Source organism: Syngnathoides biaculeatus, chromosome 6 (genome assembly GCF_019802595.1).
Source record: "Syngnathoides biaculeatus isolate LvHL_M chromosome 6, ASM1980259v1, whole genome shotgun sequence".
Classification (NCBI taxonomy): Eukaryota; Metazoa; Chordata; class Actinopteri; order Syngnathiformes; family Syngnathidae; genus Syngnathoides; species Syngnathoides biaculeatus.
Window position 1 is genome coordinate 24876229 of NC_084645.1, and position 114310 is coordinate 24990538.

The window sequence follows — 114310 nt, forward strand, 5'->3', positions numbered from 1 at the left end:
CTTGTAAAGCCTACTGTGATAAGTACAGTAAAGCCTCGGTTTTCGAACGTCCCCTTTTTTTAAACGAAAATTTTAAGATTTTTTTGCTTTTTTCGAACGAAAATCTACTCGAACACCGCTCTACTCCACTATCTACTATGCAGTTTATTATCAGGAAAAGCTAAAAAATATGATTTTAAAATGCCAATTTTTTTTTTAGGCTTGGAACGCATTTTCTTTTTCCATTCATTTTAATGGGAAACATCGATTCGGTTTTCGAACAAGTCACTTTTTGAACCGTTTTGACACGTGGTCGTGTGCCCCCGTTGCAGGTTCGTGACTTCTACACGCAGGTTCTGAACGACGAGGAGCGTCAGAGACTTTGTCAGAACATAGCGGGCCACCTGAAGGGGGCGCAGCTCTTCATCCAGAAACGCATGGTAAGTGCAAATAGTTCCGGGGGGGGGGGGGGGGGGGGCAAACTTTCGTGCTTAATAGCCGTATATTAATTTTGAATTAGATAAACGGTACATTTAAAATGAAATGTGCAAATTTTTTACATGTATCCTGGCTGGCTGGGAGCGCCGCACCCTAAACCATCCCGAAGTTCCCCCGGGTCTGGACCTGTCTTAAGTTGTGTTCTGTGCTCGTTCCAGGTCGAGAACCTGAAAGCGGTCCATCCAGACTACGCAAACAGGGTTCAGAGTCTTCTCAACAAGTACAATGCGGAAGCCCAGAAGGTAAAACCACTCCAAAGATCGACATTTCACTAGCATCCCAATTTGTGCAGTCCTTGGAGTACTATGAATATACATTTTAGCAGACTAATGTATTATGTTATATTATGCATTTCCGGCCTACAAGCAGTGATTTTTTTTTCACGCGCTTTCAACCCTGCGGTTTATGCGGCGATGCGGCTAATCTGTGGATTTTATTTCTAACGGCCGCAAAGGGGCACTTGAGTGGAAAAGGTAAGAATGAGACTGGTGGAATGTATGTCCCGAGGAAGTGACTTTTACCAGCCCTGTTAGCACTGCGATAGTGTTGGTGCTGTGCTAGCGTGTTGCTGCTGTGTTACTGGCGTGTCTCAGTGATATTTACCAGTTAAGTTTCATTTTAACCGGCCCTGTTAGCACTAGTGCTAGCGTTAGCACTAGTGCTAGCGTGGCGTTAAACTCTTTCTGTGTTTCGTCTTTGTAAATATCTCGTTTCAATGTGAGCACTTGCGGCTTTTACACAGCTTTAGCACTAGTTTTAGCGTGACGCTAGCGTTAGCACAGTGCTAGCTAGCGTGGCTCTAGCATTAGTACTAGCCCAGGGGTCACCAACACGGTGGCCGTGGGCGAACAGTAGCCCGCGAGGACCATATAAGGCACTCGCGAGGTATGTTCTATAAAATACCATTGTTACTATTATTTGTGCTTTAAGTTCTGAATCTGAATTGCTTACGTGAATTAAAATTTTAAAATACCTGCAATGTCATCTACTACAATAAATTAAAATAAAAATATTTTCTGTACGTGTGATGAACTGAGTCTGAAATTTGTCGCAAACAGGTCACGTAGCCCTCGCTGCTCATGAAGTAGCCCTCAGCCTCAAAAAGGTAGCTGAGCCCTGACTTTAGCGCTAGCGTTAGGGCTACCTTTAGCCCTAGCTTTAGCGCGGCGCTACCATTAGCACTAGTGTTAGCGTAAACTCTTTCTGTGTACCGTCTTTGTAAATATCTTTTTTCAATGTGTGCACTCGCGGCTTTTACACAGCTGCGGCCTATGTATGTACCAAATGGTATTTCCTTTACAAATGTACTCGGCGAGGCTCCGGAGGCCGGGAATTATGGTAATATGACTTTACATCACTTCCCCCCTTCTCTCTTTGTCTCTTAGAACGCTGTTCACGTGTACAGCCGTCCAGGAGCGTCGGCCGTCGCCGCTTCATCTAAGATGTAATCGCATTTCCAGCGGGAGCTCGACACGTGGTCGCAATAATAACTTCCAAGAAAGGAAAAGGGGTAACGCGTCATAAACCAAGAAAATGCTAACGAGGCTTCAAGTCAAAATAATGAAAGTCATCTGCCGATTTGTGCCTTCATCGGTCTCACTGAACAATCATGATTGTTGTTGATCGTCGCCGTGGGAGCAGTTTGAATGTCAGCGAACTCCGTCCTAACCACATCCGTTGCCGCGGAAAAAACAACGTATTCAACGGCACCCCCATCCCTTCTCGAGAAAACGCGTAAAACTCGTACTACTTATGTTTGCTTTGATCTCATACCGGATTGAACCGCCTCGAACCAAATACAAAATGCCATAATCAGCTTTACGCTAACATGCCAGGAAACTCTTCTCTCCGTGAATATGTTGAGGGGTACTGCACATTTAAAATTTGAGACGAGTTCAAAATACTGAGTGGTGGTTTTTGTGTATTTGTAATGTTGCCTAATTAACAGATTGAGACATAAAACTGCTTTTAATAATCAAATCCATATCAGCATCTTTTTATTTGTCTTGTTTTATTTCCCTCTCTCTCTCTATCTCCATCCATTCACAATCAAAGCCGCTTATTCTCACAAGGGTCGCCCGGGTGCTGCAGCCCATCCTAGATACTTATTTTTTTTTCCCCTGTAAATGTATTTGAACACCCTTCTATATTGCAAGTTCTCCCACTTAGAAATCATGGAGGGGTCTGAGATTTTCATCCTAGGTGCGTGTCCACTGTGAGAGAGATCGTCTAAAAAGAAAAATCCATAAATCACCATGTATTGTTTTTTTTTTCACTATTTATTTGCGTGATACAGCTGCAAGTAAGTATTTGAACACCTGTCTATCAGCTAGAATTCGGACCCTCAAAGACCTGTTAGTCCGCCATCTTATCCTAAATCTGGTGCACCTGTGCGAGGTCGTTAGCTGCATAAAGACACCTGTCCACCCCATACAATCAGTAAGACGCAAACGTGTAACATGGCCAAGACCAAAGAGCAGTCCAGAGACACCAGAGACAAAATTGTCCACATGGCTGGAAAGGGCTACGGAGAAATTGCCAAGCAGCTTGGTGGGGGGGGGGGGGAGGTCCACTGTTGGAGCAATCGTTAGAAAATGGAAGAAGCTAAACATGACTGTCAATCTCAATCGGAGTGGAGCCCCAGGCAAGATATCACCTCGTTGGGTCTCAGTCATCCTTAGAGTGGTGAGGAGTCACCCCAGGACTACACAACAAGACTTGGTCAATGACCTGAAAAGAGCTGGGGCAACCGTTTCCAAGGTGACTGTTGCTAATACGCTAAGACGTCACGGTTTGAAATCATGCACGGCACGGAAGGTTCGCCTGCTGAAACCAGCGCATGTGAAGACCCGTCTTAAGTTTGCCAATGACCATTTGGGTGATTTTGAAGAGTCATGGGAGAAAGTTTTGTGGTCAGATGAGACCAAAATGGAATTTTTTGGTCATAATTCCACTAATCGTGTTTGGAGGAAGACAAATGATGAGTTCCATCCCAAGAACACCGTCCCTACTGTGAAGCATGGGGGTGGTAGCATCATGCTTTGGGGGTGTTTTTCTGCACATGGGACAGGACGACGGCACTGTATTAAGGAGAGGATGACCGCGGCCATGTATTGTGAGATTTTGGGGAACACCCTCTTTCCCTCAGTCAGAGCATTGAAGATGGGTCGTGGCTGGGTCTTTCAACACGACAATGACCCCGAGGCACACAGCCAGGAAAACCAAGGAGTGGCTCCGGAAGAAGCATATCAAGGTTCTGGCGTGGCCCAACCAGTCTCCAGATCTAAACCTATTAGAAAATCTTTAGAGGGAGCTGAAACTCCGTGTTTCTCAGCGACAGCCCAGAAATCTGTCTGATGTCTGGAAGATCTGTGTGGAGGACTGAGCCAAAATCCCTCCTGCAGTGTGTCCAAAGCTGGTGAACAACTACAGGAAACGTTTGACCTCTGTAATTGCAAACTGAGGCTACTGTGCTAAATGTTAACATTGGTTTTCTCAGGCGTTCAAATACTTATTTGCGGCTGTATCGCACAAATAAATCATGAAAAAAATCCTACATTGTGATTTCTGGATTTTTCTTTTCAGATGATCTCTCAGAGCCCCTCCATGATTTCGAAGTGGGAAAACTTGCAATTTAGCGGGGTGTTCAAATACTTATTTTCTTCACTGTATCTTGTCTGGCTAAAATGTATCAAACATTTCTTCAAACATAATTATTCAAGGTTTTACATTGGCCTGGACTGAATGAATTTGCAATATTTCCTATGGGGAAATAGTTTTTCCGACACATTGTAACTGTTCTTCGTGTTGCTTCCTTTTTGAGCTGGATCAAAAAAAAAAAAAAAATCAGCCACTTCTCTTCCTGTTAGCATTTAAAAAAAAAAAAAAAAAAAAAAAAAACGATTCGGAAGAAAAGTCAGTGTGTTTGAGTCGAGGGTTGCGACGCTCACCGCAATGTACCCGCCAGCCGACTCCTCTGTGGCAGTCCCGATGCAGAGCGTGAGCGCTGCGGGGGCCCCCGCCGCGGGGCCCCCGGTCGGCGAGACCCCGCGGCGTCCGCCCGACTACATCATCTACTCCATCTGCTCCTTCGTCTACATGTTGAATCCGTTCTGCTTGGGACTCGCGGCGCTCGTCTTCTCCGTCAGGGTGAGCCACCATCGCCAGTTGTTTTCTTATGAATATTTGCAATTCGGGTTTTTTTTCCCCCTCTTCTTTTCGTCTGTTCAAACAGCTTTTGAAACTAAACTTTTCACGTAATTATTATTATTACTATATTATGTAACATACTTGAATATGTGAAATGCGACCTTTTTTTTGTGTGTGGCAGTAATACGCTTCCGTATGTTCACACACATGGTTTCACACAAAAAAAGAAAAATTACCTGACCACGTCTGTCATACGTCCCAACTTTTTATGGCACCACCATATACAGCAAAAAAAAAAAAAATATATATATATATAGTAAATAATTAACTTCAAATGAATTGCATACTAGATGTTTGAAAACTATTCAACAGAATGAAGTACATTTACATGTATTTTAGCTAAATGCAAAATGTAATGGTAAGTTTCTTTCGGCTTGTCCCGTTAGGGGTCGCCACAGCTTGCCATCTCAGATGAACGCACATATTTGTTTGGCACAATTTTTACCCCGGATGCCTTTATATGTTAAGAATACAATAATTATATAATAAAAAGTCACTAACTCGAATTCGGCGTGTCAACATGCTACTTATTTTGTTTTAAATGGACTGTATAGTTAAAAGATGTTTTCTGTTGTTAGTTTACACCTCTTTTTTTTTTTTTTTTTTTTAAATGCATTGATGTTTTACAAAATATTTCTTGTACATTTTGCTGTCGGTTTTCAGGCCAGAGACCGGAAGGTGTTGGGAGACCTTGAGGGGGCCCGAAAACTGGGCTCCACCGCCAAGTGCCTCAACATTGCCGCCACCGTCATTTTTGCCCTTTTCATGTGTGTTATAATCGTCTTATTTTCACTCTATATTTACATTGTGACACATCTCATCCACTAAATTTCAAGGTGGTCTCCTGCGAGTACACACACACACACACACACGTGCATTGGACAAATTATGAAATCCAGCACAAGAACTGTGTGAACGTTTCTGACGCCGAGGTCACCCGCAAAATCCTGATAATTTGCAACATATGTATTTGCGTTATTGTTGCGGTCTCTCGTTGTAAGCACAATAAAAAAAAAAAAATGGGCCAAGAAACACGTGGTTCCCGTGTCAAATTTTGTTTGGAACAGCGAGTTTCTCGTGTAGCAGAGTGGCGCAGCGGAAGCGTGCTGGGCCCATAACCCAGAGGTCGATGGATCGAAACCATCCTCTGCTAGTTTCTCTTTTAAGCACCTTTAGTGGAAAGTGGATTTGAAACGTTTAAGATGTTCCCCATCAAAATAATATTTACTAAAATGTTAGATAAGTATTTCTTCCCCCCCCTCAACCGCTGCCTACAAGGAATATGAAAATAAAGCGTTCCCACCCCCGGCGAAACCGCCAGCGTAAAACACGTCGGCACACCATTCCGTATTTGACTGTTTAAAACTGGAATAAAAAAAAAATGAACAAGGGTGGACGCTAAAACTGCCGTGTCATATTTCATCAATAAGAAATAATATTGAAACTAACCGTAACCGACAGGCAGGGGGTGCTGTTGTTGAAAGCCTGGATTTAAAAAAAGAAAAGAGTGAATGACATGGAAAGGTAGATGGGTGGGTAGTTGAATGCTACAAGGACACCAAAGAAAGAGGATGTTACATGGATGAGTGGGTGCGTACTGAAAGAATAAGGTTGGATGACGGGATAATCTGAGCGTGAACTAACGATGGATGGATGGACGGATGGATGATGGATGGTGGATGGATGGAGATTGGAATGGCTAAAATGAGATGGATGGATGGATGGACATTGGGATGGCTAAAATGAAATGGATGGATGGCAAAAATGAGATGGATGGATGGATGGACATCGGGATGGCTAAAATGAAATGGATGGATGATCGAAATGAAATTCAATATTCAATTCAACATTGAAATGCAAGACAAGACAGTCAGACGCATGAAAGGACTTTGAACGAGGGAAGGAGGGATGGCCGGAAGAATGGCCCAAAAGGAAGGACGGTCAGGTGAATGGATAGATGGCACACAGCCGAAAAACGAAGATAAGATGGACAGAACGGATGAGAGAGGAGTGAAGGTCTTTCCCGACGCCGTTTTTCGTCCACCTGCGCGTTCAACTTGTTCAAGGGGGGGAAGAGAAATTCCGTCCAGTCCCTCAAAGTTTGCCGGCTGTTGCTTATTTTAGGTTCTGTCGGGCTGACCGCATAATGACAGACGCGCACTTGACCACGCGTCGCCTCCCTTTTCACCGGCCCATATAAGCCTCTGGCCCGGGGGGGCGGGGGGACTTTTCTCCTCTCCATCTCCTCGCTCGCTCGCTCGCTCGCTCGCCAGGCGACGGAACCATGGACAACCATTCGTACAGCCATTCCTACAACTTCCCCTCCGACTGCACCCCGCTCACCAACTGCAAGTCCGCCCGCAAACCGGCCGGCTCCACCGTGGTCAACATGGGCCAGGCGGGCAAGAACCCGCCTCGGGACTACATCTTCTGGTCCCTGTGCAACACCTTGTACGTCAACTTCTGCTGCCTGGGATTCATGGCCCTCCTGTACTCCATCAAGGTGGGCAGAAAATTCCGCTAGCATGTCGCGAGACCCTCTGCGGACTGGTGGCAAACGTGTTCCCCGTCCGTGGTCTATTTAAGTGGTTTTTGTTCTATTGCGAGGGTCTTCACAACAATACTTTTAGCAACATTTTTTTATTGCTTTCGTTATCCTGTAGAAAGTTTAAAATGACATAAGCGGTGATGCGACGACGCTAACGGAAAACGTATCGTGAATTTCGACAGTTGTCGCGCAGCATAAACTGGAAAAACGGATTGCGTGCGAGTCCCAGAAATGAACCCTTCAAAAGAACGACAAAAAAAAAATGAAAATCGCTTTACATGCAAGAAGAAACGACAAAAGTTAAGAAAGGTTGTCAAGCACCAGCGACTGGCCACGGGTTGCTAATTAAAGACTCTGAGCGGCTTAGTCCGGGTAGTTAAAAATGGCGTAACTGCCACGTTCCTGGTGGGCGAGCGCGCAAGAGAAATTAGAGACGCAGGAAAAAGAAGAAGAAGGAGGAGAAGAAGGAGCCCGGACTGGTCCAGAACTCAACCGCTGTAACGGCCTTGAACCTGAGAGGCTTCAAAAGAGCAGTAATTAAACGACTGAAAAGAGATTCTTTTGCTTGGAGAAACCCGAAACCCAGACCTAACCTAGAAGCAGGTCACCAGTCCCAACCCAAAAGCTAAACTCACGTTGCCGGCTCACCCTAACTCAAGTCCTAACCCGGAGGGGGTGGGCAAAGTATGGCCGCTGCGTTCTTAGCGAAAAGTCTCGTGACCGGGACTAAAACCCCAACCTCCATAAAACTGGTTGAATAAAATGTAATTTCCTCATTATTTTTCCAATTGCCCCTCGCTCAGGTCCTCAAAATGACCGTAATTTCCGTCTTAGAGAGCGCACCTGATTATAAGCCTCACGCAGTACATTTGCAAAGGAAATACCATTTGGGACATACGCAATCCGCACTTGTGTAAAAGCCACAACTGCCCACATTGGAACATAAGATATTTGCAAAGAAAAATGGTACACAGCAGGAGTTTACGCTAACGCTGGTGGTAACGGTAGCGCCGTGCTAAAGCTAGCACAAATTAGCCGCATCACCACATAAGCCGCAGGGTTGAAAGTGTGTGAAAAAAGCTGCGGCTTATCGGCCGGAAATTGTGTTTCATAAATCTTATCCCATACCCAGGCAATAAATGAATATCAGTAGTAACATGTTATTAGATTAAACCATCAGAAAAACCCAAATTCTCACCAGAACCCGGAGATTATCCCTAAATGACCTCTTGGTGATGAGTAGTGTTGTGTTTGAGAAATTTGGGCCCAAAAACATTCTACCTTGTTTTCATCAGACAATCCATTTTTTTTCGTACTATTACTGCTCATCACTGGTTCGGGTCGTGTCCTGGGTCGTCCTCGGGGTCTCTTTCCGGTGGGACGTGCCCAGAACACCTCACCAGGGAGGCGTCCGGGAGAAATCTGAATCAGATGCCCCGGCCACACCTCATCCGGCTCCTCTCAATGCGGAGGAGCAGCTGCTCGACACTGAGCCCCTCCCTGATGGCCGAGCTTCTCACCCTATCTCTAAGGGAGGAAACTCATTTCGGCCGCTCAGATCCGGGATCTCGTTCTTTCGGTCCCGACCCACAGCTCGTGCCCATAGGTGAGGGTAGGAACGTAGACCGACTGGTAAATTGAGAACTTCGCCTTTCAACCGAGCTCCCTTTTAACCACAACGGACCGATACAAAGTCCGCCGAACCTGATCCGTCTGTCGATCTCCCGCTCCAGTCTTCCCTCGCTCGTGAACAGGACCCCGACATACTTGAACTCCTCCACTTCACTTCAGTTCTTTAGTTTTATGTCTCTCCAAAAGATTAAAAATCAGTTGTTCTAACCAAAAAGCAAAAGTTCTGAAATCATTTCTCTTAGTTTCATTTCTTAAAATTGAATATCACAAAAACGCGGCATTTTAGACATTTCGTATCGGCTGCGCCCGTCGCTCTCCGTTCACGCCGTTTGCCACGTCGGCTTCTCATCTGGAGAGGACGAAAAAAGTAACGAGCGCTGACTGTTGTGACCGATCAGGCCCGGGACCAGAAGACCCAGGGCAACCTGCAGCTGGCCCAGGAGTGCTCCGACAAAGCCAAGTGGTACAACATCCTGGCGGCCGGCTGGAACCTGCTGATTCCTCTCCTGGCCGTGGTCCTGCTCGTGCTCCTGCTGGTCCACTTGGGTTCCTCTCAGGGCTCCTTCGACTTCCTGGGAGAAGACGGCCTGCAGAACTTCCTGAAACTCTTCAGCTGGTAGACGGACGGGACGGAACGACCCGGCTGCCAACTTTTCACACCAATCGGCCAATTTGATTCGATTTGAAAGGGGAAACGATACCGCGGCGTCGTTTGCAGGTAGTCCGGCGTCCCGGAGGTCCGGTTTTGTGCTGAGCCGGCCAATCAGCTTTCGGATGATTTTATGATGGCAAGTGATGTGGCTGGAGCGCGATATTTATGTAACAAACAAAAAAAGCTTTGTAATTGCATACAAGAAACCACAAGATGGCAGCAGAGTGCCATTTTTTTGTTAGACCAAACAATGGACTCATTAAATGAAGCTCCACCCCTCAGTTTAACGTAAATGAGCCTCTAGATGGCGCCGCAGCAATTTTTTTTTCTCTAAATAACAGAGGCTAGGTGGTCCAAAAATGCGCAATTAGGCAAAACTGCAAATGACAAATCGCAAATATGGCGGTGTTCAAAAAAGCCCTGAGCAAAATTTGAAAATATTCAGGATAAATTAGGATCAAAAATTTTTCTATTGCTCGATCCTCTTCAAGTATGTTCATTGTTCATTTTATTTATTGTATTTATTCATATGAATGAGAACTCCCGCTACTTAACCCGATTCAGACTTTTGTTTGGAAACATTTTTATTCATGGAGACAAATTGTGCCCAAAAAATTCATTTTTAACGATGTCTTACCCAGGGCGCGTTTGCAATACGGAGCTGAAATATCCACAAAATAATTTTTTTTTGTCAGGAAACAGTAAGATTTATTTCAAATTATTATATGTATTATCATGATGGCATGTACAGAAAGTGCCCCCCGATATCGAAAATATGAAATCTAAATAATTGGATTTGCTAAGCGTGCAAATTTTTAATGAGTTGTTTTGAAAAATACAAGATTTCTCAATTTCCCATCAGATTAGCAATTTTACAAAGAATCAAATTTCAATTAATGTAACTGGTGCGATTGCGAGCACGATTGGCTGTTTGATTCCATGCGCACTGCGATTGGCTGACAGCCTGTCTGAAGATAGCTCAGTTAGGCTCTAACCCTTGTGAGGATAAGCGACTCAGATAATGGATGGATGGAAAATTTAATTTCACTCAAACGTTTGACAAGCAATCGCGGTCACACGTGTCCTGCGATTTTTGTTTTCTCCCTGATGGAAAAATCCCGAAACATCCATCCACGTATTTTCTTAGCCGCTTATCCTCACGAGGGTCGCCGGACTGCTGGAGCCTAAAATTCAAAATGAATTAAAAAAAAAAAAAAAAAAATTACATGAAAATAATTTGAGCGAGAACTGGTTATGTTATTAGATAAATAAATTGTGTAAAAAAGAATTATGGGGATACCCTGTTTGCAGTATATAATCTTTTGTATCTTTATTCTTTTTTTTTTTTTTGATGACTTTGAATAAATCCGCTGAAGAAAAACAACAAGTCGAGGTTTGAGTCCTTTTATTTTGTTTTTTTGTTCTGTTTTTTTCAACTTTTTAAGTCATTATGAGAATTCACGCGAGCTCCTCTGTTCCCACGCCTTCCCCTTCCCAATCGGACCCGCAATCCATGCGGAGGCTGCGTTCTTGCGGTTCTGCCACTTGCACCTCCACCCTGCTTTTAAAGCGCCACTGACGCATCCTGGGAGGTTTTAATTCCCGGGCGGGTCGACTCCTTCCTTCCCTTTCATCCCGACCGCGTCCAAATATAAAGATTTCGACGGCAGAGGAACCGGTTGAAGCTATGTTTACACCATGTTTACGTTGCGCCAGCCCCCCGTTTGCCTGAAACGAAGCCAACGTTGTTGGATTTTGCCCCTTTTCCTTGCCGTTGGTCGCAAAATCTTGCTCTCTTGTTCTCACGTTTTGTCGTGGCTTTTTTTTTTTCTGGATGAAACGTGGATGCCTAGCATGTTTGTGACCTCACCCCGCTAGGAAGAATCCCCCCTTCATCCCCCCATGGCTCTAGAATCGGCGTCAGCGCTGGGGGGGTGTACATACTGCCTCTCGTCAAACGTCTGATCGTAATGGACCTTTCCGACTAACTATCTTAAGCTCCGCCCCCTTAGCTACAGTCACCATGTCCCGCAAGCTTTACTGCTCACATCCAAAATGGCGACTGAACAGAACGGGTTTGAAGTCGATTCTCTGTCACGTATTCCAGATGATATTGCGGTATGTTTTTTCCCAAATGCGTCAGACTTGTCCAAGAGAATTCTGCAGAGAGGTCTCAACTATTTCATGCAAGGATATGTACACGGAAGTGAGATTTTTTTCCTTTGTAACCTTAACTTTTCCAAGCGCACGCTAGTGACCACCAGCATTGCTTGTGGGACAACATGGCGGCAGGAGCGCGTCAAGCCAAGGGTTTGAGACAAAGCGGCTATGTGATTGGCTATTACTGTACGAGTGATTGACAGGTCGGAAAGGTCCATTGTTTCCTGTCAACAAATACTTCCCGGATCCATCTCCTGCACCAGAACTTTCCCGTCCCGCCTTTAGATACGTCGGCTACATTTTGACTTTGCGCGGCCATATTTAGTTTCGTCCTGGGCACGTCGCTTTGTTACGTTGTGCCACGGTCGTCTCATTTTCCGAAAGTGGCCCGCCGTAAGGTCAACATAAATGCCTTAGAACACAGGCGTCAAACTCCAGGCCCGGGGGCCAGATCCGGCCCGCCACACGATTTTATGTGGCCCGCGAAGCCAAATCTAGAGTGTCAATTTCCACGATTCTTGTAAAAATCTGTACTTAAATTTCAAATTGTCATATATCATAAATGATAAAGTTGAGATATGACAAGCATATTTTGTGTTACCAAACGTGAATCGTTGAAAAACACATTAAACTTGAGTTCTGATTCCAAAACTACTTCATAAATTAATGATGTAAATTTGATGAGATGATTAAATATTTTTGTTCTGGAGTCATAGCGGCCTTCTGGGGGAAGCCGCGAGAAAAACGAGTTTGACACCCCTGCCTTAGAGCATCATGTTTAATGTCAAGTAATGACAGAATTTCTCATGTTTTTACAAGTCAATGAAGACGTGCTAAAATATGTGTTACGACCCGGGCGTCCTGGTCGTCCGATGTCCCCACCCCTCATGTTCGCCACCTCGCTCTCGCCGACCTTTTTTTTTTTTTTTTTTTTTATACACGGGCAAATGACAGCTTGGGGCCTCCAGCTTTCTATTTTGCCCTTTTTGCGGCGGCTGGAAAATGTTTTGCAGATGTCTGGCGTGAGGAGAATTACAGGCTTGCAGCTGGCAGCGGGGGGAGGGAGGGAGGGGGGGGGTAGAGCTCGTTCTTTGCTTCTGGGTGTTGTCCGGGAATGTTCGGGTGAAGGTTTTGCGCATTCATATCCATTCAAAAGGATCATAATGGATAATAAGTGCAAAAATGTTCACACTCGGGCGTTGTTAGCCCTCCCAACAGTCATGATAAGAGCAAATTTGTCATGTTTGAATTCTCCACATAGCTGAAGGTCAACACATTTGTTCCACATTCCCTCGAAGCGGTTTTGAAAAAAAGTAAAATAAAAATGCAGACTCCCACGCAGCCATGTCTCATGTTTCATCTCACGTGCGCCCCCAACTGGTGAGTGGGAAGACCCTCTGGGCAAGTTGGGAGTGAAAAGTGAGAACTGGATTTGAAAACAACACTTGGAAATGGCAATGGTGATGATTAATAATGACATTTTTTTTAAAAAAATGATGAGACGATAACATTGTGCAAGTGTACCTAATGATGTGGCTGAATAGTTTAAGTACTTTTGTGCAATTATTTTTGGCTTGTTGTAATGTGCATGATGTTTTATTTATTTTTTTCAGTTAATGTCAAAATTCTGTTGAATACAGTTATTTTAAGTCCCCCCCTTAAAAAAAATGTAAAACTGCAAAATGATTCTGCGCATTCACACAGATACTGGTACAATATTTTTAAATTCAAACAACAATAATTTTTTTTTTTCAGGGGCACGGTGGCTCAGCTGGTAAAGCGTTGGCCTCACAGTTCTGAGGTCTCGGGTTCAATCCCCGCCTGTGTGGAGTTTGCAGGTTCTCCCCCCGCGCCTGCGTGGCTTTTCTCCGGGCACTCCGCTTTCCTCCCACATCCCAAAAACATGCAACATTAATTTGACACTAAATTGTCCATAGGTGTGATTTGTCTCTGTTTGCCCTGCGATTGGCTGGTGACCAGTTTAGGTGTACCCCGCCTGTTGACATCTGGGATAGGCTCCAGCACTCCTGTGACCCTTGTGAGGATAAGCGGCTAAGAACAATGGATGGATAATTGTTTTGCAAATAAACAGTTTAATGTAGCTTTAAAGACAAGCCCTTCTCACACTGTCAACCAAAACTTAGCATTATTATCGTTATAAAGGGAATATTCTTGATATTGGGTTTGAATATATTGTGGTGATGTTCCCAATAAAGTGGCCACCGATGAGTTTGGAGTACAGACGAACCCGAAACGGATTTCACGGTTTCCATTTTCGAACATCGTGTCTTTACATTTAACTGGAAGACGTCTGAATTGTTACTTTGTCCTCTCGTGTTGATGAAAAGGCCCACTTAGATGATTCTTCAAAAAAAAAAAATAAAAAAGAAAGTCGCCGCACAATCGTTCATATTGTTCATGTGGGATTTCGAATCTCATTTGATTTGGGGTGGGGTCGGCGGTTCGGGAAGAAAACGTTTTTTGACAGGGCGTACTGGGCTTTATGTCCGCTAGTGGGCGCCATAAATCATTTCCAAACTTCTGTCAAAGGGCCTCAGTGTTAAAAAGTTGCAAAAAAAAAACAAAAAACCCAAACTATAAACTATTTCTCAACTGTAGTTGCCAGTAAAAAAAAAACAACAGTACGAGTCCAAACGGGGCACTTGGCGTTCTCCATTTTGTCTTCCCGAATAATGATTTGAGAGTGGAACCAAATCGTGAGGTTCGTTCGGTCCAAGGGGAGAAACGTCCCGCCGTCCTCTTATCGATCGGATGCAGCTCCGTGATTACGTAACCCCCTCTTGGCCGCAGCCCCACCCACGCGGGACACGCCCACGCGCCGCATAAACTCTCCCAACATACCTGTGAGAGCCGAACCCGGGGTGGGCGTGGCCGGGGCAAGTCGGGGAGGGGGGCCAACGCCACGCGTTTCTTTCTGGCTTTTGCGTCGACGAGCGTGAAGACACACGACGGGGGCAACATGAGCAGGTGAGAGGCCGCGAAGTCTTTTCAAGGGCAGGCCAAGGACGCCTTGTCCAAAATTTTCCATGCATGTCGTCACTGTTTACTTCCTGCATTGACATTTTGACTCAAACTTCTTTTTTTTTTAAAGTGGTGGTGGGTGTGTTTCAACAGTGAAAAATATGCTGTCCAAATATGCTTGCGTGTTATATTTTCGTGCTTATGAACGCCAAACTTCCTTCTTTCTGCTTCCTGTGTGCATGCAAACACAAGAACAAGAACTTTGTTGTGCACGGCTGTCCTTGTTGTCATTTCGCGATCGTTGCAAAGTCCTTGAAGGTTTCTGTTGCCCCCCGCCCCAACCCGCTTCGCGATATTCGAAACACCCGCACGACCTCCGCGTGTTGCCCCGACAAAAAAAAAAAAAAAAAAGAATGCATGATTAACAACATTATCATTTTAGTAATAGCATGCATACCACAACAGGGTGAAGGTGCATTTAATGCACATGAAAAAAAATGGGAACTTTTAGTATGTACTGTATATACACGCATTATGTGTAAGTGTTTGTGTGTGTGTGTATGTTTTTGAAACATAGGGAATAAAAGAGGGTGGCACAGTGCATCAGCTGGTAAAGCGTTGGCCTCACAGTTATGAGGACCCGGGTTCGATCCCCGGCCCCGCCTATGTGGAGTTTGCATGTTCTCCCATTGCCTGCGTGGATTTTCTCCGGGCACTCCGGTTTCCTCCCACATCCCCCAAAACATGCAACATTAATCGGACACTCAAAATTGCCCATAGGTGTGATTGTGAGTGCGCCTGTTTGTCTCCATGTGGCGAACAGTCCGCCTCCTGGGCTCCAGCGCTCCCCGCGACCCTCGTGAGGATGTGTGGCAAAGAAAATGGATGGATTTATGGAATAAAAGAAAAAAATATAGGGGCAAAATGTGATTGTTATTCTTTACTTGCTTACCAACACTAAAAAAAAGTCTTAATTGTCTAATTTGCATATCCTTGTTGAATAGCATTATCGTATACTGTATGAAAACAAATATTTTTAAAAGTATGAATGTGTTTTAACACTGAGCGTTTTGTCCATTTTCTTTCAGTTTCACACTATTAGGGTTCCTTCTTAGCTTTTAGCCGAGCTGAGCCAATTAACGGCAGTGTGAGATACATTCAGGGGGCTGGGGGGGGGGGGGGCTGTCACACCCTATCCTCAAGGAATTCCGACACAGGCCTCAAAAAAAAAAAAGAAAAAAAGAAAAAAGCAAGCTTGGTTTTGTTTGTTCACGTTGGCCTTCCTCTTCTGGAAGTCATAAAAATATGTTATTGAGCCTTTACCTCTTTGCTTATGTAAGATATTGCATAAGTTTCCACTGGGGGCCCCCCTCATGCCAGAAGGCCTGCTATGCATTAGAACCCCCCCACCCCGAAAAAAGCTCATGTTACACGCGTACACTTTTGTGCGTTTGTGTCACACGACCCTCCTCGGCGGTGTCGTAATCGTAACAATAAAAACACACATGCATCAACTTTGAGATTGAACTCCCTCACCCCCCCCCGCTGCCCCCCCACCCCACCCAAAAAACCCCACTGTTGTGATTGCTTTGATGAATTAAATACAAAGCTTCACATCTTGACGCTGTATTATTTGGCGTCGCTCCACAGAAACTAAAGCAAGAATTGAAGGAAGAGGTTTTGTTTTATTTTTATAATTTTTTTTTTATAGCGGTGACACCGATTTCACACACACACAACAACAAAAAATTCATTTCTTAGTTATATTAATTTATTTATATGCGGAAATCCTCAATGAGCCGATAAGCAAAAAAAAACTTAAAAGTCACACGATTAGCAGTCATTTTTTTTTTTTTTTTAGATGATCTGCTTTGCCAATTTTGCCATCTGGATGCAGTTTTGCGCGTTCCCAAAAAGTGAAAGCATTTCCAAGTGCCAAGCTCCAGAAAACCCGTACGGGAGGCGTGAAAGTTCCTCCGCCGGTCGCGAGCACTTTTCTTTTTTGCCCTGCTGTTGTTTGTCCGCGCTTATCTTGCAAGCGCTCTTCTTCTGTGACATAACAGGCCGAGCGTCTGCTGCCGATCAGGAGATCTGGCGTTCGTCAAGCGCGTGACGGCCGGGAGGAAAGTCAAGCCCTTTTACGAGCTCTTCCGGGAACGTGGAGAAGATTTAAAACAAAACATATGGGGGGGGGGGGGGCGAGTCCACCCAACACTCATACGTCTGACCTTTGCTGCGTCCACGTTTCATTTTCATAATGTTCTGTCCCACTCCCCGCATTCCTCAATTCCGAGAAACAATTAATTAGGCCATTAATTAAAAAAAGTGAATAAAATAATGCTTGAGTCCCTTCATGCTTATGACAGTACAAATATAAATTACTCCGACAACATTTGACTTTACAACAAAGACAAAAATATGAGAAGTATCCATCCTTACCCATCTTTGCCGCTTATCCTCACGAGGGTCGCGGGGAGTGCTGGAGCCTATCCCAGCTGTCAACGGGTACACCCGGAACTGGTCGCCAGCCAATTGCAGGGCACATCGAAACAAACAGCCGCACGCACAATCACACCTATGGACAATTTAGAGTGTCCGATTCATGTTGCGTCTTTTTGAGATGTGGGAGGAAACCAGAGCGGCCGGAGAAAACCCACACAGGCACGTGTAGATTGCATGTTCTCCCTGTGCCCGCGTGGGTTTCCTCCCACACCCCAAAAACACGCAACATCAATTGGGTGCGACTGTTGTCTGTCTTCATGTGCCCTGCGATTGGCTGGCAACCAGTTCAGGGTGTTTCCCGCCTCCTGCCCGTAGACACGTTGCATGTTATTAATGTTAAAAACATGCAATTAACGTTGCGTGTTTTGGGATGTGGAAGGAAACCGGAGTGCCCGAAGAAAACCCACGCAGGCACAGGGAGAACGTGCAAACTCCACACAGGTTGGGCCGGGATCGAACCCGGATCCTCAGAACTGTGAGGCCAACACTTCACCAGCGGACTCACCGTGTCGCCTCTGAGAAATATATACTCATATTTTTGCCAATTTTTTTTAAGGTTTGGGGGTAAAATGGTAAAAATCAGCTGATTTTTTTTTTTTTTTTGTGGGGGGGGGAATGATTTTTGCTAGTTTGAAAAGGGTCAATATCGGTCAATTAATCGGTCAGATCCTCATGCGAGGAGGAAAAGAGCGTTGGCCTCACAGTTCTGAGGTCCCGGGTTCAAATCGCGGCCCCACCTGTGTGGAGTCTCCATGTTCTCCCCGTGCCTGCGTGGGTTTTTTTTTCCGGGCACTCGAGTTTCCTCCCAAATTCCCAAAACACGCAACGTTAACTGGACACTTTAAATTGCCCCTAGGTGAGATTGTGAGTGCGACTGTTGTCTGTCTCTATGTGCCCTGCGATTGGCTGGCAACCGGTTCAGGGTGTGCCCCGCCTCCTGCCTGTTGACAGCTGGGATAGGCTCTGGCACTCCCTGCGACCCTTGTGAGGATGAGCGGCTCAGAAAATGGACGGATGGGTCAAAGAAAGACCCTCCAGGAAGTGACACGATAAGCTCAGGCCATTCATTTTCTCTTGCGGTTTTCCTCAGTCAGAACCTTTCCCAACTTGGCTTTCGGCAAAAGGTGACGTACGCCCTGGACTGGTCGCCAGCCAATCTCAGGTCACATATTGACCTAAAAAAAAAACCCCCAAAAAAAAAACCATTCAGTACCTGGAGAAAAAGCTACACACCCCTTTCAAAGCAAATATTTGAAACTGGAAGATTGTGGCGTTGAACGTTGGTCTTTCCGTTTCTTGCGCAGGTGTTTGATTAGCCAGCCGGAGGTGCAGAGCTTCATCGAGAGGTGCATGATGGCGGTGGGCACCAAGCAGCATCACGCCCGCAGCCTGGCGCAGGTTCTGGTGGAGGGCGACCACAGGGGTCACTACAGCCACGGACTCAACAGGATGGGTCAGTAAACCGTCCTGCCTCGAGACACGAGTGACGACTTTATGACCATTTTTTTTATTCGATACCAGCTCTCATTTGCTCATTTTTTTAAATTTATTTTTTGCATTGAATTTCAAAATAAACTTGAGATGCAAGAACTGGATGGTTGACAGCGAACTCACCGCTATTTCACACTAATCTTAATGCATAGTGGAAAATTCCATTGACGGGCTAACGCTTAGTATCGGTAGTTGCTGTGTAATAAACCATTAAGCAACAGCTGTTTGAACACAGAAGGTGGAGCAACACAGGTAGACAGACAATATCATATTACTCCAAGACATATCATCTTTTGATTGATTTAATACTAGCACCGTAATTCCCGGCTTACAGGGCGCACCTGGTTATAAGCCTCACCAAGTACATTTGTAAAGGAAATAGCATTTGGTAAAAGCCGCAAGTGCCCACATTGAAACCCACGTTGAAACATGAGATATTTACCAAGAAAGACACGCAAAGAGTTTAATGCTAGCGCCGCCGCGCTAACAGTAACGCTAGTGCCGCCGTGCTAAAGCTAACGCTAGCACCGCTGTGCTAACCAAAGCGCCAGCACCGCACTAATAGAACCGGTTAAAAACAACATACTGGTAAAAAAAATCACTGAGCCACGGGAGTAACACACTTGCGCAGCGCTAACAGGGCCGGACCTGTAAAAGTCACTTCCTCAGTACATATATTCCACCGGTCTCACTCTTACTTTATCCCCTCCAGTGCCCCCTTGTGGCCGTTAGAAAAAAATGTGCAAATTAGCCACATCACCGCATAAACCGCGTGTAAAAAAAATTGCGGTTTACAGGCCGGAAATTACGGTAAATTGAGTTACAAGAACGGTCACAAATTTATTGTATTTTATTTTCTTTCAATACCGGCAAATTTTTTTATTACAGTCGGAGGTTCCATGATTCGCCAAACAAAAAAGTATTGAAATATCCTTTTTGTGTGATTGTATTTATTTATTTTCTGGACAGACATGTACGTGAAGGACGTCCAGACGGGAATCTGCGCCAAGGACGGGGAGCCGGTCGTGGACAAGGAGAGCCCCGCCACGGCGCTAGTGGACGGGAGGAACCTTCTGGGCCCCGTGGTGGGGAACTTCTGCATGGATCTGGCCATCAAGAAGGCCAAAGAAGTGGGAATCGGCTGGGTGGTTGCGCACGGTGAGTGGAAATAAAAGTTGGAGGACCGCTTTTTTGAAGAAAAACAGATACCGTCGTGTAATTTGTACACCCGGATCAGTCAATAATATTTTGACATGAGATGTTATTTGTTATGGCATAAATGCGGTTGTGTTTGGCACAACCCTTTCCCAGCTGCTAGGGCACAAATCCTCTCCAATCAAATGAAGGTACGTTTGGTTTGAATACAGGCCAAATTATTCACTTCAAAATCCATACGAAAAACTAAATATGCGCGTCCTCCATGCGCAAAGTTGCGTAAGTCTCATTTGACATCCGAGTGGTCACCATATTGGCTGCATCTTCTGTCCGTGACGTCACGCTGGGACATTCGCCGTGGAAAACACGCCCCTACTGCGGGACACGCCCCTTCAGACACGGAAACTCTTTTCGAAGAAGAGAACATCTCACAACCGAGTCAAGTAACCGGGGCCATATTTAGATGATATGCGGATCACAGTCAAAACGCATGCGGCCAAACCACCTGCCCGCCCGATCCACCTCCGCGATGCGGTGATAAAAAGCAACGCTGCCCGCGAGCGATGACGACGCAGCAGCCAAACCGCGTCCACCTGCGTGTGGTGTTGATTAAAAACAACGGCGCCTGTGAGTGATGACGCCTCGGTCAAAACCGCCTCCCCGTTCAATCCGCATCCGCGCGGTGGTGATAAAACCAACCCTGCCCGCGAGCGATGACGACGCCGCAGCCAAACCGTCTCCCCGTCCGATCCACCTCCGCGCGGTGGTGATAAAAACAACCCCGCGCGCGAGCGACGACGACGACGCGACGAGCCCGGCTTGGCGCCGGAATGAGCCACCCCAGCCGAAGCCACGATCGCGGCAGACGAGGCACGGCTTCTGAGGCGGCTCGTCCGAAGCCGTGCTCGGCGCCGACGGGTACATCGACACATTTAGCCCAACTGGCTTAGGTGCGCCGATCTTTTGTTACGTTCTGAGAGGATTACGCCCCCCCCTCCCCCCCAAACTTGTTTTTTTTTGTAGTAGCTGTATACACACACCTACCTGTCATTTGGAACCCACGACGCTCTCGTCCTTTGCACGCGTGCAATCCATTTTTCACGACGAAACCGGGTCTTTTTGAAAAGTATGAAGGATGAATCCACCCTCCCGAGTTTTTGAGCAATGTCCAGCAATACAACGAGCCGGCATTTTGGCTAACACGAAGGAACAAAGACCTACAGTAGCAGGTAAAACTAGTAGAAACAGACAAGATAGCTGGAGTGCGCTACTGCCCTGTACGTCACTTCCTGCTACAAAACCCGCAAGAGGATTTTCATGTACCATATCCGTCAAAATCACGTTTTGTGGTGGAAAAAACGGATGGGTCTATACCGGCTGCCGTTTTTACATTATTAACATACTAAGAATCATGCATTTCACGACAGTGGCACTTTAATGTAGTGACGATAACGTTGTTCTAACGTCGACGATCTTTGTCTGCTGCAGGGTCCAACCACTACGGCATCGCTGGGTACTACGCCATGCAAGCTCTGAAGGAGAACATGATTGTGAGTGTGTAGGGGGGTGCGGGTGGGGTCTTTAAATCCAAATGCTGCCTTGTTTGCTTGATCTAAGCGCCGTGATTCCACCAAAAGGGAATGTCCTTCACCAACACGTCCCCCCTGGTGGTCCCCACACGCGGTAAGGAGGTGAGCCATGCAGCGTTTCCCGGCGCCAACGGACGATCTTGTGCCGTTTCTTTACTGAGTCGAGCTGTTTTTCCGCAGTGCACCTTGGGCACCAACCCCCTGAGCGTGGCGGCGCCGTCCAAAGATGGCGACAGCTTCGTCCTGGACATGGCCACGTCTGCCGTCGCCCTCGGGAAAGTGAGTGCTCTCGGGGCAAATCCGAGGAACTTCCTTCAGTCTTTGCGCCCGTTTCCACTTTACCGCTGATGTATTCCGATGTTCCGCCGCAGGTGGAGCTGCACGAGCGTCGCGGCGACACAATCCCGGAGGGGTGGGGGTGCGACCCCCAGGGCAAGATCACCGCCGACCCCAAGAAAGTTCTGAACGGAGGGGGTTTGGTTCCCATCGGCGGCAGCGAGGCCACAGGTCCGCCCAAATGTCTTTGTCAAATTGCAATTTTAGTGATGACTGAATAGTTTGAATGAAAATGAATAAATCCAGTTTGGGGTTAAGGGTTTGGGATTAGACTAGATTAGACTCATTTCCGTCCTGCAGAACGCACCGGATTATAAACCTCACCCAGTACATTTGTAAAGTAAATACCAATTGGTACATACATAAGCCGCACCTGTGTAGAAGCCGCAAGTGCCCACATTGAAACACGGGATATTTACAAAGACAGTAGACAGAAAGAGTTTTCAAAGTTTTAATACCTTATTTTATTTTAATCTAGCAACAACACGGTAGCATGAACAGGGCTGGTTAAAAAAAAAAAAAAAAAAAAAAAACAGCCACGGCAGCTACACAGTAGCAACACGGTAGCACAGCACTAACAGAGACGGTTAAAAAAAACATATACCTAAATCAATGAGACGTGGCAGTGAAGTAACACAGCAGAAACACGCTAGCGTGGTGCTAACGCTACAGCGGCGCTAACAAGGCCGGTTAAAAAAAAACATACTGGTAAAAATCACTGAGACGCAGCAGTAACACAGCATCAACATGCTAGCACAGCGCTAATGCTATCGCGGCGCTAACGGGGCCGGTTAAAAAAAACCCTGTAAAAGTCACTGAGACACGGCAGTAACACAGCAGCAACATGCTAGCACAGCGCTAACGCTAGCACTGCGCTTACAGGGCCGGTTAAAAAAAAAAAAAACATACTGGTAAAAATCACTGAGACGCGGCAGTAACACAGCAGCCACACGCTAGCACAGCGCTAACGCTATCGCGGCACTAACGGGGCTGGTAAAAAAAAATACCTGTAAAAATCACCGAGACACGGCAGTAACACAGCAGCAACACACTCGCACAGCGCTAACGCTAGCACAGCGCTAACAGAACCGGTTAAAAAAAAAAAAACATACCGATAAACGTCACTTTCTCGGCACATATAGTCCACCGGTCTCACTCTTACTTTTTCGGCTTGAGTGCCCTCTTGCGGCCGTTAAAAAAGTGCACAAATTAGCCGCATCACCGCATAAACTTACGGTAAATTGAGGTACAAGAACGGTCACAAATTAAACTGTTAACTCCAAGTACATTTTTAGTAGTATTTTTTTGTACAGCTCTTGTATTGGATCTCATTTGTGTGTCCGACAAGTGTGAAGCTAACTAAATCGTGCTCTTGTGTTTTTGTTGTTGTCATCATCCAGGAGGGTACAAAGGTTACGGACTGGGAATGATGGTTGAGGTATTCTGCGGCATCCTGGCCGGTGCCAAGTACAGCAAGCACGTGCGCACGTGGAAAGTGACCGACAGGGTCGCAGACCTGGTGGGTTGTGCGGTTTGACGCGGCAAAATGACTTAACCGTGAGGGTTAGGGTTAGTCGTCAAGAGTTTGAGGCGGTGACTGTGGAAAATAAATATCTGTTGCCAAAACTATCTTGACTATTAAGGTTTACATAGCGTTAAGGTGAAATTTGACCCAGTTGGACAATACACATTAGAACCTTTATAGCGACACATACATGTATTTGAACACAAATTACCGTAATTCCTGGCCTAAAGAGCGCACCTGGTAATAAACCTCACCCAGTACATTTGTAAAGGAAATACCATTTGGTACATACATACGCCGCAGCTGTGTAAAAGCTGCAAGTGCCCACATTGAAACCGACATTGAAACACGAGATATTTACAAAGAAAGATGGTACACAGAAAGAGTTTTCAAAGTTTTTTTATTACCTTAGCTTAGCTTAACCTAGCAACAACACGGTAGCACTAACGGAGCCGGTTAAAAAAAAAAAAAGCATACCTAAATCACTGAGACGTGGCAGTAAGACCGCAGAAACACCCTAGCGCGGTGCTAACGCTAGAGCAGCGCTAACGGGGGTGGTTAAAAAAAACATAGAAGAAGAAAGAAAAACGGTATACAGAGAGTTTAACGCTAGTGCCGCCACGCTAACGCTAGTGCCGCGACGCTAATGCTAAAGCTAGTGCTACCGCGCTAACGCTAGTGCCACCGCGCTAACGCTAGCGCCGCCATGCTAACGCTAAATCTCGCACTGCAATGCTAACGCTAGCGCTGCTGCGCTAACGCTAACTCTAGCGCCGCCGTGCTAACGCTAGCACCACCGCGCTAACAGGGCTGGTTAAAAACAAAACATACTGGTAAAAATCACTGAGACATGGCAGTAACATGCTAGCGCAGCGCTAGCAAAGCCGGACTGGTAAAAGTTACTTCCTCGGTAATACGGTCTCACTCTTAGAGTGCCCCCTTGAGGCCGTTATAAAAAAAGGCAAAAATTAGCCGCATCACTGCATAAACCGCAGGGTTGAAAGCGTGTGAAAAAAGTCACGGTTTATAGGCTGGAAATTACGGTATACAGCCAAAGAAATAACGTAATAATACTCACGTTTATATTATTTATCCTCTGAGAAGAATGACTCGTATTAGGATCCGAGACCAGCTCCGGGTACACTATGGAATATGAAAAAAATATGTCAGGGTTAAACAAATTCAACCCGAGCCGTGTTGCCTTAACCTAGCGATTGTTTACGCCGTCTGCGTTTAGCTCGTTAAACTCGCCGGCGTCGTAACCGTGCGGCTCGTTTGTGTTTGTGTGTGTGTGTGTGTGTGTGTGTGTGTGGCAGGGTCAGTGTTTTGTGGCAATCAACCGGAGAACTTCGCTCCCGGGTTCACCGACCGCATGGCGGACCTCCTGGCCATCCATCGGGGACTGGACTCTGTGAGTGCGAGGCTTCAGGGCCACGGTGCAAAAACAGAATAAATACACAACGCATTGATGACATTATCGAATAACTATAGAAATAAATGGATGTACGGTATGTTTTTAAGACGTGATTAAATAAACGGGAAAAGGTTTAGGAATGAAATGAAACGAATATTTATACATATTTATTAGGATGCAATTACATGTATAACAAAGTGGAAAGAAAATAAATACACAGAATGTGAATAAATAGATGAATACATATCGAAATAAAACAAAACATAGAAAGAGCACAACATGCATATTTATTGATGCATTTTTTACGTTTTTGTGCCGCAGGCTGAGGCCGACGCTCCCGTTCTGACCGCCGGAGATCCCGAGAGGGCCAACATCGCCAAGTGCCAGCAGATGGGCGGCATCTCCTACCACATCAACGTCGTCAACTACATGGTATCTATCTATCTATCTATTAGACATCATATTTATGTATATTATCCATGGTCTAAGACAGTGGAGGTGCTGCAGGATTTTATTTGAATCTGAAAATTATATTATTTTTAGTTATGGCTTTGTTTAATTATTTTGTCTGGCACATTTGAAAGTTAAGTTGAGATTAATTCTAACAGTTTTAAAGTTGGACTACATCAAGATCAACAATATTTGATTTTATATTTGTATTCAAATGTGCATGTATTAATTTGAATAGCGTTGCTGTAATTTTTCTATAACAATTGAATCGTTATCGCCCATTTATTTAGGCGGGCAACACTGCCATCTGTCGGAGCAATTGCGTAACCGCACAAATACTCGCCTTGGTTAAAGTGACCCGCGGCTGAAAACGTAGAAAAAAATATGGAAAATCAAAACATTTTTAAGAAAGAGAAGACTTATTCTAGGAAGTTCGTTTGAGGATGTCATTTTTGTTGACTCTTGTCACTTATTTTTCTGCCTCTTGATGGCAAAATAATAATATTGTGAGGCAATTTCAGAGCATATTAAAGTATTTTATACACAAGTTAATCATGAAGAGGGGAAAGTCGTTTTGGGCACTGCTGATGAGCTATTTGGTATTTTGAATCATATTTTGTGCTTTCTTTCTGTACAAATACTGCTCCATTTTGTCTCTGTAACAGCAATTATTCACTAAATGTGCCGTTGTCTACATTTTGTACATTTGCAATCCTGGAATATCACATTATGACACATTTCTTTCTTAAATTTCAGAACGAATGCGCCAAGAAAGTGGGCGTCTGCCCTCTGCTGCCTTGTGACAGAATCATTCCAGAGTAAAAAAAAAAAAAAAAAAAAAAAATTAAAATCACCGTTTGGATTTGAAGACATCATCTGAGCTTCTTCACAGCGTCCTTGCCCAAGCCGGCAGCTTGTTTTTTGTTTTTGTTTGTTTGTTTTTTTAAGATAATACTGCGACCAAAGGAAATCTATTGTTTCTGTGGTACCCAAAGACAAAAAATCCACAAATTGTCAATTAGGAACTGCGTGAAATGATATTTTGTCTCTGGCATACTACTATGACACACGACATGCTGTTACTTCGACCTCATTTTAATACTTCACGACTGAGCACATGATAAAGAAAAGTTGCCTTTGCGTATCGCTGCGCGCCTGCCGTTACAAAACACGCGACTGTACTGTGAAGGTGCCTGTGTGATGTTTTTAATACGCGGCATCGCTTTTAATTCAATGAAGAATATATACGGATACATCCCTGCTCATTGTTGCGGTAATATTCAAGTGCCTTAATGTTACAAATAAAAGGTTATGTAACATGCATCTTTTCTTTTGTCTGATGAAATATTAGGGTTGTTTTTAATGGTTGCACTGTGCAGTGATTAAGGTTGAGGAGGAGTTGAATGACCGACTTCACAAGAAACCTTTGAGCCAAGATTTCAACGTACGCCCGCGCTGATTTCTCTCTGTATCGCTGTTGTTCTCAGTTACAAATATCTGTGTACATTCCATTGCATTGCATTTTCCAAGCTGCTTATCCTCAAGGGTCACGGGAGCCTATCCCAGCAGAAGGCAAACTACACCCAGAACTGGTCGCAGGGCACGTATCGAGACCATCGCCGAGCGGGAATCGAGCCCACGCTGCATGCACCGAAGTCAGGTGTGTGTACCACGACACCATCAGTGGCTTCTATATACATCCATTTTCTTTGCCGCTCATCCTCACGAGGGTGGCGGGGAGTGCTGGAGCCTATCCCAGCTGTCAACGGCGCAGGAGGCAGGGTACGCCCTGAACTGGTCGCCAGCCAATCGCAGGGCACATCGAGACAGACAACAGTCGCACTCACAATCACACCAAGGGGCAATTTAGAGTGTCCAATTAATGTTGTATGTTTTTGGGGATGTGGGAGGAAACCGGAGTGCTCATCCGGAGAAAACCCACGCAGGCATGGGGAGAACATGCAAACTCCACACAGGCGGGGACAGGATTTGAACCCCGGTCCTCAGAACTGTGAGGCCAGCGCCCAAACCAAGTGCGTCACCATGCTGCCTGTAAAGTAATAAAATATAAATATATATGTGGCGGCACCGTGGATCAGTTGGTAAAGCGTTGGCCTCACAGTTCTTAGGACCGGGTTCAATCCCGGCCCCACCTGTCGGTTTCCTCCCACATCCCCAAAACACGCAACATTAATTGGACACTCTAAATTGCCCCAAGGTGTGATTGTGAGTGTGACTGTTGTCTGTCTCGATGTGCCCTGCGATTGGCTGGCAACCAGTTGAGGGTGTGACCCCGCCTCCTACCGGGTGATAGCTGGGATTGGCCCTGGCACTCCCCGCGACCCTTGTGAGGATAAGTGGCAAAAAAATGGATGGATATATGTAAATGAATAAATACACCTAGCAAAGAATATATAAATTCATCTACTATATTAATTTTAGTGCTGCTGGATCCTAATGTAGTAAATTGCCAAAACGTTTATATACAGTATATGCATACTACTAGGGCCATACTCAAAAATACAAAACGTAAACAGAGAAAATGAAGTATATTGCAAAATGTTATACTGCAATATACATAATTTAGAAGTGCAATGTAATTTTCCCAATTCTGATTGTAATATCAGAGGTGTTCAGTGTATTATAAATAGTTGCCGCTAGATGGAGACAAAGTACGTACAGTGGTAATGAACGCTACAAACCATCCATCCTTTTTACAAACCGTTTATCCTCACAAGGGTCACGGGAGTGCTGGAGCCTATCCCAGATAACTTCGGGCGATGCGTGGCCCTCCATCGAGTCCAAGGATTAAGGGGCCAACCGAAATCCCGGTCGAAATATGAGTGTTGGGGTGGTCTAATCTGCGCGGGTTTCACTCCCACCCCCCCTTTTTATGGATTAAGATTTGGGGGCCCTGAGAACAAGGCTGCTGTTGAGGATTAAGAAGATTCTAACAGGTGTTTTCCTTTTGTGACGCTGCCCGGTGATTGGCCGTCACTCACTGAATGAGCCAATCGAGACGTGATCTGACGTTGCTAATGGCAAAAGGGGCGGGGCATAGAATGACCGAGGCAGTGTTGATTTGGGCGTTTAAATCTTCTCACAAAAATAATGAAACCAGGAGCCAATTTACATTACATTTTTTATTTACATTTATTTGCATTTATACAGCGTTGTCAAAATGGAAAGCGGGGTTGATTTTCAGTGACCACGCCCAAGCCTGATTACCTCCGGACCCGTTCAATCAAGGAGTGGAGCCTGTCTGACAAAATGGAGTCAGCCGAGAGATCAAAATAGGATGAAACAAAGTCACATGAGCCAAATAAAATTGATGAGGAATAAAGTAATTGACAACTTTTAGTCGAAAAAGGGTTACGAAAACCATTTGTAAAGATTCAGGACTCCTGTAAACTATCCTGAAAAAAAATATCCTCCAATGAAGAAAACAAGGAAATGGTGGTCAACCAAAAACAAAATTTAGCCTAGCGGCACGGCGACCATTCATCCGGGAAGTCGCAGAGGAGGCCAAGGACCACGTCCGAAAAACCGCAGGCCTCGGTCAAGGTCACTTAAGGTACGTGACGCAATAAAACATGGCGGACACGATACACTTCAAAGACAAAAACCACTGCTGACCAAAAAGAGGTCAGAACTGTCGTTTCATCATGGCAGCGGGTGTGTGTGTGTGGGGGGGGGGGGGTCGGATTATGGTTTACTCCGCGCAAACACTTTTCCACACCCTTAAGACAGGATCAGAGCAGTTTATGGAGCTTCCCGCGTTTACCCAGAATTAAGAATAAGCTCACATAAGGATCGATATTTGTGGGTAAAATGACAGCTCAGAGGGAGGAGTGATGGAAAGCGTCACGGGGGGGTTCTTGGGCAGAGGCGGCTCCCCCACTGGGACTTTCATGAAGTGGGGTGACTTGCTGGTGGGTTCCACACAGCTGTTGCCCCCTCCCAACAAAGTCTACGGAGTTTGCTTTGACTCTTTTTGTTGTTGGCTGCCGTACCATGTCTAATGAACAATAATATTAATAAAATAAAAGAGAGCGAGAGAGAGAGAGAGAGAGAGAGAAGACTCGACAAAGCATCAAAGTTTGTCCTTGGTTGTTGTTGTTTGTTTGCTAGCAGGCTAATTCCTGTTTCATGCTTGAATGGCAGGTTAGGCTGGGGTAAAAAAAAAAAAAAATCTGTATACCATAAAAAAATATGAACATTTTAAGAGCTACCCATTATTCTGTATCAATTATTAAAAGATATGACTACTAAAAATACATCACTGAGGTCTTGGGAGACAAGAAATATATGAATACAATACATGGCTACAAGTCGTTTTTAAAAATAATGCATATTAACTGAAAAAAATACATATTTTCTTCATTGCACATTTTAAAATGCAAGGTATGAGCTTCAAGGTTGTACGTATTTAAAATCTGCCAACCATCATCGAAGGAAAAAATATGAAGTGAAAATTTAAGTCTTTAAGCGATTCAAATATATCCATCCATCCATCCATCCATTATCCAAGCCGCTTATCCTCACAAGGGTCACGTGAAAGCTGGAGCCGATCGGGTGATTCAAATATCCATCCATCCATTGTCCGACCCACTTATCCTCACAAGAGTCACGGGAAAGCTGGAGCCGATCGAGGGGAGATTCGAATATCCATCCATTCATTATCCAAGCCGCGTCATCCTCACAAGGGTCACGGAAAAGCTGGAGCCGATCGAGAGATTCAAATATCAATCCATTTTCCAAGCCGCTTATCCTCACAAGGGTCACGGGAAAGCTGGAGCCTACCCCAGCTAGCTTCGAGCGAAAGGCCGACTCCACCCTGAACTGGTCGCCAGTCAGTCGCAGGGAAGATATCGACACTACCACCGATCAGGAATCGATCCCACGCTGCCCGCACCAAAGGTAGGCTTGTGTACCACTACACCATCATTGACTCTAGATTCAAATGTGTACCAATTTTATTTTTCACTTATTGAGAGGTCAAGTTTGTTTCTGGAAATTCAACGATCCATCCTGTTTGTCGTTGGCTGCGACGACTCGGATGATTCATTTGAAGACTCTCGGAACGCATTTTCCCACTCAGGTTACCCCACAATTTTTTTGGGGGACCTGTGTTTTATATTATTTTGATGCAAAAGCACCATTTGACCATGCTGCTTGTCCCACAATCAAGTTTGTAATACTGTACGTGCGAACAGGACCTTATTCACCTCCTCGCTCTTCCTCCGGCCTGGACTCGGTCAGGCGCTTCGGCCCGAGGCCCCCTTTGGTCAAACTGTCAAAATTCGTTTCCTGTGTGGGCTTTGCGCACCTCCGCATGTCAGGCGCTCTCACGCCAATGCGTGAGAACTCAGCCGAGGCGTCGCCTGGCCTTTGTCTGCCTGTGGGGTCTGAATGACGCGTTCGCACCTTTTTGGAGGCCGGCCGGCGACGACGCATTTCAGGCACACACAAGTAAAACAGATCAAATGAATGAATGAATGTATTTCACTATATGGGAATGGATTTCAGCAGTGTACAGTATGTGTTGTAATATTCATAATTCGCAACACTTTTGTCGTTTCTTGCTCCTCGGCCGCACGGGAAGTGACGTTAAACACGAGCGTGGCCGGTCATCGCTCGCCGGGCGTGTTTGAGCGTCATTGGCGTGTAGCGTGTGGCTGATTTTCACGCCACCGGTCAGCTGGCGGGTGACGGAGGACAGAATCAATCCGACGTTTGCTGAACAGCTGCTAAAATCGCCTGTTGTGCTCTCACGGGTCGCTCAAATCAATTTCATCAATACAAATTATTTACAATAAATCAGTGCAGCCTGAGATGTGAATGACAAAGGCAAAGTATTGACCACAAATAAAGCGCCTTCATTTTTTTTCTAGGAAGTTATTTATATCGGTGCAATGATTCATCAATTTGTCAACAGCCAAATGATCATCAAATCCAATGACAAGTATTTTGATTTATCGATTCACTGTTTTGAGCCATTGATGTGCTCAAAATTGTCCAAATCCTCTGATTTCAGCCTCTTAGCAAAACATATTTTTATTATCGTGTTATAAATACAAAAATGAGAAATTTGCAAATGTTTGGCGGCACGGTGGTGCAGCTAGAAAGCGTTGGCCTCACAGTTTTGAGGTTCCGGGTTCAAATCCAGACCCGCCTGTGTGGAGTTTACAAGTGCTCCCCGTGCCTGCGTGGGTTTTCTCCGGGCACTCCGCTTTCCTCCCACATCCCAAAAACATGCGACATTGATTGGACACTCTAAATTGCCCATAGGTGTGATTGTGAGTGCGACTGTTTGTCTCCATGTGCCATGCGATTGGCTGGCAACCAGTTCAGGGTGTACCCCGCCTCCTTCCCGTTGACAGCTGGGATGGCACTCCCCGCGACCCTCGTGAGGATAAGCGGCTAAGAAAATGGATGGGTGGATACTTTCGATCTGACCGGTCGATTAATCGATTCTAAAAATATTCAATAGCGACGGCCTACTTTTATTGTACGTTGACGACTCGTATTTTGAAAAACGAAGCGCATGTAAAATTGTTGAAACGGTTTGAAACAGGCACTAGCGTTAAAAATCTCTGCACGAGTATATTTGCAAAACATTACAGAATATCAATTATTCAATCAGGTGTTATTTATGGAGCACTTTTGATCCCCTGAAATGCGGCACAGACGTCTTTAGGCACTCAAACCAAGCAAAACAACCCCAAATGCCACCCACACATCCAACAAATGGACTCGCGCACAAAATACGCGAACCTCCCCACACACACAACGTACGGTATGTATGAACACCAAGAGTGGAAACTGTCACAATTTGGCCCACACAAAGCCTTCCTTCACCACCCATTTGGCTTTGAGGCGAGTTCTACAGTGGAGGGGATAAGCGGGTGTCACTCGGGACCACCAGGAAACACACTAACAAGGTGACGCGGTCTGCCGTGTGTGTCCCGTATAGCCAGCTGCTTCCGTTTTTATGTAGTCAGTCACCGGACTGGACTGGACTGCTGATGTGTGACGAAGGCAGCAGGTAAAGTGGGGGGGGGGGGGGGGGGTTACGGTAGCTCACCTTACGGCATGTTAGATGCAATGGTGGGGTGTTCAGGGCCCGGGGAGGCTCTGGGGATACTCTGAGCCTAAACAACCACTTGATTGCTACCAAAACGGGTTAAAGCACGGATGCTAGTTTTTTTTTTTTTTTTTTAGTATTTACAAATCACTGCGAAAGCAAAGTACATGCAAGGGTTACACAATACAGGGAGCCCTCGGTCTACGACTGAGATCCGTTCCGACAGTAGCGACTTAACTCGAATTTTGATTCAAGTTGGATTCCACCAATAAAGTCAGAATTTACATCAAAATACTTTGTATTAAAAAACAAATTCATTGAAATAAATATGATGTACTGAGCTTTACTGTTAAGAGGTGGATGAGAAGAAGAAGGGGAGGCGGTGCTGAGCTATTGCGGAGGAACCTGGTCCTCAATCCTCACCATCTCGACAAAGAACCTTGTTTAGTGATCATTGTATCCGACATAGGAACGGAACCCTTCACATGCGCTAAAATACGGGGTTTATCATTAATAATTGTCAATGCGGTCGACCGACTGAAGCCTCGGTGATGTCGATGTCTCTCCTTTCTCCAAACTTTTTATGATCTTGAGCTTCGTTTCCATGGTAACGGATTTTCTTTTGGTTGCAGAAGCATTGCTAAAAGACACAGCGTTCTTCTTTGCGGGCATAATGTCTAAAAAGGAGGGCGAAAAATGCAAAGATACTCCCGGCGCACAAACACGGACAAAATGGGGGACGGGGGACGGGCGTTGTATAGTCGAAACGTCTTAGGTCGAGACCGTCTTGACCCGAGGACTCCCCGTTTATTGTATAGCCATCGTCGTCACAAGCTACTGTATGTGTGCAGGTTAGGCCACGTGGCGGTGTTAGGAATGTGCTAATGACTACACTAAAACTGGGCATGAAAAACCTTATTTTAACATTAAAACTACAGTGAAGTACACCTGTAAATACTTTGTGAAAATGACTCTATGCTTTTGTTGCTTTACTGAGAATTCATGTGACTTTTTGCCCCTAGAGGACTGGTTGTCCACAGCCGGTGGGAGGGGGATTGATATTAAAAAAAAAAACAAACAAAAAAAAAAAACTGTACGACTTGTCAGATGGTAAGATGTAACATTTGGAAATTGCCATATTTGCTGATAAACCTCATGGTACATAATTGGGGGTCGCAGCCCAGACGGTGGGATCGTTGCCGGGTCCCAATCTGGAAACGCATTTCCCATCCATTATCCATCTGGGACCCCGAAGTACCCCCGCCCTCCATCCCGCACGCACCACTCACGTTTCCTTACCCCTCCCCCACACAACAGAGCAGAATCCTCCAGTATGACCAAGTGTCAATATTTGTACGTGTGCCAGATTCAAGATATTTGAATTGCTAAAACATATTTCTAATGCTGTAAATACGAGCATATCGCTTGCATTGTTTGTCGAGCCGTTAGCATTCCATCATGTTGCAACCACCACTTTAAATATTTGTAAGTTCTTTCAGATGTTAAAAATTATTTGAATTCTAATAAAAATGAAGTTCACAATTATTTTGTGTATAATCTGTGTATGATCAGATCAATAATGCACCGACAGCCTGCCCCCTACGTTAATGACCTCCAGCAAAGAAACATCGATACAAATTATATTCCTAAACTGAAATAAAAAAGAAATAACGAATACAAAAAATACTGATTATAAGCATCTGATTTTTTTTCACTTTTATATGAAATTATTAATTATGTAGATTTACAATAAATACAAATAACACCAGCTTTATTGGTGCCTGTGTTGTACTGTGGGGGCATCTGAAAATATCAGTTCCTTCTGTCATATGCAAAATAAAAATACATGATTGTACAGAGCAAGTGGATGAATTCCCCTGGACTAAAAAAAAAAAACATATTTAAATACATAATGAAAAGCATGATGGATAAGTGGTAAAATGATGTGCAGTTTGGATGGAAATAATTTACAGGATGTGAAAAAAAAATTGTGTGTGTGTGTGTGTGTGTGTGTGTGTGTGTGTGTGTGTATATATATATATATATATATATATATATATATATATATATAATACAATATGCTCCCCTTCTGTACATTCTTAATACAAAATTAGTAATTCATGTTTGGTAAGGTGACTTTCACTAATCTCTCTCTCGCTCTCTTTCTGTTTGTCTCTTTTTCTGTCTGTCTGTCTCTCTCTCTCTCTCTCTGTCTTTTTGTTTGTTTGTTTTTGTTGACATCAGTGATGGCGTCACAATCTCACGAGTCGATGTGTTGACCTTCTTTCTCTGATCATATCATAGCGCGTCGTGTATTTCCATCTCAATGTGTGCTGATCAGTATCTCTTTGCAAACACATCAGCTCTTTGTCACCCCCCGGGGTCATAGTTCAAGGGGGTTGCCGGGGCGAGGTTAGCGGGGGTGGCTCATTTTAAGTAAGACACGTTAGCGCTGAGATGATTTCGGTGCGGGGAGAAGTTTGCCGTGGTCGCCGTTGACAGCTGGTGGCGGGGGCAGCTGGACGGCTGCGGGGTGGCTGGGGAAAAAAGCTCCTCCCCGGCAAAGCCACCGAGGCTTTCTGCATCTGCTCAGCTGTCGGAGCCCCGCGTACCCCCCCACCAACCCCGAGTGGACCTCGGTGCTCCATCAGCTGAGAGCAGCAGGAGAGACAGCTGGTCGGTGCTACCAGGGAAACGCAGGCTGTGTTTATGTCGGTGTGTTTTGGGGGCGAACGGGGGGGGGGGGGGGGGCAGTGACATCACCCCCAAAAGTGGATCCATTTAAACACATGCTGCCCCATACAGGCACTTTTTTTTCTTTCCTATTAATAAATGATGGGAAGTGGCTAAAGCTTTCTTCCTGGGAACATTTGGGTCCAACCAAGTGGAAAATGCCAGCTTTAAGTTTAGCTCACTTCAAAACTGATCCTCTGGAGTGCTCGCTCGGCCATTTATTTCATGATTTTCGATTTATTATTAGAAAAATATGTGCCCCAGTTCAAACTTCAATGTTATTATCCTTGCACCTTTTAGTGACTATTTCATACATTATTTATATAATGTACTTTATGGCATAATTTTGTCTCATTGACTCTCTGTGCTAAGAAGCTAATACGGTATCTCACACAGCTAAGCGCATGTGATCATGTTATGTTCACCTTCTACGTCTGAAACAAATCTTCAACTTTTTAAGCAGTTTAATAAAACAAACATTTGTGTAAAATTGTTTAGGTAAGAAACATAGTTGATGTTTAGTAAGTTTGGCTTTTGTTAGCCTAGCATGCACTGGGGAAACTTGAACAGCTGTTGTTTTTCTACATAGGGTAACTATTTATTCGGTTAGCTACTATTAGCTGCCCGTTGGCTAAGATTACAAATTCTGGATTCAGGTTTGTAATCTGTTTTCCCTCCTGCAATCATTTTTATATTTAATTTAAACTGGTAAAAAAAAAAAGGGATTTTGGCGACTAGCTGGCGTAAGCACACATACGAGTATTAGCTAAGTGTGATTGTGTCACTGCTCCTTTTTTTTCCACCACATTTTAAAAACTTAAAAAATATGAAAACGCATAAATCCTCTTTATAAACCTTTTTAAAATGGAGAATTTGAGAAAAATTTTGGCCACTCGGAAAATGGATGGATGGATGTTTTGGGCATTCGGCTTACGTAAATCGCTAAATTATCATGCTAACTTTATGACACTCTAATTTTGCATGTATTAAAATGTTTTCAGCCAGCTTTTCATAGGGCAGCCAATCATTTTTTTTAATATATACGTGAATTATATTTGTTCATTTATAAACAAATTATAATTTTGAAGATGTGATTTGGCAGGGCGCTTTTACACAATTATTCATTTCTCTGAACTGTTGGCCTTTTTTTTTTTTTTAACCACACTGGGGGTGGACTTGGAAGATCGTGTTGTTCTGGGTGTTTGGGACCGGGGGGGAGTCTGGGGGAGTTTAAAATGATTCCAATTTGAGGGGAGGAGGCGGGTGTGTGATTGACCAGAAAGTGGAGTTCTTTTGTCCTAAAAGTCTGGTCAAACTGGGGTCACAAGCGCACCCCAGAGTGGTGGAGGGGGGAGGAGGGAATCCTTAAAAGCTTTATGTGCACTACTGTATATGCACTTGAAAATAAGGATATATATATATATTTTTTTTAATTTAAAAGAACTATTTCGAGAATGTGTGAATGGAGCAAACCGCATTTTAAAAAATGCTAACCACAATTAGCTAATGCTAATAAATCGAGAGAGGACTAGTAATCTGGTGCTTTTGGTTTTAGTTTTAGTGAGTGTCCTTTTGGGGGAGGGGGGCAAAATAAAAGCTTTGCTTCAGGGGAGAGTCGCAGAGGAGGTGGCGGCCATTGCAATCGCATCATCCATCTGTCTGCGTCATAAAGCGGCCGGAGGAGCTCCTCGCTAGTGTGGTCCCAGCGTCCATCTGCTCCGGGCTGCAAAGGTCGCTGGTGATCATTGATCCCTTCATTGATTGGGCGAATTGCTTAATAACCGCTCAGGTCACTTCATTAGGCATCGGCGCCGCTTTTTAATTGCGCTGGGCTAATTTTAAAACCACCCCTGATTAATTGCGCTGGCGTTAGCCGTGGGATTAAGAGGCCAACAATGGATGACAGATGACCAACGGAGCCCGGAGTGGCTTTGGAAAGCGCCGCTGGTGCTTGTATTGTAGACTCTTTAATGAACATATTGTTTTAATAAACTCCAAAGATGGACTCGCCATATTGCCAACATTTATTCTGGAACATATTGTACAATCATTTTTTCATTTTCGTGATATCAACTTTCTGTTGCAAATGCAGTTTGCATTATTTCAGCAAATTTAACATAGTGTATGCATACATAACTTACTTAGAATTGTGATATTTTACATTACAATTTCAACAAAAATGTTAAACCGCTAAAGCAGGCTTTACATATGATGATTCAAAAAAGAATAATCGTAGAAAAAGCTATGCTAAATGGCAAACACATTAGTCTTTTTTTTTCCCCCTTCTTCTGTCACGAATGAAATACATTTTTACCAGTCACTCACATTTGAAAAAAGTACGAGTGTGGTCAGTCATGCCCGCAGATATAAATTTACTGGTGTGGTCCACCAGTCATGCCCGCAGATATAAAGTTGCGGGTGTGCGTTTGTAATTGAGTGTACTCCTTTAAGAACGGAGGGGGGCGGTGTCAAGTAAACTAGCAGCAGTGCTTCCATGTTTAAAAAAAAAAAAAAAAAAAAAAAGACGTCAGGCTGTGGTTCACTGCGCTGCATCGGTTTTCATGTGCGTTTAGAGTGTGGGACAAGTGCGCATTTGCACAGTGGCACATCTTAGAGGGAACCTTGGTCAAGACTACACAAAATAAGCCACGTATTTCAATATCTATGTATTTCTACTTGTAACAAATTTTACGCGCGTGATTTTTCGTGCTCGACTGTGCAGATTTGCGATGGCGCGCGGGCGCCTCCGCGCCTGTCAAATCACAGTGACTGCATTTACTGTATTTGCGTTCACCAATAATGCGCGCTTCAGATATTTTCCCAATTGGCCTTCGTTGCGCTTCGTGTCCCAATCGTGACGTCGGTGGCTGGCCCAAACTCACTGTTGACCACCCACACGGGAATTTGCCACCATAAATCTTCAAACAGGTGGAATGTTGACAATTGTCACCACTGACTGTTTTCCAAGTAAATTAGGGAAGATCAATCACTATTAACGTCGGGCAGGTTGATCTTTTCGAGGCATCCAACCATCATCCAGCAATTGGTTGTCTTATTTTGCTTCTCAATGTCATTCATTTAAATTACAGATTGAACGCAATTTGTTTCCCCGTGCTTGTTAACCTGGTATTTGTTTGGATTTCACGTTTTTTTCCAATGAGAAATACAGGCGTACCTTGCCTTACAAGCCATCACTCTGCATTATTTCCCTTAGTTGCGAGCAGTGAACTTACAAAAAGCAGTGGGTAGTGAAAAATTCTTCAGAAGTAAGGCAAAGTGCTGGCTTCAAGCTCCCAGTGGAATTTTAAACATAAGTAAAATGAAGAAAATTGCACACTGTATTGAAGCAAACTGAATACATTGCACAACTCTGCTAGTTTAATGGTTACGTATGATGTTAAAGGCAATAGAGGGGCTAACAAACCTAGCTTTGTTGGAAGGAACACATATCTTGGACACAAACAGGGCAGCAACACATGTAGTCAGACAATCACAAAATTCACACATCTATTTTCTTTACAACTTCAAAAAAGGACAACTGTTACTGCCGGTAACTAACTCACTTACCGTAATTCACAGCCTATAATCCGCGACTTTTTTTCCACACGCTTTCAACCCTGCGGTTTATCCGGTGATGCGGCTAATTTGTGCATTTTTTTTTTTTAACGGCCGCAAGGGTGCACTCAAGCATAAAAGGTAAGAGTGAGACCGGTGGAATATATGTGCTGACGAAGTGACTTTTATCGGTCCGGCCCTGTTAACGCTGCGCTAGCATGTTACTGCCCTGTCTCAGTGATTTTTACCGGCATGTTTTTTTTTCTCTCTTTTTTTTTTTTTGAAACCGGTTAGCGTTAGACTCTCGATGCGCCGTCTTTTTGTAAATATCTCATGTTTCAATGTGGGTTTCAATGTGAGCACCTGTGGCGTTTACACAGGTGCGGCTTATGTATGTACCAAATGGTATTTCCATTACACATGTACAGGGTGAGGCTTGTAACCAGGTGCGCTCTGTAGGCCGGGAATTACGGTAGTAATGTAACACTTCTGTTATCTGTGGGGCCAAAACAGAATCACGTCAAAACGGCAAAAACATGATTTGCGGTACGAATGTTGTAAGACGCAATGAATTATATGTCAGTCAAAGTACCATTGTAACACAAATAAATATATGTACTACTATTCAATAACTTCCAACTTTCAAGTGTAAAACCAAATAAATTAGTCTTTATCTTGAAGTAAAAAAAAAAAAAAAATTACTACAGTGTTTCTAATGGCCAAGGCGTAATGTGATGGAGATTCAGCAGGAAAACCACAAATCACTCCCGTGTCGATCGTAAATCAAACACAGGAAGCGCTGATAAGCTTCAGGTTAGAAAGTGATTAGGTCGGCGACTTTGACGTTCCCATTTCATCTCGGAGAAGACAGGAAATAGGCCGCACCTGGCGCACGAGGATGTGCGAATGTGTGTTTGCGATCCATGTGCGATATCAGGAAATCACCGATTTTATTAGGTTTCATCAAAAGGAAAAATTGGGAAAGAAACACACGATTCAATACAATTTCCCATCAGGACCAAGTGTAAAAAAAAAAAAAAAAAAAAAAAAACTGTATACATCCTCACCAGCAGCGTGAGATCTCTGCCGACTTGTTGCTCGGTTCGAATGAAAATCATTAAAGTCAGAATGCTATACAGTATATGGGTCAGAAAGTAAACACTACATGTGTATGTATATGTATCTTTGTATGTATATGTGTGTGTGTATATATATATATATATATATATATATAGAGAGAGAGAGACAGACAAAAACAAAGATTTTCTGTTTCACGTTGTAGGCTTTAACAGTGATTCATTCATCTGCAGCTCTGCACTATCGACAACACAAACAAACAGTCGTGCCCACCCCCACTTTGGTAGCCCACCTCTGGGCGACCACACCCTCATTTGGGTGAACCATGTCTGTGTGTGAGGTCATCGTGTTAGGTGGTGAAAGGGCGCTCTGTGCAACATGGCGGCTGCCGCGCTCGTTGTAGATTTAACAATTTAACATAAAGGTAACGAGGTTCATTTCCTGGTGGCTGTTTTTTTTTTTAAATTCAGACGCCATTAATGTGCCGTACAGTCAGGGATTGTTATGAATCTTTGACGATGTACGTACGGCAATAAATAACCACGAAGATGCTTCAGGCGCATCTTGTCGGTATAAAAGACGCGTTTGAGAGCGCTCGCTTCATCTTCACGGTTTTGGGTCGCGCCAAAGGTGACGGGTTAACCTAGACGTGTGGGATTTATGTCTGCTTATGGTTTCTAAGGTTTAACGTAAACACTCCCCGCCTCTTTCGGAAACAGGCTGCCCATTTCTTTAAGGAAAAGGCACACCCGTGTTTTAAAAAAAAAAAAAACGTTTAGTGATGTTTTTGGTGCTACATTAACGAGTCAGCCTTTCATTTGTGTAAACGAATTTGACCTAAACATTGACATAAATCACTAGACATGACATGAATTTGGCGGCACGGTGCGTCAGCTGGTAAAGTATTGCCTCGCAGTTCTCAGGACCCGGGTTCGATCCCTCCCGCGCCTGTGTGAAGTTTGCATGTTCTACCCGAGCCTGTGTGGGTTTTCTCCAGGTGGGCACTCCGGTTTCCTCCCAGATCCCAGAAACATGCAACATTCATTGGAGACTCTAAATTGTCCGTAGGTGTGATGGCAAGTGGGGCTGTTTGTCTCAATGTTCAGGGTGTACCCCGCCTCCTGCCTGTTGACAGCTGGGATAGGCTCCAGCACTCCCCGTGACCCTCGTGAGGATAAGCGCCAAAGAAAGCGGATGGATGGATGACATAAATCCCATTGAGTTGCTGCACATTCTACTTGCTGTTATCTGCAGCTTTTTATTATTGCTTCCACTGTTTTTATTTATTTTTCGCCAATGGAGCCAAGCTGCCATATGATTGCATAGTTTATAAATATAACTATACCCCTGTGAGGATAAGCGACTCAGAAAACGGATGAATGCGTATACTGAATATAAAAATACCAACATTTCACCTTACAAAAACTCGTCGCTTGGAACTCGAAACTGTCCCTGTGTGTTCTAAATGTCAGATAAGCATCAGCAGATCAAAGACGTCGCGTGAAAGCAACTTGCGGTTCTTCCGAGCGACCCGGACTCAAAGGAGCTTTGTTTCGCGCCGGCGAAAGGGTTTTGCGTGTTTGTGAAAGGAGCAGCGAGAGGGGGGACCACAAAACAATCTGCAATGCATGCACGGCACTAAAGATAAAAATGTAAATTGGCAGAACTTGCTTAATTCATTTTGGTGACGCTGTTGAAGTAATAAATCATTACTTACTCAGTAAGTAACCCCCCCCCCGACATTAGAAAATTATTCTTTGTGAGACAAAATCTTACTTTAGTCATATTATAATACACCAACAGCACTCTTCAGCATAATAATTGACTCTGTAATGAAAAAGTTGATGTTTTGATGAACCTCAGCGGGATACGTTCAGACGTTTTGCAGCGGACAGAAGGGGGCAGTATCGGTCCAGCCCGCCTCCCCGTCGAGCTGAACCTTCAAATCTCGCGTGTGCAGGCGTAATCAGTGTTGTTACAATGTAATGTGCATGGCAAGACTCGTGTGTCACTCTGACTAAGAAAACAGCTTGTTAGGGTACATTGTGTAAGGAAACGGGCGGGGGTGGCGGGGGGAAGGGGGGGCGGCATTCGCCTCTTCCTCCAATTGTTCTCACCTGGGTGCAAACCAACAAACAAACAAACAAACCAATTCAGAATCACACAATGTGGACTGTTGCCACGACGATGGACAACATGAACAAGAAGTGCAACTTGTTTTTACATGAGGGCCCGGGGCGACGTGTCGGCTCGTGGAAATAAACTCCAAAGCGGCCCTGAGGCCTCCGAGCACGACTTAAAGGAATGATGGCAAAATATGTTGGAAGACCGGCGAGGTGGACGCCACTGACGCGACCTGAGGGCCTTGCGATGCGATGGAACTGCCGCGGGGTGCAGTTCACCTTCTAGTGAGCATTTCAAACATGTCACTTTACTCGACCCCCCCCCGAGTACTTTGACTTGACTCCATGGCTGCGAATACACTTGAGCGTGAATCTTTGGCGGCGTTCAACCTGGCGCGCTTCAAATATGTTTTCTCCGAAAGCGAGGAGAGATGTTCCAAGTAACGTGCTCGAGCGTACGCACGCATTCACGCACCACCCACACGCCAAGCCGCTTTCTGCTTTCGCTTCCTGATTATTGTTATGGTTGTGACTATAGTGAAGACGTAAACGCAGCTTCACAGTTATTAGGTTTGCGGTTTTGAATCTTGGTTCTGGGCTTCCAGTGAAGACTCAATGTTCTCCCCGTGCTTTTTTTTTTTTTTTCAAAATTTAATTTCACTTGTCATGTCGGTTTCAGCACAAGTTTCCTAGTTCATCAGTCGGCGGCTAAATTTCTGCGCTTCGCCTCGGTAGACAAAAATCTGTCCAGAACAGAAGTGAACTGTACTGACTGCTGGAAACCGCCACGTCCATTAAACCCTCAGTTTTGTGTACATTTACCGTAAGGCCCTTTTGCCCGACGAGCCACTCTATGAGGCCTTTCATGTCCGCTGAGCCGTGTCAAGGCTTTAGCTCATTTCCAAAGGAACTCCGGGGGATGTTTGATTTGGACCCTTTTGGTGTAATCATTTCACCTAAGCAGAGTTGATGGCAATGTGTTTACACACTGCTCATTCCAAGGAAACGCTGACTGGATACTTGACGAAGATGCTAATTTGCATGTCGCACTCGTGGCGGAGGTTGACGTTCGCTTATGTTTCACTCAATCACATTTATGACCACCGGTCGTCAGTACGGTGTTGTGATTAGATTATCATGACTCCCGGCCTACGGAGCACACTTGATTATAAGCCTCGCCCAGTACATTTGTAAACGAAATACCATTTGGTACATACGTAGGCCGCAGCCGTGTAAAACCCGCAAGTGCCCACATTGAAACATGAGATATTTACAAAGAAAGACGCGACACAAGAGTTTAATGCTAGTGCTAATGCTAGCGCTAACGCTAGCAGGGCCAGTTAAAATAAAACTTACCGGTAAATATCAAATAACGGAGACAGAGAGTTTAACAGAGAGTTTAATGCTAGTGTTGCCGTGCTAACACTAATGCTAGCCCCGCCATGCTAACGTAACGATAGCGCCGCCATGCTCACAGGAGCATTTTTTTTTCTTTTTTTTAAACATACTGGTAAAAATCACTGAGACACTGCAGTAACACACTACCACAGCGCTAACAGGGCCGGACCGGTAAAAGTCACTTACTCGGGACATGTATCCCACCGGTCTCACTCTTACCTTTTCACTCGAGTGCCCCCTGGCGGCAGTTACAAAAACAGTTTAACGCTAACGCCGCACTAATTGGTAACGCTAATGCTGCGCTAACAGGGCCGGTTGGAAAAAAAAAAAAACAAAACAAAAAAAAAAAACATACTGGTAAAAATCACTGAGACACAGCAGTAACACGCTAGCGCAGTGCTAACACTGCCGGGTCGGTAAAAGTTACTTCCTTGGCACATATATTCCACCAGTCTCACTCTTACCCTTTCTGCCCCCCTTGCGGCAGATTAGCCGCATCACCTCATAAACCGCACCGTTGAAAGCGTGTTTATTGGCCGGAAATTACGGTAGTTTTTCCCGATTACTTTTATTGGTTTATTCTTCACGGAGAATAATAAAAATAAAATGCTGACCACCAAATTGTGTAACTGGAGCAGTTCACATCCCAACTTGCCAAATACACTCATCCGCTCCATAAAGTACCATCAAATTTAAAGTGTGCTTTTTTTTGTTGGTTTTTTTTAATCATAAAATGTTGCACTATCGGCACTAAACCGTCGGGGCAGAGATTCTTCAAAGCGACTAATTGGCAGAAATGCCAGCTCCCGGTTAAAAACAGACAATGGACGCGCCTCGAGGTGTTTAGCGGCTTTTAAGAGCACTTTGCACCGTTTTCAAATCCACCTACCTTCGAACGTAGTGGGGGCATAAACGAGCCCGAGTGTGTCACATTAATGATTTAGGGGAGTGTGTGCAAGTTAGTCGACAATAGAAAGACACACACGGAGGTTTCCCTCCGTTTCCCGACTGCTTCCCGCCCTCCGAATGTTTCAGAGGATTAGTCAGTGATAAGTGACATCAAGCTGAAAATGTGGACCTTGACCCCATGAGTACACACACACACACTGCTGAGTCATGCTCCTATAGCATTGCTCCATAGGAAAAGGGAATGACATCATTGCAAAGTGGCCGTTTCACATCTTTTGTTGCGGCCCGAGTTCGTGGTTGTGCAGGCATCCGTGAGCGCGAGAGTGATTCAGTGTGGGTGCAGACTGTGACTCACCGTCTGTCTGCCAGAGGTGGCCGTCCAAATCTTCCTCTGGTTTCCCGCCAAAAATCCACCCCCGCGCCTCAACTGTTTGTTCCGTCTAAAAGCGCACACACCTTCCGCCCTCCCTTTTCTCCTTGGGCTTCTTTTCTATCAACTCTGACCTTTGACCTCCTGCCCCTGTTGACTCAAGAGGCTGGTACCAGGCCACTGAGAGCTCCTCCAGCTTTTAGCGTGTTTGTGATTGCGGCGTAGTTTCTACGGGACTGTGACTTGTCAATGTGTACTTTTTAATCCCCACCCCACAAATTACTTGAGGAAGAGTAAATCATTAGTGAAAAAAAAAAAATACTGAAAGCACTGAATACATGATTTATTTTTTTTTTGTAATCCAGCCATGAATAAAGAGGTGACAAAACATGTAGCCCAACAATACAGAGTCACTGCAAGTAGCACCATAATGAATGAAATACTTCATAATCTTCTTCTTTTCCTTTCGGCTTGTCCCGTTAGGGGTCGCCACAGTGTGTGATTTTTTTTTTTTTTTTTTTTTTTTTTTTTTTTCCCCATCTCAGCCTATCTCCTGCATCTTCCTTTCTAACCCCAACTGCCCTCATGTCCTCCATCACCACATCCATAAATCTTCTCTTTGGTCTTTCTCTCCCTCTTTTTGCCTGGTCGCACCATCTTTACCATCCTCCTACCAATTTCCTCACACTCTCACCTCTGGACATGTCCAAACCATCTAAATCTGCTGTCTCTAACCTTGTTCCTTCCAAAACATCCAACTTTGGCTGTCTCTCTCATGAGCTCATTTCTAATCCTAACCAACCTGCTCACTCCGAGCGAGAACCTCAACATCTTCATTTCTGCTACCTCCAGTTCTGCTTCCTGTTGTTTCTTCAATGCCGCCGTCTCTAATCCGTACATCATTGCCGGCCTCACCACTGTTTTGTAAACTTTGCCCTTCGTCCTAGCAGAGACTCTTCTGTCACATAACACACCAGACACCTTTCGCCAGCTGTTCCAACCTGCTTGGACCCGTTTCTTCACTTCCTTACCACACTCACCGTTGCTCTGGATTGTTGACCCGAAATACTTGATAATAAAAAGATAATAAAATAATTAAGATAATTCTTTGTTTAGAGTTATGAAATAATTTGGGTTTGAGACCTTGTAGGCTGAAATATGGACATTTTTAGGCGTACAGATGACAGCGCCTGACATGGCTGTTCTTTTTTTTGTAGTCTGTAAGGTAAACAGTTTTCTGTCATTTAAATAAATTAAAAATGTTCCTTCTGTTCTGTAAGACTGTAGAGACTTTGCACGCATGAGACTTCGTAGCTGTGTTTGATTGGTCAAATTGAGATAAATGTCATTAGTAGAGTTCCAGTGGATTGGTGAGTCACAAAATTTAGTCTGAGAAACAAAAAACTACCGTAATTTCTGGCCAAATAGCCGCGACATTTTTCACATGCTTTCAAACCTGCGGTTTATGCTGTGATGCGGCGCTAGTGTTAGTGCCGCGCTAGCGTTAAAGTCTTTCTGTGTACCGAGCCTTATAAACAGATGAGCTCTGTAGGCTGGGAAGTACGGTAACTGATTGCAAAAGATATAATAGATGAAAAAAATGGCTATGTTCACAATGCAGGCCGATTTTGATTTTATTTTTTTTTATGTTGCCGTTCATGTTCCAAACAAATGCAGCCTCTACTGTGAATGGAATGTCTCTGAAGTTCTGTGCTTGTGCACAAAACAGGATGCCACATAAGGCGCCGTGTCTTCATAAAATTAAACGTGGTCTTGATACATATGTGGCAATTTCAAAGATATTGTGCAACTGGACTTTTGAACAAAAAAACATATTTAGGAGTTTTGAAGCATCTTCACTTTGGTAATGGCTGTTTTTTTTTTTTTTTTTTACACCTTCATCCACTGCTGCTTTTGTCACATCTGTTTTGTCAAAAAATTTCTTTCGATGAGACAGGTCGGGTCTCGTGGGTCCAGACTGCGCTTGCATCCGATACATATCTGATTTATATCCACACATTAAATAAGCCTTTCCCTCGAAGTGCTGCAGGGACCAAAAAAAAAAAAAAAAAAAAAAGGTTCCATACACATTTTGCGCTGCTGGAACCAATGTTTTGCACAGACATTTATTGCAGGCGAACACATTGTTGGGCCACTGCTAAACCTTGCCAAAAAAACAACAGAGGAACATCTGCAAGTCATTTTTAAGACATTGTTAGATGCGTACTGTACATATAACATGATTTATGAGTGAGTTGAATGCTAGCTAGTTTTTTTCATGACCTTAAATGGTAATACCTAGCGTGCTAATGCTAATCGTGATTAACTGTGAGCATTTTGCTGTCACAAATTCTTTACTCCAGATGTATACCACGCACTCAGTACCAACGCATGAGGTTTAAGGGTCGAAGTTCATCCCACATAAATCACAACAAAATGTATGTCAGTAGCAGTAAGGCCAATTCAATTATCGACCAATCAATAGGAGAGTTGATTCTAGCCCTATATATCATTTGCTCCCAATTACTAAGAGGGAACTGAATCAACTGTGGCGGGATGGGAGTAAGGAAGTGTATCACAAGACCATCTGACACCCCCCCCCCCCCGTAATATATTTTTCAGATTACTCATGCCGAAAACTTTACTTGGGCGTAAGAAGTCCGGAAGACAAAAGAGCAAGTGTGACTTTGCGCCCTCCCATGCGTCACGCTACAGCAGCCTTGCCTTTCCAGGTCAGTCTTCTTCATATATGCGTGTATGTTTCATTTACATAACAAACAATTTTGACCGATGAGTTGTGTACATCCTCGAGAGCGTCGGTCGGCCCTGCAACACAAATCAAAACTCCAAAATATTTCACCTAAAAATGTTTAAAATACGTATGTAGTCATTATTTGTAGATTAATTCAATAATTTCCTGTGGCACCTCTGAGGGTCTCGGCGGTTTGGATTCACTGCCATGCCGGTCACATACTGTACGATGCTACATAAACAGTACAATGGTGCGGTCCACACAAGGACTTTACATACCAGGGCCCCCTTTAGCAAACACTCGCAATTGTCCGACTGTAGCATCAATTCATTCTCCGTTTATATGAAAGGTCACTGAATAGTCTTGACCTTCCGTTGGGGTTCACAAAAGACGCGGCACAGCTCATCGCATTGATGTCATCGGGGTCGGAGGCGAACTGGCGTTGCCGGACTGCCTTTGGCCTTCGGAAACAAACCCGACTCTGTCGGACTCTTGACCCGCTGTTCGTGTTACGGAACACAAGAGAAACACAGACGCTGCAGTCAGAAAAGACCCGTAGATCATTTTCTTCAAGTGAGGAGTGATGAATTGGAAACCAAGCAGACGACCACGACGTCATTTCGTGACGATGCGACCACGTTGCCTTTAAATTGATGCAAATAACAATGTCAGTGAGGTCAGTTCGGAATATGGACGTCGCATCGTTCCGCTGGAAAAATATTTTACATTTTTACTGACCACGATTGCATCAGCGATATTTGGCCTTGAGAGGGAACCCTCATTTAATCATTGATTCTTCAATTTTTCCCCTTTCTCTGCTGTCGTGAGTGTAGAACCCCGAAGAAATCACTCGATGTTACCGCTCTGAAATCACTCCACCGCCATCGCTTCTGTTAGATGCGCCGAGATGTCGCGACAGTGCCACCGTCGCCCGCCACCGCGCTCAAAACGGTCTAATAAATTGCAGTATATGTGACTTATTGCTGATAATACCAAAATAAGAGATGAGCCATTAGGACTCATGTATGCGGAGTGCAATGAATAAAATGGGGGGGGGGGGTCTGAACAAGTGAGAGCTGTGGAGAAATCTGATGGCGAGGCAGATAAACGCTAGAGATACAGGAGGAGGAGAGGGTGTGTCCTCTCGCCTTGCACAAAGTTTCCATTGTCCGCCGAGCCCAGCACACGTCAACAATGGCTTTGAGTGGCAGGAGGCTCCCAAATATCCTCGGGCTCCGCAACGGCGTCTTTGTTTCCGCGGCTCATATTGTGGCGGACAAAGGGCGCGCTGCGGCTGGCGGTGTGGGGGAGAGGCGACTTTCAAAGTCTAGTTTTACAAGTAACCGCTTCACACACACACGCACATTTCGGTCAACAGACGGTGGAAAAATGAGAGAAGTGACAGTGATTAGGCTGTCGGATGACGCACTGAAGACGCCGTTCAAGCAAAATTCCACAACATGCGATACGTCGGGGGTAATATGCGAGATCCCAATGAATCTTCATCTAATGTCAGGTTTTCGTACTGTTTTATGATTTTCACAATTTATTTTCTTGTTTGTAATTTTTGTAAACTTCAACTGTGAATGGCAGCTAACAGCTTGAAGCAAAACACGCGTTGACCCTCTGAGAACTTTTTTGCTATCTGGCAAACTGAACACTACCACGCTCAGGAAAAGGCAGACTGGTATTGTATATCATAACCTGGTATCGGGTATTGTAGGATCACGTCGTTTTTTGAACGGGTACAAGTCCAGACCGATACTGGTATTGATACTGCTGCTTGACTGTCTGTCTGTTTTGTAGTCGCGCGCCATTTTAGCTAAGCTTTAGCTAAGTCTGAGTCAACCACTCTTCATGTGTTTTGTGGACTTGTAGGAGTTCGATCGCTTCCCTCGAGGAGTCCTGTTGGGTGGGGTGCTTCTACCGAATCCCTTGATACCGACTGTTCTGTGTCAGAGTTTGGTCTGTATTGCCGGTAGTAATTCGGAATCCTTTCCGTTGAGGATTGATGGACTTCAAGTCATCTTTTTCCCGATGCTCTGCAAATTAGAGTCAAAGTCAAGGTACAGTTACCGACGCGTGCGTAGTAAACGTCGCTTTCGGTGCGCATTATGATGTCACAATTTTAAGCTTGAATGGTTTAAAGAGCGAAGCACAAAGAAGAAAGACCTCTTAGAGCGAGAGTTATGGGATCTTTGATGGGACAAATTGTAGCAGGCCATCTGTTTGTTCACGCGGCTTTTCACGGTGACGTGATCTGCGCCGCCAAACAGATGTGACGCGAGGCAACCTCGGCCGGCGCTCAGCAATCCATGACGCGGTCGCAAAGCCCGATGCCGATTCCACCTTCCTGCTCCCCTCCTCCCGATCCCGAGGACCCGAACCGGGACGAGTCCCGCCGTCAGATGTGGCCCAGCCAAGTGTGGCGGAGTCTGCCTGATTTTGACGCAGCGGGGGTCTCGGCGGAGGCCATTGTGCCGCGGGTCGCCGGCAGAAGCCGCCCGGCGGGAGTCTTTGAAGACGAGCCAGCGGGGTCCAAGTTTATGGGGATAGTTGGGATGTAGAGAGGAGAAAAGAAGGATGCAGGGGGAAGGGGGGGGGGTTGAGAGGGAGCCCCCGCAGCAGCAGTTTAATAAAGATATTTAATACCACAGAGGGGCCCTGCTTTGACTCTTTGAAGGGACATGAGCTCCAAGAAAGGAAGCCAGACAGCTGATTGTGGAGCCAAAGTCCAGAAGAGGGATGGGGGGGACAACAAGGATGGTACATGAGGCATATAAAAGAAGAGCAACTGGTACAAAATAATTAGCTTTTTTTCTTTTTTTAATTAAAAGCGGCTTCTGAAGAGACAATTTGTTAAGACTCGTGTTAGCCTAAACATCAGGTTTCTTTAGATCCCCCAGCAAACAACTTGAAACCTCGGCGAGTCCAGCTGGAACACGTTAAATTAAGGTCCAGCATAGAGGATAAAAACTGAACCGCTTACTTCTAATCCAGACCGACTCTACGACCACTTAGATTTGCATACTCACCGATACTGAGGAACGGTGCTCGAGAAGGTCGTTGCAACTGCGGTGAAAATGTTTAATTTTAATCAAATATTGACAAATGTTTTCATACCTTAAACATATTTAATCACAAAAAACTCCAACAACCATAAACCGTTCAAAAGTATGACAACACGCTCTTAAGTTTCATGACTAATTTCGGCACAATGCATTGGTGAGTCACGTCAGTTGACATCAGCTTGAATGCCGAAGTTGTGTGCAACTTACACAAATACCCAAAAATTCTGCTGACAAAGCAGCTCTGGTTCAGGCTGCCCTCGATGGCTGAAAGGGACTTATTGTCCTCTCTGGTACTCGTGGGCAGAATTTCAGGTCCATTGTGCCCCCCGAGACCACGAGCGCTCCTCCATATTCATCCAAGCCGGCTGGAATCTAATAAAACGTTAGGTTGGGGGAAATCAATTGTCGTCCGGCGTCACACGCCGACAATGCTTCGGCTATGCGAGCCGCGCAGTGACGGTGCCGCATAAGCCGACTATTGAGAGTGTAAATTTGAGGATGGGGTATCGGGAACGTGCGTGGGGGCAGCGGCGCCATCCTATCGCGCAAACAGTGCCGAACAAATGTGTTGCCAACACCCAATCAAAGGTTCGGGCTCTTGTTTCTCAGGTTTTTCACTAAAATTGCACGTTCAAACCTCCAATCCGCTCTTTTATAAAAGAACTGGAAAAAGAAGGATGTCCAATTAAACAACGAGAAATGCAATGTTATGAATCTTGAAGTAAGACTTTAACACAAATGGTGCAGCAATAAAGACAAAATAATACTTATAGGCGTATATTCTTTATCCTCTCCTAAAATATTGCTCCAATTCCATTGTAAGAAACTGGAATTGTATGAAACAAAATGTGTTGCAATGAATTGGTTATGATGCGCAAACGGTTTATTTTGTACCATTTTATAGAATTGTGTTATTGCCTTCACCTTCAATTTGTTGAACATACTAAAATAACCTATTCAAGCTTCATTTTTCTGAAACGCTGTCACAGCTTTTGGTTCGAGGCATGGTGGGAAATAGTGTAGGATTTTCCAAGATTCTGCAGTGTCCCGTTGGTCCTGTAGTCCACCAGAATAGCAGATCTTCACATCCATTCATCCATTAGCTAAGCCGCTTATCCTCACTCGGGTCGAGCCAATCCTCAAACAAATCCCAGCTATCTTCAGGCAGGAGACTGGGTACACCCTGAACCGGTTGCCAGCCAATCACAGGGCACATAGAAACAAAAAAAAACATTTGCACTCACAATCAGACTTCGGTAGGATTTTAGGGTCTCCAATAAATCCATGTTTTGGGGATGTGGGAGGAAACTGACGTGCATGGAGAAAACCCACGCAGCCATGATGAGAAGATACAAACTCCACAAAACCAGGGCTGGGATTCAAACCCTGGTCCTCAGAACTCTGAGGCGGCATGCCGCCATACCGCTTCGTATTCAGAACCAAAAGAACAGCAATCTATAGAGGAGTGACTTGAATATTTACGTTATATGTTCACAATTTGGAAAATAATCATCAATTTGTCATGTTTTGAGTTACAAGGGTGTTCATGGAACAATGCATCAATCTTCTAGTCTAAGAAGTCCAAGACCGTCTGTCAGTCAAGATATTAAATTATACTTGTGCATGTTTCCCTGCGCTGTTGTTCATGGATAATCTGAAGGCTCTTGTGCCAGAAGTCATTTTGGCCAATTAGATTAACAGATTTTAAATTGCCCTCTTTGGGGGTTAGACCTCCACCAAGGCAGAACAGTCCAAATTAGCATTAGCATCAAAATGGACCCTGTACATACCCCCAACTTCTGCATGCGAGTGTAAACATTTACTGTTATTCTGGCAGAAAGTAAGGAAAATGCTTGAAAACTTTGGTACCTTCAATGCATGCCACACCAAAAATCTAAGAGGCAAAGTTCCTTGGAGGTCCGCCAGGTCGTTGTACAAACCGCAGTGGTAACGTAACCTTGTTTGGTTGAGGTTCAGCAACAATTACGATGCCGTGGTGGGTAATTCCAGACTCGTCACTCCAGGAAGTTGAACGACTATATGACTCATAAAACCCGTCTATTTCCTTCTTCGTTTGTTCTCCTGTTTGCATGCTCGATCCTTTTGACTAATTTGAGCCAATGAAATTGTGATTTTGTTTTTGTTTTTGTTTCTCTGTACAAACCGCCCCGACAATTGTGAACTGCTCGACTGTCATGACCCATTTTGCCATTTTTAGACTTTTGTTCCACTCATCCAAGTGATGAAAGCAACTGTTACATATTGATTGAAACACGGCCACTTTAAATCAAATATTAGAATTTTAATAGTTTTAACTGATATTTTCTTACAAGGACACATAATTCAGTAAGATACTACGCAATCCCTGCAGTGTACCACCGGACCTGACTCTGACTGTACCGTAAATGTCCGAACATGTGCAAGTCATAAGTCAGTCTCGAAGTCTTAAACGTCAAGTTTCGAGCAAGTCCCAAATTACTCTGGCGTAAATCAAGCAACGCGAGTCCCTGCCAAATTTCGAGCAAGTCAACTCATTATTAATCATAAATCAAGTCATAGAATCTTGCTCAGTCGCATAATATGGTATATTCGCACATTAGCTTCTTTCCACTCAGCATCTCTTTCTGTGACAGTTAAAATCGATATAATTCTTTTCTAATGGTCCCAAACGAGTTTCTGTATGATCAATTACTTTGTCCTCTCAACTGAAAACATAACCAACGCGACGCTTTGCATGTTTGACCAGTTAGCGGTTAGCCAAGCTCTGTTGTCGTAGCCTTTGCGCGCCACATCGCAGTGTAATGATTGGTTAAGTTCACAAAAAGTATCACTTCTTTCAAAGACAAAAAATGTCACCGTATTCAGTTACTGCGATTTGACGGGCGGAATGCGCTTGCGCGCCGTCACGCTCACAAATCTGCACAGTCGAGCACGAAAAAGCACACGTGTAAAATTTGTTACGACTGAAAATACGTAGATATGGAAAGACGTCTTATTTTGTGTAGTCTTGACATTAATTTACATGTTCATTTCAGAAACGTCGGTAACAAAACAGGCCTGATCCTAAACAATCAGCATTCACCCGGAAACGGGAAATGCAAGTACATGTTCCGAGCTTCTTCACGTACTGCGAGCGCATTTACGTCGAAAGTCCTCAACATCGTGAGCCATGTCAAAGGAAATTCAGTTACACTGCGAATATATCTGGGATATAACACAGGTAATGTTTCATAATAAGTATGAGATTGTGATCGACTTTGACTTGATGTAAGTTCTGACGTTAGACTATAGACAATATTTAGTTTTGAAATTGAAGCTCAATCGACCTTTAAAAATGTCTGTCTTAGTGTGCTGTGCCAATAAATTATGATTACGGTATGAGGTAACAACTACATACTCGGGTATAACAACTCAGTAAGTTATTTTAAGGTTGTGAGATTCCATCCCTAATCACACCCGCAACTTTATATCTGCGCGCATGACTGACCACACCTGTGCATTTTTTCAAATATGAATGACTGCCGTATTTGAAATGTCACTTTTCAACTGGGAGTGCGCCATATTTGTCAAATCATGTACAGTCGCTCGAGTTAGTCCATTGTGAGCCACGTAAATACCAAGTTAAAGTCGGGTGGAGTCTTACTTGAGTTATAGCCAAGTCCTCAAATTGGGTAGGGTTAGGGTCAGGGTTTTGTGGACAACCCTGCTAATTGTGAATGATTAAAAAAAATCACCAAGTATTTAAAATCAAGCTTCAAAATCATGAAAAAAAAAATCAAGCCGTTCTTACCGCTCTTAAATACTGCTGGTGTTTCTGCTGAATGCGTTGAACTCACTTGTTCAAAGTCAATCAAATACAACTCTTGGGACCTGGAAAAATGCATGCTACTGTTTTAGCCACACCGCCCCAAAATGCGGATCGTAGAAATATTGAAAAATGGTTTAATGCTATAGTTTTACAAGCAGTTATCTTCAAACATGTGTTTACTTAACAGGATTTTAAGTCATGTCATGTGACTCGAGACCCCCGACCGCCGTGGAGTTCTGTTACCGTGGCCATTTTGCTTCACCTCTGTGTGAAAGATGCTATTTGTTGGCCTTGGCTGACGTCTGCGCTGTCCGTTGATGGATTTTGGATCGCGCCTTCGTATCAGATCTCATCGGAATGCGCGGTTGTATCCAGCCACGGATTGTATATTTTTTCATATTTTTTTTTTTCCCTGGAAATTCCTATACGATTCACGCTAACCTAGAATGGACGCGGTTCCGAATCAGCACTTCCCTGAAGGAGAAACCGCACTCTCCGGCGGGGGGGGGGGTACGGCAACCCGAACGGCCCCCGTGTCGATTGTGGTTGTGGGCTGTTGACTTGTCTCATTGTGACACTTAATGGAGCGAGAGATAAGAGTTGTGGCACTGTTTAACGCCGCAGTCGCCCTGGCTCCAGCACTTACGGCCGGCCGGGCGCTCAGTCTCTCTCTCTCTGGCTGTGTCTGGCTGCAGGCGGGGCGGTGTAGGGTTACTTCACCCGGAGAACAATGGGCCCACGGCCTGAGTCAGCACTATCTGGCCGCGGCGCCCTCCCCGCCACTCGCCGGCTCTTTCCCTCCAACAAACCCGGCCAGCCAATGGCGGCCCGGCGTTACGGAGGGGGAGAATGCACATGCACGCAAGAACTGACACACACAAAGTGCAAACAGGAAAAAGTCAAGTGGGGGTTGGGCGATACGTGCGGGGGGGGGGGGAATGCATTGCAGGCTCCTAGTTTCTGCGCCGAAGTGTGACATGCCCGAAATCTACCAGCAAATCTGTTCTCGGTTGGAATTTAGTTCTAATTCGAACATAGTGGACAATGTACGACCTACAATGTTGTATTGCAGATTCGTAGTGCACTCTAACGTGATTGAGTTATTGAAATACTCTAAAATTGTGCACATGAATGTAATATCGATGACTGAGACAATGGATACTAGCACACTTTTCCAAAACAGAGACTAAATGCTAATCTGATTTGGTTAGTTCTGAAAACAGCTCAACTCCAGTTATGAGAGGGTGTAAACACTTGTGCAACCCCATCATTTCAGTTATCTTTACTCCTCCCTCTCAAAGTTTCATTCAGACATTCTTCTTCTTTTCCTTTCGGCTTGTCCCGTTAGGGGTCACTACAGTTCGTCATCTCCGATGAACGCATATTTGTTTTACGCCGGATGCCCTTCCTGACGCAACCCCTCTGCATTTTAACCGGGGAGAGAAGCTTACAGCACCTGGTATTCCTCGGCGGTCTCCCGTCCAAGTACTAACCAGGGACAAACCCACTTAGCTTCCGAGATCTAACGAGATCTGCCGTTCTCAGGGTAGCGTGGCCGTAAGCCAGGTTATGTGTCACATTAATGGTGGAAGAGATTCGCTTGGTCTCATTGTTTTATGACACACCAACCTGGAATTTGAACAAGGGTGTGTAGACTTTTGTGTTCATTCTCTCATTGGCAGATTGGGAAGACGGTGTGTGTTTGTGGTGAAGTTCCTAAACACGTGTCTAGATTTTCATTGGAAACGGGATGACGATTTAGGGAGTTGACATGATTCCAAGGGGTGTGGAACTGAGATTGACCCCTCACCAGACCATTGAAATCCCACCTTCATGATTACCGTAATTTCCGGCCTACAAGACGCGACTTTTTTCACACGCTTTCAACCCTGCGGTGATGTAATTTGTGCATTTTTTTTTCTAATGGCCGCAAGGGGGCACTCGAGCGGAAAAGGTAAGAGTGAGATCCGTGGAATATATGTGCCGAGGAAGTGAGTTTTTACCGCTATGTTTTTTTTTTTTTTTTTTTTTTTTTTTTTTTTTTTTTAGCTGACCCTGTTCACGCTGCACTAGCGTTGGCGCTGTGCTTGTGTGTTACTGCCGCGTCTGTGATTTTTACCGATATGGTTTTTTTTGTAACCGGCCCTGTGAGTGGAATATATGTGCAGAGGAAGTGACTTTTACCGGTCTGGCTCTGTTAGCGCTGCACTAGGGTGTTACTGCCGTGTCGACCATTTTCAGCTGTCTTTGGATTTGGAAGATGGCGTCATCTTGAAGATGCACCAAATATTTTTCAGTGCTTTTACCGTAATCAGTGATTTTTACCGGTATGTTTTTTTTTTTTTTTTTTTTTTTTTAACCGGCCCTGTTAGCGCAGTGCTAGCTTTAGTTAACATGGCGGTACTAGCGTTAAACTCTCTGTGTACCATCTTTCTTTGTAAATATCTCATTTTTCAATGTGGGTTTCAATGTGGCCACTTGCGACTTTTATAGATCTGTGGCCTATGTATGTACCAAATGGTATTTCCTTTACGAATGTACCGGGTGAGGCTTATAACCAGGTGCGCTCTGTAGGCAGGGAATTACGGTAAAAGCGCTGAAAAATCTTTGGTGCATCTTCAGATGTGGCCGTATTCCAAATCCTCACAGAGGTGAAAATGGTCAAGAGATAAGAAAAACGAGCTTCCTTATGGTCGACGACACTATAGGATGTAGCATCAAAGTATTCTGCGCAGTGTCGGTGGTCAATGGCCGAAACAGATTTTTTTTGGGGAAACCAAAACGATGCCTTCACGTGCATTTTCAGGGTGCGGTTACAAGTTCCAAAGGTGTCTTCCCAAATCTTTGCGGGCCATCTGCTGCACTGTGTAAACTAAACCTCTTTTATTTATACAATAAACTACAGAAAAGATGGAGTCACACACAAAAAGAACGCTGTAAAAGAAGACTCTTGCTGTTTTTCTGTATTTATGTATCTTTACTTATACTCTTCGTGTAATGTAATAAATACCCTTGGGTCGGTGCCGGGCTCGTTACGTGCGATTGTGGCCGCACAAAAGGACCGAGGATACGTTTCGGTGTTGACGCCGTCTATCGTATTGCCTCCGGCCATCGCTTGACAACCTCCAGGAAGTTATCCCGGCGAGACCACGAGATTGCGGACCGACGCCCACTGGGGCTCGGGTGTCGGATGACGCCGCGCGCCGTTTCCGTGGCGACAGTTTGCATTCTGGACGCACCTTTACACGACGACCGCGTTTGGACGGTCAGAGTGCGAAACGGCAAACTTGAGGAGTGCAATACTTTATTATTATTATTATTATTATTGGTTTGGGTTGAATGTCAAAATTTAACTGACAAGCGAGCTTCAGTTATGCCGCTGTTTGAGTTAAAGATAAGAAATATGCACCCAATGCAATTTTGGCCGTTTATTGAAATACAATTAAAGTCACTGATGGTGTAGTGGTACACACGCGTGACATTGGTGCGGGCAGCGTGGGATCGATTCCCGCTCAGTGATGGTGTCGATATTTACCCTGTGACTGACTGGCGACTCGTTCATGGTGTAGTCTTCCTTTAGCCTGAAGCTAGCTGGGATAGGCTCCAGCTTTCCCGTGACCCTTGTGAGGATGAGCGGCTTGGGTAATGGCTGGATGGATGAAATACAATTTATAAGCCATTGAAACCGCAGAAAGTTTTACAAGAGTAGTTGTCTAATTTCTACTCAAGACGGATTAATTCATCATTCGTCATGTGAAAAGTAACTTTTTTTTTAAACCATTCAGGTGTTTCAAGTTCATTTCTACTTGAAATTAAGCAGAAAAAAATTGTTAGTAAAAAAAAGGACTACATTTTTTCCTCCATGGGCATTTTCCCCCTTCCCCAACCCTTGTGAGGATAAGCGGCTTGGATATTGTCTGGATGGATGAAATACAATTTGTAAGGCTGTGAAACTGCAGAAACTCAAAGTTTTACCAGAGTAGTTGTCTGTCTTCTCAAGAACAGATTAATTCATAATTCGTCACGTGAAAAGTAACTTTTTTGAAACCATTTTCAGTTGTTTCAAATTCATTTTTACTTGAAATAAGCAGAAAAGAATTGAGTAAAAAAGTTTAAATGGGGTATTTCCCCTTCTTCTGCAACCCTTGTGAGGATAAGCGGCTTGGATAATGACATGAAATTTCCCCCCTGATTTATTTCAAATAAAGATGATCTTGAAAGAAGTGAAAATTGTCCAAAAGTAATTGAAGTTTTTTTTGTAATTAGATTTTATTTCGAGTCTTTTATCAAAGAAAATAAACATTGAGTTTTGATTTTCATCTATATCCATCCATCCATTTTCTTTGCCGCTTATTCTCACAAGGGTCACAGGGCGAGCTGGAGCCTATCCCAGCTGTCAACGGGCAGGAGGCGGGGTACACCCTGAACTGGTCGCCAGCCAGTCGCGGGGCACATCGAGACAAACAGCCGCACTCACAATCACATCTAGGGGCAATTTAGAGTGCCCGGTTATTAATTTTGCATGTCTTAGGGATGTGGGAGGAAACCGGAGTACCCGGAGGAAACCCACTCGGGGATGGGGGATTGAACCCGGGACCTCAGAAGTGTGAGGCCCACGCTTTCCAGCTGCTCCACCGTGCCGCCTTCATCTAAATCACTTTATTTTACTTCTTTACATTGTCATAATAAACTAGCACATTGGTGGATTTATATATTAAACCTCAACTGCTTTTTAATTTTTTTTTTTTTCCTTGGCGGGGCCGAAAACGTTCAATTGCATTTCAATTCTTTTGAAAAGGGACAACTGATTCGGTTTTTGCATAAAGTCTGGCAGGCTCCGTACCCTTCCGCACGTTTCCTCCTGTCACCGAACTCGCAACCTCTTCTTTCCTGCCGTGGATCTCGAGCTGCTTTCTTGCACTTTTAAGATGAATGCCGATAGATAGTACCAGCTAGCCTTCCAGGGGTCTGAAAAACATGGTCTAAAAGGATCATAATTTCAACATCACACCAGTCATATAAATTTAAAAAATATATCCTCCTTACAGTAGTACCAAGAAGAACATATTTGTGCTATGAAATCTTGTATTTTCACCCATGGCGTGGATTAGGGTTGAGATTTAGAATCCTCAACGGTTGTCCTCCCCCCCCCAAAAAAAAAAAAAAAAAAATTCCTGGGCAAGTACGACTAAGAGGCTCCCAAAAATATCATTTGGAAGGCTTCCAATTTTCATATTCTCTATAAATATTAAACACCAAAGATGGTACGTATAAATCGCAGGTTTTCACGATATCGCGGGAATTTCCGAAGAAGATAAACGACGTAGAGTTGATTTGATTCCAAGCTTTTGAAGTTCCACAAAAAACAAACCAAAAAATAATAATAATATAGTTCAAGCAATGGTAGGATATTTGGAGTGTGGGGGGGGGGGGCACAGAATTTGCATAATTTATTTTTAGGGACATTTTATAATAGTTTGACCAGTTTTGTTTTTTTGAAGAATTGCAAGTCGTATTTCCTTCTCGTGCGTGTGCGTGGGTGAGTGTGTGTGTGTGTGTGTGTGTGTGTGTATGTATGTATGTTGTGTGTGTGTGTGTGTGTGTGTGGTGTGTGTGTGTGTGTGTCTTTCTGTCTCCAACCCTCATTATTAGTTGATGGTTAGCTCACCGTGGAGCCAGTTGGATTCCAGGACTGGTCTATCCTTATTATTTGTAACTTTAAATCATTTCTCTCTCTCTCTCTCTCTCTCTCTCTCTCTCTCTCTCTCTCTGTCTCTCTCACACACAAAATCTGTCTACAGCCTCCTAAATGAGCACCATAAAGCGAAAAGGAGGCTGGCTCCAGAAACCCCCCCCCCTTCCCCCCCACCAGCTCCCCCGAGGTCTGCTGTGGCGCTGTTGGCTCCCCCCAACCAAGAATGCTCTGTTCAAATGTTGGACTTTTATGGTCGGCGATACGGGGGTGTGGGGGGGTGGGGGGCAAAGTTCAAAGGGCAGGTTCGACACACCGATCGTGTCGATCGGTAGGAAGCGGCCGCTTGTTTACTCCGAGCTGGACAAGATTCCTTCTCCGAAAAGCATCCTCCATTGTGCGGTGGAGCTCACAATAAATTACAACACACACCGCTCCACTCGTAAGAGGAAACCAACCTGGTTGTGGTTTCGAGGAAAAATTGCGGTTTCTCATTTGATGAATCTGGTTTTTGGGTGACAACGGGAGGTGCGACGCAAAACTTTCACCGCAGGCCACGTAGAAATTGATTGCTCACTTCCAGGAAACCGAATTGCTGAAATGACGCTCACGAGATCGCAGTGCTGAAAAAAAAAAAAAAGATTTGACACATTATCACAAGTATTGCGAAAAGTTTTCAAAAATAAAACTTGTTTGTACTGTGAATAAAAAATTAAGAGATGGAGACTCGTCCCCCGATATAGGGAACTCAAAGACCTTCAGGGATTTGTTTATAAATACAATATGCATGTTTAAAAATGTGCAAAGCTCCAGAATAGTGTAGTTCTGAACTGCGGAGATACAGCATCAGAAGTTTTTTAATTTTCATAATTTTCTTTCAATTTTGCTGTTTTTTTTAGGCATAGCTGAAAGTTTAGGATCACAACAGGAGTGACCCCTCCTCCACTTTTTAAGAATATAACCCCCTTCATTAACATTAGCAGTTATCCAGTGCAATTGAGACATTTTTGGTTATGCCAGCATCCTGAAAATACATATTCACGGTCTCATGAGAGTGCCTTGTTGTCACCTGAGACTGTGCGCATGTCACACAGCGAGACGGAAGAGAGAAAATGGGGGAGAGAGGTGGGAAAAAAAAGCGCAATTTTGACGGTTAGCGTGCGAACTGTGATTTCGGGCTAGCGCGCTCGCTTTAGAGCAGGGGTGTCAAACTCCTTTTTGTCGCGGGCCACATTTTACTGACGTTATGACTGTGAAACTATAAAAATCTTTATCATCAAATTTACATACGAAATTTATGAACTCGTTTTGGAATCAGAAATTGAGTGTAATGGGTTTTTAAAGTATTGTTGTTTGGTCACACAAAAATGCTTGTAATATCTCAACGTTATGATACGTTACATTTATGATTTGACAATTTTAAATTTTGCTACAGATTTGAACAAAAATCCTGAAAGTTGATACATGTGATTTGCCTTCGCGGGCCGCATAAAATCATGCGGCGGGCCGGACCTGGCCCCCAGGCCTTGACTTTGACACCTGTGCCTTAGAGCACCTCATTGTCTGCCATGAGTGTCTCCAGGTCATGGAGAGAAAGTGTTGGGGAGTGGACGGGCAAGGGCTTCGGCCTTTAGAGCGCCTCGTTGTTGTGACGTGAAAAAGCCCCGCGGCGACCTGCTGGGCTGGACAGTATTCCACGCGTTTGCAATCCATGTTCTATGTGCGTATGTATCTACGTCTGTGCGTTGTGGACCGATGCCCGTTTGATGTTGACTGAGACGTAGGAACACAACATGATTCACTTTAGCTTTTCAAGGCCGCGTCATTCTTCAGACGTTTGCTTAGCGCCGTGTCAACATTTTCCTTCGTGTGTGCGTGTGTTTGTGATGTTGTGTGTGTGTGTTAAATCACCCCCCCCCCCCACCCCGTCTTTTTCCTTACACCCCCGCTGCATTATGCCCAGCTGTGTGGATACAATGCAAGAAGCCGTAATTGAGAGCAGGAAGTAAAGAGAGAGAAGTAAAGCGTGACTCTGGACGCTTATCTGTGCATGTTCGCGATCCATAAATTTGCCTGGACGGTTCCGGTTGAGTTGACAAGCAGTTTTGAAGTTGACGCACTCTTTGTACGATCTGCATGTGTGAGAACGTACGTAAATAAGATCTTTCTGGGTGAGAATTGTGATTAGCCTCTCTAGCTTTGGCTACTCCAAGGGCTACCGTTAAACTCTTTCTGTGTACCGAGGCTTATAACCAGGTGCGCTAACGCTAGCGCCGCACTAACTCTATTGGCGTGCTAAAGCTAGCGCCGCATCACCGCATAAACTGCAAAGTTGAAAGCGTGTGAAAAAAGTCGCGGCTTGCAGGCCGGAAATTACGGTACATCTAATAAAACACGAACAACAACAAATTTATTCATATCGCAACACACAGCTAACGACCAACAATACTTATCATAGTAAGGCATTCAGTCATACAATGATGTCTTAACAAATGCGAGTCCGCTCGCACGGAGCTTGTGCATGTGACGTCACCGTTTTGACGGCGCCATATTGCTGGTCAAACAGAGCTGCTCGACATTGAATCGGAGGAGAATATTAACAATACTCGCTGTTCCTGTTGGTTGTCACGGCAGACGAGACAGAAATTCAAAGAGCTCATTCTATAAAATAGCAGCTGAAAAGATCAGAAAATATCGACTGATTTCGGCAATAAACATGATGGATGGCGCCCAACCTCAATACACACACCCACGCGCCTGTGTAACGATTGCTTCATTTCAGATAGGAATTATTCTTCTCAATCGCAAATTACCAAGAAGTATTTATAATGCCAATTTGGCTCATTTGAGAACAATCCGTGTTTAAAAAAAAAAAAAAAAAAACTGTCGCAGAGGTTTACGGAGGTTAAGTGTGGCCGCAATCGCTTCCGTGTACGTTCCATGGAGACGACTCTGTCCTCCTTTATTTATTTATCTTTTTATTTTTTTATTAATGAATGCGAGTTTGTGTAAAACCAGCAGTTCTTTGGTATTTGTATTGAATACTAGCTGAATAGAACGATCCAGATCCAGCAATTAAGTATTTGTATGCGTCCAGACTTTTCTACGCTTTCAAACTCTTCCGTGTAAATCTCGACGACTTACTCACCAGATACATGTGTGTGTCCGCTTGTCCAAGACAAGCGGATTTCAACATTCCAATTTCTTATCAGCGAAAACATAGACTTCAGCATTAAATACGGGTCCTCTTTGTTGAGTTTATCTAATTTTTCCTCATTTTCCTTCATTTATTTTCACCTTCTAAATGTCTAACGGTATCGGAAAAGTCTCTGGGCGTCGTGCTATAAGGCATATTTTCTTGTCGTCTCCAACCGACCTAGCATTGAGCTATGCTTTGTTAGACCTTCAATATGGCGACGTAAACAAAAGTCACGTGATTTCATGACGTAGGTGCACGGGCTCTATACAAGTCCATCCTCAAATATAATGAAAAGAAGATCAAAAGTCATGCGGCCTACTGAAAGTGCAGGAACAGCGAGTGCGGGTGGTGGTATGCATGGTGAGCAGAAAGTGACGATAAGGTTGGGTCTTGCCAATGAGTATTTTATAGGCAACCCTGGACCAGTATATTGGTCTGAGGGAGTAACGAGAGGGGCAGGTAACCCGGGTAGTACATTTCGCAGTGGTGAGTGTAAAATGCAGCAATGGTGAAAAAGCGGATGCCAGCGTAATATGTTGTCGAAAGTTTTGAAACTGAGCTATATAGTGAGTCTCTTTCATCTGGGATTGGGAAGAAAGTCATCTTCATGAGAAGAAATTTACAAAATGTTAGAGATGATTTTTGTTTTCCTGTAACGAGCCCTTGATTTGCTTTTAATATTCAAGAAAAGTGTTATGTGGTCAACACAAAGCTGTTGCTTTAAGGGGCAAGTCCTGTTATACAATGTGTATGAATACGCTGTGATTGTGTGTTGTATCTTACACACTTGCACAGAACTGCGCAGTTACCAAGTTAGTCAAAGTCCTTTAGAACGGATCCTGCAGTGTGTGTGCTTGCGACGGTCCGGGTCCGCTGTAAATGTGGGTCAGTTTGCACAGGTGTGTGTAGCGAGTGACTCAGGATGCGTTTGAGGTCTTCTGGCCCAGTCGTTGATTCGAAGCACCCAACTTGACCAACTCGCCCGTCTCAACCCACCTTTTGAACTCATCACTACACCGGGACGCATGTGAAATAAATTTACACACCTCAAACACTTCCATCATCTCAATGTGTAGGTTGACGTGTTTTATTTAAAGAGAAGCCGCAAATCTTGGAGTTTTTCTTGAACTAAATCCAAGTTTCCGGTTTTGGCAGTGTCGCTGTTTTTTTTTTTTTTTTTTTTTTTTTACTCGTACTTTTTATGTGCATTGCTGAAACTAAGTAATAATAAACACTGTGGCTTCAAGTAAGCTGAGCGGGGATAATCTGTTGAAAGGATTTGGGCACGACACTGATAGGGATTTCACATTATCACAATTTCGTGTGTATAAAATATTGTAAAATGAAAAGATCAACCAAAAGCGTGTGCCTGTGTGTGTGTGTGTGTGTGTGTGTGTGTGTGTGTCTGTGTGTCTGTGTGTATAGGTGTATCCACGCACTGACTAGTTAGCACATCTAGCTCACTGTTCTAAGGTCCAGGGTTCAAATCCGGTGTTCCCGGTGCTGGAAAGTGTCTTTGTGAGTAATGCGCATGCGCGTATATTGTGTAAACCTCCGGACATTTTTAAACATTCCCAGCCCAGCTTCAACATGTGCCATTCGACAACTTGTCGCCGAGTGTTCATGTTCGCTATCGACTTCTCAGAAAGATGAACACGGAGAACGTGCATATATGTGGATATCTTTTTTTTTTTTTTTATCAACTTTTGTTTTAAGGTTAGATTATAACATATGTTAGCTCGAAGAAGGGGAACTATGAGACCGGGAGATTTCCCAGTAAGCGTCTGCTATGTACCCAGAGTTCCCCTGTTAGTAACTCATCACAAGGAGACTTTTCAGCACGGGGGAACGTTCAGACCGTCACACCGACCTCACCTGTGTGTAGCTTGCATGTTCTCCCTGTATCTGCGTGGGTTTTCTCCGCGAACTCCGGTTTCCTCCCAGCAATTGGACACTCTAAATTGCCCCTAGGTGGGATTGTGAGTGTGACTGTTGTTTGTCTCCATGTGCCCTGCGATTGGCTGTCAACCAGTTTAGTGCGGACCCCGCCTCCTGTCCGATGCCCACTGGGATAGGCTCAAGCACTCTCGCCTCCCTCGTGAGGATAAGCGGCAAAGAAAATGGATGGATGGAAATTGCCCCTCAGTGTGATTGTGAGTGCGACTGTTATTTGTCTCCATGTGCCCTGCGATTGGCTGGCAACCAGTTCAGCGTGGACCCCGCCTCCTGCCCGATGCCCGCTGGGATAGGTTGAAGCACTCTCGCCACCCTCGTGAGGATAAGCGGCTAAGAAAATGGATGGATGGATGGAAATTGCCCCTCAGTGTGATTGTGAGTGCGACTGTTGTTTGCCTCCATGTGCCCTGCGATTGGCTGGCAACCAGTTCAGGGTGGACCCCGCCTCCTGCCCGAGGCCCGCTGGGATAGGTTGAAGCACTCCCGCCACCCTCGTGAGGATAAGCGGCAAAGAAAATGGACGAATGGATGGAAAAGATCAACCAAAAGCGTGTGCCTGTGTGTGTATGTGTATACACACAGCGACTAAACTAGTTAGCACATCTACCTCACTGTTCTTAGGACCCGGGTTCAAATCCGGCCTCACCTGTGTGTACCTCTGTGGGTCCCCCTCCACAGGTACTCAGGTGGATTCTAAAAAAAAAAAAATTCCTGACCTTCGTGATTGCTGTCCTCCATATGTACAAATTTGGGATCGACTGTCACGGCTCTGATGCGCTAATTTGGCAAGATCAAGAGGCTCAAGGGAAGGTCGGCGTGAAGTGGCAACATCGTTAATCTCGTTACTCTTAAATCTGCTATTTTTCCAGCCATTTGTCACGTTGTGCATTACGGCAGCAGCGCTTGCAGCCCCAGACAGGATTGTTATCTTTTGTAGCATAAATGGGAGGACTGGAGTGGATAGATAACGCGCAGCACAATGCTGGACTGCAGGCCACACACACACTCACTGAAATAACCACCTGAAACAAAAAGCCACCACAACCGAAACGTGGGTGGTCTCCCCAAGTTGACAAGGGGTTAATGACAGGCCTGTTCGGAGACATCGACTGCTAAACCAGAGACACGCACGCATGCGCTCGCACATAAAGACGCACACAAAAAGCCCCGCGAACACGCAGTCATGCGCTCGCTTGGCGTCTGCTGCACAACGCTGATGAGATTACGTCTGTTTTCAGTGTCTTTAAGGGTCGGGGGGGGGGGGGGGGGGCGTTTGTGTGTCACGTTCTGGGGAGTTTTGTCTGCTTACTGAGCATAAATCTGCCCCCCCTCCAAAAAAAAAAAACGAAAAAAAAAAACTCAAAAGTCATCAAAAGTGTTACGTTGGTTACCTTCAAGGTGTATTGCAATCATTCTATTATACCGTGTAAAATACAATACACACGTTTTAAGATACCGTAATTTCCGGCCTGCAGAGTGCACCGGATTATAAACCTCACCCAGTACAAGGAAATTCCATTTGGTACATACATTAGCCGCACCTGTGTAAAAGCCGCAAGTGCCCACATTGAAACACGAGATATTTAGAAAGAAAGACATTACATAGAGTTTTCAAATTTTTAATACCTTATCTTGACTTAACATAGCAACACAACACGGTAGCACGAACAGGGCTCGTTAAAAAAAAAAAAAAAAACAGCCACGGCAACATGGTAGCGCAGCACTAACAGAGCTGGTTTAAAAAAAAAAAAAAAACATACCTAAATCACTGAGACATGGCAGTAACATAGCAGAAACATGCTAGCGGGGTGCTACTGAGGCTGGTTAAAAAACAAAGATACTGGTTAAAATCAGTGAGACGCAACAGTAACACAGCAAACACGCTAGCACAGCGCTAATGCTAGCACAGGGCTAACAGTGCTGGTTAAAAAAAATAAACACACCAGTAAAATGTCACTTCCTCGGCACATATATTCCACCGGTCTCACTTACCTTTTCTGGTCGAGTACCCCCTTGCGGGCATTACCAAAAAAATGCAGAAATTACCCGCATCACCACATAAACCGCAGGGTTGAAAGCGGGTGACAAAAGTTGCGGTAATTGCTGAAAATATGTGTGTTTGTGGGGGGGGGGGAATTCAGTACTGAATTTTAATTTTGAAGCATTTCAAATTTTCCACTAAAGATGCGGTACTGCGATCCATCCCGATTTAAAAAAAAAAAAAAAAAAAAAAAAAAAAAAAGTAACCATTTTTTTGTTGTTGTTGGGGGGGGCAGCATGAAGTTTATGCTTGTATTTTTCCATCAATATTCATTCATTATTGACAGAGCGATCTCGCATCGTTACATAATCCAGATCGGCAGCAACACTTTATGGCTTTTTTTTTTTGACCACCCGCTCCAAAATGTAGTTGGTGTTTCTTTGCCATGATTATTTTAACAACCTAAAAAAAAAAGATATAATATTCATAAAAGGCCGCAATAATTTAAGGCCCCTCAAAGTGGAATTATTGTCCAGACGTGGACTATAAAAGACGCCGCATGGTCATTAACTCCAAATTTCAGACCCCTCCATGATTTCTAAGTGGGAGAACCTGCAATATACTGTAGCAGGGTGTTCAAATACTTATTTTCTTCACTGTAAAATTGAGATTTTTCTTTCAAATATTGTTGACTAATATATTAGAACCTCACCGTGGTCGCAGCTCACAAAGCTAGTTGGATTATTATTGCACAGGTGTGCCTGAGGCCGTCCACAATAAAAGGCCAGCGTACAATGTGCATTGTTACATTATTTTAGAATAAGGCGTGATTCTTTTTTTGTTTTTGTTTTTAAATATTGTCTTCAGCGCAAATAGGGTGTGACGAAAGTGCAACCAGCTGCCGGCTTGCACGAAAACCTCGCCACCGGGCCACAACAATCGTTCATCCGTCACGTACCTTCAACACCCACGCTTTTTGGGGGCAAACAAAAGTCTGGGTTTCCTTTTTGAAGTACACACGCTTACACGTTTAAAAAAAAAAAAAAAAAAAAAAAAAAGAAAGAAACCGCTCTTGTCCTGCCACTCAACCGCGATGATGTATTCACGTTTTTTGTTTTTGTTTTGGGAGTTTACAAATGCACACTTTGCGCCTCTCTCCTCTCCTTTCTCCGCATATGACATCCACAAACACTTACTCTTCTTCTTCTTCCATTCACTGGCTCATTATTAAGAAGAAAAAAAAAAAAAAAGAAGCCCCTGAGACTCAAAAGCGTCATCATTCATGTTCAAATGAGCGTTTGTTTGCTTGGCCACAAAGAATCGCACGGCGCTTTTCATTCTAATTATTGTATGCACTTTACATTAAGCGCGCTGTTTGTATATTTGTGCGTCGCGTTTAGGTGCCAAGGATCCCGGAGCCTTGGGGGGGTGGCTTCGCTGCCACGGTTGGATAAAGAGCAGATGGCGACCCTGACCGGGCAGTTTCCCACGTTCTATTCAGGTCCGCCTCGCCGCCGGCGGGACGACAGGTTGGTTTGGTTTCTTCAACGCGCTCGCTGTCACAAGGCAAGAAAAAGGAACAAAAACTTTTGTGCGGATTCGAGTGGGCCGCCCCGCGCCGTCCAGTTAGCAAAAGAATGGGCCAAAGCGGGCCTTTGCCGTGACTAGAAAGAACCGGATTTAATGTGTTTAGAATTAGTCTCGTTATCCCTAGATATCAACTGATGCGATTGAGAGAAACAAATACAATACATACCAAAAACAAAATTACCGTAATTTACGGACTATAAGCAGCGACTTTTTTTCACACGCTTTACAAACCTTGCGGTTTATGTGGTGATGCTGCTAATTTGTGCATTTTTTTCTAACGGCCCCAAAGGGGCACACGAGCGGAAAAGTTAAGAGTGAGACTGGTGGAATATATGTGCCAAGGAAGTGACTTTTACCGGTCTGGAGGTGTTATGACTGCACTCGTGTGTTACTGCTGTGTCTAAGAGATTTTTACCAGTATGTTTTTTTTTAACCGGCTCTGTTGCTAGCGTTACCGTTAGTGCGGCGTCAGCGTTAAACTTTTTTCCAACAGGCGCAAGGGGGCACTCGAGCAAAAAAGGTAAGAGTGAGACAGGCGGAATATATGTGCTGAGGAAGTAACTTTTACCGGTCCAGCAGCGTTAGCACTGCCTTGTCTCGGTGATTTTTACCAGTATATATTTTTTTAACTGGCCCTGTTAGCATTAGTGTGGCATTAGTGTTAGCGTGGCACTAGCGTGGCGCTTGCATTAGCGTTAGCATTAGCGCAGCGGCGGTAATATTAAATTTTTTTCCTGACGGCTGCAAGGGGGCACTCGAGCAAAAAAGGTGAGACCCCTGGAATATATGTGCCAAGGAAGCGACTTTTACTGGTCCGGCCCTGTTAGCGCTGCGCTAGCGTGTTACTGCCTTGTCTCAGTGATTTTTACTCGTATTTTTTTTTTTTTTAACTGGCCCCGTTAGCGTGGCGGCGCTAGTGTTAAGCTTTAGCATTGCAGCGCTAGTGTTAGCGTTAGCGTGGCAACTCTAGCGTTAAACTGTGTGTACTGTCTTTCATTGTAAATATCTCGTGTTTCAATGTGGGTTTCAATGTGGGCACTTGGGCCTTTTACGCAGCTGCGATGTATGTATTTACCAAATGGTATTTCCTTTACAAATGTACTGGGTGAGGCTTATAACCGAGTGCGCTCTGTAGACCGGGGGATTACGTTAATGGCAGTTATTTCTCCAATAAAAAGCTAGATCCTTAAAATAATTCTTGACAGAAAAATAATAGCTACATTTGTCAAACAAACCGCTACTGTAATACCAAGAAAAAAAAAACTAAATTCTTGACCCCTACCCCACATTAAGTAGTGTATTAATTGAAAGTAATATATAATTGTATGCTCTCGAATAGTAAAAGTGATCCATGTATAAGTAGTCTCCAATAAGTGCGCCCCACCCCCATAGCAATCGAACCACACGGCAGTTAATAGCCGTTCAAATTGAGCTATTTAAACACTTAAAATGTTGTACTAGACCACAAACAAACTTATCCTACAGCTGCTGTCATTTAAAAATGTAACTATTACAGCCCCGTGTGGCATGAAGTCACGAAACGTTTCTCTCGTTGGCACGCGTTTTGTTCACAAATGCGCAGGGGAAGGGACCGGGTGGAACGCGAAGGCTGTCGGGCGGTCTTAACGCCTCTCAGCGCTGAACGACTGGAGGTCAAAGGGCGACTTGTGATGTACGCATACATTTGAAATAGTATTTGGACCGATTGTTGGAAAGGGGCCATAATGTTGAGGCTCATTCTGGTTCTCTACTGGCTTGTAAGAATGTACGTAAAATTAAAAAATCCACACAGATTAAAATTAAACATTTTAACGGCACTTAGTATTAGCAAAAACCTTCAAAACGAAATGTCAGGAAAACTTTACCAGACCAGCTAAAGTGTTGCTGGAGTTATTCCGAGGCACTGTAAGTGGTGGCAGTTTTGTACTGACATGCGTTTTCTTTCGAGCAAGGGTGTGTAGACTTTTCATATCTGCTCTACACCCTTCTCGATAAGTCGGACTCTTCGCCAAAGCCGCAATCCTTTACACGCGAGCCCCCTTTACCGTCGCGTGTTGGTTATCAATGAAAATGAAAATGATCCTCCTGTTGGATGGATGCGGATGCGTCACACGGCAGCTCCGTCCGCCCGGAAGGGTCTCGGCTCGGGGGCTGACGTTTGCTTCCGTCCTGGGCCCCGTCTGGCATCCATTGTCTGGTCGCCCAGAGCGACAGGTGCCATTGTTCCCACGCAGACAGTTGCCGTGTTGGCACACTTCGGAGGTGTAGCTTGTCCACAAACACATTATATATATATATATATCCGTCCATCCATTTTCTGAGCCGCTTATCCTCACAATATACCAGCCGTCGTCGGCCAGGAGGCGGGGTACACCCTCAACTGGTTGCCAGCCAATCGCAGGGCACATAGAGAGAATATATATAATCACAGATAGCAGCCTCTCTTGGCTGTTTCCTGCGTGTGCTCATCTGAGACGGGCCCCGCCGAGACAGGAAGTGGCGTCGGGGTCACTTCGGGGCGCCGGAGGCGGGCAGGTGTCTCGTCTGTGGCTTTTCCCGTGAGAAGCGCAATTGTTTGTCTTCTTGTCTCAGGAAAAAAAAAAAGAAGAAAAAAGTCTGTCCTCCTGAGGGGGGGAAAAAAAAAAAAACATTCAAAGATGGAAAACATCTCCGCTTCTTCCAGACGGCTCAAATGTGGCATCGCCATGTTTCATTTTTGACGGTAATGTGTTATGACTGACAAAGTTTGAAATTTCATCGCGGGCGACATGCGAGGCCACAAAACTGCCAGCACACTTGTGAACATCTTGTATGTGTAGTCCCCCCCCCCCCTCGCCCCCCCCCCCCCCGCCTTTTCAAGTTCTTCTCTCACGAGATGCACATCTGGCCTTGCTGCCCGTGTGGCTTGTGCTCCGTCGAAATCAGTGTCAAAACAATAATTATTTCCACAGCACCGTTAAAAACGTGTTTACAAGTTGCACTGATCGAACGAGAAATCAACAATTAAACAAAACGTCGTACGAAGCAAACCTGGCGTGGATGATAATCACGATTGTACTTCATAAAAACAAAGCCGCGGTTGGGGCTCGTGAAGGAGAGGAAGGCAAGACAAAAACACGGAGGACGTAAACGTGCAGGGGAGGAAAAGCAGGAGTCCGGGAATCTAAAAAAAAAAAAAATGTTGTTTAATGTCCAAACGTCAAAATAAACAAGAGTCCAATCATCAAAGTGTCAAAGAAAACCTTAAATAAACCTAAACTGGAAACGAGACAAGACGCGGCGCAGAGAGACAATGAAAGAGCACAGATGGACGGACCAGAACAGAAAACTGCACCTGGACCCGATCGGATGTGATTGGTCAACACAAGCGAGGAGGTTGTTGTTGTTGTTGTTATTTTTGTTTTGTTTGCATCGGCCAGGGAGGCTCCACAGGTGTTCCAGCGTCAGCGTGGTGAGTTTTGGAGCACAGTTGAAGAGATGACTCGACGTCGACGCTGATAGTTGTTGAGCTCGGGACGCCAGCCCGAACGGAGTTGCGATAGCGTCGATCTCACGGCCCGCGGGAATTTGTCTTTCGGATTCGGCTGCCGCAGGGGGGAAGCCACTCAACGCGATGTTGGGTTTGTAGGGGGCGAATCCCGTCGGCTAAAGCGGTTCGATGGATTGCCGAGAGGCCGCGCCCGTTGTCCTCCGCGTCGACGGACGGCCGATGAATGTACTGCTCGATATCTCGGACGGTTTTGGGCAACGATTAGGATGTCTGGCGTGGGGCCAGACCAAGGAGATCATCCTCGCGACGTGTCAGGAAGATCGATCCTCACTAGGGAGGAGGTTAACAAGAACAGGTGTCACGAATTGGGCCCACGAGACCTGGAAAACGGGAAACAAAAACGACTCAACCAGCAGCAATGGCACAATGTAAAGAATTAAACTGTTTTTGCGTCATGATTTTATGCTGCTATAGAATTCATTGTGTTGCTTGTTCTGGTGTGCCATTGTAGGGCGCCATGGGGCAGTACCGTCATGCAGACAAACAAAAAAATAATTTCACATCTACTGTGTCTCAGTAAGATGCTGTATTATTTGTAATTTTTCAGAGGATAAAGAAGATATGTATAACATTACTAAATCAGTATTATTTTATTTTATGTCTACATGTGTTGCTCCATTATTTGTGTTCAAATATTTATTGCTTAATTGGGTCTAAAACTTCAACTATCGCTGCTAATTTGAGCATTTCTATGTCATTTCCCATTTTATACTAGCATTAAGCTAGCAGGGCTTTTCAGTTATTTTGCTTTAAGTGCAAAATGTGTGATTCTCTGTTTTATGTTTAGGGTTAGGGTTAAGCCTTTTTTTTTTTTAAAGATGAATTGTTCATTATTAATCAAACGTCTGCTTAGCGTTAAGTGCGTTCAATTAGGTGCACTCCCGCCACACTTCGCTTCTCTCAAGTTTGTGCTTGCAAGTCAAACCAAAAAGAAGAAAAAAAAGCCAAGATGACAGCTGGTAGGAGCTGAAAATGTCCTCCAATTCTGGAATGACACCACATCGTGCTTTTAAGGACACCCGAATACGCTTGCGTCGACATGTACCGTAATTTCCGGCCTACAAGCCGCAACTTTTTCACACGCTTTCAACCCTGCGGCATATGCGGTGATGTGGCTGATTTGTGCATTTGTTTCTAACGGGTGCAAGGGGGCACTCGAGCGGGAAAGGTAAGCGTGAGACCAGTAGAATATATGTGTCAAGGAAGTGACTTTTACCGGCCCTGTTAGCGCTGCACTAGCGTTAGCGATGCGCTAGCGTGTTGCTGCTGTGTTATTGCTGCGTCTGATTTTTTTTTTTTTTTTTTAACCAATATTTTTTTTTTTTTTGTAACCAGCCCTGTTAGCGCCATGCTATCATGTTTCTGCTGTGTTACTGCCCCATCTCAATGATTTAGGTATGTTTTTTTTTTTTTTTTAATTTATATTAGGGTTGTGCTACAGTGTTGCTACTGTGTAGCTGCCGCATTATTATTATTTTTTTTTCTTTTTTAACCAGGCCTGTTCGTGCGACTTTTTTTGCAAATATCTTGTTTCAATGTGGCCACTTGCGGCTTTTACGGAGGTGCATCTTATGTACGGTATGTACCAAATGCTATTTCCTTTGCAAATGTACTGGGTGAGGCTTATAATCAGGTGCAGTCTGTATGCCGGAAATTACGGTAAATTTACAAAACCCTTTTTTTTTGTTAGTTAAGCCACTTGAATCTATACAGCCCCTCTGAGTTTTGCGCTTGCAGCTGACCTTTATGCAATTACGTGCCTGCTTGCTGTATTTGTGGAGTGGACAAGCAGCGCAGTGTTCAGCGTCTGCCTCGGGAGAATCCAAACAGAAGGGTTGCAAAATGGATTTGCAAATGTAAGGGGTTAAACACGCGACCTTTGTATAAAGACTCGCGTTATTGGCTTTCGTCGGAGGCGGCGCATGACACGCACGCACACACGCGCAGACCATGATCCTTGTTCAAATACACGCATACAGTCTAAACAAGCTCCCAAACAAGACGCTTGAATGTGAAACTCCAGCCGTCCCTTTGAAGCGCCAGCCGAGGCACAAGCGCCGCTGTGAGGTAGCGCGTGTGTCCCAAAATCCCTCATCAAGACCGCTCGTCACACTCGCAAACGTCGCACGTGTCTGCAGACGGCCGGATTATCTGTTTGGGATCAAAGGTCAGCCAGCGCGAGCGACCGATCAATGCGAAGACCCGATGGATACCGAATGGATGTTTCGGAAAGGATTAGATGCCTTTGATGGGGAGAGGAAGTAGTGATTCATTTTCGCTAAAGTGAGTGTTAGAAATGGCAACATGAGTCATCCCATTTTATTCATTTAAGGCTTTTGACCTCGATAACATCCCCCCCAAAATGGATTCCATGCTGATGGTGTGCATGTTGAAAGTGACGATCTCAGATTGCGATCTTTCACAAAGATCGTAAACAACAGGCGTTAAATTGTGTGTTGGGGGTTAGTTGACAACGGGTGTCAAGTGGTGGAAACTGCCAAATAAAAAAAAAAAAAAAAGGTTATGCTATTTAAGTACCTCTGATGGGTTTCACTATGGAACATTTATGAGTGCAATTTTAAGTGCAGAAGATGGTTTCAAGTGATGGAATTGGAAGTGTTAATGGAATTCAATTACAGTTAAAGAAACCAATCGATAATTTCGAGGAAGCCAGCAAACGCATAAGTCATGTAAACAAAACGTGACTTTTAATAAACGTGTCCATGGTGCATGGGAATCGATTGTGCTATATCTACCCACGGCGGCACAGTGGAGTAATTGGTTAGAATGTTGGCCTCACAGTCCAGAGGACTGTGATTCGAATCCCAGCTGCGCCTGTGTAGGGTTTGCATGTTATCCTTGTGCCTGTGTGGGTTTTCTCCGGGCACTCCGGTTTCCTGCAACATTAAGTAGAGACTCTAAGCTGCCCTGTGATTGTGAGTGTGGATGGTTGTTTGGCTCTATGTGGCCGGCGATTGGCAGCTCAGGGTGTAACCCGCTTCCTGCCTGATAACTGGGATGGACTCTAGCATTCCCGTGACCCTTGTGAGGATAAGCGGCTTGGGAAATGAATGGTGATGTGACAGCGAAAGGAAAAAAAATCACAAGAAACTGACACCAACCATATCAAAGAGGGTGTGTGTGTGTGTGGGGGGGGGGGGGTGTTAATGCATCAGCAGGTTAATGCAGCGTGTGTTTGTGTGTAAACGGGACGGCGTGCTTGTTGTCATGCATCACCGTTGGATTGTGAGGGTCAGGGTGGATGCATCGTCTCTTTCTCCCACTGTGACAAGAGTGGAGAAACGTCCCAGGAGACCCGACCCCTCCCTATCTCTGCAAAGCCATTTGTCTCCCTTACCTTAAGATGCTTTAACCAGCGCCACGCCAAGCAGTGCCAGTCTCGAGTTTCACCTGAAGGTCTTTAAGATAACCGCGGCGCTATCATGCCGCGGTTGCAGCTCGGGCCTGCCGCACGCTGAATGATACACCTCAACATGACTGAAGCGTGCGGGGTTCTGCAACTACTTTTCATGTGTGGCCAACTAGTGGCTAGTAGTTTTGTAGTTTATATATTACAGATTATACGTGCACTCACTGTGGTGGTCTGACCGTTCTGCCCCATCCGCACATCTACCGCTGACCCATTCTAGCCTCTCCTGCCCGAGGAGTACCTGGAAGGTTCCAGACTATTGCTCAACTGATCACTTTAAACATACTCTCCTTGAGGTCTTGACACCATTTGCACAGTGACTGTCAGGTGACCGTCTGTCTGCTCTCGTACTCAACACGTACGTCGTAGCAGGGCGGCCCCAACTACCGGAGACGCATTCTGTGTGTTGTTTACGTACTTGGCCAGTAAAGCGGATTCTGATTCTGATCAAAAGAAACACAATTCTGGACTCCCTGTCATCCATCTACGTGCGCGTTTTCTCACTAAACTTTGCATTTTACGGTATATCCTTTCTTTTTCCCAATGTTGCATGATATCGTCTCCCACTTCAGTCTGCGATTCTCTTCTCCTTGCATGTTTGCAGACAAACAGACACCTGTGGGGTTTTTGCATAACAATTAAAGAAAAGAAGGGAAAACTAAAGACGACGTCAACGGTGACCTCGTCTCAGGAGATCTCCAGCAGGAAGCCACGTATAATGTTTGCCAAATAGAAAGGTACCAGGGCTTCCCTGAAGGAAACCTTAGCGCGTAGGACACCGGATCACCGGCCGGGGTCGTGGGTACAATAGAACCCGCTTTACTAAGCGCTATTCAGCACCGGTAAGGGATACGACATGATCACGTACGCTGAATAGGCAGCTAAGTATCTGCTTTTCCTCCCGCACATGGAATTGTGACATGGTGGCGCGGGGAGTAAATGGGTGAGGAGGGCGAGAACGACGGTGTCACTTTCACCCGTGACATCATTGGCTGGTGGAAGTTTCGCTTGTGCCAACGTGTGGCAATTCCTCACTGCAATTACACAAATACCTTTACTCGGTAGTTATAAAGTCTCTTTTGCCTTCTACATGTGTAAACCGATGCCGTGTGGCATCAGTGGTTAAACGCAGTTCCTGGAGACAACTTCTATTTATTTATTTTTTTAAAACCTTTAAAGACCCGGAAGTAGTCTTTATGTCTAAAGATAACCACTGAACATCTGTGCAAAGAAAGAATTACGTAGTTGATTGTGTAGTTACAGCAAAAATGTTTTTCACTATTTTAGTTTTTGTGATATATATATATATATATATATATATATATATATATTTTTTTTTTTTTTTTTTTAATTTTTAGGTTTTGGCTAAAACGGTGCCTAGTGACGCTCTTTGGAATCCATCATGAGTCCCTCTCCCCTACTATATAAGAACTTAAGCGTCTTCATGAGCATCAGCGGTTTTTTGGGGCAATTGGGATGTACAGTTAGCCACGCCGACGGGTTTTATTGCTGTCATAAGAAGATACAGTGCCTGTCATGGTCCTGCCGGTCCAGCCCTGGCTGTGCAGGTTCCCGCAGGACTTCAATCTAATATGGTGTATTCGGTCCAGGAATTGTCAACACGGGGTGTGCCTTGTGAAAGTATTCAGCTCCCTTGAACTTTTCGACCTTTCGCCACATTTCAGGCTTCAAACAAAGATGTAAAATAATTTTGTTGTCAAGAATCAACAACAAGTGGGACACAATCGTGAAGTGGAATGAAATTTATTGGTTATTTTATACTTTTTTAACAAATAAAAACCTGAAAAGTGAGGCGTGCAGTATTATTCGGCCCCTTTACCTTCAGTGCAGCAAACTCACTCCTGAAGTTCAGTGAGGATCTCTGAACGATCGAATGTTGACTGACGATGATAAATGGAATCCACCAGTGTGTAATCAAGTCTCCGTATAAATGCACCTGCTCTGTGGTAGTCTCAGGGTTCTGTTAAAAGTCCAGAGTGCATCATGAAGTCCAAGGAACACACCAGGCAGGTCCGAGATACTGTTGTGGAGAAGCCGGATTTGGATACAAAAAGATTTCCCAAGGTTTAAACATGTCAAGGAGCACTGTGCAGACAATCATATTGAAGTGGAAGGAGTATCAGACCACTGCAAATCGACCAAGACCTGGCCGTCCCTCGAAATGTTCACCTCGAACAAGGAGAAGACTGATCAGAGATGCAGCCAAGAGGCCTACGATCACTCTGGATGGACTGCATAGATCTACAGCTGAGGTGCAGAGAATCTGTCCAAAAGGACAACAATCAGCCGTACACTGCAGAAATCTGGCCTTTATGGAAGAGTGGCAAGAAGAAAGCCATTTCTCAAAAATATCCATAAAAAGTCTCGTTTAAAGTTTGCCACAAGCCACCTGGGAGACACGCCAAACATGTGGAAGAAGGTGCTCTGGTCAGATGAAACCAAAATCAAAAACAGCTCATCACCCTGAACACACCATCCCCACTGTCAAACATGGTGGTGACAGCTTCATGGTGTGGGGACAGGGAAGATGGTTCAAATTGATGGAAAGATGAATGGAGCCAAATAGAGGACCATTCGGGAAGAAAACCTGTTGGAGTCTGCAAAAGACCTGAGACTGGGATGGAGATTTATCTTCCAACAAGATCCAAAACATAAAGCCAAATTTACAATGGAACAAATAGATAAACGTATCCAGGTGTTAGAATGGCCAAGTCAAAGTCCAGACCTGAATCCAATCGAGAATCTGTGGGCAGAGCTGAAGACTGCCGTGCACGAACGCTCTACATCCAACCTCACTGAGTTGGAGTTGTTTTGCAAGGAAGAATGGGCAAGGATTTCAGTCTCTCTGTGGGAAAAACTGATAGACATTATTTATCTGATCCATTCTTAGGTTGTGGTTCACTAGATTTTGTCATTTCCACTGTATGTTGCCGACAGAAGGAGCAAGCCAAAAGCCACATCTAAAAGTTGGGATCGCATCTACTGTATAGAATACTCGTTTCTCTCTTGCGCTTTAGTATTTATAAACTTATTTAACATTGACGCGTTAATTTAGCAGCTCCCACTGAAGTGGCCACGCGCATCTCTTGAAGATCAGGTGTGCCGCATGCAAATCTCTAAAAGTTGTTTGTTAACTGCAGGGGGGGCTCGGCTAGTGGGGGAGGGGGATGTGTGAGATTCACCTGACCCTGTCAGACTCTTAGGACTGTGTATTTGACCAATGAAATTCATAATTTTAACTACAGTGTACAGACAATGATTTGATGAGCAGTTTTTCAAAGTGCTGGCAGGACTTCAATCTAATCTGGTGTATTCGGTCCAGGAATTGTAAAATTCAGAACATTATTCTTGAACGGCGGAGTAATTGATGTAATATGGAATCATTTGATGTCAAAAATGAAGTGTGCTACAGTTGTTGTGGTAGCCAGCGTGACAGTGTTGCTGCGTCGACGTAGACAATCGTGCAAAAGCGTTATAGCCGTAGGAAAGCGGTCGCCGCAGTAGATCTTCTGCCGTGAGCGTAGCAGGGCGCGCCGGGCAGTTGAACGGGTGCTGCGTGCCGGTGCTACAGTCCGGGCAGACGTCGGTAAATGTGCCGTCGAGGCGGTGTTCGTAGCTGTCCAGCAGGCGACAGAAGCCCGAGAGTAGTTGGTGCGAGGATGGGAGCGTAGCTTCCCGAGGCAGAGACCGTTCGTCGTCGTGAATTGGAGGCGGGGAGCCCCCAAGGACGATGTTCGGCTTGTAGTCCAGCCTGGTGTTGGTGACGGCCGATGTGTGGAGTTCTGTTAATCCGCGCTTGTGTTGTTGGTCGTCTAGCCGTCCGTTGGTACCGACGAACTGGTCTATGTCCGATTGCCAAAGAGAGACGTCGTAGATTTTGAGACGCTGTGATAGATTAGCAAGCGAACGGCGGCGTCTAGATGATGAGTCAGAGGGCGGAATCCGCCCGGGTCGTCTCCCCCCCTCGAGGTCTCGTGTCGAGCAAACAAGTCAAACAACTTCGCCATTGTCCCCCGTAGTGAAAGTCATCGTCGATCGTATTCCTGCACGGTCAAATGAAGCGTTTGTGTGGAAAGCACCTTTTGGATCACAACAAACAAATCTGTCACTTATCAATTTACGGTCATTGTGGGCAGACTTTTATGGAAATTAAAAAAAAAACAACATAATCCTCGTATTGGCTTTATAAAGCACCCAGATGATGATAACATGAGTAGATGTGTTTTATGTTTAAAATAGAAAAAATATACAGACATGTCATGACCTCAGGACAGGTGTTTATGTAAAATGTTCCATCTGAAAATCATTTTCATAGAATCGTGCCCACTGAAAACTTTTCGATGTTGGGGTTTTTCTGCGCTGTCCCGAGAAAGGGGAAAAAACAAACTTGGGTTTGTTTCCGTGGTCACACCTGCAAAGTAACGAAAACATGACGTGACGGCAATATGTATTTCTTTGAGCAGAAATTGTTGGTGCGCTATTCTGATTCTCAATGATGTACGCGTTCAACAGCGAAAGTTCTGACAAAAAAAAAACGCACAGCAGGTCGCCCGGGCGGAATTCTTTCCCATACCGCTACCCATAATTTAGCCAGCTAAAAATATAAACTACTTCTGCTAAAACACTCCCTCCCCTTCAATATTGCAGTATAAATATGCGGCCCGTCTGATTTATTAATAAATTCCATTACGGGCGGGATCGTTTGTCTTTTGTTTACATGATGAATCTCAAATTGAAATAAACGTTCTCATAATCCAAATAAACGTGAAATAACGATGATCTTGATCTTTCTCATTCCTGTCATCACTCGTTCCTGCTGCCACTTTCTTTCTTTGTGCGTGTACAACCCCCCCTGACCCCCGCCCCCCATCCGATCCCTTCCCCCCCCACCCGTTCCTGCACGTTGGATGGGATTCAATTCCGTGCGGCCCACAGGAGAGCGAGACGTGTTTATTCTTGTCGAGCCTCAGGCCATACAGCTGCTCTTGATATTAACCCTGAGACATTTTGCGCCGTGCATCATTTTCAGAAATGATATAGCGAGGATGGAGATTTTTTTGGGGGGGGGCTGTGAGCCACGAGATGCACGGGTCAGGAGATGTTCCGCCCCTTTTCGGCCGTCTTGTTTCTTCTAGTTTCAAGTGACTGCTTGTACAGTATAACTTTGCCACGTTTGCTATGAATATCAGAAGGATTTTCTTTCAAAAATATATTCTACCCATTTCCTGTAAACATTCTTCAGGTAAATCACAAATCTTTGGCGCTAATCCAGAATTCGTTGACATTCATTTTTCATCTTAAATTAATTTCTTCCTTGGAGCCATGTGATAATCCTCTGAAGGATGACTTAAAGCCAAAACACACTTGAGGATTTGAACCTTATTTTCCGCTCATTAAAGGCTATCTTGAACACCAGCCAGATGTGTGTCACAACCCATCGGTACGGAGGTAGGACCCAAATGCAGGACTCCGGAGACGCAAAGGTAGTTCGGGAAAAGTGTATATTCGGTCCAAAGTCGGGGATCAGGCAGACAGTCAAGTGGGGCAGCGGTAATCAGGACGTCGGGCGTGGAGAGCAGGTCCGCGGGCAGGCAGGGGCGGAAGATCGATCACACACGGGTTTACGATCAGAGATACGGGAAGTGCAGGAACGGGGCACGAGTTCCAACGATCTGGCGAAGGACCAGTCGTCCCCCGTTGCGGTCATATCGTTGGACTCTGCATTGTTATATTTTTAATATACTGTATATACAGTTTCACCCGACAGAATATATGTGTGTGAATGAGAGGGGTGGAGGCGAACGAGTGAGGCTACAGGGAGAAGAGATGGCGAGTGTGGATGACTTCAAATACTTGTGGTCAACAATCCAGAGCAATGGTGAGTGTGGTAAGGAAGTTAAGAAACGGGTCCAAGCAGGTTGGAATAGCTGGCGGAAGGTGTCTGGTGTTCTATGTGACTGAAGAGTTTTTGTGAGGACGAAGGGCAAAGTTTATAAAACAGTGGTGAGGCCGGCCATGATGTACGGATTAGAGACGGTGGCAGGAAGCAGAACTGGAGGTGGCAGAAATGAAGATGTTGAGGTTCTCGCTCGGAGTGAGCAGGTTGGATAGGATTAGAAATGAGCTCGTTAGAGTGACAGCCAAACTTGGATGTTTTGGAAGGAACAAGGTTAGAGACAGCAGACTTAGAGGGTTTGGACATGTCCAGAGGCGAGAGAGTGAGGAAATTGGTAGGAGAATGGTAAGGATGGAGCTGCCAGGGAAGAGAGTGAGACCAAAGAAAAAGTTGATGGATGTTGTGAGGGGGGACATGAGGACAGCGGGTGTTCGAGTGGAGGATGCACGAGATAAGCTTGGATGGAAAAAGATGGCACGCTGTGGCAACCCCTAACGGGACAAGCCGAAAGAAAAAGAAAAAGATACAACTTCACCCTCCAAAGTCTCACCAAAAAGTCTCCCCTTGGACAAGACCAACACTTGTTTATCGGCTATTCTTGTACCGTGGTATGAAGCGCCAGCACACGGGTTGCTAACGTTTTTTATGAAGCGATAGGTTTGAGTCGCACTGAATTGAAGTTTAAAAGGAAGCGAGAGCGTTCCAGAGAGTCCCGTTGTCTTCCATTGTAAGTTTGTCAGCCGCCCCCAAATCTGAGACGAAACTTCCCAAGTAGAATTGAGCTACTGCAGCCTCCCCCAAATACGTCAAAGTCATCTTTGTTCGTCATCTTAACTCTATAGCGCCTGAAAAGTTACAATCAGACTGATACTAGTCCAGCAGACAGTGTTACAGCTTGCAACGCTGACAAGTAATTTATCAAATAGTGGAGAACAAAAAAAAACACAAGCAAGCACTCCGGAAAACGCTCACGTGGCGCAGCCCACACCCCCCCACACCCCAATCCGAATCGTACTTCAAATTGAAGCCTCGTGTCAGCAATTGCTACATTTGTTTTTATAACCCAAATTCAGCAAATTATTTTAATGAGGGGGGGGACATAGGCCTCGCTGCACCAGCAGTTTTAAAGGTACTGTTTTATTGGCACACTTAATCCAAAACAAACGCTTGTAACTCGGCGGCTATTTAAGACGCGGCGACATGCTGTCTTGGAAGTTTACCTACACACATTTGCGCTCTCGTATTTTTTATGTACATTTTACGCTAAATGGAGCGGAAGCATATTGGTAGCCTGATGGCGGAATTGCCCAAGTCATTCTGTATTTAAAATCGTGCCCGTTTTGCTTTTCTTGTGCTTCAGGGCGTGGTAATCTTGTGGATTTGGAACGGGTTTTTCTCTTGTTTTTCAAGAACTTTCCGGACTACCTTGGTAATTGTGCTATTATGCTATCGATACGTGTATTCCTCATCTGTGGAGTACATTTATCATACACTCAAGTCATGTTTCATAACCATCCTGACTCTGCATATTGAATGGCATTATTCCTATAATTCAATGCTAAGTAGTCACTGTCACCGGATCCATCAGGATGTGGTTTCTAGCTGTTTATCTGGTTTTCCGGAGTTTCTTCTTCTTTGACTAAAATGAGCAAGACTGATTGATGATATTACGAGCGCTTCGTCTTTGCTGTCATGTGATGGAAAAACTGGGGAAGGACTTGGAGACTTTGTGGCAAATATCTCATGAAAGCCAAAACAACCTCAAAGGAACCAAATTGCTGTTTTTGGGGAGGGGAGGTCTGGAGGAACATGAAGGGCAGATTTAACCCCCCCCCCCAGGCGAATCAATGTGGGGAGTGCGCCGCTCCGGCTCCAGCGGTCTCACAGTTAGTCTGCAGACATTTGTGGCGATCTGCGTGCGATTAGAGCCACTATAATTTCAGTTTAGTCATCGTTTGGTGGCGAACGTGCAGGCCGGTGCCGCACCGGCTGGAAGGAGCGCGACGGCGTCCCGCCCGGCGGACTTCCCCGCCCCCTTCTTCTTCCTCTTCTTTGGGTCGATTTCTGATGCCATTTGGCGCGGGGGACTTGAATGCAGATCAAACCGCACAAGAGTACTCTTAGAAGTAACAGACGTTTCTTTAGAGTCGATTTGTGATGTTCCAAATGATGGATTTCCCCCGTCTATGACTTTGAACTGAAGCTTCACAGCGAAGGGAAGTATCCTGAACGGGTAGTCTTTCATGCTGCTTCCTTTGATTACAAGGGAAGGACCTTCGGTAGGCATCAGAGGGTTTTTTCAGACTTCCTAAAAATGGCCCCCACCCCTTCACAACTCCCACCTCCCTGTCCTTCCGATGAGTGCTGGAAGTGTGGGTGCCATTTAGCCCGAGCGAGTTATGTAATGACAAGGTTCTCCGGACACTGCTCCAAAATGTTGGCTGGTGACTTTGAGGCAGGACTCTGAAGGTTACTCCCCATTTTAATTAGCTACTTTGCGGGATTACAAGTAAGAATCCAAACTAATCCATCATGGTTTGGACGAAAGAATCTGAATCTAATTATTCAATTCTCGAAATTTGGTTAGATGAAGGCCCTTTTCTATTCATTGTGCAACAAAGATCAATAAAGACTTTTGATGGATGACTTTGGCATCAAACATTTATCAGAAACCTTACAAAATGGCGATAGCAAGCCAACGTGCCTTCTCTCAGGTCCACCAGTGTTTAAAAAAATGGATAATTTCCAAAGCCAGTCAATGACAGTTGCCAATATTTCTGTCCATCTCTATTCCATTTTCGAATAGCTGATCTAATTTTACTGACTGGACGAAGATGTTCTTATATCAAATTGGAACTAATCAGATAGTAGCTAGTTGCCCCATTCCAATTCAGGGTCTCCACCGATGGTGGAGCCAGTCTTGACTTTGGGAGGGTTCCTGATTCCTTGTTTATCCTTGATGCTGACATCATGACGCGAGAGTAGAGTGTTGCCATTGGTTCCACTAACTTCAGAATGATTCCGCCGATACGGATTTGAGAATAACCTTAAAACAGCTCCGCCGTTGACATTTTTTTCAAGACTTGGCATCGGCAGACGAAAAATCACAGGAGGCCACAAAGGATCGGAGTAAAACAACGAAAATCTTTTTGAAAAAGGCTCAATTTGGAGGAGTCCTTTATTTGGCACATTTCTCTCTCCGTCGCTCTCTCGCTCTTTTTCTGTCTGTCTGTCCTTTTCTGTCTGTCTCTCTCTCTCTCTCCCTTTCTCCCCCTTTCTCTCTCACTTGCTCTCTATTACTCTTTTTCTGTCTCTTTTCTGTCTGTCTCTCCCTGTCTCTCTCCCCCTTTCTCTCTCTCTCTCTCTGTCTCTCTCTAGCTTTTTTTGCCTGTTTGTCTCTCTCTCTCGCTCTCTCTCTGTCTCTCTTTCACTCTGTCTCTTTTTCTGTCTCTCTCTCCCCCTTTCTCTTTCTCTCTCACTCACATCACTCTTTTTCTCTCTCTTTTTCTGCCTGTCTCGCTCTCCCTCTCTCTCCCCCTTTCTCTTTCTCTCTCACTCACATCACTCTTTTCTCTCTCTCTTTTTCTGTCTGTCTCTCTCTCTCCCTTTCTCCCCCTTTCTCTCTCACTTGCTCTGTATTACTCTTTTTCTGTCTCTTTTCTGTCGGTCTCTCCCTGTCTCTCTCCCCCTTTCTCTCTCTCTCTCTCTGTCTCTCTCTAGCTTTTTTTGCCTGTTTGTCTCTCTCTCTCGCTCTCTCTCTGTCTCTCTTTCACTCTGTCTCTTTTTCTGTCTCTCTCTCCCCCTTTCTCTTTCTCTCTCACTCACATCACTCTTTTTCTCTCTCTTTTTCTGCCTGTCTCTCTCTCCCTCTCTCTCCCCCTTTCTCTTTCTCTCTCACTCACATCACTCTTCTCTCTCTCTGTCTCTTGCTGTTTTTTCTGTCTGTCTTTTTTTCTCTGTGTCTCTCTCTCTCTCTCTCCCTCTTTCTCTCTCTCTCGCACTTGCTCTCTATCAATCTTTTTCTGTCTGTCTGTCTGTCCCTCTCTCTCTCCCCCCCTCTCCCTCCCCCTTTCTCTTTCTCTTTCTCTCTCTCTCTCTCTCCCCTGCACCTCATATCCACCCTAATATCCCCAAGGGATTCTAACTACCGGTAGTTCACTTGTCGTATTGTTTTAACTCGTTATAATCATACCACACCGACGCTTGGCATGATTTTGACCATGTAACTTTCTGTTGCTGTATTATTGAATTCTATTTAACCTGGGGGGAAAAAAGCACGCAAAACCTTAATCCTCTGTCAAAAGATGGACACGCCGCGACTTGCTCACCACGCTACCTTTGGCCTTGCCAAAAACTGAGAGGTTAAGACTTGCGATTTCCTCCCACACGTGCAGGTTAAGGAACTCAGCTTTTTTATTTATTTAACTTTTTTTTTCTTTTTCAGAACAGCGGGGGCGCAATTGGGTCTTTTGGCGCCAACGCTTGCCAAAATAAGAATTCTCCCCCCCCCCCCCCCCCCCCCCACACACGTATCTGTCCTTGGCTCTCTTTCAGTATTTGAGATAACTCTCCCATACAGTCTACCCATCCCCCTCGCCCTCCCCTCTTCCACCTCGCACGCATATACACACATAGATGTTATCTAAGCGTTCGGAGCCAGAGTGGTACACTAGTGACAGCCAAGACTGCTTGTATTGACTTTGTGTCCTAAACCTGCAGCAGAAGTGCAGTTAGGACACGCCAGCCCCGTCAGTGTGCGTTTTCTTGGTCAACAACTGTGCTCAGCAAGGCATTGGATGAAAGGTTGGACCCATGAAAAGTATTGTATGTACTCCTCTTAAAACAAGCGTGCGTACGCACAGTACGTGTTTTGTGTGTCTAATGGAAGCCGATAGGACGAGCTGTCCTGCTGACGTCTCCCTGCAATGATAGGATGGCAGCCAAGTGACCCAGAGTACAAGTTTACTACCGAGTGTCCTGATACTTATGTGTACGTGTGTGTGTGTGTCTGTGTGTGTTCATGTATATATACGCGTGTTCTCACAGAATGAGGAGAGACAGAAAAGAACCATTAACATTCAAATAGAAGCTAAATGCCAAATGGTTTTTACCTCCACGCAAAAACGTTGACACAGTTGTGCATGATTTCTATCCATCCATCCACTTTTCCGGGTCGGCTCACGGGGGAAGTAGCTTCAACAGGGATACCTAGACTTCCCTTTCCCCAGCCACTTCTTCCAGCGCGTCCGGAGGGATCCCGAAGCGTTCCCAAGCCAGCCAAGAGACACAGTCTCTCCAGCGTGTCCTGGGTCGTCCTCAGGGTCTCTTTCCGGTGGGACATGTCCGGACCACCTCACCAGGGAGGCATCCGAATCAGATGCCCCAGCCACCTCATCTGACTCCTCTCAATGCGGAGGAGCAGCGGCTCGACACTGAGCCCCTCCCTGATGACCGAGCTTCTCACCCTATCGCTGAGAGCTCGGACACCCTGTGGAGGAAACTCATTTCGGCCGCTCGCATCCCGGATCTTGTTCTTTCTTTGCCATAATTTCTAGTTGTGGCGATTTGTGCAAGGTGACAGTTATGAAAGATAAAGTTGTGCTAAGCATGCCCAAAAAAAATGGCATGTAAATTTGACACACCGTAGAGCAGAGGTCGGGAACCTTTTCGACTGAAAGAGCCAGAAATGCCAAATATTTTAAAACCTACTTTCAAAACAGTCATGCAATATTTCAAAAACTAAATCCAGATGTATTTGTGCATTTATGTTGAACCAACACTTTTAGAGTACAATACAGTCTCTGAATTCTTTTAAATAACATTATGTTGTTGCTAACCAATGATGACTAAAGCGCTTTTTACCATTTAACGTGACTTCAGGTGATTCCTGGTTTTGCTAAAGGCTTGATGGTCTGTTTCATACATCGTCAGATTAAGCTTCACGCAGGCGTTGAGATTTCCGTCCGTTAATCGTGAATGTAATTCAGTTTGATTTTCCATCATGGTGGGAGGATGGTAAACAGTTCTTGCCGACAAAGGTGTGTCTTTTATTCATTTGATTTTCTTGTCTTGGTGCAAAGTTGGCAAAATGTTGACTGGCAACGTCGAGTACGAAAGCTTTGGCATATTCCCCATCCGTGAATTTAAACACGGACCGGAACCCTCCACCTCCACAAAGGCTGTCCATTCTTGTTGAAAACTTCAGTGGTACTCATATTTTTTTTTCTTTGAGCGACCTTTGTGAAAAGCGTTTCCATAATTAGTTGTTCCGACACAATCAGCGTTAGACCCTTCCGCACCTGTGGACGTCGACTACCACGCAAAAAATACGGTAACCCACTAGGCCAAACTGTCTCTACGTCATATGTGTTACCTCCCTCACCTAACTACGGCAATACCAGTAGGACAAACCGTCTCTGCATGACAGCAATCACATGTACAGTTTGCCGTTATGAGGCTCCGCGGGCCGTATGCAACCGCCGAAAGACCCAGGTATGGCTTGCGAGCCATAGGTTTCCAACCCCTGCCGAAGAGAAATGTTATCAGGCCTCTCAAATTTGAATGAATAAAACAATTCGCAAAGTACACAAAATCAGGTTTTAAAGCTTGAATAATAAGAGACTCTCTAAGACGCTGTGGGCGTGTCGAAATGGATGCGGCAAACTAGCTTACGTGATATAAAAATACTTCAAAATTGGGCGTTGGATGGGATTCAATTGTGTGTGGGCCACGGGGGAGAGAAATGTGTTTCTACTCATAAGAAATCAATGTAAGACGTTTTGCTGCCATTTTCGTGTGAAATGCGTCCATTTTCAAGAGTACTTCGACGCTTATTTGGCGGCTTTGAGGTTCCCATGTTGTTTTCGCCAAAGAGGAAAGAGAAAGCGATTTGACACATCTGAATCACTGCTGACGCATACTTTTTTTTTTCACACCCGGGAAGTCATCGGTAGACGTAATTCTTCCCACTCGCACACCTGCAAGACTGCACCCCCATCCACAAACAGACACTCAACCGCAAACCCCACCCAGTCATCACCGGCGGGCTGGCCTCTGCGCCCCCGCGGCCTGCGGGGATGGAGGCTGACTGAAGCGCGCCTGCGTGGACGCATCGGGCGTGATTCGCTGCGGGGAGAAAACACTGAGCTGTTGTTTCGTTTGAAATATTTTGGCCAGCTGCGCTCGAAAGCATCGCAGGGTCACCATCCACGTGTGCGACGTGGCTAAATGAAACTCATTTGTCCTCGAGAACTTTCAAATTTAGCTTTAGGGCGCCATTGCGGCATTTTCTGTGGCTTTTTTCAATGTGAAGTTATTGCGATCAGAGTCAGAAAATTCAAAAGGAGCGTTTCATTTGGACAAAAAGGTCATTGCTTTAAGGTTTACGGAACAAAATGACCAAATTATCTCGCTGTTTTTGTTGTAAACCTTAGGGCGCATTTCCCAAAGAAAAAAAATCCAATATGCTTTTTCTTATTTTTCTTATTCTTTTATTCTTTCTCTGGGCATTCCGGTTTCCTCCCACATCCCAAAAACATACAACGTTAATTGAACACTCTAAATTGCCTCTAGGTGTGATTGTGAGTGCGGCTGTTTGTCTCCATGTGCCCAACCAGTTCAGGGTGTACCCCACCTCCTGCGCGTTGACAGCTGGGATAGGCTCCAGCATTCCCTGCGGCCCTTGTGAGGATAAGCGGCAAAGAAAATGGATGGCTAAATATTTATGGATGGAGATATATAAAAACAGAAGTGATACAGCAAAAAAAAAAAAAAAAGACTGACTCTCATCCAATCAGATAACTTCACGGGTTTGGAGATAGTCGGAACTTGAAAAACTCACTCAAATTCACATAACACAACTGCAGGGTCACGATTCACTACATCCATCCATTTTCTTAGCTGCTTATCCTCACAAGGGTCACGGGTAGTGCTGGAGCCTATCCCAACTGTCAACAGGCAGGAGGCGGGGTACACCCTGAACTGGTCGCCAGCCAATTGCAGGGCACAGAGAGACAAACAGCCGCACACACAATCAGAATCACACCTATGGGCAATTTAGAGTGTCCAATTAATGTTGCATGTTTTTGGGATGTGGGAGGAAACCGGAGTGCCCGGAGAAAGCCCACGTAGCCACGGGGAGAACATGCAAACTCCACACAGGCGGGTCCGGGATCGAACCCGGGAGCTCAGAACTGTGAGGCCGACGCTTTTCCAGCTGAACCACTGAGCTGCCCTATTCACTACAATATGTAATAATTGTACATTTATTTTTGGATTACAATGCACAGGAAGAGATTGCAGCAAACCTGCAGTTGTTACGTGGATTGTCGATACATAATTTGCTGCTTTTACTAGCAAATAGTTTTCCAAAACTATATCGCAACATCAAGATGAATATCAGTAAAACATATTAAATATCTCCCGAGGTTGTAGAGTTGTGAAGTTCACTAAAGTTTCCCTACAAAACTGTTTGCAAAATTCAGAGTATACGGTATCATCACAGGTCATAATTTTAGGTATACCATCACAGTCTTATGAAATCTGATTTACGAACTCTCATAAAGTGCCCCGTCCCACTGGCAAAGTGAACGAAAGCACCGTGTGTCTGTCTAGCTGCTCTTGTTTTGGGCAAAATAGTAAATTACCCTTTAACTCCAAAAATGCCAATAACTATTGTAAGCAGTGGTGTAAATATGAAAAATGTATCGCAGAAAACTGAGAGAGAAAAGACTGTGATAGACAACAAAGGAGTGACTTGGAACTTTGGTTGGACAAGACCCAACAGGCGCTGCTGTTTAATTAAAGGCTAACACCACTGAACCTGAGGAGAGGGGTGGGGGTGGAGCTGGGTGGGGGGGGGTTAACGGCATGTGGGTTCAAGATGTCAAAAAGCAGCCATTTGACTGTGACCGAAGCTACATAATTGAAGCCCTGCCAGCAGTTTTTCGCAGCGCTAGTATTTAAGTAGCAATGCTAAAAAAAAAAAAAAGAAACAGTAAAATTCTGGTGAAATTGCCCCGTCACCGTGTTTATTTGCGAGCCGGGTTTACCGTTACTCAGAGGAGTCGTAAACGCGCGGCGCCCAGGCCGCCCCGGCGACACAATGCGCTACTTGTTCCGTTTGCCGTACGAGGTCGTGACACTGATAACGACGCTTTAAAACTTTTAAGTGACTTGGCCTCGTGTTATAGTTTGAAAGACAAAAAAAGGTCCGGTGTGCGTAAGACGATTAGAGGCTTTGTCATTATTTCATCTTGGCAGTTTTGTTACGTGGGTCCACTTGTCACATTTTGCAAAATGGTCATTTCGTTGCCAGAAATTATCAATATATATATATATATATATATATATAATATATATAACATATATCTTGGCAGACATGGTGGATCAGCTGGAAAGCGTTTGCCTCACAGTCCTGAGGTCCCAGGTTCAATCCCGGACCCACCTGTGTGGAGTTTGCATGTTCTCCCCATGCCTGCGTGGGTTTTCTCCTTCCTCCCACATCGCAAAAATATGCAACATTAATTTGACACTAAATTGGACCTAGGTGTGATTGCGAGTGCGGCTATTTGTCTCCATGTGCACTGTGATTGGGTGGCAACCAGTTCAGAGTGTTCCTCCCCGTTGATAGCTGGGATAGGCTCCGGCACTCCCGCGACCCTCATGAGGATAAGCGGCTAAGAAAATGGATGGATGGGTTTTACATCATGCACGTCTTCTAAAGAGCGATTCCTATAAACAGATATGTCTCTTGTTCTTTGTTGTCGTTGCTACGTTGTTCTTTGTTCTTTGTTCTGGATGTGGTTTTTACACACTTGGCGATTGAAGCTGATTCTGATTCTGATTTTGTCCCATTTGAAAGACGCGTCAGTCCAATCTGCTCTTCCACGGTCACGCCTAAATATTGCAGTACCATATCTCTCATAAACTATACATAAACTAGTAGCCGACGTTTTAGAGACCATTATCATCATTTAAATCCATTTCCCGGACCCCTAAACACGTACTTGACTCCCTCACACACTAAACTTGCACCTGAACTGTTCCCCCCCCCCGCCCCCACCGGACCCCCCCACCACCACCACCACCACCACCACCACCTTAAAATTCACATACAATGAACACATATCACGTCGGGCCTGGATATACAAACGTCTCAATTTAGCTGCGGCTAGTCTAAAGCCCCCCACCCACCTGAGGAGAGTTAATAGGTAGGGGGGCGGACACAGGCATCCCCTTGTCTCCGGCTGGCAGACTCCCCCCCCCCCCCCCAGCCCCCCACACAAACACACACACACGTTAAGATGCACACTCACGGCTCCACACAGGCTACGTTATACTAAGAATAGACTAACCACACTTTGAGCTTGTGATTTCTCTGGGAGGCAGCCCACCCTCCACTTTTAGACGCGGCCGTGGCATATAAACACACTGCGTGAAGGCCAGAGCTATTTCAGAAGCCCCCGGTAGACTGCAAAAGCCTGCTGGTGACACACACAGGGGGCAAAGTTGTAAAAATAAATCCATAATTATTTTTTATATCGTTTTTTTTTTTTTTTTAACACAGCACAACGGGGGGTTTATTTTTGAACAGGAGTGTGACTGTTTGGTCACTTAGTTCTAGAGCACCGATTCCCAAGAAGGGTGCTTTGCTACCTCAGTGCGGCGTGAAACATCATGAGCGTTGCCCTGGGAAATAATAATAATAATGAGAATAATTTGACTTCACAAATATATCCTTGTTCGTTTTTGTACGTCGTGACACAAAAATGCGATACTTTTCCACGAGATGGCAGAAGGTTGGGTAAACTTGTGTTTACGGTTGCCAAATAAGTTTGGTGCTGAACTGCAGTCGGGGACAGAAAAATAAGAATAAGTCTGACACCCTTTATCAAAGGGTAAATACGCTTCCTATTCCCAACGTGTCGCAGCCGAGAGGACAAGATCCCGGACACAAGCGGCCCAAATGAGTTTCCTCCGCAGGGTGTCCGAGCTCTCCCTTAGAGAACGGGTGAGAAGCTCGGTCATCAGGGAGGGGCTCAGTGTCGAGCCGCTGCTCCTCCGCATTGGGAGGACCCAGGTGAGGTGGCTGGGGCATTTGATTTGGACGCCTCCCGGACGCCTCCCTGGTGAGGTGTTTCCACTGGAAAGAGACCCCGAGGACGACCCAGGACACGCTGGAGAGGCTATGTCTCTCGGCTGGCTTGGGAACGCGTCGGGATCCCTCCGGAAGAGCTGGAAGAAGTGGCCGGGGAAAGGGAAGTCTGGGTATCCCTGCTGAAGCCACTTCCCCCGTGACCTGACCCGGAAAAGTGGTAGAAAATGGATGGATGGATATTCATAACCTTTGCCAAATAGCTCAAAATTCTGGTTGAGGTTCCTTTTTATCTTGTGGTCAGTAAATTTGATGGACATGTTTTGGAAAGGTACATACCAGTCCACGTAAGGTCCCACAGGTGACGCTACCTGGCAGAAACAAACTAAGCCTGAACTCAAAGGAATTGTTTGTAGACCTCCAAGACAGGATTGTCTAAGGGCACAAATCTGGGGAAATCTCCAGCAAGGTTTCTGCAGTTTTGAAGGTTGAGCTCTGTTCTCCGTGAGTGGAAGAAGTTCTGCACAACCAGGACTCTTCCAAGAGCTGGTCACCCGTCTAAACTGAGCATTTGGAGGAGAAGGGCCAGGAACCCGATGGTCACTCTGTCAGAACTCCAGTTGTCCTTTGTGGAGAGAGGAGAACCTCGCAGAAGGACCAGCGTCTCTGCGGTGCTGCACCAATCAGATCTGCACGGTAGAGTTGCCGGGCGGATGCCACTCCTTCGTGAAAGGCACATGGTAGCCAGTCTGGAGTTTGGCAAAATGTGCATGAAAGGAAAGAAAATTCTCTGTTCTGATGGGACTAAGATGGAAGTCTTTGGTGTGAAGGCCAAGCATGGTGGTGGCTCCCACCTCTAGAACATCACTGAGCAATCAAAACTCTATGCAGCTCTGCTTAGCTTTCAGCTATAGCATAGCATAGGGGATGCGGGTGTTTATGAATGATAGTGCCTATGTGTGTATATATATTTTTTTCGCCATAGTGTGGTCAGACAGCTGGGCACAAAGTGGTTCTAAATTGTTGACCCGCCTCGCCGATCATATCACTGCCAGGTAATCTTTTTTTTTTTGGGGGGGGGGGGCGGGGGGTTTACAATGTAAATAACAGCTTGCACATAGAAAAAGGCAAATTAGCGTTACCTGTATTGAATGACTTTGTTCGTTTGTTGAAATTTCACACTTGATGGCCGGGCTGAAATTCCAGAATCCCAACTACAGTATATGCAAAACAAAACCATAACATGTCCCCTTTAAGAACCAGTTTATGGGGACATCGGTATCTGGCTACGTGCCTTCTCCCGCAGTACAAAATGTTCTGGGTCAGAGCAGCTGGCCTGAGGCCAAGCCAGCACACTTGGAAATAACTTGCTGAATCACCGTCAAGATGAACACAATACACGTACTGTAAACACTTCTCGACATTTATAGAAATAAAGTGGTGCTATTTATCTGCTTCCTACCTTGTCAAATAATTCATTTTTGCAAGAGATTGTATGGAAAAGTATGAAATCAATTTATCGGTGACTTTTCATAGATTAATATACAGTAATTGTTGATAATAACATGACGATAGCCAGTACCCAAAAAAGTATCTCGTATTTCCAAAATGGTCGGTGACCCCAGCCCTAAATCGATCCATAACAGCAAATGATAATTAATAGCCTGAAACCTGATCCTAATGGCCCGATCCCCTAACCCCATAACTCTTAGCTCCTAATCCTCAATCTTAACCCATAAATCTGAACCCTAACTAGCAAAGTACTGCTATAGGAACCACATTTTCATGCCTCTTTCTGTGAGGTTCTGGATATTTATTCTCGTTTTGGACTGTATTTTCCTTCCAGTCAAGTTCCCAGTTGGCCACCAAGTTCATAGGGTCCAATGTATGTTTATTATTTTTTTTTTTAATTACGTCTTTCCGCTAATTTCTCAAATGCGACCGCATGCAAATTGTACAAGGTAATCCCAGGAAAAAAAATAATCTATTTTAATGAGTCATTATCTACTCAAATATCCTTGTATCAATATTCTGACTCATTCGCGTGTAAAAATGATTCAACTTTGACTTCAAAAACTGTTGTGCGCGCAAAACAAAAGATGAATTGACGCTCCGGTTTTGGGCACCTTGGGGAGAACGTGACCCTGCAGCGCCGTCACAATGAGAAGCTTGTCTGGGATCCAGAACAGCGGCGGGCTTGTCGAGCCACTGCGGACTCCCGATAATTACTCATTTCTAAGATGGAGGTGATCATTTTATGAGCGTATGATTGACAACGTGAGTGGCAGTGCGGCGTGAATGCGGGAATTGTCGGAGGGTTTCGTCCGCGTTTGGCCGTGGGTGTCGGTCGGAATAGCGCTTGGTACACTTTTGTGGATGTTGACTTTTGGACACCTTCTGTACTCTATGAAGTTTTCCCAAATGATGAACTCTATGTAAACATGTTATTGTGTATACAGCAGATGATGCGTTTTATGATGTTCAAAGCTTTCCCAAAACACTAGAAAAGAAGGGTGGGCTGGCGAGATATTTTTATTTATATTTCTTTCATGTGGCAACCGATGCAAAGTGTCCTAAAATCAGGCTCACAGAAGAAAATGAACAATAGAAGTATTGGAAAAATATGACCAATTATACATTTCTGTAGTATAATGTATTCATGGAATAGTGGCAAATTTTCCATTTATTTATTTATGCGTCACTGATGTAGTGCACATGTGTCAAACTCAAGGCCCGCGGGCCATATCTGGCCCGCCACATGATTTCATGTGGCCCGCTGTGCCACATCTAGTGTGTCAATTTCCATGATGCTTGTAAAAATCTGTACCAAAATTTAAAATTGTCATGTCATAAATGATAAAGGTGAGATATGAAGAACATTTTTTTGTGTTACCAAACGTGAATAGTCGGAAAAACACATTATGCCTGATTTCTAATTCCAAAACTAGTTCATAAATTGATGATGTAGATATGATGAGATGATTAAATATTTTTGTTTTATAGTCATAACGGCCCTCTGAGGGAAACTAGAACAACGATGTGGCCCGTGAGAAAAATGAATTTGACACTCCTGGTGTAGTGGTACACAGGCCAGACTTTGGTGCGGCCAGCGTGGGGTCGATTCCCGCTCAGCGATGGTGTCGATATTTGCCCTGTGACTGACTGGCGACCAGTTCAGGGTGTAGTCCGCCTTTCACCTGAAGCTGGCTGGGATAGCCTCCGGCTCTCCCGTGACCCTTGTGAGCATAGGCGGCTTGGATAATGGATAGATGGATATTTATTTATGTAAATAATTGCCTGGTTATTTTTTCTTGGTCGATTTTTTTTTTTTTTTTTTTCGGGGGGCAGGCACCTTCTGATTCTACTGCATCAAAGTGCCCCAACAAAATAATTTTTTTTAATTGTTTTAATTATTAGTTTTTAGTGCAAAAGATCTTGAAATTGCTTTTAATTTTTTTGAAGACAAGCACAAATTTTCATTCTTCAAGTTTACGCTAAGGGATGAAAGTGGTTTCACATATGTACAAAAAAAAAAAAACCTGTTCATGAATTTCCATTCTTTTCAAAGCGCCGCCGCCTTCCTGGGTGGTCCTCGCCATGTGCCCACTCCCGGCAAATGTGGATATTCGTATACTTGCGTGCGTGCGTGCATGTATTACCGACTTACATTTTTGTCCACGTTGCTTCGCAAGCGCGCATTTTTTTTTTTTGCTTCGTGCCCGTCGAATTAGACTTTGCAGCTGTTTAGTGGGGTGATAATCCAAAGCGGGCAGCAAGCGGTTATGACATAACTCGCTGCAGCTGTAACTCTTGTCAGTTGTGGTCCAATATTAAGGAGTAAAAATATCCGTCTTTTTTTTTTGTCACGGGGAAGGAAAGTTAATTCACTGGTCCAAAGACTTCATCTTTGTTTGTTTTTTTTGTGGAATTGGAACTGAAATTCTTAAATAAATCAACTTTTTTGTGTGTTGTCGGAAAAGCAACCAACACTCAAATTTCAAATTTAAGATGGCAAGTTGACCAAATGAAACGTCCATCCATCTTCAATCACAATCACACCAAGGGGCAATTTAGAGTGTCCAAATAATCCATCCAGCTGTCAACGGGCAGGAGGCGGGGTACACCCTGAACCGGTTGCCAGCCAATCGCAGGGCACATGGAGACAAACAGCCGCACTCACAATCACACCTATGGGCAATTTAGAGTCTCCAAATAATCCATCCATCCATTTACTTTCCCGCTTATCCTCACAACGGTCGCAGGAATGCCGCAGCCTCTCCCAGGTCTCAACAGGCAGGAGGCGGGGTACACCCTGAACCGGTTGCCAGCCAATCGCAGGGCACATGGAGACAAACAGCCGCACTCACAATCACACCTATGGGCAATTTAGAGTCTCCAAATAATCCATCTATTCATTTACTTTCCCGCTTATCCTCACAACGGTCGCAGGAATGCCGCAGCCTCTCCCAGGTCTCAACAGGCAGGAGGCGGGGTACACCCTGAACCGGTTGCCAGCCAATCGCAGGGCACATAGAGACAAACAGCCGCACCCGCAATCACACCTCGGGGCAATTTAGTGTCAAATTAATGTTGCACGTTTTTGGGATGTGGGAGGAAGGAGAAAACCCACGCAGGCACGGGGACAACATGCAAACGCCACACAGGCGGGGCCGGGATTGAACCCGGGACCTCAGAACTGTGAGGCCAACGCTTGGTTGGAATTTATTACAGTGGTTTGGCTTCAAAATATTCACAAAATAAGCAATCCCATTACTTTTTATGAACCTTCCGTTTGGGTTCACCAATCGCAGTCTCCATTACATGAAGGGCTCAAGCTCACTGACATTCAAATCTGGGGCCTCATTCATGTAACCCTCCCGTCCCCCCTCCCAAATCATGTTTCACTTGACTTTGTGGTCTGGCATTTACTGACTTTCCACCTTTTAAAAGCAGTGCGCTAATCCAGCTGGACCCTTGCACTTCCCCTTCCCCCCCCTTTGAAAAGCAAAAGGGTGACCCAGGTGCTCAGGTCACGTGATTTCCTTGCACTCAATCCGCAAATCAAAACATTGTTTCGTTTTGGTTTTTTTTTTTTTTTTTTTTTTTTTCACTATTTGCCGTCGCTTTCGCCAGGTGATTTCGAGGAGAGGTGGCGTCAGCGGTGCTGCTCAGTAGTTTCATCGTAAACAATGCTGTGTTTTCCCAAACAATCTTGCGTTGTTGTGAAGGCAAAAGCACGCGACACGCACACTTCGCCCAGCAGTCGACCTGCCGTGAGCTGATTTGACATAAACAATTCGCGCAAGTCCGGACGTGTCTCGCTGCTTCCGTTCTGGTGATCGCGCCAGCGAGTGTCCCAAATCTCTCTAAAGGGACACTCGTGTGAGTAAATTGTAGCCTGGGCCGAAAATGTTGAATTGCAATGCTCATTCAAGCAGTGTCGTTCATATCAAAATTGTGCTACACGGATATTTTGTTATGTAGTTGATACGTGACCTTTCCTTTTATAGGTATTCCCTTACTTTTTCAAACTTTTACTTTGACTTATTTGATTTTATTTAAGTTAAAGGCAAAATTAAACTAATCAATCCATCTGTTTTCTTAGCCGCTTATCCTCATGAGGGGCCACGAAGAGTGCCGGAGCCTATCCTAGCTGTCAACGGGCGGGGGGCGGGGTACACCCTGAACTGGTTGCCAGCCAATTGCAGGGCACATCGAGACAAAACCATACAATCACACCTAGGGGCAATTTAGAGTGTCCAATTAATGGTGCATGTTTTTGGGATGTGGGAGGAAACCGGAGTGCCCGGAGAAAACCCACGCAGGCACGGGGAGAAATTATTATGAGGCCTGCATAAACCCATTCGATATTTCGAAGCATATGTTAGTATTTATATATTTTATGATGAATTTGTACTTGCTGGTGCTCTGGATTAAAAGTAGCAGTTGTATAAAGATTTTGCCTTCCTGAAAAATTTGACACTAATTTCCATTAGTCTGTCTATGGCATTTTAAAAATATTTGTTAGGATTTAGCATTACATTAGCAGATTTTCATTCGATTAATTTTTTTTTTTTTTGGTCCATTACATTAGCAGATTTTCATTCGATGATTTGTTTTTTTGTACATTTTATTGTTTAAATCCACAATATTTAATCCGCTTTTGTTTGACAGCAAACTTCAATTGAGCGTGCAAAATAAACAGCTTGAAGAAATCAGGCGTCGCTAAACCGGAAACATGTGCGAGCGGGACTGGCCACGGTCACTGAGGAATACTTTAAAAAGTGGGTTTTAATAAGTTAAAATGGGTAGCTATGACTCATTTGGTAGAATGGGTTGTCCAGGGACCAAAGGGTCGGCGGTTCAAATCCCACCATTTACTGTCTGCGGAATTTGAACGTGAATGGTTAACTCTGTGACGCATTTTGTGCACTGCGAAGGTGTAGAATAAATAAAAGTGCAGTAAATGCGTGTACTCCATTTAAATCATGTCCCACCCCCCCATGATAAGTGGTGGTGGGAGGGGGTTCACTATACCCTGCATTAGTCAAATCAATTGTAAGGCCAAGCTGTTCTCATTAGGAGTCAGGGACGTGTTTTGAACTTCTGTCCCCGCGTTTCCTGTCCTTTGTGTCGGGCCTCATTTAATCACCGTTATTGATCGTTGTAATCGGCGCTATTGGCGCGCACCTCATCTGGCGCCCACTCGCGCGGCGCTAACGATATGCGGCCCGCCGTCCTCGCCCTCCCTCCCATCTGTTCGGCGCTCCGTGCGGATGCGGCCGCCTTCATTAAGGCCACGCGGAAGCCGTTCGCTGTGGATGTGTCCGACCCGCCAAAAAGACGCTGAAATCACACTTTTTTTTTTTTTTTTTTTGGGGGGGGGGGAGGGGGTTCTCACACACTCACAGATACAACACTACACTGTGAACATGTTCGGGATACATGACAGACCCACGTCAGGTTCACCCGGAAAGCTGAATACCGTTCTGTATACGGAAGATCAATCCGCGGTGCGAAGTCGTGTCGGCGTTGCGAGCGGACCTCAAACAAAGCTTCCACAAAAGCGGGCAAACGAGCGAACGCGACGCTGGCGAGCAGCTGTGCGGAAAGAGCGAGGACGAGTGGCGCTGATAAAGGCCGCTGGCGCGCCCCGGCCCGGCGGGGCCGCCGTTTTTACAAGCAGACGAGGCCGCCTTTTACTGTCTGCTAACTCTGCGCCGACAGATGTGTTTACACAGCACCTTTATTGCCGCTCATTAACGAGCTGTCGGCAAAACTTGCGCACGGGGTTGCGGGCGAATTCAAGGCACGGTGGAAGTTTTGTTTAAAATGTCTGTTGCAGGTTGCCTGTATCTCAAAACGCCACCGTACTAATACTTCAATTAAAAAGTACTCTGGTACAGTAGAGTAGATTGGAAAAAGGTGGTTCCACCAAGAAAAGATTAAAAGTGAACATTGTAGTGGGCCAAGGTTTTCATCTGAAAAAAAAAAAAAAAGCAGGTTTGATTCTTCCATCCATCCATTTTCTTTGCCACTTATCCTCACAAGGGTCGCTGGGAGTGCTGCAACCTATCCCAGCTGTCAACAGGCAGGAGGCGGGGTTCACCCTGAACTGGTTGCCAGGCAATCGCAGGGCACATGGAGACAAACAGCCGCACTCACAATCACACCTACGGGCAATTTAGAGTGTCCAATTAATGTTGCGTTTTTTTGGGGATGTGGGAGGAAACCGGAGTGCCATGAGGAAACCCATGCAGGGAAACTCCACCCAGGTGGATCCGGGATCGAACCTGGGACCTCAGAACTGTGAGGCCAACGCTTTAGCAGCTGATCCACCGTGCCGCCCTTTGTGCAATATATTGTAATCAAATAATTGAAGTCCATTTTTTCTTCCTGTATTTGTTTATGTTTAAAGTGTAGATTGTGACTTACAACAAATTTGTTTTATGGATGAAAACTTTGCCCTACTACACTACCGTTCGTCATGAAGCTGGTACTTGGAATGTTCACTTTTTGTCTTTTCATGGCGGAACCACCTTTTTCCAATCGACTCTACTGTGGGTGGTACAGTGGGATCAGCTGGTAAAGCGTTGGCCTCACAGTTCTCAGGTCCCGGGTTCGATCCCGGACCTGCCTGTGTGGAGTTGCATGTTCTCCCCGTGCCTGCGTGGGTTTTCTCCGGGCTCTCCGGTTTCCTCCCACTTCCCCAAAATCACGCAACATTAATTGGACACTCTAACTTGCCCGTAGGTATGATTGTGAGTACGTGCGGCTGTTTGTCTCGATGTGCCCTGCGGTTGGCTGGCAACCGGTTCAGGGTGTCCCCTGCCTCCTGCCTGATGACAGCTGGGATGAGCTCCAGCACTCCCCGCGACCCTCGTGAGGATAAGCGGCAAATAAAATGGATGGATAGATGGATGGATATTGCACAAGAGTTACTGTAACTAAGTGATTAAGAAACATGAAATGCAAACGTACTAAAGTTAAATACAACGGAACTGTATTTAGGCAGCACTTATCTTTTATAGTTATTCAATAATGTCGTCAACGTGTTGCGTATTTCTTCTGTTTTTGCACCGTGGCCCTGAAGCCAAGCACTCACAGGGTCCAGCCCCCAATGGCTTCGCCTGCCTCACTTTGAACTGAACTTTTACATTTAGGTTAAACTCCCACAGCAGCTCATTGGAATTCAATCTTGCCGTTTACAGGAGTGTATGTTTTATTTTTAGTGATAGACATAAGCTAGTTATGGCCATATTGCATAATGTTTCTTCTTTAGCACAATGCAATTTTGCGAGGCCAAAAGGGAACATTTATATACATACCCAGTGTAGCTTGTTGTGCTTCAGTTTCCGTTATTTCATATGGGAGGAAGAATGTGTGGTTTAGCCCACCCCCCACCCCCAAAACATATGCGAATTAATTGCACAATCAACATGTTTGAGCACTTAGCGGCGGATAAATATGACAATAGATGTAAAAGATTTGTCGCTTGGATAGCGCATATGGCACATTATGGCTGCGGTGCCAAATATTCACGCCTGTTGCAGCCAGCAATAATTTTTCAAATGTTGCAAGAGGAAATAACTGTGGAGCACCCCCCCCCCCCCCCCCCAACACACTCACAACACAATCCAGTCCCCGTCATTAAAAGACCAAAGCGATACTGTTTATTTTGCTGCCGCCTATTGTTTGTTGCTATTGCTGATTTGGAAGGTCGACATAATTGCGATTATTGGACTGTACAGCAGATCGGCCGCGCTGACAGATAGCGGACTCTCTCATGTCGGGGTGGGGCGCGTACACGGCCCGCGAAAGCATTTGAACCCGCCTGCCGTCCCGTTCCAAAGTGGAAAAAAAAAATTGCGATTGGCCTGCAACCAGTTCAGGGTGTACTGTTAAGATGTGGACTGAACTACGCCCCCAGAAAGAGGAGCAGGAGTAGTGAGTGGGCTTTAATTTTGCAGGATTTTGGATATCAGTGTTTGCTCTGGCCTGCTTCCAAAGGCCCCCCCCGCTTCTCTCAGCTGCTTATAATAAGAAATAGAGAGGAACCAAAGGGTGAAAGTGACCCAAAAAGAGAGGGAGGGAGCAGGAAAGTCGTCGGAGGGCCACAGTAACGACTTGACCGTCCTTGACTTGTGAGAGCCACAATGGGAATGGGGGAGGGGGGAGTAACATGAGAAGGAGGAGGAGGAGAGTAACTGCGCAGTAACAATAAGTGAACAGTGTAAGCTGAAAAATTTGAAAAAAATCCAAAACATCGATCACAGTACAGTGTAGCTGGGAGGGGGGGGACCACTTCATTCTTTCCTGTGAAGGCCAAGATCAGCTAGTGCAATGGTTTTCAAACTGAAGGGGGGGGATTGTTTACATTTTTTTAGCCATTTTTAGACCCCCAATCCCCCCTATGCTGAACAATTTTTCATTTCCACCACCCCTTCCCGGTTTCCAATTTTCATCACGATCACGTGCTAGCACCCCGCAATCGGAGAAAATATCAACCAGTTGGGGGCACGGAATAAGATTATCTGCGTAAAGGGAGGTACGCCCCAAAAAATATGAAAACTGCTAACGGGACAAGCCGAAAGAAAAAGAAGAAGAAGAAAATGGCAATATTGATGAGTGGCAGTCATTTGTGGTCCCTATCGTTTGCAATTAGTGAAAAATCCACAAATAATTATCATGATGGACACTTATCATACAGTATGCAGTATTTTTTATGCATTTAATGCTTGGACATTTTTTTTATGATCATCTGTTATGATTTCCAGATGACCTCGAATGAGCAATATGGGTTGTACCAAGCGCAAATGCACAGCAGGCGGGGGTGGAGGCCAGCAGAGTTCTTTTGTACATTTCTAAAATACTTCAAGTTGTTTTCCAGGCACGCTGACTATATAACTGCCAATATGAAATTATAGCATTCATGTACACTTTGGGCTGTCCGGTGAACTCCGGTTTGTCATGGGGGGGGGGGGGGGGATGCTTTGTTTTAAAACCAACATCAACAAGTGAAAAATGTGTCATAGAGAGAACCCGTTATATAAAAAAAAATCATTTTAACTCTCTTCCACATTTTAATCACTCTCAAACTTGTTAAAACGCACCTTTTAAACACAGTAGAAACATCCGGATTGCAAATGTATTGAAAAGGCTGCCGGTCTTGTCGTATCGGTGCGTTGCTGTGCGCTTTTAAGAGGCGGAGCCTGATTGGGGGTGTGTGTCACAGGTTGCCGAGTTAATAACAGTGAAAAAAATTATTTGAACACCCTAGTTTATTGCAAGTTCTCCCACTTGGAAATTACAGAGGGGTCTGAAATTTTCATGGGAGGTGCATGTCCACAAAAAGAAAAATCCAGAAATCACAGTGTATGATTTTTTTAAACGATTTATTTGTGTGATGCAGCTGCAAATAAGTATTTGAACACCTATCAGCTCGAATTCTGACCCTCAAAGACCTGTTAGTCCACCTCCACTCCATGTATTATCCCGAATCAGATTTGATATCTAAGTGGGAGAACTTGCAATATAGCAGGGTGTTCAAATACTTATTTTCTTCACCGTAGATACATTCCACAAGAAATTGTATACCGGGGTGACATCAGATCTCCACATCTGTCTGCGAAGCGGTGCACAAAAACGCACAAATAGTAGTGCGTCGTCACTTAGCACGCTAGCGTCACGTGTGCCATCAAGCCGGAATGAGTCGCAGCCAGAAATCGTTATCATTACCCAAGTAACACATTTTACTGACAATCAATCAATCAGCACAAGAACAACACGCGACTTTGATTTCGACAAAAAAAAAAAAAAAAAAAAAGCCCAAGCAGCGTTTAGCCTACGCTGTGTAGCGACTCCGCCGTCTCCCTCTGATCTTTTTATGTCGGTCCTTGTCGAGGCCTGGTAGTGGGGAGCCACATGTGTCCGACACCTGCGGAGTGACACGGCAGATGTGACGCTGCAGCCGGATCAAAGCCGCTTTGATAATGCGCTGGAGGTTTACACAAGACGCTTGAAAGCGTGCAACGCCGGGTGCAAACTTGATTGCTCATGCAAGCCGATCTTGCAAACCAGGATTACGTCTGCCACGCGGGAAATATTGGGCTAAATTTGTTGTGTTTCTGCTTTGTCTTTCAAATCAGGTGGAGTAGACGGGGGGGGATGCAAAGTGAAACCAGACCAATCCAGCTGAAATCTCAGTTGCAATGCCCTGGAAAACATTAGCGTTAGCATGGGGTGTAAAAATCTTCAACAGAAATAACATTTACTTCAAAGTATGAATGAGGACTTAAGCAAGAGCGAAGTCACTTATATCTGAATTTAAAGACGCGTGTACAAACAGAAGCGGACTCTCGGTCAACATGCAAACGCAGCTAGCGATTACGCATTCATTTTGTTGCATTTTCAAGCTATTTTGCGTAACGTTTGCCCGTCGTGTAGCCCCCACTAAATAAATATAATTCCTGAGTCGACTTGATGTGGACGCCTTGTCGATAAACGATCTGTCTCTTTGGCTAGTTAGCATGTCAAGCTAACAGCTAACTGAGACTAACACCACTGTTTTGGAACCACAGTACAACCTCGGTTCTCGACCACAATCCGTTCCAGAAGTGATTTGTTCGAAAACCGAATTGATAGCTCCTATTACAAACGTAGCTACCGGGATATGTCTGCGTACAGAGGCTGTGTTATAAACAATAACAACGGGTGTCGTGGATCAGCTGGTCGGGCCGCACGCGTTGTTTGCGAGTACCGATCTTTGTTCGAAAACAGAAGCAATAAAATCTCTAAATTTTTGTTCGAAAACCGATTTGTTCGAGAACGGAGACGTTTGAAAACCAAGTATTCCCTGTATTCGTGTTAGGGGGGCTGAATAACTTATTAAACAATGAAATAAATCATAATTTGTTGTCACTTAATCGCGTTTACAGCCGTGTGCCTCCTGCCGTGACGATATAGAGTAAAACAATTCAGTTTGTGAGACATTGCTTGATTAACACGCGCGCAACTGCTAATGTTTCCTGTTACCGTACAACCTCGATCCTCGACCACAATCCGTTCCAGAAGGCGGTCCGAGAAGCGATTTGTTCGAAAACCGAATCGATTTTTCCCATTACAAATGTAGCTACCGGGACACGTCTGCGTACAGAGGCTGCGTTATACACAATAACAACGGGCGTCGTAGATTAGCTGGTCGGGCCGGACACATTATTTCCAGGTTTTTTCGCGGTGTGTTTGAATTCACAATAACAACCAGCGTTGTGGGTTTGCTGGTCGGGCCACGCGTGTTGTGTTATTTGCAGGTTTTGTCCGGGTCTACGCTGTACTGATTTTCATTCAAATACAGAAGCAAAAAAATCTCGAAATTTTTGTTCGAAAACCAATTTTTTTCAAGAATGAAGACGTTCGAGAACAGAGTATTCACTGTATTTTGTTTTATTTTGATAGAAATCCTTTGACACAAACTTTTCTTTTTTGTATGTGTCCGTGGTGTGCTATTAGGTCACTTTACGGTGCAAGTTTGGCAACAGGAAGACGATTTGGGGGATAAATGAGACAGGAAGGAAGCAGATACAGGACATACTTCCGGGGCTACGTTCTAAACATTTGTGTTGTGTTTTGATGTTCTTGCGCTTGACGATAAGGAAGATCCTCAGATCACTGCGTCGTAAGCACTCGGGGGACAGCTCATTACGCATTTGTATGTCTCGACAAAGGAAAAACACACATCTCCGTCCCAGAGGCTTTTGTTTGCTTACTTTGCTGGCCGTGCCCTCGCCGCAACGCTACAAGTGTCACCTCAGGCTGACACTGTTTTAAAATCTCAGCGCTGCCCTTTGTGGGACTGTGAAAATCCACTTGGATGTGGAATTAAGGGAGGGGATTTAATCTGTTTGCGCTACTGTCAAAAAGCCATTCAGAGTGATCAAACCCTCAATCACTCCAGCAGCACTACATTAACTACCACAATTTCTCTGGTGATATTTAGGATTTAGTATTCAACTATCCACAATTGTTGTTTGCTTGAGATTTCGGTGTGATTCTACACTTCCTGATAAAAAGACCAGATTTCGCAGCAAAGTAGGAGCACGTTTTTTTAACGGTTCCATCCAGACCCAGGATGGCTAAGGTAGCGGAGAATAAAGGGCAAATCTCCAGTGTTCCTTTACACCGACCAGTCTTACAGTAAGAGGACAATTTCGTTTTGATTATCTGACAAAAGATGGCCAATTTAGAGGGTGAACTGAGTGTCAGATATGTTCAGATTTCAACACGTATTCGGAACTGTTTTAAAATTTTGACACGAATCTGAAACAAGATGGCCAAATGGACCTTTCCAATGGAAATCTTCGGCTCCGCCCCCTTAGCCATGTCCCGCAAGCTTCCAAAATGGCGACTGAACAGAACATGTTTGAAGGGGATTCTCTATCGCGTATTCCAGATAATATTGAGGTATGTTTTTTGCCAAATGTGTCAGACTTGTCCGAGAGACGTCTACAGAGAAGTCTCAACTATTTTACGCAAGGATACGTACATGGAATTAAGATTTTGGACAGAGCAGGATGCAATGTAAGAGTTATAGCAAAACATTGGTGATTGATGCAAAAAACGTTTGATGCCTCACAAACTTCATATTGAAATCCAACAGAATAAAATAGTGGAATCGTACTCCACATATAAAGCAGGATGAGTACTTTTTTCACGGAAAGATCACGAGTAATATTGTAGTCTTTAGAAGTGAGTGGGTGTATTCATTTGACTTGGCTCATAATCGAACCCAGTGCTTTGTTGATATTGTCCAGATTTAGTTGGACGTGCGCTCTTCCGCAAGCCTTAATCCATTTTAGACACTTCGTCAACTGTGTTTTACGCTTTTGGGAATGAATCAACCGGGCCAGGATATCTTTCATCAGAATTGCACGTTCCCCAAGCGCATCTGAGGACCATTTTCTTCGTAACATTAACTTTTCCAAGCGCACACTACTGACAACCGCCATTGCTCATGGGACAATACGGCGAGAGGGGCGTGTCAAGCCAGGGGTTAAAACAATTCAGCTATTATTGTATGAGTGATTGACAGGTCGGAAAGGTCCATTAGGTACAGCGCTCGGCCAGTCAAAGTTTAGAATCAGCGCCTTCAGATTTTGAGTAGTTATTCCAGGAGCAAAGCAAGAACCCAATTCATTTGGATTTACCTGACACACAAGATGGCTTACGTAGATGCGCAATTATTACTTGCTGCATTTTAGCACAATCCCCCACATGAATTATAAAGTGATCCTATCTAATCTATCATTTTAATCTTAACGTACTCCCTCTTTCTAGCTATATATATATGGTATATGTGGTATCTGACAAAAGGTGACCAAGTTATTTTAGGGCCCCACACGAGGATTGAAACATTTCCAGTCACAATTTTTAAACTACGTACATCTTTCCCCTTTGTTGTTGTTATTCCAAACGTGAAGAAAGAATTCTATCCATTTTGGCTAGCGACACAAGCTGATTATGGCGGATCAGGGTGTGTCAGTTACGCAACATTCTCTGTACTTTACCCTTCGAGAATTTAACGGGTCAAAGAAAATCATTTAATAAATATCTGACTCTGACGTTAGCACATGAAGTTGATGTTCGAGCGCAAAACCGGTGCGCTGTGTGTTCCTTTTCGGCGCTCCACTCTTGGGAAGTTTTACATATTTTAATGTTATTTCTGTACTAGATTTATTTTTTTACGAAATGTTGCGGCATGACGATGACTTGTAGAGTGTTTTAACCACTTCTCTCTCCATCGATTTCCGAGTAGTGAAACCAGAACTCGACTACATAATTAGAACTGATGAATGAGAAAGTTTTCCAGTCACGCAGGTCAAATTTCATTTTTGATGCTCTGACCGTCTCAATTCCTTATCAAAGTATGTTATAATATCAGGTCTGACTGACTTCCACTTTGAAGGAACTTCGGCGGTGGCGGAGGCCGTGAGCCGAGACTCTGCGTCAGTCCCGTCCGAAGAACCATCCGAATATTCAACATTATTTACAGCCATAGGCTCAAACCTGTACGGACGTATTCCTTCGTCTTCCCGATCAACCGATACTTCTATTTCTTCATCAGATGAGGATAAATCCGAGAAATCAGCGCTTACAATAACTGTGTAGGAACACAACCGACCACATGACATATCACATCTGCTCATGTGACTCCCAAAATGTCAGCGACCGGGAACATTCAAAATTACCGATTATAAACAACCTGAAATGATATCTGATGAAAATCTTTATTTTAAAGTTACAGTAGCAATGACATGACATATCTGATACATATTTATTTTCAATAAGTGGACTTCCTCTTTAAATAGCCACACATGGAGACAAAAGAGCTGTCAAAGTGAAAATCGCCATTGTTTTTGTGTTCTTAGAGAGCGAGCCGGAGCCAAAAGTTATTCCTTCGAGCCGGATTTGAACCAGCGACCTAAGGATCACTGCGTCAGGCACCTACAGTCCTCCGCTCTACCAACTGAGCTATCGAAGGCCTTGTGTGCGAGTTGCGCTTATTCCTGCTGTCACCCGACACCACGGAGCGGTCCTGTCAGCAGCTGATTACGGCACACCCATAGACAAGCAATCATTCACACCTATAGACAATTTTGAGTCTTTTGCGGTTAGTGGGATCTAAGAGGATCCTCCAGAAAACCCACACAAGGACTGGAGCATACCATGTAAACTTCATACATGCAGGCTGGAAGCCAAGATTTGAACCCTTGGACTTATGACTGTTACTTCACTTGTTTGGAAAAACTGTTCAACCGAATCAAGTCCCGACTTCTCACATTGGTCACATGGGGGCATACTTGAACCGGCGGTGAGACTGCGCCTGCGCTTGCTGGCCTGTTGCAAGACACACACACACACCTAAACATACACACACACACACACACACACACACACACACACACGCTCCTCCTCACCGAGCCCCCCCCCGCCAACCCTCTTTTTGAAAATCCACAATTGCCTTTCACCACTGCAAAACACACACGTCTGCTTAAAAACACACACACACTTTCCCCACGCTTGCTCAGACACACACACACACACACACCACACACACACACGCACACGCAAGTATTGGTACAGGAAGTTAAACTGGAAGAAAATAATCATGCGACTGCATACACATTTCTGGGAAGACTTATACAAGAATTTTTTTTCCCATGATTTATGAAAAGTTACTCTATGTATACAGAGGATATGAAAAGTCTACACACCCTTTTCAAATTCCAGGCTTTTGTGATGTAAGAAAAAATAAAAAGGCAAAGATAAATATGCCAAAAATATTTTTCACCTTTAATGTGACTTGTAGATTTGAATAGAATTTTTTTTTCCAAGAGAAGTAAAATAAACGACTGAGATGTCTATATGTAGTAATGTTCAGAATTTCTGGAGTATAAGCACGCACCTGATTATAAGCCTCACCCAGAACATTTTTAAAAGGAAAAACCATTTTATACATACATAGGATGAAACTGTCTATAAGCCGCATGTGCCCACATTGAAACATGACATATTTAGTTTTCAAATTTTTAATAATATACCTTAGCTTTTATTTTCCAAACAGTGCCTGTGATGCGGCAATAACACATCAGCAATACGGTAGTAACACAGCACTAACAGGGCTGAGTAAAAAAAAACATCATACCGGTAAAAGTCACTGAGACACGGCAGTAACACAGCAGCAACACGGTTCAGGCCACCTACTTTTATTACCTCTGAAAGCTTTTTTCGTCTTTTTACGTTGCTCCAGTTCTTCCCGCTGCGGTTTCCAGCATCTCACTGTTGATTCATTTACGCCAAGTTCACGTGCAGCAGCTCGGTTTCCTCCTTTAGCGGCCAGCTCGATTGCTTTTCACTTGAAAACTGCGTCATATGTATTTCTTCTTGCATTTTCCATGATGATGGGTCTGTTCATGCCGATTTTATTCATGCACAAAGTGCAAAGTTACATTAAACTTGCGTCTTCCTCAACACACGTGGCGGCCATTGGAAAAAAAAAAATCCATAAATTAGCCGCATCGTTGCATAAGCCGCAGGGTTGAAAGCGTGTAACAAAAGTCGGTGCTTATAGTCCGGAAATTACAGTCATCACATTCAAACTGATGTTAAATGCAAGTCCGCACCCAAGTGCGACCATTTTAAGTGCCTCTGATTAACCCTCAGCACGGTTCAGCTGTTCTAGTTGGCTTTACCTGACGTTCTCTTCCTAGCAGGAGCCTGAAGGTTTTGTGCTACCACTGACTGCTATTGGAAGTGTTCCCGATCCTCTCATCCTTGTCTGAGGCCCCAGTTCCAACTGCAGAAAACCACAAAACCAGAAAACGATCCTGCCGCTGCTGTTCTTTCCTTCTTTTGCTAATGTTTGCACGTAACATAGATTTTGTAAATCATAGCTAAAAAGTTGAATTTTGTTTTCATTAGACCATATACAAAATTCCCCAAACTCATGTGTAAAAATGTGATCATCTCCGAGAAACCTTTGAGCAATCAAATAAAATGCCGGGAAAAGCCAACTAGAACAGCGCGTCTTATTTATGATTAATCAAAGGTGGCTGCTGGTGTGTACTAAATCCCCTTTAATATGTTTGTTTGGTTATTTCATAACAAAGCCACGTCCCAGTTAGTTATTGTTTTTCCATTTCAGTTCAGTTGATTTCTAGAGGTCATATTTCACATTATTTTATCACGTAACACCACCTATGAGCTAGGGTGTGCAGACTTTTTCATATCCACTTTGTCTTGCCTGAGTGACTGCGGCAGTCGGACGTTAACGTAGCTTTAATTATTGCCTGCTAGCAAACTAATGGCTCATAAAAACAACCATAAATTATTCAAATCAAACTCTGTTCCGTGGCGTGCTTTTAAATTTCATATTTTAAATGTGAGCCTAAAATTGAAATGTGAAAAATGTCTTTTTATTTATTAATTTATTTATTTATTTGGCTTCTTCCGAGCATCCTTTTGGTTGTTGCGGTTCCTTCACTGTAATTTATCCTGGTGGCTTTCGGCTCATTCAGTTCTCAACCCCTCACCTCAGCGACCCTTGCCCGCCTTCAGCGGCGACTCTCTCCCGAGGGACTCGCATAATATCTGGGGGTACGCACTAGTAAGCGAGCAGATGGCGTGCTTCCCCCTCTCATCTCTTATTTTTTTCTTTTTTTTTTTTGGTGGCATCCACTGGGAATCGCGGATGCCTTCAGGCATTCCTACAGAGGCCTCGGACAGATAAGTGAGTTACGCAGTTGGCCCCCATCTGGGCTTGCAGGACGCCTGGCCCGCAGCTGACAAGTGCGCGTAGAACTGGTCTTCGTATTTTGGGGGGCGGGTGAGGTGTGTCCATAGTAATACGGTCATGGAGAATTCATGCAATCAAATATTCATTTCTGTGTATCCTTCCATGATTGTTTGACCGATTAGGCTGTTGAGTATGTTTGTTTGTTTTGTTTTTTTTTGGGGGGGGGGGTGGGGATGATAGTTTGTGTTTGATTAAATCAGAAGATTCCAAAGTCCGACGGGACCACCAACCATTGTTTAGTGAAGAAAACGGGGCGTGATTTACACATTTATACAAAATAATTATTTGAACACGTCGTAAGAATCTTAAATCGTCTTTAACCCTATCAAGGTCTCCTAGATATTAATTACATCCAGTGATGCCTTGAGATACGAGTGACCTGACTTAAAACCCAAGTGTCGTCCCTATAAACGTTCTAAAACAGATATTGAAATGAAAAATACATATAACGTTATTCACTTCAACGTCTATATGAAAAAATAAATATGAGCGGAGAGCGCGTCATCCATGCGCAAAGTTGGGAAGTGTCATTTGATATCCAAGTGGTCGCCATATTGGCTGCATCCTCTGTAAGTGACGTCACCGGACATTCACCATTGAAAACACGCTGTGCCACCTACTGTGGGACACGGAAGCTCTTTTCAAAGAAGAGAACATCTCACAATTGAGTGAAGTGACCGGGGAAATATTGCCCTATCGTTTGGAGTCATATTTAGATGATATGCGGATCACTTCTAACTAACAACAGACTCCCAGACAGTATGTATGAGCCAGCCCGGCCGGATTCGTCCGCCCACCTGCTATGGGACACAGAAGCTCGGCCAAAGCCGTGATCGGCAGACACGACGCTGATGGACACATCGGCACATTTAGCACCTCTGACTTATGGACGGGGATCGTTGGTTACATCCTCCCCCCCAACTATTGTTTTTTTTTTTTTTAGTAGCTCTGTACACACCCACTTGTCATTTAGAACCCACGAAGCTCTCGTCCTTTGCACCCGTACAATCCATTTTTCACGACGAACCGGGTCTTTTTGAAAAGTATGAAGGGTAAATCCATCCTCCCGAGTGCTCAAGCAATATCCAGCAATGCAACGAGCCGGCATTTTGGCTAACACGAAGGAAAAACGAGCTACCTTCCCGCAGGTAAAACTAATAGAAACAAACGAGTCCACTTGAATGCGCTACTGCCTTTAACGTCACTTCCTGCTTCTCGTCAAAAAGAAATCCTTTGAGAGATAGCGGGAGTTACAAAAAGCCATATACGTCAAAATCATGTTTTGTGGTGAAAAAACAGATGGGTCCATACCGGCTGCCGGGTTTTTTTTTTTTTCCATTAATAACATCCTAAAAATCATCCATTTCATGACAGTGGCACTTTAAGTCAACATGGCACCCCTTTAAACAATTGTATGATACGGACCGCAACACACGTACACAAAATATTGATTAAAAAAAATATATGTACAGTATTTGACAGTTTTGGTCAACACAGAAATCCACACAAATATTCTGTTAAGTCCTCCAAAACAGAAATCTGATCACATGATTTTAAGAAAATGAACAAACAGTAGTAGATACATTTCTTTCGCCGATGTTATTTACAGTACTGAGTCAAAGTGGTTCCGAAAGTGTCTGTGGTTTGTGTTTTCATGACCGCATCGAGCGGCGAGGTCTGCCGCGTACACTTGAGCGGCGGTACTGACTTTTGAGCGCATCTTTGTACGTTTTTGTCTCCGATTGTGGACAAATTTGGTCCCATTCTTGAGCAGCTGACGGCGGCTTAAAGGAACGTAGCATCTGTTGTGAAACAAGGGGGGGTGGCAGCAAAGGACGGTGGCAGGGGAGCATGTTCGCCTTGCCAATTTCCCCCTTTCCCATAGCTGGGGGGCTTTGTGTGCCGTCCATTGACCCTGCCAATCCTCATCCGCGCTTGACTCGCTGCATATCTGCCTGTGGTTATGCGGGTTTACGTGCCCCCTTTCAGCCATTGTCCGCACGCGTGCATACAGTTTTTGGGGAACCGCGCATCGCATTCACGCAGAAGCGGCCGCGCATCTGTCCTTGGCTGGGGACGGCTTCCTGCATCATCGCCACGGTATTCCGGATGGAAAGGTCTTTGACATTGGGAACACTGCGCACGGTCGATTCCCGACTAGTGTCTTTCTTCGATTCCTGCAAGTATAACAGCTTTGTGTTTCGGCTCATGTCACACACGAAGTACATTTGTGAGTACTGTACATTAAAATGAGATCACAATTATTTCATTATAAAGTGATGCCTTAATTTTTTTTTAGATTTTTGTTTTACGACCCCTGGGATTGGCTGATAACTCCCAAAGATAGCAGGATAGCATCCAGCACATCATTTTCCCATGACGAAATGAATGATAATAATTTTAATCCATGCCGAGCAGCCCAATTTTTTTTTTTGAAACATGTTTTTATCAAGAATATTACGATACAGTATTATACCTTTTGTAAAAACATGGTGAAAAATTTGGCCGCTGGTCTTTGGGTGGGGCATTCCCAGGCACTCACATTTGACAAGCGTGATCACGCCCGTGCGCCATCGCACTCGCAAATCTGCACAGTCGAGCACGAAAAATCACGTAAAATGTGTTACGAGTAGAAAAAAATAGATAATGAAAGACGGCTCCTATTTTGTGTAGTCTTGACATTAATTTATGGGTTTATTTCATAAACGTTGTTAACGTTTGTTAACGTGTTAACAAACACGTTAACGTTGTTACGCCTGCTCCTGAACGACCGGTATTCACCCAGAAGCAGGAAATGCAAGCTAACCGTACTCAGCATGTGCGGAAGTGATGCCAAAAGCGCATTTTCAGAGCTGCTTCATGTAGTGCGAGCGCATTTACGTTGAAAGTCATCAACATCGTGAGGCATGTCAAAGGAAGTTCAGTTACACCAGGGGTGCTCGATGCATCGATCGTGAGGCAGTTTTGGTTTGGATCGTGTGACGGCGTGACCCCCCCCCCAAAAAAAATGACATAAAGGCGGGTTCTCGCAAGCCAGCCTCCTAT

General features: G+C 44.7%; 4 protein-coding genes, 1 long non-coding RNA gene, 2 other non-coding genes and 1 pseudogene across 9 annotated transcripts in view; 6 read left to right on the forward strand and 2 right to left on the reverse strand.

Annotated features, from left to right (window-relative positions):
• Positions 1–2461, forward strand: part of cat (catalase) — an 18246-nt gene extending 15785 nt beyond the window's left edge. The window contains exons 11-13 of the mRNA XM_061823458.1: positions 312–419; positions 636–719; positions 1863–2461. Of these exons, the coding sequence (XP_061679442.1) occupies positions 312–419; positions 636–719; positions 1863–1925 (255 nt within the window). The 3' untranslated portion in view covers positions 1926–2461. The remainder of the gene's footprint in view (positions 1–311; positions 420–635; positions 720–1862) is intronic.
• A 1898-nt stretch (positions 2462–4359) lies between these two features.
• Positions 4360–5733, forward strand: LOC133502552 (dispanin subfamily A member 2b-like). Its single transcript, XM_061823462.1, has 2 exons — positions 4360–4626; positions 5350–5733. The coding sequence occupies exons 1-2, from the start codon at positions 4432–4434 to the stop codon at positions 5512–5514; spliced, it is 360 nt and encodes a 119-aa protein (XP_061679446.1). The 5' UTR covers positions 4360–4431; the 3' UTR covers positions 5515–5733.
• Positions 5734–5767: 34 nt separating this feature from the next.
• On the forward strand, positions 5768–5839 carry trnam-cau (transfer RNA methionine (anticodon CAU)). Its single transcript has one exon. It is a non-coding gene; the product is annotated as a tRNA-Met (tRNA).
• Positions 5840–6944: 1105 nt separating this feature from the next.
• Positions 6945–10823, forward strand: LOC133502236 (interferon-induced transmembrane protein 5-like). Its single transcript, XM_061822794.1, has 2 exons — positions 6945–7189; positions 9265–10823. The coding sequence occupies exons 1-2, from the start codon at positions 6971–6973 to the stop codon at positions 9484–9486; spliced, it is 441 nt and encodes a 146-aa protein (XP_061678778.1). The 5' UTR covers positions 6945–6970; the 3' UTR covers positions 9487–10823.
• Positions 10824–14480: 3657 nt separating this feature from the next.
• LOC133502506 (uncharacterized oxidoreductase YjmC-like) lies at positions 14481–26445 on the forward strand. The gene is given in 12 exon segments (XM_061823374.1): positions 14481–14666; positions 18467–18615; positions 19623–19811; positions 21297–21358; positions 21446–21499; positions 21578–21676; positions 21769–21904; positions 23134–23252; positions 24575–24593; positions 24596–24669; positions 24994–25104; positions 25879–26445. Coding segments are annotated over 12 exon segments (1086 nt in total). The 5' UTR covers positions 14481–14658; the 3' UTR covers positions 25945–26445.
• Positions 26446–28179: 1734 nt separating this feature from the next.
• LOC133502116 (uncharacterized) lies at positions 28180–110702 on the forward strand. 3 transcript variants are annotated; one of them, XR_009795363.1, is made up of 5 exons: positions 28180–28696; positions 46997–47106; positions 68234–68362; positions 107876–108074; positions 108339–110171. It is a non-coding gene; the product is annotated as an uncharacterized LOC133502116 (long non-coding RNA). The 3 variants fall into 3 exon arrangements; XR_009795364.1 differs by lacking the exons at positions 107876–108074; positions 108339–110171 and adding an exon at positions 110181–110702; XR_009795362.1 differs by lacking the exon at positions 107876–108074.
• Positions 55450–55568, reverse strand: LOC133502828 (5S ribosomal RNA; annotated as a pseudogene).
• On the reverse strand, positions 108364–108451 carry trnay-gua (transfer RNA tyrosine (anticodon GUA)). Its single transcript is given in 2 exon segments — positions 108364–108399; positions 108415–108451. It is a non-coding gene; the product is annotated as a tRNA-Tyr (tRNA).
• Positions 110703–114310: the final 3608 nt, after the last annotated feature.

Excerpts from the sequence above, each read along its gene's own strand:
- LOC133502552 (XM_061823462.1), top strand. The coding sequence starts at position 4,432 with ATGTACCCGCCAGCCGACTCCTCTGTGGCAGTCCCGATGCAGAGCGTG. Across the intron at positions 4,627-5,349 it reads CGCTCGTCTTCTCCGTCAGG|GCCAGAGACCGGAAGGTGTT; the intron begins GTGAGCCACCAT and ends GTCGGTTTTCAG.
- LOC133502236 (XM_061822794.1), top strand. The coding sequence starts at position 6,971 with ATGGACAACCATTCGTACAGCCATTCCTACAACTTCCCCTCCGACTGC. Across the intron at positions 7,190-9,264 it reads CCCTCCTGTACTCCATCAAG|GCCCGGGACCAGAAGACCCA; the intron begins GTGGGCAGAAAA and ends GTGACCGATCAG.